General features: G+C 44.5%; 1 long non-coding RNA gene across 1 annotated transcript; it reads right to left on the bottom strand.

Annotated features, from left to right (window-relative positions):
* Positions 1–53,252: 53,252 nt before the first annotated feature.
* On the bottom strand, positions 53,253–106,091 carry LOC108639938. Its single transcript, XR_001920827.1, has 11 exons — positions 106,009–106,091; positions 102,160–102,263; positions 101,801–101,936; positions 101,264–101,369; positions 88,045–88,234; positions 87,060–87,133; positions 83,545–83,654; positions 76,550–76,618; positions 64,891–64,987; positions 64,135–64,339; positions 53,253–53,332 (listed from the first exon to the last, which is right to left on the bottom strand). It is a non-coding gene; the product is annotated as an uncharacterized LOC108639938 (long non-coding RNA).
* Positions 106,092–144,179: the final 38,088 nt, after the last annotated feature.

The raw sequence follows: 144,179 nt of genomic DNA on the forward strand, positions 1-144,179 counted from the left end.
CTCAGTCTAAAACTTTTGGGGCAAGAACAGTGTCTATTTGCTTGTCCATACAAGTGGAAGCACAGCAGGTCCCAGTCCTAGTTATAGCCTGCAAGTGCTATTACAGAATACCTGGTAGTAATGGGAAAAAAGGATGAAGTCATCCTGAGCTCTTTGTCCCATTTACTCACCACCCATGGAAGTTTCTATAGTTCCATCTCTGAGAGTACAGCAGATTTGCTGGGTCCCTCTGGACCCAAATTTGGAAAGCTCTGTTTTTTTCTCCCACTTCTACTGGTTTTGATAAAACAGGTTCCTGCCAAATCTGTCAGAAGAATGTTTCTCTTCTGTGTCCAGGAAGTGCCCAGGAAGCTGGGCATGACTTTCGAAGCCAGAAACCAGAGCAGAGTTCAGTAACCCAGGTTACTCTCAAATCTAAGACCTGCAAAAATAACTCCCAAAACACGTATATCTGGCTCACATGTGTGTCCAGAGTATCTGTGTTTAGCTTGACTAGTTAGTGGTTTTGCAGCATTCACAAATACACAGAAGTGGTTCCTGTCCTGAAACTCAGACAATGGTTTATCTCCTAAGCAGTGGTTCTAACCCTCCTGCTGCAGCAGCTGAGAGGGGACAGTGACTCTAAAGCCCAGCAAAGAGTGATCTGTGAACCAGCCCTGAAGGAAATCCCCCCAGGAACAAGAAGTGCTCCTTGGAGGCCGTTTGAGTGCAGTGTGTCCTGACAGGATTATTCAGACTGGCTGGGCCTTGGGGATGGCATTTTGGTGAAGGTGTTCATGTCAGCACACACGTTCTTTGGCCTTGCCCTGCTGCCAGGGTAGTTCCCACTGTGGGTGCTCACACTGGCACTTGTCACTGTCCACACACAGCTGTGTCTGTGTGAGCACACCAGTTCAGAGACTGCAGCATCTAAATATCCTGGAGATCCATTAACCAAAGAATTTGACTTCTTGAACCAGTTTCAAATAAACACTTGCCTATCATGCTCTATTTTTAAAATGTCTCAGTGGATCTGAACCTCATTCAAGCAGCTGAAGCAAAGATAATCTGGTAACTCATAAGTAGGGATTATTCACACAATGAGTGTGTAAAAATGGTCCTTTAAAAGTTTTGTCCTCCCACCAGAAATGTTTAGAAGGTAATAAGATGAGCCACTGCAGTAATTCATCTGCTTGAATTCCATAATGCAAAATTTAATAGACTGGATGCCAGGATTCTTTGAGGTTAAAGAGTGCAATGACATTGTGTGTGCCATATCCAGTAAGGCAACTAATTGAAAAGCACAGATTCTTACTTTAGACCCCAAAATTTGAGGAAACAAATGGTGTTATTGTTACTGTTTGTGTAACTCTAAAAGTAAATATTCAAAGCTGTAGTTTCATGCTATAGACTACACTGAGTAGTCTATCCCATGAATTACTCATCTGATTTTTACATTTTTGGTCCCTGAAAATATGTCTCTTTACATGATTACTACCACTGAAATAATTATTCTAGTGACAGTAGGAGCAATAGACACATTCAGGAAGGATCCCTCACTCTACAGAGTTTGCTTTATCCATATACACAGGAATCTCTCTGTGCATATACACACACACACACATATATATTAACATGAATCCAGCCATCAGCTCTATTTTCCAGTTACTTCCCACAAGTATTTTATTTAGGAAGCTCTGATGAAACACTTCTTTTGAAAATCCAGCTCCGTTGCTTTTAGCATTTTAGCTGCAGAGCAATTACTCAGCCTGTCAGGGTAATCATCATAAATATTGCTGTCCACGGGTTTTCTACAAGCCAACAGGAACTGGTTGGGTCAGTTCAGCTCAGTTCCATGATCTTCCAAGAAAGAGCTGCATTGGTATTCCATCCCCAAACTAGGGACCAGAGCACATGGAAAAATGGGCTGTTGTTAAGGCATTGACCTCTTTCCATGATTTCTGAGTCACAACTTGTGACACAGCAAATCTGAGCTCTGCATCCCGTATATTTGCAGGTGTATTATCTCTTTTTTCTTGCAGAAGCTTGAAGCATGTGAGATCCCTTATGATTTCAAGGATCTGCCTGGACAACAGGTCCAGAAGCATTGGTTCAGTTCCATTGCCCTGTAATGGATGGAGGGAGCTTTTAAGTTTTTGCTGATTAAGGAAGCAAATTGGATCTGGAAGCATCAGCTGAGAACAAACAGATGCCACGATGCAATCCTTGAGGGACTACCTTGAAGGTCAGTTCACTGTGATCTGGGGATGTGCTCTCACTGAGCACAAACTGCCCTGACTTCCCAGGACTGAGTGATTTACATCCAGAGGCCCAGCCAGAGAATATGAAGAAGCTTCATTTGTAGTTTCAGCACCATTTTTTGGCAGCAGTGCACTTTCAAGGAGCCTCCACCCCACAGCTATCTGGTTCCTTGACTGGTGCTGGTACAAGGCTTTGAAAGCACCACCATCCAAGAGCTGCAGCACCAGGCATGAGGAGCTCTGCCCCCTGCCCAGCCAGCACTGGGTCCTGACAGCTCTCACAGCATCTAGAATTGGAAGGGCAGCACAAATATTTCCTCCTTCCCCCCTTCTCTTTCTTTCCCTTCCTCCCAGTCTAAATATGCTCATGTTGGATGTTTCCCTCTTTTACCCTCTTCTCAACCACAGAGAGAAAGCAGGCTCAGAAAGGGTCACCAGCACCTGCCCCAATATCCAGCCCCACATTCATTCAGAATATTTTGCAGGTATGAGTTAAATATTCTGTAATCAACCTACATCCACATCACACTGATCAGTAAACTGAGGCCCAGAACAGTGATGCTGCAAGCTCAGTCAGTGAGTTAGTGGTGGAAACCAGAATGAAACCCTGGAGTTAGCTGCTAACCACATAAGCTATCCCTGCTGCTGCTCTGGAAAGTAAAAATAATGGTTTGGAGTCCTCCAGTTTTCATTATTAGCTTTTTGGATGAGTTTTGCCTAAGGGGAATGAGTTATTCTCTGCTGTTGCATCAGTGTGTTCCACTTCAGCTGAATTATGTGTCACTTTATGGTTGGGTTGTCTTCATTTTTTTCTCGGCTGTGCTTAGGAAGATCTTTGTGAACATCTTGTTTGACAAATTCTGCACCACCCACATAACCACTCTGAGGCAGACTTAGCAGAGCCAGAGACTGAGTTGGGCCCAGTTATCTTTGGTGGATCTCATCTGGTTGTGGCTGTTTGGGATCTGCCAGTCCCAGTGGCCGGAGCAGAGCGGGGGGTTTGGATCCCAGTTTTGTCCTTGTGGCTTTGGGCAAGTCACTGAACTTGACTGATAGTGTGTTCCTTTATGTGCTTGTTAGCTCCTAATGAAAATTTCAGCCAATGCAAAAACTATTTGCAGCAATATTTTTATGCCTTATTCTTGCAGGGAGGAGAGATTACATTAAAAAAAAAAAAAAGGCAAAAAAAAAAAAAAGCAAGCCTTCACCCAAACACAAACATTTCTTTTTTTCCTTTCTTCTTTTTTAGTTTCCTGAAACCTGGAAAATAAATTATCCCTAAACTCAAACTGCAGTTTCTCAAAGAAAACCCAGAAAAGAAATTTCTATTTCTGCAGCCACTTTCTTTTTTTTTCTTTTTCTTTTTTTTTTTTTTTAAAAAAAAGCAAAAAATTCCATGGAAATTTTTAAGTAATAGTGGAGGGGCGGAGAAATACCTAGTTTGTAACTGGTCCTGTCTTGATCCTGCTGCTTTAGTCCTGAATGTCAACAAATACTGGTGGCTTCCAAAGATCCGTAGGTTGTGTTTTGGAGGATATTTAGTTAAGCAATACTTCCCATGTGTAGAATAGCCTTGATTACATTATCTAACAGAATTAAACCAGATGGCAATGAAGTAACTATTTATCTTCCTGGTGAATTTTAATACACAAGGAAGTGAGGGCACAAAAAGCTTGGTTTAAAGCTGGCACAGTAGGGTGATTGGAGCTGTGAAGGCTTTCCCCACTAAGCTCTGCTCCTATGCCTAATCTTGACCTGAAGGCACTGCTACTGCTCTAACCTTCTCCTCCTTGAGCTTAATAGTCTTATTTCCACTTCCTCTTCTCGGTGTGCTCCTGATTTGTTTCCTCGGCCCCAGCACAGCACAGTCCCACACCCTCTAGTGCCAGAGTGGGGAGCACAGGGATATCCACAGGTACATCCATACAGGTACATCCATACAGGGACATCCACAGGGACATCCATACAGGGACATCCATACAGGGACATCCATACAGGGACATCCATACAGGGACATCCACAGGGACATCCACAGGTGGTGCAGCGAGACCGGACGGACAGGAATGAGCCATGGCAAAGGCACAGAATTTCAGCCCAGCTCACTGGAGTCAATAATTGAAGCACTGCCAAATTTTGAGAAGTTTACCAGTGCTCCCTGCAGTGGGGAGAACAGGGATGTGCTTCTGATGGAAACCTGCCCCATCCTCATTCGGGAAGTTCAGTGCTTTCTGTGATTATGGCATGGTTGTTCCTGAGCTGGTAACAGGCTTGTGTGACACTCTTCCACTCTGTGTTCAATGACCTAGAACTGCTGCTTGTGTTTGTACCATTTGTGGTTATACAGAGCAACAGCTGACACCCACACAGGGATTGCCAGGGCTGGCAGTCAGTGCAGCCAGTGCCAGAAGCTGCTCTTGGGGGCAAAGAGGGACAGTTTGGCAGGGCAAAACCAAGCTCTGAACCTTTCACAATTCCATATGCTGAGCAGCCTGGGTGGATGCTGAGTTTCATTATCTCTTCAAATTGCTGCAGATTTGCTCCAAGGATCCTTCTCCTGCCAGCAGGGCCACAGGACAAGCAGCAGCACGCTCCGGGCTGGCCATGCCGTTCCTGCCTCCCGAGCCGAGCAGAGCTGTGTGCCAGCCCCGAGAGGGGCCAGCCCAGAGCTCCTGCAGACACCTGCCAACCAGCAGCCAGCCCTCCTGCCTCCCCTCCAGGTGAAACTCTGATTCAGCATCTTAAACAAAACCACAAAACCTGCTTGTCAGTCTGGGAGCTCTCTGGTCTCTCCCTTCCCTCCGCCACAAGACTCTACACGCAGCCCTGCTGCTGCCCAGGGCTGGAGGCAGGAGCAGGGTACGTTCAGTAACAGCCACTGCTGCTGTTTGAGGAGCTGCTGGGCTTTGGCTTGCTCAGGGAGAGCAGTTGTTGCTCCCCAGGCTTGGCAAAGCTGCCCGGACTTGCACTCCCAGGGAGCGCTTTGCAGCACGTCCTGGGCTCTGTCACCCACCAGGACCCTGGTGGGGGAGTTTGCAGTTTTTCAGAAGCAGAACTCTGGTGGTTTGTTCCTACCCAGGCTTTTTTTTTTTTTTCTATGTAATTTAATTGTATTTTATTTTTGCTCAGTGGCTTGAAATGTCAGTGAGGTAGAAACAGAGTAAAAGGACAATTCTGAACATAGTTATTGCTCCAAGCAGAGATGCTGGAGCCTTCCCAACACCAGGTTTGCTTTGGCCCCCAGAGCAGCCTCTCTTCAGGCAGGGAGGAGGGTGAGGGACAATTTTTTAGCTGACTGGATTTGGCCAGAATTCCTCCTCAACCTGATACAGCCTTTGCTGTCATTCTTAGACTTGCCTGAGTCATCCCGGTTCTTCCTGAAACCCCCTCTTTCTCAGTCCTTATTTTTTATGTTTGATGAGGCTCATACACCACAGTCAGGTTTATTTACTCTCTGGAGCCTGTTGGATTTCTTTCTGCATTTTCACTGATTTCCTACACCCCTAGAGGGGAACTAGCATAGCCTTCATTCAGCTGGCCTCTTTATCCTCTTCTTCCCTGACAATTCTTTTTATCTCCTATTGTAACCCAATCTTTTTTGTCCTATTCTCTGTAGTTAGTCAAATAGATCCATCCAAACTATTAAAAGCAGCCTTTTCAGAGTAGAAGTATTCAACTTTTTATCTCTTCCCTTAGCAGAAGTGCAGGCATACAGACTTCTGAGTGAGAAGGGCAAATACATTAGCTTTGGATATCAAAAGAAAGGCAGAAGGAACTGTCATCCTTCCTAATAAAATGGAAAATCCTGGGAAATGTTGTACTTAATAAAGATGAAACACCTCTCTTTCCTCTCACTGTCTAAAACAGCCCCAGAATTAGCATTAACCCACAACCTGGAATTTAGGTCCCTTCCCTGTCTAGGTGGCTGCAGTGGTTGAAAACAAACATCCCAACATCCCTGAATTTGAAATTGGATCTGAATTGTGCCATTGCTGCCTCTCTCTCTCCCACCATTACATCTAAAGATAATTTGTAAAGTTTCTGGTGCTTCAGAACTCAAAACTGCACCTAGAACCCCTTGGTTTGGCCAGGGATATGTGTCCCAGTGCTGAGGCACATTCCTCTCATTCTCTTAATTTGTTCCTCTCCCCGTGTTTCTGTTCAGCAGTTGTCACCCAGTCAGTGTGACAGGGAGCAGGAGGAGGAGGGGACAGGTCGTGCCTGCCCCACTCAGAGTGTCCCTGCCCAGGTGACTGTGGCCCATCCTTGTGTCCCCCTGTGCTGGTTCCCACTCCCATCACAGTCCCTGCTCTCTCCCTGCTCGGAGGTGACTGCAGTCCTGGCCCTGCCTGCTGACAGGGACTGCAATTTGGTTCCCTTTTTGCATTGCTGGTGACTCCTGGAGCCCTTCCAGCCCTGGTAGGAGCAGTTGCCCCCAGGGAGCTGAACCTTCCCAAAGCCCTGCTGACCCTCCCCAGAGCTCCCTGCAGAGCACCCACTCAGAGTGGGTGATACACAAACACACATTCCAGTGCCTCTGCATTCACTCTGTTCTTTCTTTCATATCCTCCTGTCCTTCCCACTTCCCTTCTCTGCTCCCTGGATGTCTTGTTATGCCTTGTTTCTACATGTCTAAGTCATGCTTTAAATAACAGCTGTCTGATTCTTTGCTTCTTCTCATACCCAGCTAATTATTTTCAATTTATTGATTTTCCACATGGAGATTAATGGGTTATTCAGCTCTCAAAGCCTATATCCACACAGCTGTGAGCTGATGGGTATGGGAAGGGGTGGAGGGGGTATGTGTTTATGTGGTTGATCACCTTTCTGATGAACTTGTGTAACAAACCAAAGGGATTTTTCTCTTTCTTTTTCATTATAAAAAGTTTCAAACTTTTGCCAATGAGCAATCACATTTCACAGGGAGGAAAAAGCAATAAATAAAAACCTGATAAGTTTGCAGTGAGAAAATTGCTAACATGTGTTTCTCCTGCACCTTTAATTGCACTGGTTGGTGTATTCTGGGTGTGAAGGAGCCAGGTCAGTCACAAGGTACCACAGCACAGCTGGGGGGGCAGAACCTTCTCCAAGACCCCCCCCTCTGGTCCCACCCTTCTGCCACAGCTATTTCTGCTTCTTTGTGCTGCTGTATTGCCCTGTGGGACCCAAATAAATAATCCCTTCCTTGGTTCTTTCCAACCAAAACGATGTCATGGGTGCCATGAACAGCACAGGAGCTGCACTATCCAGCCAAGGTAGGCACCAGAAACAGTGGATTAACTGCTGAAGGAAAAGTATTGTGGAAGACTAACCTTTGTGTCTGAAACACTGACTCTGATCTTACAGGTTTATCTGACCACTCAGAACCCATGGAATTATGCTAATACAAGGCTGTGGATTTGAGCCTTATGTATATTTAATTAGTAATTTTGAGGGGCAGGAACTTTTAAAATGTTTTGCAAACTCCTCTATTAGCAGTTTTCACACCATTTTATTTTGTCAAGTCAAGTGTGAGCATGACCAGGCTTGATCTGTGAGACAGTAATTGCCAAGGGACCTGGGGAGAAGTGGGAATAAATGGCTAAGAAATGCAATCAGCAGTTAAAGTAAAAATAAACAGAAACATTGGCAAAGTGATTACTATTTAGCAAGTCTGGGCTCAATATTTCCTGCTTTCCTGGAGCCTATCAAAATGGTAGCCCAGATTCTCTGCCTCATTAGGATCCCTGGCTCGTTGGGCCCTGAGCTGCACATTTGGAGTTGGGAGCTGAATGCTGCAGATTTCACTGTTTTGGGACATGTTCAGAACTCTTCAAAAATCAATCCACTTACGTGTGGTTTGAGATGTTCAGCAGCAAAGCCCTTTTCTTAAGCCTCTGACCTTGACTTTCATTCTTATTTCTATAACATCAGGGCAAAAAATACTTCTTCTGGATTTGACCTTCCTCTTGCCTGGATGGACTCAGTTGGGTTCTGGGCAAGGAGTTCCTCCTGAATCCACTCCAGCTTTGCTTGTGACCCCTGCTCCAGGAAGCCTATGTGTGTTTAAATTAGAATGTCCCAGTTAGAACCACTGTAAAATTGGACTGTGATTTAAGTTAGAAATAGGGATAAGGATACTGGTTTAAAACCAAGATTTAGGAATGAGTGGCTTAAGCACAGGTGATTTGAGGCAGAACATGGAGTAGTTCTGACCAGAGAAATATGGCTGAGGGGCAAGGTACAACTAAACACGGCCTTTTTTTCATTAACCAGTTCAAAAAGGGGATGGTGGGACAGCTGAAATGTGTCCAAATAATATCCATTTTTTCCCCACTGTTAATTCCCAAAGCAAATTAGCCTCAGTCATTTTCCTCTTCCCTCTTAGACACACACTATTTGTCAAGCCATGTTGCCTTAACACTTCCTAACCAGCTGGGATAAATTTAGCTGCCCAAGGAGAGAGTGCACCATGGCAGCCTTGGGTGAAGGAGCAAACGTGTCTCTTGCTGACTGCAGCCCCATCACAGCACACGTGTGTCCCTCTCCTGGTAGGACTTTTGTTGCAAATGGCTCAAGGTACAAAAAGCTGCAGCTTCCTGTGGGGCTGGGAGCGGATCAGTGTGGGTAAGGTGGCGTGGGCAGGAAGGCATGCGAGCATCTGGTTTGAATAGCTCCACACAGGCAGGAGCAGCCAACTTTCTGTAGCTTTCACGGTTTTTGGTTTTTTATCCCCGAGCTCTGGGGCCGTGGTGGACCCCACCCTCCCTGTGCCTCCCAGGAGGGCTGAGGGGAGCTCATGGAAAGGGCTCAGCCCTTCGTCTGCAGGAGCCACGGAGGCTCCAAACAACCCCAAAGATCTCGGAGGTGCTCTGGAGGATCAGGTGTCTCCTGTGACACTCGGGAGGCAGGAGGACCTGGTGCCTTGGTGTGCTTCTGATGGGAAAGCAACATGTGAGAAGACAGGGGACCGAGGGCCTGCAGGATCCACATTCCTAAATGTCACTTAGCCATACAACCTGCGCGGGCGGAAGCGTGGGCAGATGGAGAAATAATATTTTCATTGAAAATTCTCTACCTCTAAAATATTTCCTGTCAGGTTCCTTCCAAGGAGGGCTGGAGCAAGGAAGGAGGGGGGCCGAGGTGGGGACGTGTGGCAGTGGATACAAGTTTGTGATTCTCAGGCCTCTCCATTTTAAGAGCATTTAACTCAATCCTCTTTTTTCTCCCCCTCCCTGAGAAAAGGATCATGCTCAGCATTGCTGGAGCCAGAGGCAGTTTGGGAAGTGAAATAAACACCTGACTGTTAAATGCTAAGTGTTTACTCAACCAAAAATAAAAATAGTTCTGGTTTCCTCCACGACGCTCTAGAGTTACGCTCATCAGGGCACATGAGCTGGAGGTTTGCACAGGGGGAGCCTTGAGGGGCTGAAACTCTTTGGAGGGCAGAAATTTGGAGGCAATAAGACAGGCCTCCCTCTGCCCTGAGAGCTCTCCTGCCACGGAGAAAATGCTGCAGCTGTTTGCCTAGGGAAACTTAAAAATAAACTCCCTCCTCCTTTCCTCGCTGCTCGTATCAGGTTCAGATGCCAAGGGCAAAGGGTCCAAGGGTGGGCACAGCCCCCTTGGTGTGACCTGAAGGGCAGAGGGGAGGTGTGCAGTCAGCAGCTCTGGGTGCTCTGGAGCTGCAGGGGCAAAGGGTACACAGCAAACCCTTGGGCTGGACCTGCCCAGCAGAGCAGGAACTGTGGGGCACCCACTGATGGCAGGAACCCTCACTGCAGGGCTCTTCCCCATCACGTTGCTGTAGATGATCTGCATCACAGAAAGCCAAACTGGAGCATCACAAAGTTGCAATATGTGCAAAATTATTCTGCTTGTGCTTCACCTCTAAAATGCAGATGGAAATGCTATGTGTTACCAAAGATGTTTGCTGGGCTTGATTATATATGACACATACACTTGCAATATGTTTCCTTCAGTCAGGTCATCCATAGATGAACTGGGAAATAGCATTTAGCTCACAAGAAATAGAGCAGATTCCTTCCCTGAATGATGACTACTTGCTAATTCCCAAAGCTTGCCAACTTGTAAAGTATCCCAGAAGGGCTATATATGAACTCAACCATACTGCAGGAGCTACTGCACTGTCCTATGCAGATATTCTCTTTCAGGTAGCAAAATAGATGAAGACCACTGAAGAAAAGGACACCCATTGTGCACATGTTTAGATGAGGGGGAGAAATAAGATGACCAATGGGAATCCAAGCTGGCATCTCTGTTCAAGCCCCCTGACACCAACTGCTGGGTGAAAACAGTCCCCACCTTCCCCTTCTCAGCAGGGATGAGACAAATACACGGGATCCAAAATGATTCAAGAGAAGCTGAACTGGAATTACAAGACTCCCAAACTTGAATTTGCTCTTGAGAACTGGGAAACCCAGAGAGAGAGAGAGAGAGAAAGAAAGAAACCCCCGAGCTGAGCTGAGGTAACAGCAAAGCTGGATTAGGACGAGGCTGCTCTCACTTGAGTGAAGTTTGCTGTAGTTAACCAGAAAGTGCTGGGATAAGAAATTATGGAATAATTTGGACACAGAAAAACTAGAGCCACCTGTTTAAAGTTAGCCTTTAACCTCTTCCCTCTGCCTTCCTTTTTGATTTCTCTCTCTTTCAAATTCTCCCAATATCTCCTCTTTCCATAGAAGCAAATCTTCCCCAGGGAAAGTCGATTCTGAAGGCAATTTTCCAAAAACCATTTGGCAGAACTGGCCGGTGCTCCAACTGCAAACATGAAAAGGCATTTATTCCACTAACTCAAACGTAGTTTGGAAGAGACATTACTGAACTTGTTTTAGGAATATACTTTGACTGCATCAGTTTTATTGCTTCTTGTATAAATGTCAAACTCAATTTGCCTTAAAGCAGGAAGAACTTAAAGTACATGGTAGTGTATATGTTACATACAAAAACTGGGGAAAAAATGTTGCCTCCATGGTAAACTCAAACCTATTCCATGTTAATTGTGCTCATCATATACACTCAGTATTTCAGCAGTGGTGAGGAGAGGGAGGGGGTGTGATCCTGTGTGTGTAGGTTTGTTGTAAGCTGGCCAGCTAATATAGAATTTTGAATTAATTGCTTAATTTTGGGACCTAAAATTTTCTCGTTCATCCCTTAAAAGGGTTGTTTTCTTGTTGTGTAAAGAACTTGTGGTAACCCCGTCCTTTGTGCACCATCAGCAGCATTTAACCTTGCACTGTTAGCACATCAGCCAACACACATCACGTCTGAGATCCAGGACACCCAGCAGCAAAGGGCTTTTTTCTTGGAAAGGGGGGGGAGAAAAGAGCAAGTCTTCCAAATTCCTACTTCAATCAGCACTCATTGCCAAATTTTCTAGCAAGAAGCGAATTGGCTATTTCAAAACACTTTATCTCAGCAAAACTATAGTTGGAATTTCTTGGGGGCTAAGGAAAAAAGCACATCTTTAATCCAAAGGTTGTCCCCCTGCTGAATTTCAAAGACTTGCTGCAGACAGTGTGGATACAGAGCTTCCAGGAGAAAAAAATAATGGACTTTCTTCTATAGTAAACAAAAAGTATTGAGCCTCCTAAATAATCTAATCTCTGCCCTTTTACTGGGCAACATAATTTGCAGTAATTTTAGGTATTAGGACAGGCAACATATTAGGTGCTGGCATTCTTAAAACATTACTGTGAACATATTAGCTTTTGCAGTGGTTTCATTTGCATTTTAAGGTCTGATCCTGCAAACCCATAACTTCCTTCATGTGAGGAGCTGCAATGGCATCAGCAGCACTTCTTATCTACATAAACTTAATGTCTTGCACAATTATTGGCGGGATCAGGACATAAGATTGAAAATGCAATTACTTTGTGAGTTACAAAAAAGAAAATGCTCTTTGCAATAGTAGGTGAGATTCTCTGCTGGAGTAAATGATAGAGGACCCATTGAATTCAATGGAGCCATCCCAGTTCACACCCGCTGATATGGCCCATTAATTTTAGTGTATGAAAATGAATCTGTGCTCTAAAAATACCAATTAGTAATAAGCTTTGAGAAAGGAGAAAAAAATCAATTTAAATTCATTTTGTGTAATGCACATTTTCTGATGCTATTTTAGTTAAATTATTATTATGCATAATAATGGCAGGGCAATAGGTGCCGTCACTTTAGGAATTTGCAGCTGTGATGGGTAGTATAAAAGTTAGTGATAGGGAAATTTCAGAAAAACCCATCAATTGAATACAATCGTCATTATTATGATTTGGATTGGGTAGTAGTGTGAGCACATAAAAAGATGTCTCACCAGCTCAAAATAATTTACAGCCTAAGTAGAAAAATCGAGCAGAGAGGAAGGAGGGAAACTGAGGAGATAGAGATTCCATGAGCTTGGAGTCCAGGTCCTGCCTCCTGCCTGTGCCCAGGTGTGCCATCAACACCCCAGGCTGAGCCTCAGGAAGGCTGCAGATTTTCTGAAGGGCATGTGCACAAGGGAATATGTCCTTTGGCTCTGAGCCACTGCCAGCATTCACCCTCCCTGGAGACAAGCATGTGAGCAAGATCCTGTGTGAACACCCAGCTCTGCAGGCATTGAAACACCAGTTGGTGCATGGGGTGATTTGCATGCTCATTTTGCTCCTATTCAGCACTCAGCCCACATGCATTTGTGCACAGATCACACTCCTGCGCTGGCAAGTTGAGTGTTGTCTCTGTGCATTGCCATTCAGCAGTGGTTTTTCAGGAACAATAAAAGCCTTTTGGGATAAGTGGCACTCAAAGAGGATTCAAAGCTGGTTTCCTCATATTCCAAGCAATCCTGCCATAGTAATGAATCCTAGTCATAGCTCGATTACTCACTGTTACTCATCACATCAGAGTTGAAATAAATGGGAAAAAACAAATTGGTTCCTGCAGTGGATAATTGAGGGTGGAACTCGAGTCCACGGGACATTGCACAGGCCAAAAGTACCAGCTGGTTCAGAGAGTGCCTTAAATCCCAGAGGCCAAAGCCAGCAGTGGCTGCTGGATATGACTGTCCCTGGCTGCAGAGGACTGAAGTGGGCAGTGGATGCTGAGGAGATGGACACTCCCAGGTTGATTTTGCTGAGGAGATGGACACTCCCAGGTTGATTTTGCTGAGGAGATGGACACTCCCAGGTTGATTTTGCTGAGGAGATGGACACTCCCAGGTTGATTTTGGTGCCAGCTCCCCCCTGCAGGGTGTGACCCACACTCCACTCCTGTGCAGCTGAATGAGGGAGCACAGCCTGAGGCTGCCCCAGTCCCTATGGCTACAAAAGCCAAACCCAGCACCCACCACAGCAGTTCAGGAAATAAGCTGTGGATGCTGTAATATTGAGGGGTATTTTTTTTTAAGTAAAAAAATAAAAGCAAGTCATGTGAGTATATCAGCTCAGCATCCTTATGGAGCTGTTTCAGGGGGCTGCTTGGGAAACCTCCTTCTCTGTGCCTGTAAGTGCATTGACTTTGAAGAGTTAAATCCATTTAGCACTTCTTGGGATGACATTAAAGTCATATTACAGCAACCAAGAGTTCAGGGTCCAAAGCACAGCAAGCTGCTTCGTGCAACTGGGGTTGCACAGACCCTCCAGACATGGAGCTGAGATGTGGCAGATTGTTATTCCATCTGACCTTCAGCAGCTGCACATCAACAGCAGCAGCTCACAGAGCAGAGTCATCCTCAGGACATGAACTCCCTTCCTCCCTGAGCCTCCTCTCCCACCAGCCCCTCTCAGTAGTTTCACCTTGTTCTGCAGTTATAAAGTTGTCTCTCAATGGCAGAGAAAGAAAAAAAAAACATCCTCTACATTTCTTTCTCTAAGAAACCTATTGACAGGCAGATCCTGTGGATTCCTCCTAGTACAGCTATCTTTGAACTGAGGACTTCTTAGTGAAGTTGGGGAGTTTCCTGGGGTTTTACTGTTTTTTTCTTAAATTGATTGTGGAATTTTTAAACAAGGTTGGTGCCTCTGATCTTTTTCTCAGCAGCTGAAAAATCTTTTTCTCCCCCTACAACTTGTTTCATAGAAACCAGGTATTGGAGAAATTAAGGGGGAAAGGACAGCAGCACCATTTGCAGAGCCAACCTCAACTAAAACAAGGATCACCCCTATTGCTTTGTGAACAATCAAATATCCAAAAGGGCTTTGATCAAGTTTTGGGCTTATAATATTTGTGAATTAAGGATAACTGCAAAAGTTTACTCTGGATTTTGATTTGAATATTGGACACTCCTAAAGATCACTAATCCCCACTGTTTGGTTCAGGTCCCTGCTGTGAAATACAGATTTCTTGTTATTTCTTGTGTGCAGACTTTATTTTTCCAAGCTTTCAACAAGAAAATATCATCTGTAGTTTTCCACTTTTTTCAGTGGATTTTCCATGTGTTTTCTCTCCCTTTGTGTTATAAGGATGCTGACCTCCCTTCCACAACCCTCCCTGCTCTCAGGGCACTCTGAGTGGACCTGGCCAGGTCCAGGTTACACACAGGGAGGTTCCATTTTGAGTATAAACTGTCCCCCAGGCTGGGATCCACAGATGAGGCTGAGAGAAACCTGTAGGGATGAAACAACTCCCAGAGGTCAAATGGGATATTTTTTGGAGTTATAATAAAGAAAGAGGGGTAAAGACATGTACATATGCACACAGTTTAATTTTGGGATGTTCTACATTGTGTTTCTTGCTGGAACAACCAACAAAAAATCCAGATGAAAAGTTTTTCTTAAGAAACCTCCATCTTTCTTAAAATCAGCGAAGTGATGAAAATCTACACCAAACTGTAGCCTATGCAGAGTTCCAAACTCAGTTTGGCTGTCTTGGGCCAGCCTGACAAAGCCAAGATCAGCATCCAAGTACTTAGGTGGCTTTTTACTCCAATCCTTTTGAGGTACTTGTACACCAACCCAATCCCATTTATTTTACACTCAACCTTTCCAAATAATGTTGGAACCAGAAAGTTATTTATGTGACCTGCTTAATTGAAAGAGCATTTGCTGTCAGTGATCAAATAAACTGTTATTGATCTTCAGCATTGGAGGCTACTCACATGGAGCATTCTGGTACATATTTTTCATTAAGACACTTTTCAGAAAAATAGATCAGAAAGCAAGTGCAGCAAAAAAATATTCCTGTAGGGTACTGAGAGAAAAAAATCAAAGAGGTTTGAGAGTGACTCCAGAGAAAAGAAACTGCAAAGCACAAAATAGCAACACCCCCAATGATTGCACAGAAACGTAAAGGCTTCAGTGCACACACCATCCTGCTCTGAACTCCAAACACTCAGTGAAAAGAACTGTTTTAAATCACAGAGGAATATCTTGGCCCTTTGTCTGAGCCAAAAAGAGACAAGTCACAGGATCCCAGAATCACAAAATGGGTCAGGTTGGAAGGGACCACAGTGGGTCACCTGGTCCCACCTCCCTGCTCCAGCAGGGCCATCCCAGCACACCCAGGATTGTGTCCAGATGGGTCTGGAATATCTCCAGGGAGGGAAACTCCACAACCTCCCTGGGCAATGTGTCCTGGGAATGGAAACAGGCCACCTGAGTTTGAAAGTAGAGACTGAAATACGAGTGGTGGTTATTTCCAAGAGCCATTCTGGTCCCAAGGGATCGTAGAGCAGAAGAAAACCCTAAATGGTTAATTAGGAGATGCTGAAAAGTTATCACTGCACACAGTGGAATGAAGTTTAAGATATGCCTCGTTTGTGACTAATTCTGTGACAGAGCTGTTGCTTACATCATGTCTGAGAGAGAGGGAAATACTTGTCCTACTTTTACAGCTGAGACCAGAGGGTTCTGTTGTGTTATGTTTTACTTCTTACAACTTCTGATTGTGCTTAGGAAAAAAATACTTAGAACTATGAAGACATCAAGGTCAGAATTATCTTTCTCTCAAACTAAGAAAGCATTTACAGTACTGGAGAGCTGCTGGGCTAATTTTTATACCCTTCTTAGTCTGAAAATTCACTAGGCTGTAAATAGGATTGAATTTTGTCATTCTTGGTGGGGTTTTTTTCTTATTTTTAAGCGGAGTTTTTTTCAAATTTCATTTTTCAGAAGGAATTTTTTCAGTCTCTTAGGCCAACATACTTTATATTCTTCTTACTTTGTCATTAAAAAAAAAGAGGAGATCAAATCATGGCTACAATCTCAGGCTACAGCCATTTTACTGATAGAATTACACAGCTCTAAAATATAAGGCTTATAATGGAAACACTAACATAGTCTTGACTCTGCTCTAATATCACTGAACTTCCTTTGGGGGTGAAGCTTTGCCTCAGGAACCTTAATTATCTGATGTGGTCAATTACTCCAAGATAATGATGATTTTATCAGGTATTACTGCTCAAATATTTTACGATAGACAGGCTATTTAATTGCATTCCTGACCTACCAAAATGCTTACAGATGACTCAATTAAACACTAAGAAGAGGCAGGGGGAAGGGAGGGAGGGACAGCACTTAAAATCCTTGCTCATGTTTCATTTGGAGAATTTTGTTCCTCTTGAAAATACTTCTTTGTATCCATCCATCCATCCACCCATCCACCCATCCATCCATCCATCCATCCATCCACCCATCCACCCATCCATCCATCCATCCACCCATCCACCCATCCACCCATCCACCCATCCATCCACCCATCCACCCATCCATCCACCCATCCACCATCCATCCGAGCAAGTTGCCCAGGCGTTGTCTGGAGAGCATGTTTGAGTAAACAAGCTCAGTACTGATGTACAAATAGCAAAGCATGTCCAGCCTGTCTCCTGCTGGGGGATTAAGGCTGGATCCTGAACAATCCCTGTGGTGGATTAGCAAAGTGCTTTAAACATCCCTCAGTGTCCCAGAACGTGGGGAAATAAATGTTCCACCCCATTCAGGTGAAGCAGAGTTTGGAAGACCATGAGGAGATGCCTTTATTGCTCCTGGGACAGTCCCAGCTCCTGCAGGCCCAGGTGCAATTCCACTGGTCCCAGTTCCTCCCGTTATCCCAGCAGTCCTGGGCTGGGCTGGCACTGCCAGGGGGGCTGAGGGCACCCCCGGGGGGCTTTAATTGGCACTGCAGTGCCCCTCAAGGGCTGGTTCCCGGGCACAGAACTCCACATCTCAGGAATGTTTGGCTGCTCAGCAAAGCTCAGCCTGGGCTCCCCCCCTGCCCTGGCTGCTCCTGCCCAGGCAGCACAGACCTGGCAGAGCAGGGAGCTCCTCCCAGTGCCCCCAGACAGGCACAGAGGGGGGATTTCCCCTGCTAAGCAATCAATTTGCTGCTGGTGAAATAGGAACTGCGAGCAAGATTTTGAGGGTAGATTATTTTCCCCTGCTGCTTACAATAATGTTACTGTAAGATTTTCAGCAGCCGTGTCAGGGACTCAGCCAAGATCCCCCAGAACAATGGCCAGGCTGCCCTTCCTTTCATGGCTGCTGGAATTCTGCTGCTTTTCTCCACAAAGGTTCATTTGTCTTTCCATTCTGGAAATAATATGTATTGTTGCACTATTGTTGCAAAAACTGGCAGCAAACCCTCCTGGGCAGGAATGTGGTTACCCACGGTGGTGTGAGGCCAACAGGAGCAGAGCTGACATTTTATGGGGTTTTACTCAGAAAACTTTTCATGGGAATATTATTACCATTTTTTATTCCCATTTTATGGGGTTTCTCAATACAGTTTTCATGGGCAGCATTTTGATCATTTTCTGTTATGTTTTCAACCTCACTAATACTCACTCACATTCCAAAGTACAGCATCCACAAATATTCCCAAATATATCCTAAATTGCCCAGGAAGGAAACAATTTTCCTATCTGAAATTAGAACAAAATATGATTTTGAAATGTCAAATTTTAGCAAACCTAAATGCTGCAGCAATTGGTTTGGATAAGTGAAAACAGTTCAGTTTGACTTTTAAAAATATTACTATCATTAGTTCTCATATCAAGATGAAAAGTCATATTGAAACTACTGTAATTCTTCCATTATGAAGAGTGGCAACAGTCAAAGAAACAGAAAAAGGCAGCAAAAAGTCTTAAGCAGCATGTAATCCACCGTGATTTTGTTCAATATTATGTAATTACAATTTTAGGGAGTGAAATAGTGAACTGAGGCCGGAAAATGTGGGCTCTGTGCAAATAGTGTCAACAAGACCCAAAGAGTTTCCTCTGGGAGCTGCCCTGCCTGTGGTGCCCCCTCTCCCTGCCCAGCAGGGTTTGGGTGGCACCAAGATGTGCCTCTGGAACACGAACTGCAGGGATGGTTCCTCAGTTTCCTTAAAGATGTGCTGCCAGTAATTTTTATTGATGACACCCAGGCCCAGCTGCACATCAGACCCTGTGCTGTTTGCAGGTGAAGTGCCAGGCTGAGCCTGCCAGGCTGGACACACAGACCCTGCTGTCCATCCCCCAGGGGTGAGGTGTGGGCTCACTGAGTCAGTGCCCATTGACATCCCCCTCCACACACCCCTCCCAAACCCAGACCCCTCTGAGCCAACTCACATTCTTGCCCCATTTCCACACAACCAACCTCCCCCTGGAACTTATTCCAAATACTGCAAATCAAATTTTTATGCCTGCAATGCTTCAGCTCCTTTTTACAGTACATACATATTTCAGATTTACCACTTAATACAATTATAGTTCATTTAGCCAGCAATTATAGTAATAGGAAGACTGGCAACCACTGTCATTCAGGCTGGAAAATCAATGTTGCACAGAGGTGCTTTTATTCATTCTCTGGAGTGCCTCCTTCGTTAGATGCACGTCCTCTGGACTCAAAGGAAAAGTTTAAGATCGCTCTCGTTTTTTATTATTTTTTTTCCTATTTATCCATGTACTATTTGGTTTCCAGACAGAAATATAGTCAATGACATCCTGAGGTCCCCTACAACCTGATTTATTCTATGATTCTGTGAAATATTGGTTCTGTTCATCCAGCAGATCCATTTTCTCTTACATTTCACCTGCCAGAGGACCTTTGACAATCCATTTCTCAGAGACAGCTCACAATATGGTTGCCCATGAGCAGTGAAATAGAATCTTTGGGGTTTTTCTTGTACTTTTAGTACAATGTTTGCTTTTAGTCCAGATTCCATAAACTTGTGTCCAGGAAGGCATTTAAATAGGTGTTTCAGTTAATCCTTAATTTAACAGAGTTCTGAAGAATCCACGTAAACATATGGCTGCAGTTAAGCAAATGTGCACTAGACAGGAATGAAGTGCTGAATTACAGATGTGGTGCTTCCAAGAGAGAGCTAAGACTAAAACCATGTCTCCTGAGTTTTAAATCCTCTCTCTCAGTCACTTAACCATGCAGCAGCAAACCTACACTGGACTGATGGTTTAAATAGCTGTTATATTTGCATTTCATTATGGAAAAATTAAGACTTGCAGAGGGCAGAAAGGATCTGTAATTGTACCTGGAATATTCAGTCCCCAAAAGGGAGTGGCCAGCAGTGGGAAGCTCCCTTTGTTGTTCAAAACAGAAAATCCTTAAATCACTGCCACTACTGCAAGGAGTTGTTTCAGCAAGGAGAATAATGATATTTTTGCAGGTTGCCAAACTTTTGCTGTAGAAGAGCCTCTTGGCAGCAGATCCACTTGACTGGATGAGCATTACTGAATTTCCTGGTTGATCTGTTTGTCTCTGCGTGGTGCCATCTTTTGATGGTGTTACATTATAGCCCCTTGTTCTTATGATAAATTATTTTAATCCATCATCAGAGCACACTCTTGCTCTAGTGATGGATTAGTGCTGTGCATCATCAGGGTGAGGAGCATTGATAATGTACCATTGGAACCCCCACTGATGCTGGAAAAATCTGCCAAAAGAATCAGTTTGCACTACACCAAAGTGGAACCAGAGATAAAGGTGCCATTACATCCCACAGAAAAAATTCCACACAGAAGAAGCAAGGCCAGCTCCTGGGGGAGGAATGAAGATGGAGCCATGGCCACCAAGCCCCAGGGCAGTGCAGGGCCTGTGCTTCCACCCCAGAGTTGTGCAACTGGGACAAACCTGCCCAAAGGTGGGGGTGTGTTGTGTGGGTTTGGGGCTGCAGCAGGGTCAGAGCAGCTCACCTTGGTGCTCAGAGTGTGAGGAGACCTGGATTCATCAGGGGTTTGTACCTGGAGCTTGCAGAGTCACAGAATCACAGACTGGTTTGGGTTGGAAGGGACCTCAAGGATCATCCAGTGCCACTCCCTGCCATGGGCAGGGACACCTTCCACCAGCCCAGGTTGCTCCAAGCCCCGTCCAGCCTGGCCTTGGACACTTCCAGGGGTCCAGGGGCAACCACAGCTTCTCTGGGCAACCTGTGCCAGGGCTTCCCCACCCTCACAGGGGAGAATTTCTTTCTAATATCTGATCTAACCCTGCCATCTCCCAGTTTAAAGCCATTCCCCTTTGTTCTGTCACTACATGCCCTTATCCAAAGTCCTTCTCTCTCTCTCGGAACCCCTTTAGGTACTGGAAGGTTCTATAAGGTCTCCCCCAGGCCATCTCTTCTTCAGGCTGAACTGCCCCAACTCTCAGCCTGTCCACATAGGAGAGGTGTTCCAGCCCTGGAATATCTTGGGACTTGCTCCAACATTCTGCTCCCATCCAGGGCTCCAGAGGGATTGGAACTCTGCTACCTGGCTCTCAGGTATCCCCCCTTGTGCTCCTTTCTTGTAAAGCCACACCTCATGTTACATCTGGGAGGATAAACATCAAGAAAACACTGAACATCAAAGCAAACACACCAGAAATCGAGCAGTCTGTCATTCACCTTCAGGAAAATCCATAATACAGAACATTAAACAATATTGGCACCATCAGAGCCTGGGCTCAACTCACCCTGTCATTTCAGCAATAAAAGTGAACAGGTCCACTGGCACTGGGTTCTCCAGGGACTGCTCTGCACATCCAAACGAGTCTGGGAGTGCCTGGAGATCACTCTCAAACAGAGAATTTTCCACACTTTGAAAGGCAAACCCCAGAACTCAAGTATGGAAGTTGAATTTGTGACCCCTGTATATGAGGCTGGTACTTTTGGACCCAGCCATCTGCCTCTCTCTGTCAAAACTGTCACACTTGCTCTTCATGCCAGTTGAGCTGTGTCAGCATTTTGCCTACCCAATTTTTCTAAGGAAGGTGGAACAAACTTTCTAAACAAGCAGTGATGGAGAAATCTGCTGTGATTTGCCAGATTTGGGGACAGGGCTAAAGTTTTAGAAGGAGTTTTGGCAAGGAAAGCCCTGTTCTGACAACAGGACTACTAAACAAGAAGTTATGCATTAAAGCTAAGGATTTGCTGTGGTTTTGGTGGAAGATAGCCTTTCTTCTCCTTAAGTGCCTTTGGCACATGGACTAGTCTGTCCATGGAGTTTACTGAAACAGGGAAGGGAGGGGTTCATGTGTGGAAAAAGCAGCTGTTTCCCCTATTGGTGTAGTCACCTGTCCCTACATTGTTTGTCCCAGGTAGATATTGAGGATTTGGGACCATTGATGACATTGAGACTTTTTCATTGCCTTTGCTGAGAATTTCACCAGCTTACTGAATCAGCACCCTGTTTATCCCATCTCACTTTTGGGTTGTGCAGAGAACGATCCCAGGCAAGTACCAGGATTGCAATTAATTATTCATGTAGTGCACTAATGGATAGTTGGTCTATGAACTAAACTTCCTGAAGAATATAATAGCAATTATTTTTTTTTTAGTGCATCCTCTGTAGAACAAGCCTGAGCACATCTCCTGTCTGGCATTTCCTCTGCAGTGAACTGCTGCCTTTGAGCTGACCCCTGGAGAGGATCCAGGACGAGGTTTGACCACCAAGGGACACATGACATGGAGCTGCAGGTTCTTCTTGACTTCTGATTGAAACCCCTCTGTCAGCCATCCCAGGAATATGCCCCAGCAGCTGTGATTTATTGCTGTGTTATCATGCCTGTCTGCCTCATTACAGACTTTGAATTTTATCAGGCAGCCTGTCCTCCAGTGTCTGCTAACCAATTACCCTGGGCTGCAAAGGAGCCTGAGGAACTTTGCCAAACACTGCTAATAAACTGGGAAAGAGCCTGAGCACAGCTTCAGGTTGCCTTAAGGAAATTCCAGGGAGCACTTTCCACTTCATTGTCTAGTTCACAGTATGAACCAGGAATTATCTCAAGGAGTCATTCTTTACACAGAACTGAAGATGGTGCCACACTGGATTACTGCTCATGGACCTGCCTCCATCCAAAGACTGCTGAACTCAGTAGGAGTCTTTCAAATGACAACAGTGAGAGCAGGACTCAGCCCACAGCCTGAAACCAGACACTTCAGAAGAAAATAGTCCTTTATTCCTTTTTCTTCTACACTAGCTGAAGCTGGAAGGAACAGCCAGAATGGCCAAGTGCCTGCACTAGCAGGGTAACGTGTACCTGTTGCTCCAAGCTTGTGAAAAAAAATTAAATCTTAATGGGTACAATAATCAATAGTGCTTTCTCCAAGTCCTCTGCAACAAAGTGAATGTCATGTGAATCTGTAGGATGTGCTTTGTTATACACATTTTAATATTTTCTTTTAGGGGTGGCTTGTCCTAATGGTCCAAGGAGGAATGAGCTGACATCTCTACTGCAGAAGTGACCACCAGCCACCCTCCCTCAGTCAGAAAAGTTCTCTTAATCCTGCTTATTTCTCTTATTTATCAACACTCCAAAGGGCTTCACCTGTGCTCTTGCTGCTTCAGATGCCTTGGTGTAAAAGGTGAGCAGAGTGGGAGCCTTTCTCTCCCACACAGCTGCTGGGAGCTCAGACTGCCTGCTCACATCCCCAGGGACACACACACTTTCTCTCTTTCTCTCTCTCTCTTTCTCTCTCTCTCTCTCTCTCTCTCTCTCTCTCTAATTTTTACTGCAGGGCAGTGCTCTAAAAAGTTTTTTTCCAGGTTGTAAAAGACCAATTCCATAAAGGAATGTCTTAGTGCTACAATGACATGATTTGTGGCTTCCAGGCTGCAAAGCTGTAATTTATTCAGACAATTAGCAGCAGCCCTGTATTCTTGACAAATTCTTCACTTGTGTGCAGCTACTACACAACAAGGTGCTTTTAAGAACTGTGCCTTATGGATTAAAAGACTTCCCCCTCCTTTTTCCTCCTTATTTGACAAGTTCTTTTCACAGTCAATGGAAATTAATACAACAGGTTAGAGAGGTGATACACAATAATCCAGCCAGCCAAGAAAGCATTGTTTGAAAAGAGCAAGTGGAGTGCCCACAGGAAGGTTCAATACACAGAAGGAAAAGCTGCAGCTTTTGCCTTTTGGTGAAGTTGTTTCACCCCTTGGCTCACACAGTCCTCCAGAGTCACTGTACCAGGTGTCTCTGTGATGCAGTTAAGAAGTGTCAGTGGTGTGTAAGTGTGGGTTAGCTGTCCACAAACACACACCTGAACTCCTGCCATGGCACTCAGGTGGCTTTGCCTGGACCAGAATCCAGCCAGAGCATCAGCTGGCTGAGCAGGGTGTGCCTGGGCAGAGCCCCCCCATGTGATGCTGAGACCCACAGGGTGCAACATCAGTCCATCCAGACCCTGCTGCACACACAAGCCTGAAGACAAACCAGAGTTATAAAATGCAGCTCCAGCTCTAAATCCTGGCCTCTTCCAGCACTGCTGAAGGCCAGTCTGGAACCATGTCAAGGTCCAAATCCTCTTCAAACTTGGACCTTGTCTTTCAAGAGCAACGAACCTGCTGGATTAGGGCTTTACTTCCTGGCACAATGGGCACTATTTTTTTTCTGGGGACCTGTTAAAGCTTCCACATAACTGGCAGGATGAGCAGCCTTTCCTCCAGCCCATTCTGACACCAGCCTCTCTCAGCAAAATGAGGACAAAAGCAATCAAACCACTGTGGACTTGGGCAGAAACCTCTCTCACTTCATTGCAGGGGAATATCCTGAGCTGGTCCTTTCACTGGGTTTTGGGGTGACATTCTCTCACTCATCTCACTCCAAAAATGTTCAGACCTGCAGCAGGACCTCTGCAGCCTTCCTTGTGTGGTGGCACAGGGGGAAAGGACATCAGTGAGCTGCACCACTGACTTCATGCTTTATAAATGACAACTTGGAACAATTGGAATTTGGCAGACTGAAATTTGTTAGCATGAAATTTTGACCAAACTGCAAGAAGATAACAGATTTTTTTTTTCACTGACTGTGAGCAGAGAAAAGGAGGTTTAACAGGCCAAGTATTCATAATACCTGGTTCATCTGGAGCTCAGATGATGGTGTGAGTGGGTTCCTTAAAATGTGAGGTGTCCATAAAACCTGCAGGACTTGGCCCACTAGTTCTCTCTGCTTTGAACTATAGAGCATTCATTTCAATAACAGCAGGGCTTCACCCTGCAGCAAAGGAAAATTCAAAGTATTTGGCCTCATGTGGCCAAACAAAGTGTTTATTCAGTGGAACTAACTTAAGCAAATTCCTCTTAATTAATAAACAGATGTATTTTCTTTCAACAAAAGCAAGATTGCTATTGAAATATAATGAAGATCTTTTTAAAGATTTTGTCTTGTTTAGGAATGGATTTTTTTTCACTACACTAAAAAGTGAAAAGAAACAATAGAACAGGGATTGAGTCAACAGATCTGTTAGTTGTAAATAATTTGTAATAGTGAATCAAAAAACATTTTGGAAAATAACATCAATAAGTTAAAAGAATGAATAAGGTAAAAGGAGAGACCTGTGGAAAGAAAAGCACCCTGGTGCAGTAGGCTCTGGTGCTTTCCCTGGCTTTAACACACCTCCAGGGATGGGGCTGTTCTTCCAGCCAGGATCCTGGGTGAGTGGATGCAGTTCCACTGGTTTCAGGGCAGTCGTGCTGACTGACACCTGCTGGGGATGTGACACCTCGGTGTGTAACCTCAGACAATAACGAGGCTCACAAAGACAAAACAAGCCATTTTCCCTGGAAAGTTAATTTGTAAAGCCAGGATACAGGATTTCCAAGTGTCTGTTATTTATTTGGGTGCTCATTTTAACAGGCTTTCTTTTTCTTTCCTTTTGGTTTTTTTTTCCTAAAGAACAAGTATCCTCTCCTCTCCTCTCACTCACTGTCTTCTTTCTCAGCTCCCACCTTGGTTTGGGTTAATTGCCCTAAACAGAGACATAAATACCAGATCAGATTTTCTCTCTCTTGGCTGCGAGTCAGCCCTGCTGTGCTGGGAGAGCTCGTGGAGCTGCAGGACCTGTCTCTGCAACAGCAGCTGCACTTTACATTTAGAAAAGGAGTCAGGAAAGACCTATCTTTTTTTTTTTTTTTTTTCTCTCCAAGCCTTCATTAATCATATAATTTAAATAAAAGAAAAATCTAAAAAAAAAAAAAAAAACAAAAGGGAAGGGAGGGATGGGATGAGCATTTCTCATTTCTTCCAGCTTGCAACATGTCTTTATTCTCTTAGGAACTTATGTAAGAGAGAAAAATCTTAAAAGATTGGTGTGAAAAAAGTCTGGAGAAGATCTCTCCATTATCAGTCCAGGTTTCTGGTGGGACTACTAAGGAGTGAGACCCTGCCAGTGCTAAGCAGGGTTTGGGTGGCCAGTCTGGGGCTTTGCTTTGCTGGCAGACACCAGTGTAACCCACGGGACCTGCTGGGCAGCACTGGTCAGGAAACAGGGAAAGGGGATCTCATTCAGGAATATTTTTGGCATGCTTTATTAAAGCAGAGAACACTTCATCCACTCAGAGCCCCCCAAAAGGCAAGAGAGCCCCTACAGTGAGGACTGTTTATTTTCTGCTCAGTTGGAAAGCAAAGGTCCTATTACTGTTAAAGGGAGTTACAAGTATTCATCAAAGAAAGAAATGACCCATAAAGGCAGTTAAGTTAGTTTTATTCCTGCTGCATAAGTCAACTTCTATTCTATATATAAAATGATGGGGTTAGAAAAGGATATTCATCAGGCAGTCCACTGATTTGATTGGCTACACTTCCCCGAGTACTTTATAATTTGCAGTTATAAATAAATATGTTTTTAATAATCAATTGGTATTTAACTAACATACAATAACTGTCTTATTAAATCCCACTTTTTAGAATGAATAAGCAGTTAGACATTAAAGACATGGGTACCAAACAGCCACAGGATTTCAGACTATTTTCTTTTTCATATACAAGCCATAAATATCACCATGGAATTATCTGGTTAGCCAAGGCCCTGGATGAAGCCAGCAGAAGACCCTGCTCTCTGATGTTGCCTTTAAGTGATCATATACTTTTCTGGTACACGACTTTTTAAACAATAACCACATGTTATTTTCTTTGGCCACCTCTTACAGTTCAAGAGGGGCGGCCTCAGACTGCAGGGTTGAAGTAAAGTAATGTGCCCTCAAACCAGAGCCCAAAAAGCAAGGACCATCTAATAGCAGGTTTGGGATGCCTGCTCTCAGTCAGCTGGGTCCACACTATTTCCAGCAGGGAAGTTCATGCATTGCCTCAGGAAGGGGGAAAAAATTCCCAAAAATTAAAAGTCTTACACACAGAAAAGTGATTGGCTTTGGCTTTCTTTGAGAGGACACATGTATGCCCAAGCACACTCTTTTCCCTTAGTGTTGCTTTTGTTTTAGATTTTAGAAGGAATAATTGTGCACTGATCAGCCTCAAGTCCTGCCCCTCTGTCAAGGACTTGTCTAAAATGGGAATGCAGAGTCAGGAGCAGGGGAAAACAAACCTGCCCTGGGTGTTTGGAGGGACAGGGGATGGTTTAGCATTGTGGCACTTGGCCCTGGCTCAGCTGCAGCCCCCCAACTGCCCCAGTGCTGGTTTGCCCTGTGATGGGGAAATCAGAGGCAAGAAGCCATCTGTGTTCCTGAGCCACCACACCTTTCCCTGGATTCCTGCTGGACACAGATGTCACCCTGCCCAGTGCTGGGCTGCAGGGGATCCCCCTTGGGCAGCAGCTGCCAGCTCAATGCTGATAAAGCAGTTCCTGTGTTTCTCAGCCCTCCCCAGCAACCAAACATCCTCCACATCCAGTCCTTCAAATTCCTTCCGGGGCCACAGGACCAGGGCAGGACCCCAGGCCTGGGCAAGGGCTCTCCAGCTGCAAAGTGGGGCAGGAATTCAGCATGTCTGAGAGGCACCAGTTTGGAGCTTGACCTGCCCTGGGTTAGAGAACAGCACAGGGTCGCTGTTGTGAATTGGACCAGTCTCCTCCGCTGGTTCCCAAACTTCACCCCCCTCCTCTGGTGTCTCAGGGCAGGCTGGTGCCAACACCTAAACCTCTCTTTCCACCTGAAGCTAGATGGGAAGAGAGGCACTTTTTGGTGGTACTTTGGAGCAGGGGTGGATGTGCTGACAGTGGGTCCACACAGGTCAGGACATTCCTTGAGTGCTGGATTTGCTCCTGTCCCTAACCCACAGCCAGCCCCCTCCTGCCTCCAGCAGCTCACCCAACCCTTGCCCTCCCCTTCTTTCTTTTTTTTTTTTTTTTAATTCTTTTTTGGTTTGGTTTGGTTTTTTTTCCTTTTAACCCCCTGGCTGAGCTGAGATTAACTCCTTGGCACAGAGCCCCTCTGGAATTTATCACCACTTCACCGTACAGTGAATCAGGGCTGCGGGGCTGTGCTGCTGCTGACCCACACCAGCCCATGCTCTGCCAGCTCCAGCCCATGCTCTGCCAGCTCCCACAGCACCTCTGGCACTGCCAGCCTGGTCACACAGCCCAGCAGACCTGCCCATCTCCCAGCCACCAGGTTCTCCCTCCAGAGGACACGACCAAATCACAGATAAAGTTTGCTGGATGCTTGCTCCCATAACTTTTCCCATCACACTTTTTTTCCCCAGTTATTATTTTTTCAGCCCCCTCCCACTGCCCCCCCCTCCTTATTTTATTTTAGGCGCCTCTGAGAGTTCAACTGTCGCCTGAGGCTTCAAACTAATTTTCTCTTCAGAAATGATTGCAGAAAGCCGCATGCATAATAAATCCCGTTATTGCTCTTGTTATTAAAATAGGTTGTTAGGGATGTGGACTTGGAGGCCTTTTTGTCTGATGACAGCAGTTCTTCTTAGCTTGGCGCTTATGGCTTATTGACTAAGGCTGCCAGGTTCAAAAAAAAAAAAAGAATAAGAAAATCAAAAAGAGAAGGAGCCGAAGCTGCTGTTTAATAGTGAGAAAGTTGGGATGATCCGAGGCGGTTCCTTTAATCATGTCCATGGGCCGTGTTGGAAAGACAGAGAATTTCCAGCAGCTCCGAGGCTGCACCGAGGGCCCACAGAGAGCATCTGTGGTGAGCTCCTTTCTGAAGCAAAGATTAATTAATATTTCTTTGACATAATTTATTTGAATGATTAATTAATAACCTGTGACAGCCAGGACTGCAAACCCTCCCCGTGCTGGGCACCCCGCGAGCCCCAGCGACAACCAGAGCTGCCATGAAGGGTCTGAAGGGATGAACAGGCTGAGGGACTGCAAGGGAAAATTAATGGGACCATTCTCCTTTTTCAGATGAGGGCTGACCTGGATGGCAGCAAAGTGACTTGCTCAAGGGCACCCAGAATCCCAGTGTCAGGATTACTAATTGAAGAAACACTTGTAAGTTCCTGCTTGGTATGTTGGCCATCAGCTTGTGTTTCCTCACCTCATTCCAACAAACCACACATTTATTCAGTAACCTGAAAGCTTTAGCAAACCAGAGCAGAGTCCCTTTAAAATGAAATGTGGTTAAAGCAACAAAACCCCCATGAAAATGTATTCTTAAACAATAAAAGGGTTTCAAGCAGGTTTGATAAAGGGAAGTACAGTGCCCAATCATTAAATGGAAACATTTTCTGGTTACCACATGAAAATATGCTTCATAAATCACCATTGCCTTGTGAAACAAAAATCTAATCATAGATGAGGCCGTGCACTTAGCAAGTTTCTTATGCATGGAAACTATGAAGAAGGGTGTGTTTCTACCCAGAGAAACCAAACATGTCAGGTCCCTACAGGAGCCTGTGCCAGAACTGGCAGAAGTCTCACAGGGAAACTTCTTGCTGGAGGCACAGGAGGCAGGGGCAGAGCACACACCACCTGCACAGGAGCACAGCATTGCCAGTGCACCTCCACTGCAGGCCTGGAAAGCACAGGGCAGTGCTCAGTGTCCTCTGCCAGAGCCCCTGGCATGGAGTGAGCTCAGGGAGATGTTCAGTGCCCTCCCTGACACTTGGCCTGGCCCTCGCTCTCAGGAGGAGGACACTGCTTCATGTCAGTCCTGACCATGACATCTCCTCTTTAATATCCACACAGATGATGTTATGCACTGGTTGGCAATTAATGATTATTTTAGCATCAAAGAAATATGGGTTGTTTAAAGAATTTCCTGTGCCCATTGTCAGGACAGCTTTCATAGAGCAGCATCCCCAGGAGGAACCTCTGGAGATTTTTCTGTCCAGACTGTAACACTGTGGTGCTCCAGGCCTTGCTGTGGGTTTGAAGTACTGGGAGGCACCCACACAATCAGTGAGCTCACCCTCTGCAGCACAGAACTGCCCAGGCAGCACAGGGAGCAGGCTCAGGCACACGGGAGCTACTGCTTCTCATGGCACATCTGTCCCTGGAACAACTGGATCAGGTCCTTTGGCTCTGAGATATGGAACCACAGCTCAAGCTCAGGGCAATGGGGATGTACCATCTCATTCCTGGTGCCAGTGGGCTGAGGTTTTGCTGGGGACTTCAGTGTTGCTGGGACTTGACCTGCTCTGTTCAAGAACCATGTCACTGTCTAGTTTAGGCTAAAAACAGGTGCTATAAACTAATAAGACAACTGAATGTAACAACACAGAAAAATAAAAAGAGCTAAATCTAGGAAACACTATTATCCAGAGGAGAAATGTGGTCACTCAGAAGCTGTCAAGACCAGCTAAATGCAAAGACTCCTGTAGAAAATATAGACTCCATTAGAGAAAATACAGATCCAGGTGCATATTTAACAGGTTGAGAGGCCCAATTTGCAATTCTAGATCAATTAATTTAAGGTATCCATTTGAGTGTGGAAGCTGGCACTAGATGAGAATAAATGAAGTTGGACATTAATATCCGAAGTGCCCAAATTGAAAACAACAGGCTTGGCTTCAGTAAGGAGAAAGAAATTCATGCAGAGCTTCCTCACCCATGTTCCATTTCTAGGTGGATTTTAAAGAATGCAATTCATGCCCCAGTAATCCAGGAGCAATTACAGAAATGGAAAAATGACCAAGTCATTCTCAGGTATTCATAGAAAATTGGCATCTCCTGAATATTGAATTGTACTGGGTCCCAGCTTTCTATAAATACAGAAGATCAATAATTATCAGGGAAATGCTTTGCTAACGTCTCAAAGTTGGCAGGACTGAAATAAGAAATGCCATTTACATGTTACTGCCTGAAAGAGAGAAATAGTCCTTCCTTCCCTTGATGAATCCCCCACTTGGCCTCGTGATGAGGAATAATTATGGGCTTCATTTGCACACTCAGGAAAGGAGTGAAGGAACAAATGTTGGCTCCAGCTGACTTGTTCTCCATGATGAACTCCACACTGTTCCCAGCCTTTGGGCCCACAGAGCTGCTCCAGCATCCCTCACACGGGGAGATGGTGTGTGAAACAACAGCTGCTCCTGAGAGCTACTTGGGGAGTCACTGAATAACCAAAATGTTTATTGCTAACCATCCAAAGGTCTTGGGGCACTTTCCAAAGGAGATAACATCAGCAACCTTATTGTACAGGCACGGGCCAGGGAAGGAAATCACTCAAGCTTTCAGGAGAAGGGTTAGGACATGATCTAGTGTTGATGCCGCTTGATTTGGAGCATCAGACTCCTGCCTGTTTGCTTTCTTTGCTTCTTTCCTGCACCTTTCCCTCCTGGCAATGCCACAGAGGCAGCTGTGCAGTCCAAGGACTGCAAGTTCTCCCTTCCCCAACTTCATCTTAGAGTTTTCTTCACTGCAGCAGACTTCAGAGTTTGAGAGAATAAAGGCAGAAGGGAATAAATAAGCTAGAAAACATATCATCATCATTACAAACATAAAAAGCTACAAATCTGTCACACTGCAGAAACTCTCACTTCATTGTTACTGTGATTTATTGGGGAGCTAATTTTAAACAAGTTTTCTTTTCCAAAACCACAACACAAAAACAAACTGAATAAGCAAGCCAGAGGACAGAAGCTAGTTGCTACCGGACAATTTAAGCAATAATCTCATTTGCTTTGTAGTATAAAAAGCAATAAAGGGCTGTTTACTGAGTGAATAAACACTGAATGAATCACAAAAAGCTCTTTATTGCGATTATACTCCAAGGCAGAGGAGATTATTGTTATTACACAAGATTGCACAATGTGAAAATTTAACTCAATGCGCCAGATTTTCAGACTGTTTCAGTGGTACAATTGTGTTCGGGGAGTACATTGTGCCTAATCTTAGCAGGCTGCTTTGACAATTCTGCATGCAAATCAGGTGGTGGGGTACAAATGCATTTAATTAACTATTTACAGCCAATTTATGCAAGCCTGGTGGCTGGACACGTGTTTTGCACAAGCAATGGCATGTTGAACCGGCTGGAAATTCAGTTGCCCCGTGTGATCCATCCAGCCCTGCAGGAGAGCCACAGACCTTGTGCACTGAGGAGCCTCCCAGCCACTTGTTGAGCCACAAGGTGCCTGATGCTCCTCCTCTGGGGCAAACCTGCACAGCTGCCATGCAGAGGGAGTTTCAGGGAGGTGGAGAAGGGCAATGTGAGCTGGAAAAACAGCCCTGAGGAGCAGAGTGTCTTTCTCTTTTCCCTTCATGTGTTTCTAACATGTTTTCTTCTTGCCAGGTAGTTTTGACTTGCAGCCCTGACAATGTGGTTGTGCTGCAAAAAGTAAAGTTAATACATGTAATATTTATTTCCCCCACTCCCCCTGTGAGGGTCTTCCTACTGCCAGGTCATTACAAATGGAGGGAGCTGTGAAGATCAGGAGCTCTGAGGTGTGGGCTTTCCCCCTGGCTGGGCAGGCAGGATGAGCTGGGCTGCAGCTCAGGTGTGGTGCTCAGGGCTGCAGGAGCCACCCCCTTTGGGCACTGGGTGAGCCAGGGCTGTGCCCAGCCTGGGGCACTGCCCCGTGCCCGGGGAGGTTGGTTTGTCTCTCGATGTGTCCCCACATCTTCCTGGGCACCACCCTCCTCTCAGCTGGCACCACGGACATCATCTCCAAATGACTGCCTGCCCCTGGGTGATGGGCTTTGCCAATTCTCCACTGGAGGCCTTTGTGTCCTCATCCCAGAGAAGCAGTTGGTGAATTGGGATCTTTCTCCACTGCCTTGTCCTCCTGTGACACCTGTGCCATGGCAAAGGCCTGGCCTCTGACTGAGCAAGGGCAGGAAAAGAGCTGCCAGGTACAGAGATGCTCTCAGTTAGAGAAGCTTTTCCTGCTCAGACTGTTCTGGATGGAAAACCTGGACAGCTCATGCACAGAGCTGGGTTATTAACACTTCATCACCGGCCAGTTGTTGAGTGAGAAGAGTGAGTTAAACCCTGAAGATATGATGGCTCAAAGCTTCATTTTCCTTTTACATCTCATTGGGAAGCTGCTGGGAACCATCTCCAGTGTGGCCTGACTGGCATCTGAACTGAGAAACAGTTAGAGAGGTATTTGAATTGGCCTTTTTTTCCTCTTGGTTTCTATTTTTAAGGTGCTCTGGTGCTTGTGACTGACTGTAAGCACTCATGGGCATGGAACAAAACCCAAGTAATGCAAGGGCCCTTCTGTTATGTATCCATTGAAGTAAAAGAGAAAAAACCTATAGCAGAAATAATACACTTTGTTAGACAGGAAATACAGTTTAAACAGCAGGCTTGAACTCCCTTTAAAAATATGCAAAAGGAGGTAATTATGGATTTCTAGTTTGTTTTTAATTGCTTTTGGTTTTCACTTTCCCCCCCACATTTGGAATGCTTCAGCCACACAAGGAGGGGATAGAAACAACATAATGTTTTATTGGCAATCAGTCTCACCAGACAATAATAATCAAATCCAACTACTTGGATGCAGCTAAAAAAGCCTCATGACATTTTTCCAGAACTGTAGGTCTGCTCCATATATTTCATTTGATTTCTGAACAATCTGGTGAGCAAGCAAGGGGCTAAACTCACAAGGGTAATTTGGAGCAAATAGTTGAAATTAGCTCTGGTGTTTGTCCAGTTTTGGGGGCAGTTAAGTAGATCCCAGGGATTTGGGGTTCATTTATTTTTAAATGAGACTTGAACAGCCTCCTGACGACATCCTTTGTGAGGCTCACGTTGATTCAGTGCTAACAGCACGGGGAACAGGCACTGCAGAAACAGCTTTACTGCTGATATTTGAAAATATGGCCTTTTGGATCTATTTTAAGCCAAACCTCCCATGTGGAAAAGAGGCACCAATTTGGATCACTCAGGTAAAGAGGAAGAGTGTAGGAGGTTTTGTCATCAGCACTTCCTCACCTTGCTTATCTTATTACCAATATAAGGAAAAAGCAAGAGCTGTAATTGCCAACAAGAGCAAATGATGGTTAAAGTAAAATAACAAAAGAGAAAAGAAAATACAGAATATTATGGAAATTGTACATGAAAAAAACCCACCACAGACCTTAAAAATATCAATTGCCTGAGCTCAAAGCAATGGATTTATTTTTTAAATTGTTAAATAAACATGAGACAGGAATGGAGGGGGCTGCCATAGATGAGAATAGAAAGTATTTTGTTGCTGATAGTTCTAAATCTCCTTTGAAGGTTTATTTTGTGAAGGCCAAAGCTTTCAAGATCCTGAATTCAATTCCTTTGGGCTCCTGGCCTCTGTAAACACTTTCATGAACTAGCAGTGGGGAGAGAGGAGCTCTGGCCCAGGAGAACAAAGCCTTCATGTTCAAGACACGATTTCTCGGAGTAAGATGTGGTTTTGGCTGTTCTGTTGAAACCACTTACACCTGGTTTACTTCAGCAGTGCTGGGCAGGATATGGTAAAAGACCTGGAGTGTTGGGACCAAACACACCAGATGTTCCTGCACTCACATTCCCTGTCACAGCAGCCCTGTCCCCTCCTCGTTCCCTCGACCACAACTCAACAATCTAAGCAAAACATTATTTTTGAAGCACACCTAGTTTTTTCTTCCAGCTCTGACTCTCATTACCTTTTTGGCCAAGTCCAAGTTAGCTTTAACTCTCCTGAGCAGCCAGGCTCCCATCAGCATTTGCTGCATTTGATAACTCCTGGTCCTAGGGGGTATTTTCACACTCAGACCAAGAGTTGTCCTCTGACAGAGGCCAGGGCTGAGCTTTGGCCTCCCCATTTTCCAGGAGTGATGTGTGGGTGTGACAACCCTCTTGAAGGGTCGTCACCAGCAGGGCCTTGCTTGTGTTCTCCCATCAGGACACGTGGTCATGGATAAAGGCAGTGATGAGCAGGGGAGGAAGGCCTTGCATGACTGAATAAAACCTCATCAGATCAAGTAGGAAGAAAAGCTGACATTCCTAGTGGATCTATCCAAGGTTGCATGCTAGTATCTCCTGAGACAGGACTGTAGGAATATAAGGCTTACAAATCCTCAAGTGGCTCAATAAATCTCTTTCAGGCAATCTCCCTTAAGTAGGTACAAACCATTCTCTTTTTGAAGACATAAGAAGAAGGAGTAAGACCTCCAAATCTGACCTGAGTTTTCTTCTAGATCAAGAAAAATGGTAAGCCAAAAAAACAGATTAAAAAAATCCTTTAAAAGATCCCACATGCCTGTCAGAGCCAGCACAGCAGCAGCACCTTCACAGGCCTCTTCCCAACTCTCCCCCAGAGCAGCAGAGAAGCTCCTTCCCCTCCCAAGGTGATGTAACCCAAAACATTACAGCTACAGAGTCAGCAACAGCTCACTGAGGAGTGAACGTGGCTGATGTGATTGAAGATGTGACCTGCAGGACAACGATGTTCCTCCTGCAAGAAGGAGCAGGATGGATGTGCAGACCTGCCCATGGAGCTCCAGTCCCCAAACAGCAGTGACAGCAGCTGACACTGAACATAGCTGGGCTTGTTCTGATGTCCACCTAGGAAGGTTTCTACCTCAGCAGGACATGAGTGGATTGTCACTGCACCTATAGACTTCAAGGTTTATTCTGGCCTCTTTAATTTTTGTTTTATCTTTTTCCCTGGCACCAACCTCTACATCATCTTAAATTCTGATCAGCGGAGGTTAACTGCAACTTGCTGAAGTTATATTTAAATGGAGAAAGAAACTGTTCCAAAATAGTGCCAATATTTCCTGCTCTTCACTTTTTCTGACTCATCTCCCTCTTCAGTGCCCACTGTGCCCCCCAGGTCAGGAGTGTGCAATGCCTGTGATTTCCCTGTGGGGCTGTAGATGCTACACTAGTACAAGAAATACCTGACAGTGTTTAAATGCTGACATCTGGAGTTCACTTGTTCAGAATTTTATAAGGGGAAAAGAAAAGCTCACTTTATATGTAATTTTACATGTCACAGCTTTGTTTTTCCCTCCCAAATATCATTCCTTTCCCTCAATTAGTCAGCCTTCTGTTGTGTGCAATGACTGTCATCTTGTGAGTGTTGTAATTGCCTTTTGCAAGATCAAAACCAGGTATAGTACTAAAAAAAAACCAAAAAACAACCACCTAATGGGACAAATGCTGCATATATAGCACACAGAGCTTTGTTTAACTTCAGAGGTGGGAGTGGACTGGCTTGAAAGGAACAGACTGTGCTCCTTAGCAAACTGTTATTGTGGAGAAATATTTAGGCCCTGCTTTGTGATTTAAATAGTAAAAACCTTACATCTATGCAGTTTTATCACAAGTGATTTCAAAGGCCTTCACAACACAAGCAGAAACTCTTCTGCTCAGTCCTGAACTGCAGCCAGCCCTGGGGTGAAGCAGCACAGCTATTTAAAAGTGATTTACAACATGAGGTTAAGAGGAGCATTCGATGCAAATGAACTCACTGGATGATTTCTGATGGCTAACATGCCATTAGCCTTCCTTATATCAAGCCAACATCTCAGGCTTTGTGAAAACCACCATGATTTTCTTAATAAAAGAAAAATATAAAAGCTCAAAGGGCTTATCCAGGTGGAGCTGGGAGGGAGGAATTGAATCCTGTTCATGAGGTGCCCTCCAGATGAAATTTCACTTACAAAAGAAAGCAGGTTTAAAAAAAACAACCTGTCTGGGTGGATCCTGGCAGAAGTGCCTAGACAGGGGACTTTCCCTGCTACCCTGCACTAACTTGTCCCATTAATCCTTCTAATTTCATGTATTCATTTTTACACAGCTTAGCTTGTTCACTGCATGCCAGTACAAATCATGTTTTGCTCCCTCTTCTCTCCTCATGCTCCTGTCTCTGACAGGACCTGGCTGCTGCTGCAGTAACTCATGTGCTCTGGCAGCTGGGCCACTGGGATGCAAATCTCTTTTTGTCCCCTTGGGGTGCCATCGATACTTTATTAAGAGTTTGCATCCCTCTTTATCCAGTGAAGTGATGGACTAACTGCATTTTCCTTCCTCTCTAGTGGTCTCAGAGGACAATAAATAAATAGATATTCTCTAAAAATGTCTAGTAAATAATGGTTGAAGGAGAATTGACTCATAATTTATCTGGGTTTTCTTAAAAATGAAATTTGTTTTAAAAAATGTGTGTTTCAAGTATCACTTCCCCCTCTCTTTTTCCTGAAGACATATCATAAAATAAGTTAGTGATACATAACTGAGATTTGTTTGCACTGAGTATCCAAAACTCTGTCTCAAAAGCCAGTCCATCCACCCATTGGATTTTGCAAATACAAGCTCTAAACCATATTTATGTCAGGACCTGGATGTGATAAATCCTCCCTTCTATGAGGGATGTTTGGCCAGTTAATTTGAGGGCCAAGTTCTAACACACAAACATCTGAAGATTCGCCAGAGCTTCAAAGGCAATTGTTTAAGTTCCCCCAAACCCGTGCTGGCTCCCTTGGGCCGCCAATGCTCAGTTTGGGCTTAATCTGAAGCAAAGGGCAGGGAAGTCCTCAGTGAAGTGCCAGGAGAAGCCCCTTCCCAGCTCCTGCAGTTTGCAGGTTTACTCACTGAGTGCTCTGCAGCCTGACCAACGCAGAGGAGCCTGGGGCCCGTGGCTGGGACCTCCAGCTGCTCCTGGCAGTGCCTTCAGCTGCAGCCACACACAGCACTGATGGGATGGGGCTTTGGTCCACTCAGAACTTCTCCACCAGCTCCCTTTATTCTCATGGATGGTCCTGTTTCCCAGACTTAGCTGTAATTGCTCTCCATCCCCCAGCTTCCCTGAACATATTTCTGGGTCCATATTCATCAAGAAGCTGCTATTTCTGCAAAAAGAGTCACTGTCTTCCCAAAAAAAGATCATCCTGTTTGTCATTCTCACCTTTCTTCACTCCCCCTCCCTCCTTCAAGACAGGAAGACTTATGAATAAGAAAGGTTTGTTTAGTAAGTTAAACTCCAAGATTACTTTAAACAGAAGGTTATGAATAAACAGAAGACAAAGCACAGGCCTTCAGCACTGCAGTTGGATCATCCTCTAATTGCCTTGTCTTTGTCTAGAATTCAGCAGGTCTTGCCTTACACTGCAGAGTGCACATGGCAACAGTGGGAGATAAATGCAAATCCTCGACCTGCACCCCATGTTTCTGATTCCCTGCTGCATGCCCAGGGGGTGAGGGCTGGCCCATTTCCTCACATCATAGTTTAAGCAAATGTTTCCTTCCCATTTCAGTCTTCCAGCTTTGTAGCGCCTGCTGTCAGCACCCAACCCCAGAGAGACCCTGAGCTCCCACACAACCTCCCAGACACCCTGAGCTCCCACACAACCTCCCAGACACCCTGAGCTCCCACGCCACATTTCACAGCCCAGTCAGACCCATTTCATGTCCTCCTGAATGTCCCAAGGGCACTGCCCACAGCCCTGAGCTCCCACTGCCCACAGCCCTGAGCTCCCACTGCCCAGGGCTCCAGTCTGGGCCCCACCAGGGACTCCTGTCCCAGCTTTCCCAGCTGCTCAGGAGCAGAGTTGCCAGTAGGTCGGAGCTCCTTCCATCCCCACAGGCCACACGTGCTGCCTCTCCAGCACCTTCCCCCTGGGCTGGTTTCTGGCACTTCCCAGTCTCAGGAACTTTGTTCCTTTTATAGTGGAGCCTGGAGCACGAATATTTGCTTTTCCACTTCCTCCAGAACCCCTTTTTGAGATTCAGCTGCACCTCCCCTATACTATCTCTTTTATTTGTACATGAGAACACATCAGACACAACACCTTAAGACTCTTGATTAGCCTCTTCCTAATTACCCTTACCACAGCACCAGTAAAGTAGGAACAACACTGCATGTAAATACGCTACAGAGGGTTCAACTTCTGCCCTTGTAATTCTTATCACTTTCTCCGGGCTGTATTTCCTTTGAAGAGTAAAATGTTCTCTTCTCAGTCTCACTTCTGATACTGAAAATAGAGGAATCTAACTTTTCTTTTAATTAACAGTAGTTTCCTCAATCACCTTCCCATCTCCATAATAAGATGCAGAGCTTCAGTTCTGGACAGGTTTAAATGCAGCCTCCCAAGGATCCCAAAAAGCCACAGTTCTTTTGAAAAAATCAGGAGAACTTGAGACATTAAAGAACATGTTTAACAACTGTTGGATGACTGAGCTAATCCTGCTTGAATCACAGAGAACTAGATAACATCTTAAGGTCTCTTCCACCTCATCCTATTATAAGTTTTATTTTATACAATTAAGGATGATCAGAGAACATATTTTCCATTGGCATTTCCCAGCTTTTGAGCATTTGCAATCTTAAGAATGTTCTTTTAAGGGAAGATTCGTGCACATATGGGCACACTTAATGCAATAAAGAGAAGATAAAGTTGTTTGAACACTGTCCTACAATCATTCCATCTGTGACAGGAGGGTTTGTCCTGGATGCTGGCAGACACTCCTTGGAACAAAAGGAGAATCCCTCAGTCTTTTGACGTTGAGTAACCCCCCGGGCCAGCACCCCCCTGTCCCACAGCCCTGCCCCTCGGCAGCGGGGCAGTTAACAGAGCACTGTTGTTCCTGTGAAAATGCAAAGCAGCTGCTTAGTTCTGCACTTGGCAGAAGACAGCAGCCCCTCTGCACTCCCTGGCTGCTGCTGCTCTGGGATGGTTGCAGAGCTCACCAGCTGCTGCCTTCCAGTGCCAGGGACCCCCGGCCCGACCAGGAGAGCAGGGGCAGCTCCGTGGCTGTAGAGAAAGGAGTGACAATAACACACTGCTAACCAGAGAGGACAATATTTATACAACACACATGTTCAGGAGCAGAATGATCCCTTTGGGTAACTGCACACACCAAAAGCCCCTGGCCCACGAGCTCGGGGGCAGTTTGGATGTTCCCAGAGGGGCTGTGCACTGCAGACCCCACCATCTGCACAGCCCTCCCTGCAGAACCCTCCCAAAACAGGGGGGCAAATGCACAAACACTTCTGAAAATACAGTTGCATGTATGAAATGCCTCAATTTTATGTCTGTGAATATGCAGCTTGGATGGCTTTGTTTCCAAGTTTAAAAATAACATGTTAAACCAAGCACTGAGGGCTTATTGCAAAAAAGCTCATGCTAAATCTCTGCATGCTAAGAGGGTGTTCACATATGAACTGCAATTTGGTCTTGAGATATGGTGGACACAACTACAAGTATCAGCTGCAGACTAAAATTCTGAGTCTGTTCCTTCAGGTGTACAGTTCAGGATAAACTCAAGTTTACTGAGTTCAGTTTCTGACTAAAATCTAGAGTAAAAATCTACATAAGTCAAAACAGGCTCGGTGCAAAAACCTTCCTAAAAGCTGCAGTGTGGGTAACTGGTGTGTGCATTGGTGTCTTTTCTTTAAAGGTCTGTCCTTTGCTTCCTAACCATTGTCAGGAAACCCACACTAGTGAACCAATGGCCTGGCAACAGATCACAAAGAGTACCTGAAAATGAGAGAGGTCATTCCTAAAAGCAAAACCATTTTTATCTGGGAAAGTTGACAAAGAGAAGCCAAAGGGTTGCAGAGTTCATACATGATTTTAGCTCAGAAGTGATTCTGCCTTTGCACAGAAATCCATGTTAAAATTTATCCTGAATAAACTGACAACTCATATTTCATTATTTTAAATAAACTGCTAATAAACAGTCTTTAGGGGGGGGCAAAAAAGCATTAAAGCAGGCACTGCTGTTTGATCTCATGCTGGGTTAGCCCATACTCATGGTCTCCTTAGAAATACAGCACCAACACAAACTGCTAGCAATAAACTCCCCTTCCTTCTTGTTTTTATTTCTCTCTGTCCTGGTACAATTATCCTTCTAATCACTGATGGCTGCCCTCTCTGTTCCAGTGTCCCTAAACCCTGATATCCATATTCCACATCCCTTGACATCAAATGTCCAGGCCCCAGCAATAGTAACTCACTGATCTCCTCATTCTTCCTATTTCTGGACTTCCAGGAGCAGTTTTCTTGTGTTTGATTTCTTGGATCTCCAGCTCCTAGCAACATTTTTCAATAGTGCAAGTCCTCAGTGGCCACCACATGGATTTCCAAGCTTTTTTTTTTTAATGCAAATTAAAAGTCTTTAAAACAGAGGAAATTCAGCCAAATGTAAAACCAACATTAAATGGCATTCAAGCAAATGGTACTTGAAAGAGAAGGGAAAAAGATTTTCTTACATTCAAGGCTTCTTGAAATTTCTGAATCACTTCTCTCAACAGATTTTTGTTTTAAAAGGAATTATCTCAAATATTTTCCTTTTGCCATAATAACTGTAAATTATACATTCCATAATGATATCAGGTTAATAGAGATATATAAAGATACAGAACATTGCTATTTCAGAATTGGACTATTTCCTATCTAAAGAAAATACTATTCCAATTCCAAATTAGAAAGTCACCTTCAAACGAGAAACACAGATTTCTTTATGAGAATGTTGAAAAGTCCTGGTTCAATAATTTCTTCCAGAATTCCTTCAAATCTGAGTAGTCATCAAAGCCAGCCTTTCCCAGAGAATTGGGTACATTTCACTGAAGCAGCAATCCTGTAATAAACCAAAGTCCTTGAGCAACAGCAAAATTCTTGATTAAAATAAAAACTAAAATCCCTTTTCTTTCCTGTGTAGCTCCAGAGCTGAGCTCAGTGAGCACAAAGTGTGTTGCACGGCTGCCTACTCAGGTTAATTTGTTATATCCTATAATGCCCAGAGCCTGGCAACCTGACTGACCTTCCAGCCAGGTTATTCCAGAGTTTGTGCCTCTTTGACACTAGAAACCTTCCCCTTTATTCCAAAAGGTTTGTTTCAAAGAATTGGCATTTTCCAACCAAAAGACTTTTAATGACAAAATTCCTGAACAGCTCTAATTATACCCTATGGCTCAGTCTGGGGGATAATATTGTTACTCTCAGTAAAATAACCACCAGCATCCCATTCTGTGTCCCTAATCCTCAGGAACTTTGAGGGGGGAGCACTGGTGAGCACAGAGATTTAGGGGGCTGCTTCTTGGACTACCCTGGGTAAATGAAACAGCTGCTGTGGGATCAAAGCTGGATGGAAAATGCTACAAAAGCAACTGGTTTCCATGTGCTACACAGTGAGAGAACAGACAAAGATGTGCCCACCCCACCTGTGCAGCCCCAGCTGAAGGGGGGAACATCTGAAGGCAGCAGCACCTGGGGCAGCCCAAGTGCCCCCCAGGGCCACGTGAGGGGCTGTGCCTGGGCTGGGCTTTCCTGGCACCTCATCCAGCCCTCCCACCAGTTCTGGAAGCAACTGGAGTTAACTTTCTAACGAGGATAATTATTATTATTATTATTATTACATGCACGGCTATACATATAAAACCCCCCGATCCCCGGGAGGTTTCCCCAGACTGTCCCCAAAAGCAAACATTGCCCTGGGTGGGCTATGATTGGGAACATGTGGACCCACAGCCCTGGGGCTCATTACCAGGGGAGCAGAGCCCAGGGCAGAGCTCCTTTAATTCCTTGGGTTTGGAGACTCAGCCATGGAATTACCTGGAGAGGCTGGAGCGTCCCTGGGGTGCAATCAGTCCCAGCGTGGGCTGGGCAGGCAGGGGAATATAATATATCCACAATATAATATATCCACAATATAATATATCCACAATATAATATATCCACAATATAATATATCCATGCTGGCAGCCTTGGGGAGCCACCCAACTGGGGAGAGAGGAATCCCTCTTAATTAATGGCATGGTGGACAACACGTTAGCAACACAAAGCCTTTAATAAACCCCGGTGCCTCCTTTTCCAGCTCGCAGCAGATGAAAGCACACCGGGATCCCTGCAGGAAAGGGGGTTCAGAACTGCTGGCAGAGCAGCTTGTGGTGAGGAGCTTTAATAGCTGCACATGGAGCTTCTGATTCCGGAGTCGATTGGAGACAAAGCTGCCTTGAAGCAAAGGAAGCAAGTTTCACTTTCAACCTTGCCCAAGGCTGCTACCCAGAGATGAAGATACCAGTGAAGACTGAAATCTTAATTTAATTAACTATAATTCCCAATGGGATGAGCTTGGGAGGTTTGGTTCAGAGCGTGTTTATCTGAATCTGAGTTAAAAGTATTGGCTTTCCAAGTCACAGTTCCAGTTTTTGTTTGGCACAGGACTGAGACATAGACTGGATGTAAAGCTCAGATTCACTCAGATTTGCCCAAAGTATAAGGGTACATAGATTTGGCTCATGTCAAAAATACATGTTTACATTTAAAGTGAATTCAGCCTTCTCCCACACTAAAAGCTATTTATTTAAACCTCTCATTTGGGTCATGTCTTTTCCATCTTATATTTCTTAGACTGCCAGGTCAAAGAGTGAGTAAATAGGTCAAATGTTTCATAAAAAATGGAATACAGAGGCAATGTGGCTAGGACTTGGACTCCAGAGCTCTAAATTAGGCATATTAGCAAAGACTGGTATGAATTACTATTTATTCTTATGCTCTTTGATGGTCTTTGCCTCCTTGAAGACCAATTTTTGGTTTAGACCAAGAAAGGACAGGAAAAGGAAATGTCCCAGCTCTTGGCAGCTGCGGAGATCCCTGAGCTGAGTTCCTGGAAGCACAAAAACCTCAGAGAGATGGGGACAATGAAAACAAAATATGAATAAAGAAATAAAATCCTCATCAGGGCCCACCAAATGCAGCAGAAAACCCAGGCATGACCCTCATGGCTTTCAGGACAATTCCTCGACTCAGAGAAGGGACACAAAGCCCAGGCTGCAGATGTGACAGCACATTTCAAAATCAAAAAATCACAAAAACAACAGAAAAACATTCAGGACTCTTCTGTAAGAAATTTAAGCATCTTGGGTCATTACACTGTCACAGGGTGACAGATGTGTCTGACCTGAGAGCAAGGCCAGGCTGTTGTGTGACACTGTGACTGTCCAACTCCACATCCTTGAGATCTGTGTAGGGCAACCTGTGAGGAAAGACTGCAGAGAGCAGCCACTGAGCACTGGCCTCACCTCTGTGTCACACACCACCACCACCCTGCCTTTCCTCCATGGCTCCCTGGAAAGCTGAGAGAGCACAAAACTCTCCAGTGAGCAAAAAAATTGCATTCCCAAAAAAGAAAGGAAAGAAGGGTCTTGTTTCAAACATGCTGCTTCATTCTTGGATAAAAGTTTTTCATTTTTCCTTTTTTTTTTTTTTTTTTTTTTGGGAAAGCAATAATTTAGTGTGGCAAATAAAAGCCCAGCTAATTTTTAAATCAGTATGTAGCCAACTCAGCCACCCAGTAGCTCTGTCCTTGGGCAATATTATTGAAGCACACACAATCTATACTAAAGTGATCAGCTTCCCTCAGGCCTGCCAAGGGGATGCGTTAGGAGAGCCCAAAATATGACAGAAGGAAATTTATGTGCAACTTTTACACATAATATCTCATTATGACTCTCCCCAATCTTTCAATTTTAAAAATAAACGGCCTTTGTAATGATTTTACCAGGAGCATGTTGGAAGGGAGATTGAAAAAGAAAAAGGAAAGTGGCTTTGGCTACAGTTAATTCTTTTGCTCTTCTCCTTCTCTCGGGTTTTTCTTTAATTTTCCTGAAGATGTTTCCACTCAATTTAGGAAGAAATGGAATTTCCCCCTCCCTGCCACCGCTCTGTCTTTGTTATGCCCATGTTTTCAAAGATGGAATGGCTGACATAATGAAGCCTATGTCAATAGCAAAGTCATTTTGACCAGTTGGTAAATAATGAAAGTTTCCACTTAATGTGCAAGCCAAGTTACCCAGGGGACCCTCCCAAGCCACCCCTCACACACTGCACAGAGCTGAGAGCTCTGCCTGGGGAAACCAGAGCTCAGCTGGGGCTGGAGGCAGAGGCTGCTCTGCCATGAAGCACTTCTGGACACTGAAGAACTGATTGCACAATCCTGTCAGCTGGTGCTTGCAGGATCAGGCCCAAAGTGGAATTAAAAAAGGGTGGAGTAAATAACTGTGCACAAACAAGACGGGGAAAGCCCCAGTGATGATTTATCTGCAGTACACAGGTGCCAGAGCTGAGCTCCAGGACTTGGGTCGATAAAGAAAGGGTAACACTGTGCCTTCCTCCTCCACTGAGATGCCAATTGTTGCACGATTTTCTACTGTTTCATTGTGGGCACCAGCAGGAATGACTCCGTGTGCTATTCCCACTGCCCAGACCACAGCCTGGGAACCCACGGGAGGTACCTGAGGTGAGAATCACTGGGAGCATTTTCGGGAACAACCTCCTCCTGTGGGGGAAGGAAAACAAACAAAGCCAAACTCCCACAGTTGTGCTGCAGCAGAGTGGGATGTTCTCAGGGTGGGAAGCAGAGTGGCTGCCAATGTACACTGAGTGTGGGGAGAGCGTTCCCAGGGCGGGCTCAGGGGCAGCCACCACTGCCAGGCAGAGAGGACTGGAGCAAATGGGAAAATATTCCAATCTGAAAAAAAAAAAAAAGAAGTTTTTTTGTTACACAGTACTACACCATGTTTCCTTTGCATCCCAAATTCCCCAATATCTTCTCAGGAGACAACAGCTCTTATGCCTGTTCCTCTCTGGTTCACCTCTTCCCCCCTCTGAAGCCCAGGACAGGGTCCTGCTGTTAACCATGGTTGCTTCATTCATCCACACATTGCTGCTTTTCCATGTGACTGCATCCTGCTTGGGTTTCATTTGTGATGTGCTTAGGAAACCAGTAGTAAAGTTATTGGTACCAAAAATCTGTAAATACCTTCCGAAGGACTCCTCGTTCTCCTCATCCAGTTGGCACTTCCCCAGTGCCTCCATCAATACCTGCCCTCCCGGAGCCAGTGGGTGATCCCAGCCCTGGGCTTTCAGCTGCAGCTTTTCTCTCAGGGATGAGCTTCGAATTATTTGAGTAATTCTGGAGAAACCGTAAAAATATTAAAGCTGGATCATGAAGTAAATAAGAAAAATGTGCATATATTTAGTAAATGGCCATGACAAAAATAAGGTCAAAACCCACAGAGAGTGGAATAAAAAAGTATACATTTTTGCAAGAAGATTGTGTATTTTCATTGTACTTCTGATGTATTAGTTCTACATTTGAAGAGCTAACTTGGTTTAGGCAGGACACATTGTTAATTTTCCTCAAGACAAAAAAAGACCGAGGTCAAAGGGCTAAACCTCAGTAGTTTATTCCAGAACAAAATAACTGGAGGTGACAACTGAACCAGGATCTCCCCAGGGTGATTTTACAGACTAATGCAGCTCTTTTACCCATCCCACCAAGGCCTGGGAACAACTGTATTTAACAGAAGGAGTCTTTCTACAGAGGGATGAAACTGAACATACTGAGCTTAGAAATGTTATATAAATATATATATATAAAGGTGAGGAACCAGTGAATGTTGGTCAACAGGGATTGTTTGTTGTAGTAGCTTCGCTGTAATATTTGTTTTGGGAGGGAATGGCTGCATCAACATTGTTACCATTAGTACTAGGGACATAAAATACCATCAGATGAACAGAATTTAGGAGAGAGTGGCAAAAAATCATCAGCCTGGGGATCACTGTGGGCATAATGCCATCAGTGAAATCTTGAGACCTCAGTTTTCTCCACTGTAAAACAGCTACAGCCCATTAGGTTAATGAGAATTCATTTTTTTTTAGAAGGTTTCAATTTGTGTGGAAATACAAAGCACTGGACACATCCCAAAGCCATTTTTCCACTTGCAGTGTGAGGAGTTTTTTGTAGTGAGTTGTTATAATTGCATCCACCACTACAGAAGTTGGGCTTATCTCTGACACATTTTCTATGTGGGATATGAGCACATATTCATTTACAAACACATTGATCTCCAAAAGAAAAGACTCACCAGAAAGAACATTAAAAAAGATTGAAGAAAGAACATTTAAGAACATTAAAAAGGGCAAGAGGCTGGGAATGAGGACAGAGGAAGACAGGAGAGCAGAGTACACTGTGGTGGGGCTATTTCAGCCTCATCTGCTCTTTTGGAGACCTCCCATCCCAGGCCAGTGTCACACCTCTGCTCCTGGCAGGCTGACCAGAGGGGACCTGGTCTGGCACTTGGTCACAGTCACCTGAGGCAGCCAAGAAGTTCAGTGACTGCTTGTGGTTTCAAATCCCAGAACCCGTGAAGCACAAATACAGGTTTCAAATGCGAGGCTGTGACCTCTCCACTCACCCATAAAACATGCCCAAAGTCATAATAAACAAAACATTACAATTCAGGGTGGCAAGGCATAAACCAGTCATATGTATTTTCTTTCTGGTCACTTAAGCAAATCTTAGCCTTTACCAAAAACTACCTCAGTGAACTAAGTTAGCAAAACAATCCTGATTACAACATAGGTTAAAAAAAAAAGTCAAATAAACTTAACCTAGAGTTTCTCATGGGATGTTTTATGTTCTCGTTGTTGCAGAGCAGAATATGGGCCAGGATAAACATGGAAGGGACACAAGTGTGATAATATAATGACACCTTTTATTAGCTGAAAGAAGGAAAAAGAATAACAGAACTTTAGATACATCAAAGGTCTTTTTTCTTCACTTTCAGGATGCAGAAAGGAAAAACCACAGCTTGTATATTCCTGACAATGCTCATCTTGTCAGGAGCATGAACTCACGTTGTTGGTTTTTCGTGTCTCTGGACAGACAGCGCGGGAGGGGCAGGGGGAGAAAAAGAGTGGTTTTGTAGGAATGCAGGGACCTGGCAGCTGGTTCTACAAGGAGACGAATTTCCAGGTCACACTTACCAGCACGAATAATAAACTGCAGAGGGTTCTGGCTCCTTCCAGTGCCACCGGGGTGACCCTGGTCAGCTGCTGTCCCGGCACAGCTCCAGCGAGCGCAGCCAGGGAAGGAGCACGGGTGGATTTTTAGGAAATACTGACTTTTGCAGGAAATTAAGATGGACACTCCTGTGTGTCTGAGGCTCATCACAGAGGGGACAAGATTCAGAGCTGCTGGATAAAACAAAAAACCCCATGCAAAACAACCAAGAGCAGATAAACCCAGGGGTGAAAGGGCTGTGCTGGCACTCTGCTGCCTGCTGCCTGTTATCAGACACAGCAGAGTTGGTGCAGTGGGTTAATGATTTCTTTTCCATCCTCTTACATCTTTTTCAGCCCCTGCCATCATTTATTATAGCATCCTTACTTTGTTACTCAGATTGACAGAAGGGGAATAAACTTTACCCTGCAGGTGTTTTCAGGAGAAAATATCTTTTCCCCAGGAACTGGATACTAGATTTGGTAATAGCTATTTTTTCCCAGCAGTTCGTGACACTGGAGTAGCAGACACTTTTTGCCTGGGTATTTCAGATATGTTCACCTATGCTAAAAACCATACTGTAAATACACATTTTTAAATGTAGGATGTATTGCAGAGCAGTAGGTTAGAAAGAGTATTAAAAGATCTGTCCCTTACATCGATTTTAAAACATTACATTTTGTCATCCTTGGTGCAGACAGACCAAGAAGCTTAATATGTATTTATCACACGAGAACCAGATTAAGTCCATTTTACCCTTTCAAAGTAGATCTCAAACTTCCTTAGCAATGATGGCATTTTTTTCAATTGACTAAAATAAAAAAGGGATTAATAGGATTTAGGGTGACTGGAAAGAAGGAGCCATCTCTAAAGGAGATTTCAGAACACAGGCAAGGGAGATGGAGAGGCCTTTCCCAACACTTTGCTTTCTTGTTAATACTCCACCTTCATTTAGTGCAAAACTGATGCCAAATCACTTCTTTCTCTCAATGTTAGTACACATATATAAAATATGTGTATAAAATGTGCATAAAATATGTATATAGGAATTATATAGATATAGATGCGAAAAGGGAAAGCATGATGAGCCTAAGGCACACAGGTATTTAGGAGGCAGCCAGTAAAGGGCTGAAGGAACAGGGGAGAAATCATCAACTAATCAGGCCTTTCAGAAGCCAAGGACAGTTCAGCAAGTGTTAGAGAGAGGGACAGGGAGGGAGAGCGACACCTCACAGTGGCTGCAGTGGCTGATGGAGGAGCTACAAGCCTTGCAGACACATGGTTGGGGCTGCAGCCCTGGTTTTTGCCCCCTGTCTCTGTTCAGCAGCACTGGATGGAACAAGGTGTTGTGTTTCTATTTTTTGTTCCAACAGCATCACTCTGAAACTCAGAGGCTCCCCAGGAAAAGGAGAACAAAGACCTGTATTTATGCCAGGAGCAGCTTCTCTGCTTTCCACTGAAGAAGGAACCCCTGGACAAAGGGCTGGGAGTGTCCCCACGTGCCATGGGAGCTGTGCAGGTTGGACCAAACTCACCCACCCCTCCGAGATCCAGCGCTCCAGGGAAAACCTGGATGAGTGTTAAAAATGGCTGGAGAGAACATGTGACATCTCCATGGATTGCCTGGAAGCCTGGACCAGAGCACAGGAGGAGTTCACCCTGTTTCCAAGGAGCACAGGGAGGATAATTGTGCTGATGCTGGGCGTGCCCAGCTGGTTCAGATCCATCAGCCACTGCCAGGCCGAGTGCCCAGGGATGGGGATGGGGATGCTGCCAGTGTGTCTCTGCCTGCAGGGGCTGGGGAGGGACAGGGAGTGTGGGGCAGCAGCTGAGTCCTCGCTTGTCTCACCAGCTCTGTAAAAACAACTAGGAGAGGCAACCAAATGGCAAAAAAACCTGCCTTATGGTCCTTAAAACTGCTTTTCTGCATTCCTTCTGGTCTCCTTCCAGCCATTGAGTAAGCTATTGTTTGCTGCAGTAGTAAGCTAAATAAAAATTAAATCTTTTTAGGGATTATACAGCTTTTATTTAACAATTACTCTGCCACTAATGCTAACATGATTTAGATGTTCTCTGTTGTGGAAGGTTCAACACTGGCACATGGACACGGCGAGAATGCCCAGCTGCAAAGTCCCTCTGATATCCAATTAACATATGGGCAGTTCCATGGAACATAGTCCATAGACTTTTTTATATTTCTTTGGAGGATGAATGTTTTTGGAGACAAGGCCTACGGAGTAGGTCAAGCAACATGATGTACAACATCAGCTTTATCTAAGTGCAGTGGACCTTTATCCAGCCCTAAGTTAAAATAGTACTTTTTGCAATAAACATAATTTAAAAAAAAGGGAAACCCATTTTGTTGCCCATTTTGGGAGGGGGTGGGGGGATGGCTTCCACCATCAGAGACCCCAAATGTGTAGCTGTAGCTCACCTGTCCACGTGGTGCTGCTTACACACCAGCTGACACTGGCCTTGCTACGAGAGTGCAAAAGCAGGTGAAACCCAGGAGTGATCTATAGCACTATTTATTGTGGCAGCTTTGGGTCATTACACAGGTCACATATCTGCTTTATTGGATTAGCAGTGAACACATGTGTGCATCACACACACAGAGCAAATTCCTGTCTCTTTTGGTCTGGATTTTTGGAAGGCAGCAAGAAAATCCCATTTCTCCTTTACCATGGCAGGACAGAAAGCTTTGCCCCAGCACCTGCCAGCCTCATCCCAAATCCCTGCCCAGCCCTCCTTCAGCCATGCACAGGTGTCCCCTCGTGTCCCACTGTTGTCCCATGAACCTGAGCCACTGCTTCAGCCTCCCCCTCAAGCCACTTGTGCCATGCAGGCTGGGCAACCAGGCACAATCCTGGTTTGATGGAAATCAAAGACAAATCTCCCATTTCTGGCAAGATTAGCTGCCCTAAATCTCCATCACCAGTGCAGCTTTTTAGGAGCACAGTAATTCTCCACCAAATTGAATCTTCCCTGACAATTGGCAGCACATCAGAGACAATTCACAGGCATATTTTTTCCCCTTTCCTAACAGGAAATAGGGTTTGTGTTACATTTACAGTGACCTGGAGCTCCGGGGGCAGACTAATATCTTACCTAAACAAACAGACAGTATTTCTTCCCTGATACAGGCAGATGGTGTGGGAAGGAAAGCCAACTTGGTTGTGGCCTTCCCAGCTCCCAGCAGCAGAGTGGGAGGTGTCAACAACACACAAACCTGCGAACACCAACTCGAGGATCCTCAACACAGCCCGGGAGGACAGTTCAGAAGGTTTGGAGCTGTGGGTCATTGTTTGCACTTGGTCCTTGTTTCTGTTTGATGAAATTACCATTGTCTCGCCTCCTGTGCACCTCAGCAGGGGCCCCTCTTGCAGTCTGAGCTGGGGGTTTCCTCACTGCTCAACCCATGGCAAGGCAGAGAGGACCCAAACGGCCCCTTCTGCCAAACCTCTTCACCTCCCTGGAGTCTGCAGCATTTTCCCAAAAGCCTCCCACTTGCCCTTGTGGGGACAGGGAGATAATGCTGGGCTTTATTTGTGGTGGATTTAAAAAAGCAAACTCCACACTGTGTGAACCGACTCTGGGGGACAGGAACTTGCACCAGATGTCACAACTGTTCAGTGTCCGACTGACGAGAGCGCCTTCAGAAATAAGAAACGCCTACATGTGCTTGCAAGAAAAATGTATTCAGATACTATTTTTCTTGGATTTCCCTCCCCTGATGCACTGCTGTCTGCTGTGCCCTGAAGTGATAGCCTGTTCATCCCTTGTAAAAATCAGAGAAACAAACCCAAACCGATGGGGAAATCTGGCGATTGCAAAACTCCACCCCACACGTGCACCACACTAACCATGCACAGGAAAAGCAGAACTGAAAAGAAGCTTCACACCCATTAATTCCAAATGCCAAAGGCACCAGAAAATGCTGTTTCAATGCTCTCCTATCCCAGTAACAGGACTGACCTCTCTGCTGCCCAAAATCCACTCAGCTCAGCAGCCACTGCTGTCCTGGTATAAACAGGCTTTGCATCACATCCTCAGCTTCCCCCACTGTGCACAGGATCAGGCCTCCTGAAGATCCCATGCCTTCAGGATACCCAAGGAGAGCACAGTTTAGAGCTGAAGGCAATGTCTCCCAGTCTCAGATATTTTTGGTTTCTAGAAACAAAACCTCTGCAGCTCCTCCCCTGCATGTCTGTGCCCTCATGGCAATGAGGGAGGCACAGAAAGGTGGAGGAACTCCCCAGTAACTCAGGGTGTGCACCAGTGCAAGGGAGTCCCTCTGTGCAACACCTTCCTGAGCCCTGACCCATCCCACAGGATTCCTGGCTGCATCCAACACAGGAAAAAATACACTTCAGGCTGCTGAGAGCCAGACAAAGTCTGCCTGCATAGAGGAAAGCAGAACAGTGGCAGGAGGAGTGAAATCCAGAGTGGGATAAATGTCTGCAGCAGCAAATATTCTCTGGGGGAGCAGCACAGACACGGTGTCAGAGAGGCAGAGCTGCTGCTGCAATGACTGGCTCTAAGCTGTTGTTTTGGCTTTCCAATGCAACCACAAGTCTGTTCATGTTAGGCACAGACCTCTCTCTCCCTGGTTATTTCCAGGAATCAGCCATCAGCAGCTGACAATTACAAGAGCAGTGTGAGAGCTGTGGCTGCCCAGTCTCCGCAGGTCTGAGTCTCTTGGGTCACTTTTTTCTGCAAGAGAAACAGCTGTTGACCTTTGGTTTTCCGTGTCACTCATTGCCATGGTGTTGGACAGAGGTATTTTAGGATGACCATATCTGTTTACACCCACAGTTACAACATATCCCCTACAAATCTCACTGTTAGGTGGACGAGCAGTGTGCCAGCCAGCCGTCACTCCCACTTGTGTGGATGCTCCCTAATCACTCCCTTCAGTAATTCTGCTAGGCCAGGGTTGAATTTGGGAAAGCAACTGAATTTTAACTCCCTGAATCTATTTTGGGGCCCCCAAAACCTCCTGCTGAAGCTCAGTGAAACCCTATGCCAGCCTCAAACGAGTGAGAATTTTCTGTGACTGCATCCTGTGGTTTCAGCTGGTTTTGCAATTAAGTTTGTGTCCTACTTTCGGTCTGAATTTCAGCTGATGCCATGCTCAGCTCAGATAAATCAGAACCCTAAAATGAAACTCAACCCTCTATAAGCCTCTTCTCTGAACTAACTGTTGCCCTACACCTTATTTTTTTGTTGTTATTCTTTTCCCCACCTCATTTCCAGTCAAGTCAAAGTCTCCTCTAGTCACTCCACTGCACAAGTGAAAAGAGCCTCCCAGTGTGTTTGGAGGTGGCTACCAGGCCTTTCCTTCCAAATGCACATTAATCAGTGGCTTTACTTCCAGCCCTCAGGCATTCCTGGAAATATAAACTCGAGAAGCTCTGTTCTCCACGGATGGGCTCTGAATCCTGGGCTCAGCATCCCCCAAAAATGCAGCTGGTGTGCACACATGGATGATTTCTGCCTGTGCATCAGGAGCTCAGCACACATGACAGTGTTGGTGCAGCCTGAGAAGCACTTTCTTACCTTATTGATAGTCCAGAGTATGAAAAAGCAGGAAAGATAAACAAGCAGGAGTGGTTTATCCAGTGAAGAGCAGTGGTCAAGTGGCTCACAGCCTTCAAGGGCTCAAGGGCTTCCCATCTTTCCAGGAGTTTGAAGTGGAGAAGCTGAAGTTGGGGGTTCAGTCCCAGGCTGAGGCTCCAGAGGGGCCGGGCAGAGCCGCCCCTGTCGCCGCAGGTCGGGACCTGCTGGGTCCTGCTTTTGGTTTTGCAGCTGAACGTGTTGCCTCCATCTGGGTAAACAAGGAGCAGAGAAATTTAACATTACAGGCAAAATACAGGAGAGGGAAGGAGGGTTGAGCAGCTTTTGGCTACACAGCAAAGAAACTTGGTGGGATTTGGGCTTCGACTCAGTCACATCCTCATTTTTCAATCCAGACGGCAAAAAAGAGCAAATGCCCAACAACAGGGGGAAAGGGGAAAGACCTTTCAAGGATTGTCTTTCAAGGATTGTACCTTCCATGCCAGCAGCATAACCTGTGAGAACTCAATTTGATTTTAATAAAGACATTTTTAAAAAAATCAGATCCTCGAATCCTGTCATATCTGGGAGTACCTGAGGATCTGCCTGGATTGCAGAGAAAGGTGCCCCACTGCAGGTCTCTCATGCTGGGCACCCCCAGTGCACATCCCTGCCACAGCAGATCCTTTCTGGTCTGTATTTCCTGCAGTGGAAATTGGGATTGAGGGAGCTCTGCTCCAGCACTGCTCCCCCCCAGGAGCTGCAGGGGCTGGGGCTTGCACATCACCCCAGGCACTGGATGTGCTGCAGGTCCTATGATGGAGTTTGGCCAACTGGAATAGAAGTAAAATATCAACTTACAATATTTTTTAAATGTATAAAGGAAATATTAATGATGGACAAATAGCAAGTATAAGTAGTGAGGAGAAAAGAATGACTGAAAAAACCCTAGAAGCCCTTACAAGCAGTTGGCATTGGTTCAGGCTGTGTATTCATCTAGATACCAGAAATCTGCCCCAAAACAAGAGAGCTGTGGAAAAGCTGGTGAAGTTTCCTTTTCTTAGCTGTGAGTGTGAGCCCGTATATGGCTCTAATTTTTTTTAAGCTATCAGATAATAACAGATGCACAAAGCTTTCTCTGAGACCCTCTCCCTCACACACACACAGACATACACCACCCAAATCAGACCCAAACAGGATGGTGTGGGCAGAACAATGGGAAGCAGCTGGTGCTGTAAAACAAAACACACAAAAGGAAAAAGAAAAAGCACAAGCAAAGTGGTCAAGTAACTGTCTCCTTGTCTCCTGCCCTCCTCCACCTTTTTTTTTTTTTTGGTAACTTGATTGCAAACCAAACCTCAAAGCAGATCTTTGGGTTGGGGAGTCAGGGCAGGAGAGGAAGGAGGAGATAACCTGCAATTTCCTCAAATCAGGTCTCCTGCATTTTCACAGAGGTAATTTGGGGAGAGGAGCTGGGCAATGGAGCTCTGTGAAAGCCCAAACTCCCTAAAATAAAGAAGAACATCTGGTGCCATCCATGGACTTTGATTGCACTTAAGCAAGGTTCTTTTCTATTCAGGATCAACTGCATTTATTATTCTTCTACTTTCAAATTGTCAAGCAGTGAGTCACAGAGTGACAAAAATGTGATGTGATTTATGGTACCCATCTTGTACAGGCAGTAATATAAAAGGTGTAAACAATATATTATTGCTGTCATTCCTGTTGGCATATTATTAAGAGTAATCAAGGATCCACTAGATTCCTCTGTCACATCCCAGTACAACATCTTTGTCTGTAGAAAATACATAAATTGGGAAAGTAACTGAAACAAAGGCAGGAAAGGCTCATGGGTTACATGCTCCTGGATCTGAAGTCAACTTCAGGTCTACTTTTTTCTCTTATCTTTTTTATCATATATCCAAAAAAAAAAAAAACAAAAACAAAAAAAAAAAAACAAACAGTTTCAGTGAAAAATCAAAGGCAGCTTTTGAAAAGTCAAAATGAGATGGAATGTTTCGCACCAGACAAATACACGAGATTTGTCCTGCCAGCATAAGTACGTGAGGAACCAGCCATGTGCTCTACCCTTTTTATTCCTCTGAGCTGTGTAAACTACTCAAAACTGGAGGGCACATGTCACTCACACTGACATGCAAATCATTACTGCTTTGTCTGCCAGCAAATCTGTGTAAACCAGTGCTGAGGCCAGGTTCATTACATTGACATTTTTACCAACAAGTAAATTGAAAGGTTACATTGTTGACATACCAGATGTTATGCAAACTGCTTTTCAAACCATGGTTTCCATACATCTCTATAAATAAATAAATTAGACACTTACAAATGGTGTGTGAATCAATATATGGCAAATCACCCGTTTATACACACATAGCAAAAACTACTGTGTGTAAACCCCATATTTCACACAATGTCAAAACCTCCTTTTCCACCCAGTACTTTTCATTTTCCCGAAAATAGCTGTCATCTATGTAAATGTTTTCCCTCAAGACCAACTGTTCTTCATGGTAAGAACAGTGCATGGAAACCTGGGTGCCTGAATTAGCACATGGTGTCAGCAATGGGAGCTCAGAATCCAAGTGAGAGTTAGGCCAAGACACAGCTTTAAGGATTTGAGTCTATGTGTCTAAAAGAGTAGATTTGCATGTGATAAGTTCAGGCACACTCAGTTGTTTAATATGGATTTTCTCCAGTTTGGATTAAGCCTCAGGGTATTTTGACCCCCTCTTTCTGCATTCCCTCCTTGACTCATCTCTACCAACAAAAATAAGCAAAATGCTATTTGTCCAATGAGATACTTATTTGAGACTGACTCTGCCTTCCTGGAGATGCCAATCAGGACTGAGCTTGCAAATACAGTCTCTGTGAAGTACCTGTGGCCCAGAAGGAAATCACAAGGGTTATTAATGCAATTTTAAAATGGTGCTGCACTCCCTCAGTCTCAGGACTAAACCCAAGAGGGTCTGCACCAAGCTTGGCTTAGAAAGGCCTTCAGGTACCTCAGGCTCCATTACTGCAGGAGAGGTGCTTGGTCCCTGTTCCTCAGTGTCTCCCACTGCAATCATCAGTTCTCCAGAAGTCCCCTGCAGTGCCCCTGATTTCTTGCCATGCCCAGTTTGCAACCTATGAATGGATTCCAGTGTAAATCAGGGCAAAACAGATTCATTTCCTAAATCTCCAGTTGCAGAGAAATGAGATTTCTTGGAATGATGGTGATGCCTTCTGCCAGTTGCCTCATCCCCTAATCAAAGAAATGTCATAACAAATCAGGACCTTGCATACATTCAACACACAGAATGGTTTCAATACACTCCAAAAGGCTCCTCCAAGCTGCAAGAAACCTTGATCAATGCAGCCCCTTCTCAACCAGCTGTGACACAGGACTGTGTCTTTCCCACTTTATAATTCTTTGCTGAGTGCTCATTCTGAAATTGTTTCATAACCACATGAATTTGGAGTTTTCATTTCACCCTTGGAAGAAATGTAGAGTCTGGCACGCTGACAAGTATAACAGTGTGTAAAAGCACAATTAACTTATGCTCCCACCCCATTTTTTTACATTTCTAAGGAAGCCCTGAGATTTCAGAGTGGTTGTTTTCACCTCAGAGCCAGCAGCACACGAGCCCTTCACTTCATCAGAGCCAGTCCCCCAGCATAGCCTGCTCTGCCCCCAGCACAGCCTGCTCCTGCCCCAGCACCAGCCTTCCTCAACCAGGGAAATGGGAATTAAAAAGGCCAAGTGGAGTCACACACAGCACTGACAGGCACTGTAATCCCCATGGGTTTTTTTTTAGTACGACCAACTTTTCATTTCAAAATGTGGATTTGTCTATACCTAAACAGGCAACACCTTAGAGACTAAAGATCATACAAAGTTTTGCAATATGTTTAAGTAGAATACGCTGTAGTTATCTGCTTGCCAAGTATTTTGTGATCTTGGATTCTTGACTCACCTTGATAAGGCAGCTGAAAAGAAAACGGTGTCAGACACTCCGTGTCAAGAACCCAACACTACAAATGTTTATGAACTTTGTGTCCACCTGTTTTCCAAAAACAGTTTGGGAGAGCAAAGGTGATTGTAAATGTTGGCAGAATGTGGTCCCTTCTCTCTGACCAGGACAGGCCATGTGACAGAGCAGTGGGGGGAAATGGAGGTTATTGAGGAAACTTTTTAATTAGTTTGAGGCTGTTGAAGGAGCAATGCTGGGTTCCCCATGTTGAACATGATGCTGTATCAAACCACTGCTTCCAGCTTGGTTCCCTGATGACTTCATTTTACTGCCACTTGCTTCCCTGAGATCTCTGAGTGACACCATTTAGAGGATCTCCCTTGCATTTCATCTTCTTCCTGGTGAGTGTAGACCCTGAAAACTCTTTGTGGATCTTCCAATATATCTCAGCAATTATCTGTTTTCCTTTCAGTCACCCTTGTATTGATCTTTCTTTGGCAGCTACATGTAGATATCTCACTAGCAAGTGGTGCTAACACAGATCAGAGGGGCTTTCAGATTTAATCACCTTAATAATCGCCTTAATAATCTTGAGTCAAGGAAAAAAAAAAATCCCTCCAGAGTTCATCTGTCTTAAATTCTCTTAGAGTTTGTTTTAGATATCCACCAGGCTTGCCACTTCTGAGGGAAAATAGTTTCAAACCACTATCAAGAGCCTGTCACTTGAGAAGCCCCATCCCTTGGATGGTGGCTGGAGGGAGGCACAGCCAGGGCTCACATTTCCAGCAGCATCCAATAGCTCTGCACATTTGCTTTGCTTTACCACCAACACCAGACAGACACTCTGCCAGACACAATCATCTGTATCTAGCCTGGCAACTCAGAAACCATCCCAAGCACATGTTGTGAAGAGCCTGGCTGGTAAAGGAGGAGCAGCAGCTGCAGCAAAGGATAAAACTGCACCTAAAAGCAGAACAAAACACCACCACGCTGAGCCTTTGCTCTGTTTTACAAGCCCATGCCCAGATCTGTGTAGGGCTTTAAAACTCTGTTTAAATACATAGATAAATAAATAAAAGTATTCAGCACTCCTAATGGTTGCAAGAATCACAAATTATAAGCAAAACACACCTAAACTCCCAGGACAAGCAAAGGAGACTGGGTATGTTTTATATTGGGAGGCTTTGCTCTGTGGATTCTGATTATTTTTTTTAATTGATTGTTCATTTTTAATGGAGTTCTAATGAAACACCCTTAAGCTCTGCAGTGGTTTGCATCTATGGCTAGCAAGCCAAATACCAGTATGTTTTATTTTGCAAGTAGCATTAGAGATAAGAGAGGGTAAGATCATGCCCTGGTTTTACAGGGCTGTAAGAGGCACTTAGGGGCCATACAGTCTCCTGCTTGGCTGCCTGAAGCCTACTCTGGTCATTAAATAATGTGAAAGGCTTATAATAACAGCTGGTGACTAATCTATTCCCTTTGTACAAATGTTTTACATTTGTCACCATAACCACTGCAGAGACACAGCTCTGCTCTCCCAAACCTTCAATCTTGCCCAGATTTTTTTTTATTTACTCGAAACTGCACCACACAAGTCACCACTTGCCAAACACTATCACAACATGATGAGAGCTTACATCCTCTGGTGGGTCTGAACAAACAGATCCCAGGAGCTTTGGGCACCAAGGTAAGAAAAAACATCTTAAGCAGGAAAAAGGAGTGGGAGAGATGTTAAAGAAGCTCTTTCTTTAAATTAGTTGGAACTGTACTTTCCAACAGACGTTTCTCTCAGTCTGGAAGTGGAAAATAACCTAAAGTTTTGTGTGAAGAGACAAAATACCAAAACAAACAAACAAAAAAGACCACTAGTTCACTGGGAGTTGAGACGCACCACAGACACAGCACAGCCGAAGCTCTCTATTGTGCAAGTCACAGCTGAGGGCTATCAGACATCAGCTTTCTGCTTTCCAGACACACAGGTCCACATTTCCCACATTTCATGGTTTCAACACATCACACATGAATTGCACATGAGAATCACACGCACCAAACATGTCTTGCTGTTGGGCCAGTGCCTTTTCCCTCTGATTAAAGAAATAATATTCCATTTTTGGACATCCCAGGACATCTGTGGGTCATCCAAGGCAAGTGGCAAATTATTCCACTGAGTCACTTCTGCAGATGAGTTTGGGACTTAGTGAAGAGGAGCCTGACAGTGAGTGTGAACCTGGACCTGACCCTGAGTTCCTGGAGAAGCATCAGCAGCCTCCTTGTTCTAAAGAAATTGTAATTGTTCACCTTCCACTCTTTGTGGTCATTTATATATTTTACAGTGGCCTACTTCCAAGTGAAGGTCCCACCATTAACCCTTCTTCCACCCCTTTAACTGCACTTCTCATCTGCAAGGAGGATCACAGAGGAATATCTGTTCTGCAAGTGACTTTCATTTATTTCTTGGGGACTGGGTGGGTAGACCCCTTTTTCCATTGTATGTAAATATGTGCAGAGAGCACCTGAGCAGTACAAACCCACAGCTCTTTGGCAATTCTGCCTGAGACAAAACAATCCTGTGCAGCAATATGAGACACTGTCCTGTCACTCAGAGCACACAGAGTCCCTTTCTCCTCAGACTGTTTGCCTTTCTGGCAGCAGTGTGGAGAGTTTTACATCATAATCCCTCAGAAAACCAAAAATCCCAAGCAACAGAGATGATGAAACCTTTCTCCTACTTGCACAGTTTAGGACCAAAGAATATTACAGTTCCTGCCTTGAGTGAAGCCCTGCACTGCCTCTGGTAGTGTCTTAATTTATTCAGGAAGGGAGAAGAGACAAGGTCAATGCCTACAGCTGGTCAAAGTGTTACAGCAAAGATTTCACCAATATCTCCTTTCTGATCAAACAAAATGTTCCTCAGCTCTGCACTACTTGCTGCAAAACCTAGTGGTTTAAAATACCCTTCTCAAACTATAAAACCAGTGCAAGAACATTTAGATGTTTAGTTTTCAAAAGGAAATATCTGCATTTTTCAAACATAATTTTAAACTTTGTGGGTTTTTTTATTTAAAGCTTAAAAGAAGTTAAATTAACAATACCAACTAAATGAACAAAAATTAAAGTAAATTTCTCATTTGGCTAAGGAAGGCAGGCTGACAGCTTTTCAGTTCACACACTTTCTAAAGACAGATTGTTTTGAATACATTCAAAGTTCTTCACAAATATTTTGCTGCATGTTTTCGGAATTGTCAGAGCACGAAAAGAGCCCATTATTCACAGAGCTGTGCCAGTAAGTTCCATGACTGTGAGGACTCATGTGGCCTCCAACAGCTGTATTCCATCTAATTCTCCTACTTCAGCTTTGGTTTCCTATTGGTTTGGCAACCCTGAAGGTCCAGAATATCCTGTGGATAACATTAGGCACGAGAACACAGGTAGAATTTAGTCTGCCTGAAAAACAGCCCTGAATTCATGGACACCTTCCATCTCCTGCTGGTCTTCCAGGAATGATGCCACTCTAACCCACCTCCCTCTCCTCTCTGCCCAGGACTGTGTTCCAGGGGCACAACTGGGCTCTGCAAATGGCACTGAAGTCCAAAAAGGTACCACAGAGGTGCCAAGGAACGAGGCAGGACTGGCACCAGGTGAAGGGAGGGAGAAGTGTGCCAAGGAAAAAGAAACCTAAAAACCAACTAAATTCTCAGAAAGCAAGTGATGGGATGGGATGGGAGATGCTCTGGTGCCAACAGGACAAATGACTCAAAGGGAGGTCACATGAAGTATAAGTGTGTTGCCCAATGTTCTCTGCCATGCCCTCACAGAGGTGTCACCAGGAGGAAACTCTGCTAGTGTGTGGTCACCTCTTCCCTGGAATTCATCACAGACTGAAAGAGGAACTAAACCCAGCTCTGCAAAATGTGTGCTTTCTTAGAAACCTTCCATAATGTTGCATTTTCAAATTCAGGCTCAGCTGTGGAGCTTTCTTTTGTGTCTTACATTCAATCCCTATTATCATCATCATTTGGTCCCAAGTCCAGAGCTCCTCTGGAATAAATCTCTGACTGTTGGAACAATGAATGCCAAATCACACTCTGTCCAAGAAGCTTAAAATCTAAATGTAGGACAAGAGAGAGACAGAGACAAACAAACAAGAAATGAAAGAGGCCTATGGGACAACTGTGATAAGCAGGAGGCCCAGAACATCGTGTTCCCTGGCACTGCCAGCTCCTTCTGCAGGCATTGTGGCAGAGGAAAACTTTATTCTCCTAGTCCAAAAATAACCTATATTTTGAATGTTTTGTTATAAATCTGGTTTGATCAGACACACAATCTCTGGAATGAGAATAAACATAGGCTATCTTAACAGACAAATGGCTCATTGGATGTTTATCTTCAAGCTGTTTTTCCCAAACAGTTCTATAATCTACACACACATGTGTTTAATTGTGTGCTTTAAATGAAACGGCATTCATGCTGTGCCTTAGCCCCACCATCAAAACACACTTTGGGGATAATTGGGGCATTTTTATAAAAAAACGATTTTACAGCTAGTAGTGGACATGATCTTGTAACTGTTTGTGGCTTACAAGGTGACAGGAATCAGGTCTGTGCTGCACCTATGGCCTGAGGAAGCAAAGATCTTTCTTTTATGAAAATAGGTTGAATTCAAGAAGATGACAAAGAACCACCAATGACACCATCCAAACTCATTTCTAAGATAACCCAGACCAAACTAAACTTGGTGGAAACACTACAACTAATATCAGTACAGGCAAGTCCTAATTATAGCAGAGACAGTTTTAGAAGGTAGATGTGCTGGCATATTTTATTTACATGGCAGAATTCTGAGATATTCCTATCAAGGTGCAGTTAAAGTGAAGGCTCTGCCTCTGTTTGAATCAGCCCCAGAACTCAGTGGGACTTGTTCTGTTCCCGTGCACAGCAAGGACAGACAGTGCAGCCCCAGAGGAAGAGGTGAGTTTAATCTATTCCCAGCCTTTCCCATCCAAGAGGGGAATTACAGGGAGGAAATGAGAGAAGCCTCAGCTCAGCCTGCTGGCAAGAGCATCTCAGGCTGTGTGGGGCAGGAGACGGGAAGGCAAAAAGGCCTCCTGAGGTTAAATGGCCACCAGCAAATTATTGACCTCCCTCCAACTGGAGGAAACAGAGAGGGGTGTGATCCCAAGGGATACGAATTCCTGCTCAGAGTAGCAAAGGCTGATGCCATGTGGATGTTCCCCACTGCCCTGGGCAGGACCTGTGGGCACAACCCACAACGCCCTCGGGCACATGGGGGGATTCTTGGGGTGTCCTGTGCAGGGCCAGGAGCTGGATTGGAAGATCCTTGTGGGTCCCTTCCAGCTCAGGGTATTTTATGATTCTGTGATACCCTAGTGCAGAGAAGTGCAAAGGCATCTGAACTTTTTAAACTGAAGTCTGCAGACAGATCTAGATCTGAAAACCTCCACCTGACACTGCAGTGAGCAGGGGGCTATTTTCAAACAGGCCAGGACAGGGGTTCCCCCCCCATAATGGAGCCTCTCTAGCACCACCTCCAGTAGGACAGATCCTTGTTTCATTCTTCACAGCCTGCAGCTCAGAACACTAAACCATTTTTTCTTTGGGTAGCTTGTTCAAATCACCTCCGAGCCATGGTGAATTAAAGCATTTACCATCAAACAAAAAGTCTGGTGGCTGAAATAAGCTGCCAGTTGCATCGAATCAGACTTCAATTAGGCAGACTTTAATAATCTGTGTGACTGCCTGTGCTGAGAGGTCCAGCAGCACAGTGACCCAAGAGCAGTGCTGTACACCAGCATTGCCCAAAGCAGGCTGGAAAAGGGACTGTCTGACCACTGCTTCCCTGGGGACCTCCAGGGAAATGAGATGTGTCTCATGAGCTTCTCGATCAGAAGAAATTGGAAGAAAAACAAATAAAACTGTTGGTGGTCTCAACTGTGTTTCTTGTGGGCAATCACCCATGTTGCAAAAGCTTTCCTTGTGATGGGCACTAATTGCTCTGCCCTGTGAGAGCTCTTGGTCAAGGAGTCAGAAGTGCAATTGCAACAAAGAGTAAAGGTCAGGATGACAAAAGCATTTAGACCTTGCCCCAAATAAGGAGACTGAACATCCACCAGAATTTAAGGGGATGTTGGTCCTTGTAGGAATCGCAACCTGGACTCCCCTGACTGACAAATTTGGGTCAAAATGTTGCTGGTTCAGGTTTTTCTACAGTGAAGTAAGAAAGGCACCTCCAAAATCAGATCAGAGCTTCTACAAGCCTCTAATTTAGGCAGGTCTTCCTCATGCTCCTGATGGGGAAGCCCTTCTTTATTGACCTAGATGGACCTTTCACTTGAATTTGAGGCTTTGAGCTTCTCTGAACTGAGCTTGCTCTTTTTCCTCCTCTGCATGGTCTGTGCAGCATGAATGAACCTCAGAGCTGTTGCCAGGCTGGGGAGGAACATCCTGAATTTTGAATTTGAGATCCTGATTTCTGAATGAGGCATTAGTGAGTTGTCACAATTATGGGAAGGTCCCAGGCTGACCGAGGTACACATCCTCTCTGCTCTGAAATTTATGGAGAAGTATCGAAAGCAAAGTGAAAAAGCAGTTCTGAAACTGCCCAATTTGAAAGAAATGAGCTGAAACAGGCAGGCAGCGATTCTCAGGCACAAATGTTAGTTCTCTAATCAGAAAGCAGGTCACTGAGTGCTTCCCACGAACAATGTATTTGTGGTTATGAAAACCTTAAGGCTCAGTTTCCAGTACAAATTGAGTATTTTCATTGCTAGTAAGTTCAGTAAAATCGTGTCTTTTTCAGTGAAAAATACATTTTTAATTGCATTTTTGATCTTATTTTCATTAATTAACATAAAGTTTTGTTTACTGAATTGAGTTTGTTTTTTTTTTAAATTTGTAGAAAATAATTTACACCCTGAGGCCCACATGTAGCTAAGAACAGATCCCAGATACTCCTCTCACTACAGAGATACTCTCAAAACCTTAATTTTAAGGACTTCCTAGTAATCAGAATCTTGATCTTGAGGGTTCATGGGGAGCTGGCAGAAGGTTCTTATGACAGACATTGTGAAATGGTGCATACCTGGTGGCAAGGCAGTGGTATTTGGTGTGAGAAGGATCAGCCTTTCCAGTCAGTCATCGCTGCAGCTTTTCCCATCACAGGCATAATCCAAAGTTTTGTTCTTCTGTGTGCTTCCTGCAGGAATCTTGTAAGGGGCAATTCGTCAGGGTTGCAAATTCCCAAGTGGTCTGTGTCACACAGAATGGCAGAGGACATACCAAAGTGGCTACAAAGAAACAGGAAACAGAATGAAAAATATGAACAGTCAGATTAGACATGACAAAACTGGTAATATGGAATTTTTACTGAAATCAATTTAATATTTCTAAGAAGGTATATAATTTTGGTGGGAATTATTTTCTTACATGATATTTCAACACTCAGAAAGGCCAAATGTTTAAAAAGTCACCATTTCAAAACAAATGGTGGTGTTACAGTGGAAAACGTTGACACTTTTTCACTTGAACATCACTGATTCTTGGGGAATATTTCATTCTACATCAGCTTTTGAAGGTGTATCCAACTCTACATGTTGCTCTCAAAAGGAGAATAGAAGGGGAAGGGGGACATTCTTAGCAAAACAAATGGGGTTTAGGGTACCAGGAGAAAATTGATGCTGAGTAGGAAGGTGAGTTTGTGCAGTAATGATCTGATCTGAAATGCAGTGTCCAACCCCATCTCCTTAACTTGAGCTTGGAGTGAGTGTCAGATCCCAATGTAAACCTTCCCAGCTGTGTTATTCTATTAACTGCAAGGAAAAGGGATTAGCATGTGTACTTGTCACATCTTTAGACCTGCTGCACACTGAAGGGAACGTTCAGGCAAACAGCATCCTCTCCCTCTGCCAGGACAAGCAGGGCATGGGGGTGGTGTCCTGTGGAAAGAAAAGAAAGCCAGAGCATGTAAAACAAAGTATGTCCCCTGTGCAAAAATAAATCTTGGAAGTCGATTTCCAAAGGGTATACCTTAAACAGGGGGAGAGAGAGGGAGAGAGAAAACATTTGAGAGGAAAGTTCCCCTCCCTGCCAAGCAGCAGATGGAGGCCCTGCCCACGGAACGAGCTGCAGAGACAGATCTGACAGGGACCTCTGCCAAGAGAAGGGGGTCCCACTCCCCGTGCTGGGAAAAGCTCAGTGGACGAGAACATAATGCCCTGAGTAAAACTCCTGCTCCAGAGGAGGGGGATGGAGTGTGGCACAACCCCCTTTGTCACAGCAGTGTGGCCCCAAACCCCAACCAGTGCTCGTTTTGGAAGGATGAGACAATTTGGGCTTCACTCCTTCCTTTCACACAGATTCTGTTTCTCCCTCACTGTAAGTTTATAGAGCACATGTGCACACACACAGACATGCCTAATGGCAACAATAATCTGGTTTGCCTCTCCCTTCCCCTGCATTTCATTTCCACAAGGTCTTTGCTGTGACTGGGACAAGATGAAGTGCTGGATGCTGACACTGATAGAGAATCCATTTGGGGATAGAGGGTTTAATGAAGCTAGGCACCAAAAATCTCTTTCTCAAATGTTTCAGTTAACTTGGCACTAAATTATTCATAGAAGAAGAAACTGAGGGCTTTCTACTCCTGTTTCCTAGATGTCTCTGATTCCTTTGTAAAAGTCCATAGGAATGTATGCACTTACTTTGGGAAAGAAAAAAATAAATTCAGCGTCTCCAGGACAAACCAGTCAGTTCAGCAATGAGAAAAGAGACAATTAACTGTATTGCTATCACAGAGAGCCAGAGGAGTGGGACAGGATGGCCTGGGCACAGTGTGTTCAGGAAATAGGCTCTTCCAAGGAGGCCCAGCAGGTACACCCTGGTGTTCCCAGCACTGGAATGACAGTCATTATATTACTGTTATGACCAAGGCTTGAGCATCTGATGTCAACAGAGTAGACAATTAATACAAAATATTAACCACAACTAAAGCCCAGTTTCACTTTTGGATTGTTTTCCCTCCTCAGAGTGTAAGAACATCAACAAATTAGATTGAATCCAGCAGTGGACTATCAAGAGAGCAAAACACATAAGAAAAGATAAGGGAGGTGAATTTGTTCAGCCTGAAGAAGAGAAAGATTAAAGAAGGGAATCTAACTGGTGCCTTCTACTCCTGATAGATGGCTACACAGAGGATCGAGTCCAACTTCTCTCAGATACACACAGTGAAAAGATGAAAGGCAACACACAATTTGCAACAAGACAAATCCTTACTTCATTAAAAAATAAATGGAAAGGAGGACAGTTAAGTTCTGGCACAGGTTGCACAAAAAGATGGTAAAACACCTAACCTTGCAGATTTTTAAAAGTTGACAGAACATGGCCCTGAGAAACCTTCTCTCCCTTTGAAGCAGCCCCTCTTTTAAGCAGGGGCCAGATGAGCTACAAATGCCAGGTTCAATCTGAACTAGTCCATGACTCAGAGAGGACCAATTATATTTTTTGCATTGATATAGACAATCACTCTCTGAAATCCCCATCTCCTCCCTCAACCCCAATGTCATCCTCTGAATGAAAACTTTTTCTTTCACTCCTACAAACCAGGAGAGGAAAAAAGTATTGTTGAAAACAGAGTTCTTTCATGGCAGGGATTTTGATTTCCTGTGAGCATCATCATCTATGACAGGCCATGGCTCTTGCATTGGAAAGAGGCAGAGATGTGCCAGGAGCTGCACAGACACGTGGCATCATCAGTGGATGATGGGCACCACTCCTGCACTGACCCACTGGCACCTCAGAAAGTGAGGAAACCTCACTCCCTTCCTTTCTGCCACAAAGCCAGGGCATGGATGTGCTCTGGGGACAAAGAGCAGCTTTGCCAGCTTAGCTCTCACATCTCCAGGAAACAGGGCAACAATATTGCCAAGGAATTCCCCTGACACACAAAGTGTCTCTTCCTGGCAGAGCCACAGTGGGGGGAGTCTGGAGAGAGCACAGCCAAGGGTGACACAACTGTCCTGCAGTGACAACCAGTGCTGTCAACAAATTCACCAGGTTGGGAAGGACCTCAAACTGCAAATCAGCCACTGGCTGCAGTGGAGCTGAGCTTTTACACTGAGTTTCTAAGAGCAATATATCCTTTGAGTAGCTAAGTGGTAGCAGTATTTATATACATCTTGTTTGCACCTGATCTTCCCTAATGTCATGCATTACCTACCAGCCTTTGGGGTACCTCTAAACTCAGTGTAGGCACTGTTCTGTCTCCATCCTCCCTGCAGTCAGTGCTGTTACACAGCTGAGATGAATGGTAAAGAAAAACAAATTGTGCCAGTATTAAATAATTTCAAATTTGTCTGGCTGGCTTATGTGGATGTTGGTGTGAATGAGCAAGTCATGAGCTGCTCCTCACCAAACAAAAATAAGGTTCATTCAGCATCAGTCTGAGCTCTGAACCATGGTACATCACCATCCAGAAGCAAGCCAATTGGTATCACTTTGCTTATTCCTCCTTCATACTAATAAAGTCCATCTACACAAACACAAAGTCCTCAGAGAAGTTTCTAAAAGGGAAAAAAAAATCAAGCTAAATCAACTCTCAAATTCCCATGTAAACTGAATTTAAGAGTGGAAAATTTTTTTACCTATTCTTTGGGTGGTACAAAAATCTAAAATTCCTATAGCCCTGCTTCCCTGGGCCAAGTCAAACAAGGATATTGTCCTTTTAATGTCTTAAAGGCTCTGTTTTCTTGTAATGCCAAATGCAATATTTTTTTGAAAACACTACACCAGAAGTTTCCCAGCTGAGAAAACAGGCTGGTGAAAAATGGCTTCAGCAAACGAAATAAACCATGCAAAAGCTGTTCAGGGTGTGTGTATGAAATGAACATCTGGATTTGGCTTGTTAAACTGCCTCGTTTTTGTACCTCTCCTCCCCACTTTTCTTTTTCTCACAGCTGTTCGAAGGAGTCCTAAGGGCAAAGAGACAGGTCAAGGGACTGGGTTACACCTTTTTTTCTTTTCCTTTTTTTTCCAAACCTCTTTGCACCTACGCAAGGAATCCAGGCCACATGTGTGTTTAATAAGTAGGCACAAACACAAGAGAGAAAAAAAAATATCTCCATTCCTGTTGGTTCTTAGGAGAGACACTGAAGGAAAAATAAACTCCGGATTTCAAATTTTCTCTCTCAAAAAAAGAAACCTTATGGTTCCAATAAAATATTTCTTTAAAAACCCAATGCATTATTATTTTTTAAAAAAATCAGGGGTTTTGCAGAGTATATCTTTTTCTCTGTTCCTTTAGAGAGGAATAACAAAGGGTTAATCCCTTACCTGCTGGAGCAAGAGGAAATTATGAAATGCCAGTGGCCTGGGTTCACTGAACTGAGTCTTCCTATAGCACAAAATAGATACACACATTTACATTGAATGGGTTCTTCATTTCAGGCTGCAACTTCCTCAGCTTGAGCAGTCCAGAAATGAAACAGAGAACAAAAGGAACTGAGAAATTATCTGGAGATGATATTTTCTGAGAAGCAGAAGATTCAGCTTTTCCTGCTGACAGGATGTCCCTGGCACAGCCACAGTGATGGCCAAGAGCATCTTCCAGCTGGGCCAGGGCTGCAGGAGCTCCCTCACCCGGCTCTCACACCAGGTCTAAGGGCTCAGTTAGGTCTGCCCCCAGTCCTGGGTCAAATGTCTGCACTCCACCTTCCAGCCATCAACCAGGGCTGCCAAGATACCTCCAGTGCACTGACAATTAACTGTTTGTAAACACACCATTCCCTCTGAAACAGCCCCAGGGCACCTCGAGGAGGCAGCCAGGGAGGGTGGGACCTGAGCAGGCACTGACAGTGACTGTGAGCAAACCCACCCTCTGGATTTAAAGCTCTATTTTCTGCCCAACTATTAACAATTTCTGTGCTCCCTGTGCACATCCACACTTGATGCATAGATTTCAGCTCAGACAGAAGTATTGCACTTGTGGGTAGAGCTACACAAATGCCCACCTGCTGCTGACCAGAGGTTTGGCACACACAGCTGGAAGAGTTTGTGACCCTTGTAGCAAACCTGAACCGTGACTATTTACTTCACTTCCCTTTACTGTTGCTCCTCTGAGTTCTCCTTGGGGTTGGTCACAATACTGCAGTCCAGTAAGTACAAAAATAAATCCCCAGATCCTTGGGTTTATTTGAGGAATCTTACTTTGGATAGAAAATTGATGTTGAAAATTAAATACCTGAGCAAAAGCCCTTTGCGAAACACAAGTGCTGGTGCCAGGAAAGAAACAGTCTTGCTTAACATCAGTGCCATAACTCGGACAAGGCAGGGATATTTTCTGCAAAAAGCCTTTGCACAGGAGCCTCCATGGAAAAGCCAGTGCTTGGCAATAGGGGCTGCATGTACAGAGCAGACTGAACACCCAGTGACAGTGCTGAGCCTTGGGAAGTCCTGCCAGAGAGGAGAAGGCAGTGCTGTTTGCTGGTGTAATGACCAATGACCCTGGATTTGAGGAACATAAATACTACAAAAGGAAAAAAAAAGTGAACAACAAACAAATGGTACATAGAAAAAATATCTCACTGCAATGCCAGCACTGTCAGTCCCAGGTCTGCATGGGATCCATGACAAGAAGACAAATCTAAATCTGAACTAGAACCCTGCCTAGAACTTCTTACAAGGGTATACAGTGACAGGACAAGGGGAATGGCTCAAACTGACAGAGGGCAAGTTTAGGTGAGATATTAGGAAGACATTCTCTGCTGTGAGGGTGGGCAGGCCCTGGCACAGGGTGCCCAGAGAAGCTGTGGCTGCCCCTGGATCCCTAGAAGTGTTCAAGGCCAGGTTGGACGGGGTTTGGAGCATCCTTGGCTAGTGGAAGGTGTCCCTGCCCATGGCAGGGGGTGGGATGAGATGGTTTCTAAGGTCTCTTCCAACCCAAACCATTCTGAGATTCCATGATGATTCCATAATTCTTGCATTAAGCTGGTCCAACGACCATTTTAAGGCACAATGTCTGGTCAGCAAGGAACTCATTTGCCCATGTTTTCCAAGCTTGTAACTGCTTCCATAGGACTCAAAGACAGAATTACCTCAAAGTCCAGCTAAAGGTAAAGCAAATTCCTCTTCTCTTCTACCTTTTTTTTTTTTTTAAATAAAAGACCACGAGAAGAGCATGGCAGTGAATATTATTTATGGAGCACCTAATAAAAATGCTATGGGGAAATAATTACTGGAAACATCTGACTGTGTGACTGTAAATGCCTGGGCCCCAGTGTCCTGATTTAATGGACCACTGCACTGGTCTGTTCTGCCTTGTGCTACTGAGTGCAACCCCCTGCCCTCCCATTAACCCCCTTGCATCGCTGCTGGATCAGGAATGGATTCTGCAAGGTCTGTGGCAACTTTCCAGAGAGGGATAATGTGGGCAGGGGTGACTCTGTGTTCTCAGGGAGCCCTGGAGCCAGCCCTGGGAGAGAAAAAGGACTTCTTAAAGGAATCAGAGTGAAAACCTGAAGTTTTTGTGGTTCTGGGACTGAATAATGGACACCAGGTTCTTCAGGTATTTCTGACAGACACTGGTTAGATGTGAACTCTTCCCTCTTTTTCTTTCTACCCATTTATCACTCATAAGCCACTAAGCTGGTTTTTTATTTTTGGCTGGTTTTTCTTTAATATCCCTTTAGGACATCCTGATCCCAGCAGTACAAACCCAGGCAGGCTCCTGCACAAAGGGCATTTCCCACTGAGCACCACTCACATCCCCTCCACCCCACCCCCTAGTCACAGATAGATGCAAAAATGTTAAAATTCACAAAACACCTTGTAAGTGATATGAAAAAGACAAGGATTTGAAGTTCCTGCTTTCATTTGCAAAAACAGTCCTGAAGAAAGACCGGAGGGCTATCATTTAGCTGGTGCTGCTGACTTGCTAAATGAAGAGGAGAAAGTAAAAGGCAGCTCACTGCCACACTGACAGCAAGAACAAAATCACATCCACTCCTTCTGAACCCAGCAGTTAGCACTTTTTTCTTTCCTTTTTTTTTTTTTTTTTTCATTGCTGGTTTTAATGTAATATTTAAGTTGGAGCTAAAACAGACCATGGAACATTAAATCACTACCAAATGCAAATTTACCTATATATCTGAACTCCATTTTCTCCTACATTTACAAAGCAAAGTTCTACCATTTGAACTGCAAGCTCCTACTGCATTTAATGGGAGGCAGCAAACTCCAGACATTACTTGGAATATACATGCACTTATCTTGTTGTTACAGGTCTCCCTCACAGAACTAAAAGGGAGCTTTAGTAGCAGACAGTATCTCTCCGGGGTCATACCCAATGAATAGTGGTTTTTGAAAGGATTATTTCAAAGGAACTCTGAAAAAGAATCTAATGACTTGCAAGCTACAGGATTGCAGCATGGGAGGAAGCAGATAATGGAATATGACAGCAATGCATTTTTCATAAACCCAGTGATTTCTATCATAACGAGAAGCCCATCTCTAATTCGGAGAACCCCCCAGAAGGAGACCTGTGCTGTTCAGAGAGTGCACTGGAGTACGAAATGAAACAATCAGGATGATGTTACTGATGAGTCCCACAGCTCTGCCTCCCCTTCTGTCTCACAGGGCAGGCACGATGAGGAGGAGCTGTTACAATCCCCCTCTGCCTCGGCATCGCTGCCCAGGGAAGCTCCTGGTGCACGTCAGAGCCCTCGGGAGGGATGCAGAGCCCTGCAGAAGGGATGCAGAGCCCTCAGGAGGGATGCAGAGCCCTCAGGAGGGATGCAGAGCCCTGCAGAAGGGATGCAGAGCCCTCAGGAGGGATGCAGAGCCCTGCAGAAGGGATGCAGAGCCCTCAGGAGGGATGCAGAGCCCTGCAGAAGGGATGCAGAGCCCTCAGGAGGGATGCAGAGCCCTGCAGGAGAGATACAGAGCCGGGCAGAAGGGATGCAGAGCCCTGCAGAAGAGCTGCTCATTATCTGCCCAAAGTTAAGGCCTGCATCTGCTCTCAATTAGCAGGCAATTAGGGGAGTTGAAAACAAACCTGTTTACATTGGCTATGAAGTCTAAAATAATTTGTGAGATGTCAGGACAGGATATTAAGATGTTAATGATCTTGTTTCTGTACTTCCCTGCACGCAGGGTAGTGTGGCATCTTCCCTTCACAGCCCCTACACGGTGACAGATTGATTGACCTCTGGGAGGGCATAAAACCCCCAGAGTCTGCTTTGGATGGGAGAAGTTGTGTCTTACAAATAGTGTTAATGGGAAACCTGAGGATGAGGGCATCTTTACAAAAAAAAAGGGTGGTTGTTCATTTTTAGTTGTGAAATAATGTCATGTCATGGATGACAGTGTTCAGGGGTTTCAACCACAATTCCCACAGTGAAGGCCCAGGTTGTAACCTCCTGTGAACGTCAGGAACAGTGACTGAACAAACCCAAAAAAGCCTGTTTGCACCCCTTCACTGAACTCACTCTGGTGGAACAGTTCTGACCCAGCTCTCCCTCCACAAAAGCCCACCCAGGCAGGTGCCTGTGGCACAGGGAGGCTGTTTGTGCCCCTGAGCATCCTGCACGAGACATGGAAGGGCAACTGTGACCCTGAACTTCAAATTAACATACGGGATAGAATCCTGCTTAGTTCTGTTGCTGCCCTACAAAGATCCATTTAAACCATCAACTCTTTGAGAAGAAAATTCTCATTCAGCAGCATCACCAGGGTAAGCTTGCTTAAGGTTCAGCTTCTTGCCTTTGCTGGGTCATTTCTGACCAGGCCCATGAAAAAGGCTTCACACAAACATACCTTCTCCTTGAACAGACAATGGAAAGCAGCATTAGGATTCTCTGTCTCTGAAATCAGAGAACTCGTCTCCATCAACACAATCCAGCAGAACAGTGGAATTGATGAGGAAACTGCAGAAACACCTGCCTGGGAAGTGTATTTTGTACCTCATTAAATATAATCAGCACATTCCCACTGGCTGCCCACATCAATTCTGTCAGAGTTGCAGTGGGGATTATTGCCATATTGACCTTCCATGACACAGTCATCACATCTTATCTTTGACCCTCAGAACTAACCAAAAAAGTAATTCTAGTAAACACTCCGAGTTGACAAAATTCCATTTTTACCATTCCAACTAATCAACCCTGTTACTGTAGTTATTTATGTCGTGCAAACAGAGGCCTGAACTCACCCTGCCCTCAACAATTCAAAAAGCCACAGAACAAAAAGTGCACCACAGGTGCCACTGTGCCCTCTTGTGTTCTCCTTTGGGCCATCTCCTCTCTTGTCCTTTTGGTTTTTCCACCACAAGCTACGGATCCAGCTCTAATAAGAGCCAGGTGCTCAAGGCCCCAGGCTACAAAACAGCTTTAATTACAATATTAATAGCATTCTCCTAAATCAGAAAAAAAAAAAAAACAACCAACAAATAGGTCAGTATTTGTGGTTATATTTTTCAGTGTCCCGGTGTTTGTTTTCTTTCCAATTTTATGTTTCTTACTGACATTTATAATGCCTAAGAGACATTCCAGAGGCTGAAATACAGGCGATCTGATCTTTGCATGATACTCCAAACTTTCCACAAAAAGAAACAGCAGGAGGAGATCAGATCTACATTTTACCAGCCCCAGAGGTACACCCTTGAGTCTTGACCTCCTTTGATGAAAAGCAGAAGAGCTCAGTATTATTAGTATTTATTGTTATTATCTTAATTGCTACTATTATTAAGCAGCCCATGAAATATATTAATATAAATAACACAAACACAGACATTTGAAACACGAATTCAAGCACAAAGGAAAGACACCTCCTATTTACCAAATATTAAACCAAATTCATTTAATACTTTCCATTAATAACTCTTGCAGATGCACACTGCATGAGTCAGTCAACAGTAAAGGTTAGGGTGAATGTGTACAGCATGGGAATGCCAGCTGGGCTCCTTGGATACTTATTATTGTAAAGATTAAAAAGGGGGGGCTGTGTTAAAAGAAAAACATGAAACTAATGGAGTTTCTGCCATTAACATTCAGATCAAGCCAATTCAGTTCAGAAGTCAAAAAAATCCAGTTTTTGCTGGTCCTTTGCTGGTGGAAGGAGCCTGGCCTGCAGTGGGGGGGGAGCCACAGGGGGACAGTTCTGTTCCACAGCACCAAGGACTGCAAACACACTGGAGTTCTCCATGTGCTGGGAACAAAACTCCTCCCTCCCTTTCACAGAAGTAGAACCATGGCCATGGGCATCACAGCTCTCCTGTGCCAGGGGGTGCCAGGCAGGGATCCCCACTCCATGGCACCTTCACCCCACAAACAAACCAGCACCTCAACACCCACTGGCCAAGTCACTTCCCTTCTGCTGCTGCCTCCCCTCCCACCAACATAAAACCTGGGCATGCCCCAAGCTCAGTCTGAGCAGCCTGGTCCAGTGAGGCAGGACTGGATGATCTTTAGGGTCCCTTCCAACCCAAACCTTCCCATTGTTCTGTGATTCAGCTGTAGACACTTGATGCAATGAGCTCAACACTTTCACTCCCAGCTCTCTGGACTCCTCACTACTGAGAGTAGTAAAACATGTTTTTGTCAGTAAAGCCCAGTGCTGTGAGTCAGAGCCTGACACACACAGGGCAGTTACCGTGTGTACAGTAACACGGGGCCATATTTAGAGTTTCTAACCATAACCACACTTGCAAAAACTGCATTAGATCAGCAGCCAGTTTCCCGGACTCCCACTCCTTGTTTCTGACTTCAGGAATTCAGATTATTTGTCTTGTACCAAATAAAGTTGCTTAGGAGATAAAACAGTAAGAAGGAAAAACAGAGGGGCCTAACAATTAGCTTTAATCTGCTCTGGCTTGAACAGATAATGCTTAGAGCGGAAAACAGCAGATAGTAAGGACAAAAAAAATAGCAGCAAATTGAAACCTAACGTGAAAATAAACCTTTTTCCTTGATTTTTATATTTAAACTTTGAATGTTATCCTTAGCAGCACATGAGTAATTTGCAGAAGTGTTGGCCAATCTTCATTAACGACATTTGTCCTCGCTAAGGCTGCCTGTAAATATCAGCATAGGCAAAACGGAAAGACTCACAGAGGAAGGTGTTTGAGTTCTGGCTACTGCTGCTTTCTGCAGTCACACATCAGGAGGGAACATTGCAGCTGGCTTAGTTCAAGGGGTTTTTTCCATGAAGAGCAGGTTTGTTGCAGTGTAAAGGCTCTCTCGCTTTGTTTCTCCTCTTTTTTTTTTTTTTTAAATAACTTCAGGTGTTGCTGGTAGGATGAAGAAAGTCAAGAGACTCACACAATCACACAGGATGTTTTGGGATTAGAGGGGATCAGGAGCTCATGCTTTCATTGCAAGAGAGAGTGTTTAACAGTGAGAGCAGAGGAGATCAAAGATACCTGTCCTGGGAAAAGAAAGGCAGATAAACATCAGGAGTTAGAGAAGGTGACAAGTGCTGGGAGAGGGATCCGGGACAGATCAGATAACTCTGACCTGGGTCCCAAAACATCTCCTGCCTGCAAGGAAAGGGAGCCTATACAGGTGTATTTATTATTTTGTCTACACTTGTTTCCTACCCGTGCCATTTCAGAGAGAATCATTTCAGTCCCATAGGCAACACCTGCACACAGCTGCTCCCAGGGGATTGCAGGGATAACACCTGCAGGGCTGGGAGTCCAAGGAAAAACATGGACTTCGAGTCCCAAAGGTCACAGCCCAGCCTGTGGGTTCAGCTGCACCACAGAGCTTTGCTGCCTTGAGGGCACACCAGGCACTGGGGACAAAGTGTCCCAGCAGATGAGGCCTGGCACAGGGGCCAGGGGAAGTCCAGTGTCTGGGAGCTGCCCTGGAGAGCGGGAACTGAAGCCTCTGCAGTGCCCACTCCCTCATCCCTGGTCGTGGACAGATGGCACAGTGCTGGCACAGCCCAGCCAGAGCAGAACTGGGGGACTGCTCACAGCAGAAACTAATTCAGTCCACTCTGAAGGCAAAATGGGGTTGGAAAATTGCTCAGCATATTCTTTGCTTTATTTTTTAGTCATTCTTTTGATGAATGTGCACAGTTCCAGTGATGATGGAGTTTTGTTTGTTTTTTCCTTTTTTTTTTCCTTCATTTTAATAGCAATAATCACAGAATGGTTTGTGTTGGAAGGGACCCTAAAGACCATCTAGTTCCAAGGCCTTGCCATGGCCAGAGATGCCATCCTGCAGATCAGGTTGCTCAGGGCTCCATCCAGCCTGGCCTTGGACACTTCCAGGTATGGGGCAGCCACAGCTTCTCTGGGCAACCTGTGCCAGGGCCTCCACAGGGAAGAATTTCCTCCCAACATCTACTCTAAATCTCTCCTTTTTAGTTTAAACCATTGAAAACAAAGAACAGCAGTAAAAAATGATCATAAAAGGGAATGGGTTTTTGCTCTGTTTGGCTCAGTTTAAGTGTGGGGCTCTGGAGAACCCTCTTCCATCCATAGCACTAATAGAGGTACTGACCTGGCTCTTCTTGCTCCAGTTTCAGGGCAGGGAAGCAGTTGTGTCCAGCTATCCAGGATCCAGCTGAGACTGAAACAAGAAACCAGAACTGTGACAATTCACACACTTAGCAATGTTGCTTTTTACAGCAGACCCCTTTAGGTTGGATCCCTCTCTTTTCTACCCTCTTCTCCTCCACAGAAAGCCCAGAGCTGCTCTGGGTTGCCCATCAGCTCTCTGGAGGCTGCAGCTCCAGGAGAGGGGGCTGGCTGGCTCTGCTCTCACTGTTTATTTTCTGGGAAGTCAGGCTTGGTCAAGTGGAATGAAACTTGTGTTCATTTTAAGAAAGTTTATATTTGACTCTGGTAGGGCTGGGGAGGAGGTAAATGATAGGAAGAGGAGGGAAGGGCCAGAGATCTTATGGGGCTGCCCCCACAACACCACAAGCAGCCCCATGACTAAGGCAGCAAGAAGATGAAGCAAAGCACCAAAATCAAACATGACTATTGTTTTTTCTTTCTTCAAAGCTGAGAGATGACTCTAAAACTAAATTCAGCTCTTACTCCACCACTGACCTTGTAGCCCATGCAAAAATGTAAACTAAATCCCCAACTTTTAAAAATCATCTTCTAAACAATGGAAAAACAGTTCCTAACTTTGCAGCACAACTCGACTCATTCTGCAGCAACAGTCTCCATTTGCTCCCCACACCTTGGGGATCTCAGAATGTCATCTGCCAATGCTGCCTGCAAGGGAAAGGAAGGGAAGGCTTTTTTTCATGCAGTTTTTGGAGCCATTTTGCTGGGACAAGGCACAGAAGTGGAAGTGGAGAGAAAAGCTGAACCACTCTGAACTTTCACACCAGCTTTGCACAGTTACTTGAATCACTTCTAAACCTCTTAGGCTGTACCTGCAAGCAGGATAACAGAAACAGCTGATGTAAATCCATGGCTTTGCATCTTTTGGGGCATCATTCCCTCCCCAGGAACTGTCAGGAGGGAGTGTAAGCAATCCTGCCTTGGCTGCTCACAGAGGAAGCAGTAAATGGAGATGCCCTGTGCAGACTCTGTGTTCCCCATGTGGTGTAACCAAAACCAGTTCCTGCAATTCTGTGCAATAATATAGAAAGTTTGCTGGTTACTGCTCCCATCCGTCTCCTGTGGGTATGGACTCCTGGCCTCTGAGGAAACCAAGAATGCCATCCTTCCAGATTTATAATCACAGGCATTTATAAAGTACAGTGTTGTTGTTAGGTGCCTTGAAGCAAAAGGGGAAAATAAATAAATAAACTATGTGGGCGTTGCCACTGGAAAAAATAAAAGAAAAATCTGATCTCAATCAACCAACCACATTTACTGCTCTGCATCCATGGCCAAGCATAAACCACCCCTGTCAGCCCTTCACTCCTTCCAATGCTTCTCAGGAACATCCATCTTCTTCCACACGACGTCCCTGATGTCAAAAGCCAGACACAAATTAATTCTGGGAATCCCACCATGGGGAGCCATTAGAGCCCATTCCAAGGCTTCTGTGGAGGCCTCTCCAGGCCCCTGTCAGGCAGCTCAGGCTGGAGCAGCTCTCTGGAGCCAGCCTGGAGCAGCAGCAGGGACATGCTGGGCTGGGCTGGGGCAGGGACATGGGGGATGTTTCTGGGGCAGGGTGGGCAGAGCTCTGCTCCAGAGAACTAAATTAAATATTTCTTTTTAACTCCTTAATTCTTAGCTAAGGCATTAAATTTCAGAGGTTTGATTTCCACACACCAGTTGCCTTCAAGATTTCTGCTGCAGTTCTCCAAGGCTTGGAAAAATAAGGCTGGAAAACAAGGAGGGGGAGCTGACCCTTATGTTCAGAAGGAACGTGTCTAACACATCTCCTGGGTCAGAAGAAAGAAGGAGGCTCCTGCAGGTTGGGGGGTTTAAATTACCCCTCAGGGTCAGGTGTTCAGTAGCATTGCTCCTTCCCACATATTACATTTACACTGTCCAGTCTCTCATGTTCTGGTTTTGAATGGCTGTGTTGAGACGTGCAGAGAGCTGGGAGGGTGGGGATGGGACAGGGACAGGGCCCTGCCTCCTGCTCACCTGGCCCAGACAGGATCCAGGGTCACACAGTTGCTCTCCAGCTGCTGGCATGGACCATCCCAGCACATTTGCTTCTCTCCAGCTCATCCAACCCATGCATTTGCTCAATAACCCCACCTACTTTTATATTAATTTTATGGGGATTTCTTTTTCCGGGTATTGTCGAGCCTTGCTTCAGACAGTCCGTGGGTAAAATAAACATTTCCTGAAGATACATTTCCTTCCTCTGTGCTGCAGGAGAGGAAGAACACCTTGTCCTAAGCGGATATGGTGAAAGGTTTGGGTTGTTTTAGGGAGCTGACCATCATTTGGAGCTAAGCTCACACCTTAATTTGTGACCTCTCTGCTATTTTTAAGAGCAGACAAGAGCACTCAGTGCCATGTTCACCCTTTTAGGACCAGAGTGGTCCATACCCAACATCTGCCCCCCAGCTCCCTCCACACACAGCCTCCTCTGCCTGGATCCACACCCTCCTCTGCAGCAGATGTTGGTGAACATCCCCCACCTGCAGCAAAGACCAACCCAAAATCTCAGCCCTGCCAAGTCCCCTGACACTGGGCTGTGTTTGATCCAGCCACTAACACTGTGGTTATATTGGTTTAGGGCCCTGCAAGAACTACAAGCTGAAGCCAATGTGGTCAACTGGCACTCAGGGAAAAGAGCTGGTGATAAGAAGAGAAGAATATGAGTTGCTGTGTTACAAGATCCTACTCACACCAATAGCCAGAACTTTGGAGGAAGGAGGGAAAACTCCCCAGATACTCAGGCATTGCAAAAAACAAAGGACCAAAGCCTGTTCCAGCCATCTGGGGGAGCCAGCCCAACCACAGAGACACAAAGGAAAAATTGGGAAAGGACCAGTTATGTTCAGGAGGGGCTTCTGTTTGTTCTTATCAGCATTTCTACACCCCATCTTTTGCATGATATTGGAGTTTATATGATATCTGTAGTGACAAGACAAGGGGGAATGGATTCAAACTGAAAGTGAGTAGCCTTAGATTAGATGTTTGGAAGAAATTTTTTAATGTGAGGGTGGTGAGGCCCTTCTTGCCCAGAGAAGCTGTGGTTGCCCCATCCCTGGAAGTGTTCAAGGCCAGGCTGGACAGGGCTTGGAGCAACCTGGGATAGTGGAAGGTGTCCCTGGCCATGGCAGGGGGTGGAACAACAGGATCTTTAAGGTCCCTTTCAACCCACCCCCTCCTGTGATCCTGTGATATTTCTCCACTGTGGGAGCTGGCAAAGTGAACTGCAAAGCCCAGGCAAAACACTGATATTTTCAGTACAGACAACAACAGAATAGCCATTTTCCATGGGTGAAGATGGATAAAAGAGTATTATTTAGGTCTCCTTTAGTACTAGGATTCAGACAGTTCATTTAGTAGTTTTTAGATCTCCACTACTGTTTTTCTTTGTGTTGGTCAAAGGACAAGACTTGTTCTTGCTTATTATACAGACCTGTATCTTGCCTTTGGCAATTCCACTTCAGCTGGTTACACCCCAGCTTCCAAACTATACCAGCAGAACAAAGAGAGCTATTTACCTTCTTATGTACCTGGGGCTAAATGCTTTTTGACCATAACAGACATGAACTACTATTAGAAATCTGCCTTACAGACCATGTCTATAAATGCTTGAGAAGACAGGCTCAAAAGCAACATTTCAGGGATCAGAAACTAAATGCAAAGGAACAGAAACTAAATTCCTTGAAAGATCTATAAGAAAAAAACACAACAGACACATTAATTATTTAGCAAAACTCAGATGTCCATTAATGGCCACTTAGAGGGCATTTTGGCAGGATATCCTATCTCTTGGATCACTGGTGTATCCCTGTTTTCCTTTGGTGGGTTTGTGAGCCATTTCTCCTGTTCCTGTCACTGGGGTGAGGCTCTACAGTTCCCTGCCTTGCTCTGAGTGGTTTCTGTTACCATCCCCACCCCTAGAGCCAGCACCCAAAAAGCCTTCCCTGGATGGCTGAACAGCAAAATGAGTCACAGCCCTGGGGACAAAGGAGCTCTAGCAGATACTAATTTTTTTCAGCTGTAAATCGGTGAAGCCTCATTTTACTAAAATGTGGGATTGAATCTTCATCTCCCTCAGCCAGCAGAGCTTCCCAAGGTGATGGAGATGTGGCCAATGAACACAGAAACTTGGAGCAGGGACATTCCATGCTCTTGAGTGCCGCCTGCAGGCTTTGGGGCTGCAGCAATAATGACTCTAAACCAACACTGAATGTAGTCACTTGGGCAATAAAAAGGGAACTTACTACACTAAAATTCTAAAGAAATAAAGGATGGAAAATATGAGTATTTTTTGAATCAGTTTTTAGTAAGAAGAAGCTGAGATGGGCATTTTTTTCTCACAATGAGTCTTCATGATGATTTAAACCCAAAAGGTAAAAATTAATAAACAAGGCAGAGGGCCATAAACTCACACATATCAACCAGGGAGGAAACAGGCACAGGAATATCCCCAGATGTTGCTCCCTCTAACACAACATTGTGCTTTGACGAGGCCTCACAGACTTTCAGCCACATAAATGCCTTTGAGGATACTCATTCCAGCCCCAAAAGCTAGACCACATATGGAGACTTACAAAGTTGCTGCTGTTTCCAAGCTCTTTTCTTCCTTTCTTTTTCCCCATTCATTGTTGTACTGCTCCACGCTTCTTGGAGTACAGAAGTCCAGAGGCTCTGGCTTCAGTGTCCACAGAGAACCCCACCAAAGGTGTGATAACAGCAGGAGCAGTGATGTGGCACCTGGACACATGGGTTGGAGCTCCCTGCCCATGGCCAGCGGCTCTCCTGGAGCTCTGACATTATTAGTGCCTTCCTGAACCTCTTTGTTCTCTGACTTTGTCATGAGACCTGCAAACAGTTCCTCTCAGATTTGTTCTGGCAGCCACCCATGTTTGCTTGCTCAGGTCCTCTGGGCCTGAGGCTGCTCCTGTCCCCATCCTGCTCTTGTCCCACCACTTCCTCCCTGTCCCTGCTCAAGGTACCACTCAGCTCATACTGACCCAGCTAAAAAAACACAGGGTGTTTGTTTATGGAGCACATGGCACACTCAGAGTCAAAAACAGCTCAGAGGGGATGGGGGCCCCCCAGGATAAGTAAAAGTCCTTTGTGATGTGCAGCTCCCTTGGGCAGCTGAGCCCTGCTGGGCACGTGGGCTCTGCCCTGTGTGTGAGGGGCTGGAGGGAATGAACCCCCTGCAACACTGCATGGGCCAGTCCCAGCTCTGAACCAGGGGAGAAGTGGAAGGTGAAACAGAATGGGAAGGAGTTAAAACAATTCCAACAGTGGAAAAATTAATTTACCTTTTCTGATGATCTCAGACCCAGTGCTGGATCGTGGCTGTACTGACCTGTGACATCAGTGGCCATTAAAACCTAGCTTTCAAAATCCTATTTTCTTTTAAGGAAAGAAGGTTGTCCTACACTCCCCTTCCCCTGGAAATGCATGTTCAGTTCTATAGAGAACAGTAGATTTTGTTTCAAAGTAGATCTAAAATCGTTTTCGTGTTTTTGCCAGCTTGATTCAAACTGCAAGCAGTGATTTGGTTTTAAAATTTATAGAATCATAATAAAGTCTGAAGGTTACTGGTTTACTGGTTGTTTTGGTTTTTTTTTAACTTTATAACTGGGAGTTATATTTCTTGTATAAATATAAAGGAAAAAGGAAAAGAACACGAGGAGGGAATAATAGATCAGATAAACCAGAAATACAGAACTGGTAAGTCTGGAAGAAGACTATATTAATTTTAAATCCTTTTTTTCCCCAGAAGAAGAGGAGCCTTTTACTACTCTGAGAATTTTTCACGGCAATTGCTGCATTGTCCACCCGACTATATTCAACTTAAAAAAATAGCACTTCAAGAATACATTTTAACCATCACTCATAAAATATAGTCTTTTCTCCTTTTCAGTGCTTTCTCTCATATGTCAAAGTCTCTGCCAGAAGTTCAAGGCCCTTCTCATTGAAAAAGGAAGAACAGAATGAGACAGAAGTGAGAGTGAGTTTAGGGGGGATGGAAAAAGGAAGAGAGAGGAACAGCCCTGACACAGCAGGGTGGGAAGGGTTCAATGTCCTGTTGGAAATCTGCCCAGGGAGCCCCAGGAATTCCTCAGTGCCCCCCAGGCCTGGCCAGAGGGGTTTGTGAAGAGCACATGGAACAGCAGCAGGGCTGGGAATGGGCTGGGAATGGGCTGGGAACGGGCTGGCAGGGCAGGGATCTCCGAAACCAGCCCCACAGAACACACAGGGCCATCCCTGGCAGGCTCTGGCTGCACACTGGGATTGACCCAGGGATGAGCAGGGAAAAAGGGGTAATGGGTGTCCAGTTGGCAATTCCCAGTTAGCTTTATAATATTAATAAGTGCCTGAGTGATATTTTGTTTCTGGCTTAGGCAGAAGCCTCTCTCTTGTTTCTTCTTCCTCTAGAAAGCAAAACAGCAGCCCAAAGTCCCTAAAACATGGCCACTCATCTTTAGCTCCTCTCCTTATTCAGAGACTTTTCTGCTGAAGAACAAAGAACTAGATCTAAAATGGACTTAAGGAAAGCATTATGATTGCTTTTCTTCTCTTACAGAAAACCAGAAACCTGAGTGTTACATCCATGTGAGAATGTGTAGGGGGAAGAACAAGGATTAAAGATCTGTCTTTATGGAGTATTTTTCATCCAGAGGATCCCAGTGGCCTCAGCATCACCAATAACACTAATTTCACTGGAGAGTTATGAGCCCACTGTGAGTAAAGGATATGCAAGGCATCAAGAAAACCTTAACAGTTTCACCAGTGAAGCTCACAAAAAAACCCAGACAAAAATCCACAAGAAATTAAGAAATAAAAACTCCTGTGAGGATGCTGCCATGAACAATGCAATGATTCCCAACAGAAAATAAGAATAAGACATTTAAAAGACATATCACTCACTTCTGAAATGCAGGGAACCGTGTGGTGCCCAGGAGGCAGTCGGGTCCCATCACTGTGTGACAGGCTCCAGGAAAGGAAGGGCCAGATCTGTGTGACACTAGAGGGGAGATCTGGAACAGGAACTTGGTTAGGAACAAGAGTAGCGGAATAAATATAATGGCAATGAGAAGGGAAACAAAACCAAAGAGTGATTTTAACTATCTAAAAAAAAAAAAATCAGCATTTAGAGCAAAACTGGGAAGTATTGGCTTCCTTTCTTATACAGCTTATTTACCATTGCTTCCACACCATAGACTTGTCAGGGGCAAATCTGCCTTTTCCCTCAGCTTGTGGGAGAGGATCAAATCTATCTCCTAGTCTCCAGCTCCTTTTAAACACCAGATTATCCCCATGCAATGCAACCTCAAGTCCTCCACTCTGACCAGCCCCATTCCTTCAGCTGCTGGGGTTTATTCTCTGAAGTTTGTATCCTGGAGTCCCAGTAGCAGCAAAACCAGCTGCCAAAATCCTGAGAATATCTGCCTTGGAATCTCAACTACTGTGTGAAGCTGCTGCTCTCCAGTTTGAGATTTGTGTTTGCAAAGGAAATCTGTCCAACAACAACATCGAGAGAGGAAAAAAGGAGGAAAAAGGGCTTTATATAACAGAATTAACAGAGTTGTTGCAATAGTAACGTGTAGTTAACAGGCAACTTTTCCTCCTCCTTCTCTGCCCCCATCCCAACCTCCTCCTCTAACAGCAATTTCATTTGTTTTTGTTTCCAAGCTTCTTTTACTGGCCACTCACACAGACCCGCTCCCTTTGTCTAATTTGGATCTCAAACTTCCATGCAACAGACTCTTGCTGTAACTGTAAATCTTTTTACAGCCCTTCTGCCTCTGAACTGTAAAAGCAATGCCACTGTAAGCTGCCTAAATGGGTCATAAATCCACTTAGTGCACTGAACGCGGGAAAAAGTTTTTAAGGGAAAGAAGGAAAAAAAAGAGGCAAACTAAGATGGCTGGAGGGACACATGGGAAAAAAACCCCAAGAATGTATTTGCTAAATGGAAACAACATCACAGGAGTCAAAGGGAAAATATGAATGCTGGGGGGGTGAAGGATGAAATAATGCATGTTGGTGGTGAAACCAACTGCTGCTGCAGGGCTGGGCAGTTCAGCAACACTCAGCATTCACAGGAGGATGGTGGGTGCCCTCTCCACTCCTGTTGGCACCAGCAGGATCTGGTAGCACCAGGAGAGGCTGTGAGCCTGCTGGCAGCCAACTGACTCTCTTTTTCCACTGGGTGGTCCAAGGACTGGTATCTGGGGCTCATTCCAGCTCTTTTGCACTGCCTGACTCCAGGTTTAGTTGTGGCTCCGTGTCTCAGTTTATTCCATTCTGTAAATGGGAGATAAAGATATTCCCCTTATTTGTAAAAGGTTTTGAGAGCTGCTGAAATGCCACCAGGGAGGGGCAGAACTGATTCCTGTGGCAGTCAATAGCAACAGTTTAATTTGTTTCTCTGGAAGCAGAGCTGGCCCAAAATGGGCCACTTTTGTCCATGTAATTTATTGCATTTGTCACCATGGTATCTGAGCTCTAAGAGTATTATCCAAATTCCACTGAATTCACTGAGTGTCTTTCCACTGCTTTCAATAAGTTTTGGATTTAACCCTAAAGTCACAAAAAAAAAACCAAAAACAAAAACAAAAACCCAAATCCAAACCTGAGGAATATGTCAAAAGAATGTAAGTGGGTGTGAGTTGAAATTGAGGAGTTTGGAGACGGGAGTATGCAGAACAGTAGCTATTTAAAGACCAAGTTTGCTACTGAGTGTTCCCTTTTAATAGGGTTATATAAATACATTCCCGTCTCGATGCATGTGGAAAAACAGGCAGTGAGGTGAGACTCTATTGCTTTATTTCTTATGGGAAACACTGTGCACAGCTAAACCACCTCTTCCCCTTTCCTATCCACCACCCACAGTCCCTGGAAGCCTCAGCAGCTGTGCAGGGTGAGGAGGCACGTCCGGGAGCACAGAGAGTTAAAAAGTTCACAGCCCTGCCCTTAAATAAAGCCCCTGTTTTCACTGTGTTCTCACTTCCTTACAGCCTGGATGGGAGATTTGGCACTCAGCATGTCAGAATGGGAGGGGAGGCTGGTTATGCCTTTTTATTATTATTATTATTATTTGACTGGTCTGCTCCCTTGCAAGGAAAAGAGAAGGGAAGAAAAACGTTCTTGCTTGGCTCTCTGCAAGGACCAAACGAGTTCCAGGGCAGCTGCCTCGGGCCAGGGGAGCCCCCCCAGAAACCACTGCCCCAGTGGGCACCAGCTGGCACCTCAATTCCCATCCTCAGGACAAAAAGCCAGTGGCCAAAGAGGACTGTGAGATGAACCCTCTTTTTCACCGGTACCACACATATGGTGCACTGACTAACAGCTCAGTTCAGGAGACTCTCACACTATAACTTAAAAGAACCCTATTAAAATGATGGAAATCTTTGACTATGAAAAGTGGGGTCTGCACCTGGATAGTAATTATGTTTCAAAGGAAATCCATCTGGTATTTTATTGCTTATTGTCTCCCTGCACTTTGTGTACGAGAACAATACCGGGGCTGGAATATTTCATATCGGGAGACTTCCAAAAAGCTGTTTGCACTCTGTCAGGCCAATAAGCCACATAGATTTTTGCAATATTATATCAATTATGGGTAATAACTGGAACACACACTTTTTTAAAAACCTTCCTGAAAACACTGGTATGGACACTTGGAGCAGGCAAACTCCATCAGACTCCGTGGAGTTCATATGCCCAAAAAACAGTTAAATCTTCGGTGTCTGGAAAGTTTTACAACTACAGTTAAAGTCAAGGGAAGCTTCTTTTTGCCCTCACCAGAGCCAGAGCAATGTGCTGCACTGAGGACTGAACCCTGTGGCATGTGCAGGCTGGGGAGCAGGGCACAGATGGCACAGGGTGCAGCACAGGACAGGTCTGGGGGAACCTCTGGCCAGGTGAGACCCAGCTCCGAGACCAAGACTCGTGTCCATGTGTTAATAACATCAGCCTGGAGCTGGGTCAGGCCTGGCCATGTGCAAACCACCATTTTATACTATAAAGAGCACACTGTAAAAAGAAAACTATAAAACTATAAAAGAATTGGGTACCACCTCTAAAGACTCTGAGAGTGCAACAAGAGCCTTAAAATAAAATCACATCCAGCCAGAGCGACCTGATGACAAGGCAACCTCTCCTTCACTGCCAACTCAAGTGATTTCGTTAATTCCAGTGAATATATCACAGGTCTCAAGATGACTGATGCTTTCATTGCTGCCTTGGCTTCAGCCATTAGGTGATTGTTATGAATCTCAACTTCCATTTTTTAAAGTTTTAGCTGTCACCATTCAAAGAAATGGTATTAAAAATAAACAATGAAAACTTAAAAGTAAGAAAGAGGGAAAACATAAGGTAATCCCTATGGAAAAGCAGAAGACAAATTAAAAAATGGTATTATAGTAATTATTTCTTACCTGTCTTGAACTTTTAGTGGTGATGTTTGATGGCCAGAGCAGAGGTTACTGGCTGGCTGACAGCAGCAACGTTACTGTAAATGAAACCCATGCAACAGAATTTGGTTATAATCTACATTTGCTTTAAATTTGTGCAACCTCTAGTACAGAACTAGGAAACAGTCACAGATTTAATTTACTTTTCACTTCTGATGCTCTCTGCATATTGTGGGGGATATGGTTTTGGCAAGGAGTTTGCATTTATTAGCACGTATAAATTTACCAGGAATGTTTGGTCTTGCTGTTAAAGCTCAGATCTAGAAGACAGGAATATGTCAGAAGCTGAGTGTCATTTTTAAAAGCAAGCTTCAAACCCATGTATTTTTGTTTAAATACTTCACAAGTAAACCAACTGCACCTAAAAGAGTTGAGAAGGCAGAAACCAGACATGACCTGAAATATTCTTTCTAAAAACTTATTTAATTATTTCTGAGACTTGGAAACCTTATTCATGATTTCTATATATTTGGAATTGGAAATACTGCTGCTAACTGCTCGTCACCGTTCCACATGCCATCACCCAGAGGCAAGGACAGATTTCTTTCTCCCAAACCAAACTGGAGGGAGCAGATTTACTGGAATAACTTGCAGAGTCACACTTCAGCAGCTCAGGGTCACCAGAGGATGTTGGCACTCGGTGCCCTCCCCACTCCTGCCATGTAACAGCACTGCAGGCACTGCAGGCAGAGCAGCCCAGGGCTCTGGGGGAAGATTCGGGGACGAGACTGTGCCACAGCCACCCTGTGTGCCCCTGGCTGGCACAGACCAGCCCAAGCTCCAAGGAGAATCACACACCAGGGACCTGGACCTTCACCTCTGCTGCCTGAACTGCCAGTGGGACATGGAGAAAGCAGCATTGCCAAGGTACAAACCACTACCCAAGGTGTAATGAAGGTAATTCAGTCAGAGCATCACAACACACACTGGGGAGCTGGAACGGGCTCACCTGAGGACAGCTGGGGTGTTTGATGAGCAACACGTTGTGCAGAGATACCAGCTCAGGAACTTGGACCAAAACAGGGTGAAGAAGCTCTTACAGTCTTACACTGGTGAGGTGGCTCCTCCTCAGACCATCTGGATAAGTCCCTGCTGTGCATCACTGCCCAGAGCGAGAACAGCACCACAGGAACATCACACTGCAGAGAAAAAAAATGCAACAGAAAATATTCTTATTTCTGAAATTTCCAAAAAGATATTGAGAAGTGTTAGAGTTCAGAAAAAGCCTTTTATTCTTTCCTTAAGCAGGTATAGGAAACAAAAGAGATTTGGATAGAAATTTGTGCCTAGCTCTGAACTGCTGCTTTATATCTGCTTGCTTTGTTTTACTCCTCTTGCCAATTAGATGAAGAGAACAATTTATTGTGGGGTCAGCCTCAGCTTTTTGTTCCTGTCAGTTTATTTTGGATCAGATTCCTAAATTCACATACACAAACTCAAGCAACTCTTTACATCCACACATAACCTGCCCACGCTGGTAAAGAGAAGAAGCCTCCTCTCAGCCTGAGGAGAACCTGCTGTCTGCCAACTCCTTCCCCTCTGAACCATAACCTTTGACTCCTCCTGGGGGGAGAAGGGAGAAATGCAATCAGGTGCAGAATTCCAATACATCCCTCTGGGGTGACAGACATCCAATTTCCAAGCAACCATTAAAAAGTCCATATGGAATTCCATCTTTAATATGAAGCAACAAGAAACAGGAAAACCCCCCAGGGAACACATGCTGTGTGTTACTCCTGCCTGGGGGGTGGGCCAGTTCTGAGCCTTTCCAGGTGCTCTCTTCTCCACAGAGCACGAGCTGTGGGAAGGTTCAGCACACTTGGGGTGCTCTTACACTTTATTATTATTATTATTATTTTAACTAAGAAACTAGCTGCTTGGTCCATTTGAGAAGGGTAAGGCTTTGAGACAGATGTGGAAATATTCTGAAAACACAACAGTCAGGCAGTGGAACACATCCAAGATTATATGAAACATTAAGTAAGTGGAAAACATTTATTTTCCCATCTCATATTCCACCACAAACTTGTATTTCACAAGCTTATCTTCATATCTGCATTATAACTGAGCACTAATTGTGTTTTCCTCCATATTTTTTTCAGTAGATCCAAAATGTTCCAGCCTGGAGTCTCCACATCCATACCACAAAAAGTTGTTTTCTGCCCCTCTGGCATCAGCTGAGCAGGCAGGAGCCAGGGGGCAGTGCCAGAGACACTGATGGACTGCAGGGCCACACTGCTGCCCACGGGCCCTGCAAATGAAGATGAAATGAGGCTCCCTTGTGTGCAGCACATTGAGAAGATTTTGGCCCCCATTTCAGCGTGACCCAATAGGTTTAAATTGCTTCATTTCTCAGCCAGCCAAGAGCAAATGGGTGGTAGATGTGATATGGCTGTTCACTGGAAATCACCCCTGATTGATTTACCTCCTCCTCCCCGGCAGTGCAGGGGCTCAGTGTGTGGCTGGGGCACATAAATTACACAGAAAAACCCTTTGCTGGTTGTGTACAGTCTATATATGTTGTCACCCCATCAGAGGAGAAGCTTTTATGAAGTATTAGCTCTAAGTGTATACAGAACAGAAATGATCATTTTTACTTGCTTGACAAAAGCTAAGTCACATTTCAAAGTAATACTTTTGAGTTAGAATCAAGTAGAACCAAGTAACTTTGATCATTTTTTTCAAGTAAAGAAACAAACAAACAGAAAATGCTGCTGCTGGTTATAAAAACAACAGGAGAATTTTTAGGAGTTATTTTGTTTGTTTTTTTAAAAACTAATAAGAGCTGTGAAATTCAAAAAGAGTTTTCAGTTTTCATTAGTAAGATTTCAACACTCTGGATTTGCTTTTGCCTTTTTGAAAGAAGATACAAAGACATTTCATTTTAACATGTTTGCAGAAAAAAAAATTAATTGCCACCAGCACTACTACATTGTTATTTCTGGGGGACGAGTAACAATAGATTGGAGAATTATTCACAAGAATCATTTGGGTGATTTATATACTTTATTGTGATTGGAACAAGGAGCTCATTTCAGGCTGTCATACTCACAGTGCTCTCCACAGATGGGTGTAGTGTTGAGAACAGTCACTTGAACCCAAATTGAAAAGAACTGAGATTAAAACCTGGGAATAAAGCTTCAAGCCAAGGGGTGGGTTTGTCTGGGGGTTGTACAGCACAGGGAGCAGGGTCCTGACTCCAGCCTGCACTTCCCAGGGGACACAGCACTGACAGTCACACACATACACAGCAAAACTGGTCCCAGAGCAGGTCTCTGCTCCAGCCTGGCTGGAATGCACAGGAGAATCTGGCTTTGGGTGGAAGAGGCTGTGAGAAGAAAAGGGAGGAAAAGATTTCGCAGGTCTATGCTTAATAGTCATTAAAATCAGGCTTTAGATCAGGTAAATTAGGACAACCATGCAAGGTGAGATTTTTCGATTATTTCTTTTAGATTATCCCAGTTTTCAGGACACCCAGAGTCCACCCCTCTCCAAGTAATAAGCCTCAAATATTTCTGTAATGTGTCTCTCATTTCCATCCTTAAGCTCAAAACTTCAAAACTACCCCAAGTGAGATGACTTGTTTTTTTTCCTTACCCAAGCCAGCTGAAGGCAACAGAGATCCTCACTCCCCACCAAGGTCAGTACAGATTTACAAGATTCAGATCTATTTTAACATTTTGATGTCCCTTCAGTTCTGAAATCAGCCATGGTTCTCTGGTTACTGCAAAGTAAACAGTGCATCACTGCTGGCTGCAGAAACCCTGGAAAGTCAGAACACGGGATAATTAACAGCTCCCAGCAAACTTCCACTCTTCAGATCAGCTGAGTGAAGAAGGGAAATGAATATATTTTAAGCATAAAATATTGCTCACCCTGTGTTGAATAAAACCAAAGACTCCAATGCAAAAAAATACCAGGAGATGTGACCAGACTCAGAACATTTCAATCAGATGTGATACCCTACAAGTCATTTCAAGACAATTTGAAAACAAAATCAATGTTGCTGATATGGATAATAAACCTCTCTTTACAAATGCATTAATAGAAGTATCAGTTTAAAAAGAAAAAATGCAGTAAGATTATAAATTTATTAAGCAAAATTCATTGACTGAACAGTGCAGACTATTGTCAGCCACTTCTAGGACTTTGTTATGCAGTTCTTCAAAGCTTAAATAGCACAATTAATCAAACTAATTGCAAGCCTGGAAATTCTTTATTCATAACAGTAAATAACTACATCTATTAAGTAACTTCTTGTAATGTAAATCTCACTATTGAGGCTGATATTATCATGTGTTTTCCTCCTAATGGATTTAAAGTACCTGCAGTAAATAAGAGCCAAAAGTCAAAGCTTTTTTAAAGCAAAATATCCCACTTTTAATATTTAAGAAATTCCTTCTAGACACTTGAAGATGCTCATGTTACAGCAGACTGTGGGAATGCCCTTCAGTTCCTTACACATTACATGTCTAATAAAGCCTCATGTCCCAGTGACAGAAGCATCTGGCTCTTCTTTCCTAATCAATAATATTCAGCAAAAGTCCCTTCTTCCAGCAGCAGCATAAATTATCAGATATATGCAAATAGACTTGCTAATGTTAATTGCCAGGGCTGATTGGTGATTAATTTTTTGATTATGATCAATCATTCCACACGAATTTTAATAAGACATTCAAGGCAATCTGCAAATTGATAATAATTAGGGCTCCCAACTGGTAATGCACCCACAGCCAACTCTGACACAGCACTGGGACAACACATTCCTGGGACAACACATTCCTGGGACAACACAGCCCTGGGACTGAGCATGGTCCTGGAACAACGTTCTCCAGACTGAAAGAGAGAAGAGAAAGATCAAAGCCTCCACATCATCTCTAACAAAAGCTCCTTTTTTGCCATTTTTAGGGTAAGATGGGCTATGGTGTCCTCCAACATAACTGGCCACCTTCTTTGTGTCCCTCGTGGTCAGAAGTTAAATGGGAGTTTCATTTACACGACAATGCTTTGGAATCATTACCCCAATTTGCAGACTGCCAGCCATGAAAACAACCACAGGATCCCAAAAAAATCAAGGGAGGAACATCTCTCAGAACAGTCCTGCCAGACCTGCGGGGAACACAGCCAGAGGCAGGATACAATTATAATTTCAGGCCCTGCAAATCAAAAAGGTTCAGGTAATGTCTTTCTTTTCCTAAAGCAGAGCAGGCAAGAACATTCAATTTCCAGCTACAAGAAGAGGAATGTTTTCCCTCTGTGACACTTGTTTGTGTACTTCAGGGGGAAAGTTCAGTAAATATAACAGCTCAAAATGCAACATGATTAATAATATTTTCTTTCCAAGGGAATTCTCTTGCAAACATAAATATTTCCACACAACACTTTAAACCCAAACACTCTCGCTGTGCACGGACCAGGACTGGAGAAGGACGGGAAGTTCTCCAGACGTGCAGACCCAGTGCTGGACTTTGCTCTCCATCCAGAAGGACAGACAGACCTCAACACCTGCGAGGAGCAGCTCAACAACCATCACCTGCTGCCAAAAACGAGGGAATGCCAGGGCAGGATCCAGAGGAGAGTCCACTGAGAGCACATTGTACCTCAGCACTGCCCTGTCATGTCCAACTAATATCCAAGCTTTTGAAATTCCTGTCCCCATGGCCCAAATTCTGATTTGCACAAAATACTCCTCTTTATGTGTCAAGAATGGTGTGAAGGAGTTGGAATATAAATGAAAATAAATCCCTGAGGTCTACAATTCTTTCAGTTCTTTCAGTGCTGCCAAATGGACCATTTTATGATGAGGTCCCAGGTATTTGCTCCTCTATTTGAAGAGCTTGCAGTTACTGCAGTGCAAGTAGCTCAGCTTTTGTTTTCATTAAAAAGACAGAGTAGGATTGGCCCCTACTTTTATGTTAAATTTTCTGAACAGAAGTTAGGTTTCAGTTGAATGTTATTTTGCACAGGAAATATCTTCTTCCTGAATATGTCATCTTTTCAACAAGAAACTGAAACGTGTTTTTTAGAAAAAGTGCAGCTTTAAGTGAAGCTTTTCAACAAATAGGAAAATATTTTCTTTTCCTCCCAACAGTTTCAATAAGAAAAAAAGCCCAAACCATAAAGAAGTGTATTCTTGCCTTCTCTCCTATATAGCAAACAAGAAATGTTTTAAAGTGACACATGTATACATGAGGTTTTTAACTACAAAATGGCTTTTATCTTGGCATTTTTAAAAGCCTGGCTCTATTCTTGGCTTAGTCTTATAATTCTCATCCAGTTTCAAGAATTTTAAACAGTTATAGAGGGAAGTTAGTGGCCACAGCAAGGACAGTGTCACAAGGAGCAAACATAAGTGTGTAACAGAGACATTTACCTTGGACAAAACCAGCCCAGTTCTTCTCTAGTTGTCCCAGTTCAAGAACTCCCCTCTAGCCAGGGAGGGATTCTGCTGTTAAACTGATATCTTTGATAAACCAATTAGGTCCTTACTTTTTAAGTTAACATTCCATTAGTTTTATTTTTTTTTAATTCTGCATATTTTCTTAAGCTAAATAATTAAAAATGCTTAGGTTCCCTTTGCAGTTGAGATCCCTCACTGTTCCCTTCATTAATCCCTTCAGGAAAACTGAAGTGCTGCCACGTTCCTTGGGTTGGGTCTGTCATCCCTCCCCAGCTCCTCACACTTGTACAATTCACAAGGTCACGAGCACAAAATGTGCTTGTTAACTGACACAAGAATAAAGCTGTCAGATGGGCTGAGGGCTCCTTGTGTACCAGTTTAGTGAAATATGATTATCCAAGCTGTAAAATGGATAAACCTATTAAATTAATAAATCTGCTGCCCTGAAGACTACGACTGATGTCGCTGCCTTACCTACAAGGCACCTCTTCTTAAATTAATACTTGATAAAGGAATAAATCTTTTAAAGACACACACTAAAGCTTTGCATTGAAGAGTTATCTTTTGTGTTACAAACTGTAAGTACTTTTTACTGCAATGGATCTAAGTGAGAGAAAATGAATTCCAGAAAAAGAAAAGGAATCTTAGAAAAATGTTATTACCCAGCTAACACCGTGGGCTGCTTCTTATCTGTACACAACTAATCACATCCCTGTTTCTTTTCTTATTCTAATGTGTGTGGATTTTGGTGCTCATGAAAGTGAAGGATAATTAGCAGGGTAGTGGATAAAGTGGAAGGGCAGTGCCTTATCAAAGGCAGAGTGGGTCAGCTGCACATGGGCAAAAGGAATCAGGATTCTCCTCATTCGGCTGCTTTGATTTCTTTCTCTGAAGGTCCAACAATGAAGTTTCACATCAGGGGAGAGAGAGGGGAAAAGACTTTCAAAGGGTTCATCCTTCTTGACTTCTCAGAAAGCCTTTAGCTTATTGTGTTTGTTAGGGTGCAATATCACTGTTCTCTATTATTAATAATAATCTATTACACAGAGATCCTCACAGAAACAAAAATGAACTCGACAGGGCACCAACCAAACACACAGCAAGATGACATCTCTGCTGCTGAGATTTTACAGTCTAAAGTATAAAAATCAAAAAGTGGAAGGGGAACAGACACACAAAAGGAGCTGCTTTAAGATCACCTGGTAACGAAGCAGCAAAAATATGGAACAGAAAACAGAGTCCCTGACCCAGCCCCAGCCCCACTGATAAACTTGTACTGCACCAACGTTAAAAAGGAGACAGAAATCAAATCTCAGCGCATCCAAAGGCATCCAAAGGCATCCAACGGGCTCAAAACTCAGAAGTGAATTTGTAAAAGGAAACAGGAAATGAAAACTAAAGAGGGTTGACATGATTACGGGGTGTTAATAAGAAAAGACATAAGCCAGGGGCCTTGATGTACAACTAGACAACAAGAGGTTACGTTTGGAGTCAGGGCTATGCTAATTTGCAAACTTGGGCCCATTTCATTAAGTGAGCTGAGAGACAGCCTGTCTCAGTCCAGCAGAGAGGGATCTCATTATCCATGTAGGGAGCAAGAGATAAGAATCTTTTAATAATTGCTGGGACTTTTTTTTTCAGATGATATGGAATGCCAATTTATGCCTCTCCACTCAGTGTGGATACAAACCAGCCTCCTTCACAGCTCAGACCAGCCCCCCTCCTGGCTGTGGCCATTAGGACAGGGAGGGAAAACAGAGACTAATATTTTTGCCCGGGAGACCAATGCTGCAAAACTCCATTAAATGCACTTCATATTGGGAACATGTTTGTTTACAGTGGATGGAATACTTTGCCAAGGCTTTTTACTTAATTATTAATAATTATTAATGGGCACGGTTGTAGGATTTAGGTCCAAATCTAAACCCCTGCCAGTGGGCAGGATTGCTATGGACAAGCACCCCTTGGATCAAACCCTTGACTCATTCCTTCTGAAGGAATGGCTCTGAATCCATACCTTTGGAAAAAAGCTAAAGAGCATATACACCTTTTGGCAGAAGCACTGGTTTTAGTGCCTTCCCCTTGTCCCTCTCCAAAACACATCCACTGCAGCCACGAGAAAGGAGCTTTCTGGAAGGCAGAGGTTTGTACAGCTCTTCCCTTCCCTGCCTCCTTCAGACTGAGCACACCATGGACTTTGTGACAGGGACAAGTTCAGTCCAAGAAGGACCAATTTGGAGAGACCTGAACTTTTCACATGACAGTACAAACACTTCTGAAAAGCACTGGCAAAGTCAGACAGACTCTCATGCTCATGTTTGACATTGCTAAAAGCTCAGATATAGATGCAATAACTTACCAAAATCACATTAATGGCACTTAACTTTTAAGGGTAAACTTTTCCCTCTGCCCAAACTTACACCACAAGAAAAGGAGGAAGCAAAACTGTTTCCACAGCCCAATCTGCTCATTTGCTTGAAGTCCTGTGTTGGATGTACCTCAGCGTTGGAAAACACTGTCCAGGGAACTCTGAAGCCATGCTTATCTCCACAGCTGGCTGCAGGGTTTGTTTCTATGCACTGGGTCAACCCAAGGACTAAGTACAACTTCTCTGTCTCCTTGACAAGAACTAAATTATCAGGTTATATTCAGCTGACCTTGCCTCTTTTCCCAGTTTCTTGCTGTTCATGGACCATTTTTAATTTTCCATGTGCCCATTTACTATTGGCAATAATTTGGCCAGTATCTTTTGTGAAAGGCATGCCCAGTCTTCACTGTGCAGGCAAGACTGGAGAAAGGAGGACTGGCACAATGAAAGCTGACTTTTCTGGATAAAAAGCTCATGTTCTGGATCCTTAATTCGATAGGAACAACTTAAAAATCAGCTATGTGGGCACAGATACTCACCCAGGTTGATAAAAGTGCCTTCTGCAAGCACTTTATGATATTTACATTTAAGGGAAAACCATTTACTTTTTTGCTTTTGAATTAAACCACTAAATTTCAGCCTGGATATTTAAAGATAAAAATTAAAATGCATAATGTGACACTCCTGAGGCATCATGTTGGTTGCTCTGCTCTCTTCTGTCTCCTGTCCACATGTTCCTGTTGTTGAGTTGGAAAATGTGTATCCAGGTTACCTTGGTTTGAATTTATTTGCAAAGTATTGAGTTAAAAGTCCAGTTGTAATATAATTAGAATTAAGTAGGTTAATAGGCTCCAGATTTTTTAAAATATATTAAAAGGAGATATCTTTCTCTCTCTCTCTCTCTGCTTATTTCTCATAATTGCAACATGAATTTAAGGTACTATAAAATTAATAGAACACTGACTCTAGAGACTGAAGTCTCCTGCCCAGGCAGACAGACAGCCTGGCCCTGCCGTGCCCCCAGCTGTGACATAACCCTGCCCACCAGAACAACTGCTTTACCTCTGGGCAATCTCATTTATTGACCCTCTAAGAGGGATGTTAAAAGACCAATTGCAGCTAATAATGTGTAATGCTTTCTGTGAGCTCAATCCTTGACCATAGAGAGAAGATTTTAAATTACCTCATTACTTGCCACAGAAAATCTGAGGGAAAACCACCCTCTCCTACTGAAAATATAGATATAGATGATATAGAGATAGATAGATAGATAGATAGATAGATAGATAGATAGATAGATAGATAGATAGATAGATAGATAGATAGACAGATAAATAGATAGATATTGATGGCAAACAGAGGGAGATTTGCAGGCTGGAAGTACAGATATGGTGAAGTCACCTTTAGCCCACAATGGGCATGGTTTGAGTTCGTGGTTTAGGAGGTTTTGGTAATTAAACTTACACAGTAAAACCAGTTTCCTTGTCCCGTCTCCTTGAGAGACCCTTTTGGCTGATGTTGGTGTCTGAGCAGCCAGGGCAGACTGGAGATGTCACAGCCACTGTCCCATGGCCCTGAGGTTCTGAAAGGCATGGATTGTGCATCCAGGTCCACTTAGGAAAAAATCTCCTGTTTTCTGTGCCCTCATTTCCCACCAGCTGTGGCTGTAGCTGGCAGGCAGAGGATCTGTGCTGTGAACACAAGAAAGAGGAGACACAAAACAAGGCTCTTGCTCACAGTTTCTGCAGCTGAGCCATTCCCCCCAGCCACATACCTGTGCATGTGCAAGTAAAACAGATCTGTGCACACCAGCACATTCACTCAAGTGTAGGATATGACATAATTATAGCCAATTAAATAATTTTCCCTAAGATGCTTTTTAGAAATCAAGTTGTTACCTATTCATCAGGCTGTCAGTAAACACATCTCTCTCACATACAACATGTTTAACTTTGGCTCATGTTACATTACTCATACACAATCCTTGTGGTAATTAATGACACCTCTATCAGTTCCCAGCTTTTCCAAACCCCTGCAAACAAACAAAATTATTAATAATTGAGGGGACTGTCCTTTATCCATTTGAGACTGGTTAGGTTTGGATTGTTTGTTTGCTTTTTCTTACTATTTCTGTATTCAACACAACTTCTAGAGGTGGGCATGGAGTCACTGATCCCAGTCCTGGGAATGCTCAGTCCTGCCAGCACCTGGAGGAAGGGGATAGGGCACATCCAAGAACTGAGGAGGCTCAAGGTTTGCTTTGCTAGGTGTGCATTCAAAACTAAGTACTGTCACTTCACAGATGCAAATACATATACATGCTCATTTTGGTTCAGAAACACAGTTGGGTTTGCCTATATATGTGTATATACATATATACTCACGTGTTCTGTAAGTTCTGCAAGCCAGCCCTGGGCCTGCAGCCCAGTTGATTACAGTTCTGTGGGTTATGTTAGTTCTGGCTCAGTTTTCTGAAGTTATGTCTACATTTTCCCCTTGCATCAGGCAGTTCTTCCAGAGGCAGTGAGTGTTGCAGTCATAGAAGAAAGATGATGTATTGCCTGGGTCCAGAAATGTCAAGTGGACTGGTGGGAAGCGCATTTTGTGATGTTCATGGCAATGGCTTCACTAAAGCCCAGCCTGCAAAGCTGAAGGGCTTTCTCAGCCCCTCTACAACCTGGGCTTTTCCTCAACATCCACCAGCTAGACCTGCTTTAATCCATCACAAACAGCTTCTGTCCTTATCCTAAATAAGCCATGGAGCTTAAACAATGTTATTTAACCTCCCGTGCCCTCTCCCCATATTTCTGCTGGTGCCAAACACCCATAAACTCATTCCAAAAAGCCACACGTTACCCAAGCAGTGCTGCCTGAGGAAAGCATTCAGGAGTGTTTATGGGGCAGCTGAAGTGTAATGATTTAGTAGATGTTTATAAATGTTTATACTGTACAGATTAACATTCCCCAGGGGGCCTGTAATGAAGAGAGTGCTCCAACTGGAATCCAACCAGCCAGCCTGGGCTGAATGAGCATGAATGAATCCTGCTGGCCTGCCCTCCCGAGCTGTTTACTCGCTCTGAGCGGATTTCCTCCATCCCTGCTCCTCTGGCATCTTCTTTTGGGAGAGGCAGTAGAGGAATCTGGTCTCAAAGGAGCACAGTCTGGAAACAAGTTAGAAAATCCAGCCCGTCACTTGGGTCGTGGCAATCATTTTCAAACTGCACCAGACAAAAGAACAAAGAGCCCAACCCTTGTGCTGGGGAAGTGGAGGCTGAAACTCCCAGTGACTTCAAAGGGAGCTGGGTCTCTCTCTCAGAGCGTGGCTTTCAAACATCACATCCAAGTGTAAACACTGCAAATCATATTGAAGCAACTGAGTCCTGCTATTGGAGCAGGAGCAGGGCCTTGGTACTTGCAGAGTTTTGTGTTAGGTCACTGTGTTTACAAACCACGACTTCAGACAATGTGCTGGAGGTTCCCAGCAATGGTTGATGAAAGAAACACTGACCTACTGTGGGGAACAGCTCCACCAAACACCCACTTGGAGGGGATGGACACAAACAGCTCCACCAAACACCCTGGAGGGGAGGGACATCTCTTATCCAGAGTAAGTGAATAAACACCTTCAATTTGTTCAGTGATGGCTCAAAGAATAAAAATATCTGCACCTGGTATTGGGATTCATGCAATGGGTTTTAAACTTCCACAGGCTTAACAACATGAACACCAAACTCAAAAATTAAGGCTGGGAACTGGTGGGTGAAGCTGGACCTGCCTTGATGCCTCAGAAGCAACGAGCAAGCAGGTTTTAAAAGAAGCTAACAGCAGTGATGACCATGAGAAGCATGAGAGAAAGATGGTTTCTTTGGGGCACGATGCCAGGTGGAAAAAATCAGCCTCTGAAATCACAAGTAGAGAAACAAACCCCTCTGGAATTCTGCTGTGGTCAGGAGAGTAAGAGTTTTTATACATGACACATGTATATATTCAGAATAGAGTGAATCATCTCAAGGGGGCCAGGGAAGGGTGGGAAGAAAAGAGAAAGGATCATGGTTTAGCCATAGTCAGCATGGGCCAAAAAATGTGGCCAAAAACACCAAAGAGAGCAAACTGTATCTTCAAGAGGGGAATACCACTGCCAGTGGATTTCTGCTGACAGTCTTCTTTAAACTGTGCTTTTTTTGCTGCTGTGATAAGATTTCCCACTTCTCCAAAAATTATTCTACCTCTGGCTCTGACAGTGACATGCCTGCACAGGACAAACAGCAGCACCACGAATTACAGGTGTTCTCAAAATAAAATACACACTATTCCTTGCAAACTCTTAAACCACAGCACTGGGGGCTGAAAATGCCTGCTGTGATTCTGCAGCCTCCCCAAGGGATCAGACACATGGGGAGGGCTCAAGACATAAAATTTCTTTCAATGGGTTTCTGAGATGTTTTTAAAGGCTGAAAATAAGTTTGCTTTACATCTTGGCTGGAGACGCTGGACAAAGGTAATTTTGTCTGCAGTGGTTTATTTGCCCATCTCACGGAGCTGTCTCAGCTCATTACAGTGTTTGGCAAACACTCCTGGTGCAAGTTCTGCTCTGTAACCCCACTTGGGTCTTTAGAGCAGTGGAAAAGACAGATACTTGAAATCTTCTGGAGCGCTGTAACCATCAGGTAATTAGCTGGAGCAGACTCACAAAGTAGGAAAGGCTCACGAGAGCTCTGAAATGAAAGCACAAAATGCCTCCTGGAACTAATTTTAGAGTGGCTTGAAGTATTTAATCCTGCAAATTATTGCCAGTGAGGAAACCTCAAGGTACTGCTGGATCTTAATAGTGGCAAAGCAGCAGGAGGGGCTCACCCTGAGCTGCCTCCTGCTGCTGGCACAGCAATCAGATGCTTTACACCCTCACAGGGGCAGGGGCATGGTTTGTTCCCAGTGACTTCCACAGTGGCCTGGAATTGTTCCTCTCTTGTGTTTGGAAAGGATCCTTTGTCAGCAAAGCCAATTCAGCCCTACCTTGCAAAGAGCAGAGCAAAGGAAGAGGAGAACAAACCCTGGGGGTACAGACACCCCTGTATCCCCCTAGACCCTCTGCCATGGGTGCTCTGCACCCTTCAGAGGGCAGGGCAGGGTTCAGAGGGGGCACAAGGAGGCAGAGTGCTTCACTCCTTCCTAAGACCTGTCTGAGTTGGAAAGATGCCTTTCTGGTTCCTTGCTCTGCTCATGAGTGCTCCTGAAGGAGGCTGAGGAGATTGGATTTATTCTTTCATCCCTCCAGGAGTCCCTGTCTCCTGTGTGAAGTGCAGAAAGGAAACGTCAACCTTGTGAGGACTGTTTTTAGGAATAAGAAATGGCAGATATGGGACTAGAAACCAACTTCTTATGTTCTTAAGACCTACTTACCCTCAAAAAGATCTTCAGATCTGCAAACTCCTTTACTTGCATCAGAAACCATGTGAGGGAATTGGGAACTCCATGTTCCTTTCCACTGAGAAGATACTCCAGAATCCTGTTGTTGTGGTGGTTAAAAAAAATTTCCTTTATTTTCCAGACAGAATTTATTCATAGCCAATTAATACCCCTTTGTTCTTGTGCCAAAATATTCTTTTATCTTTAATAAGTAGTCTGTCTAGCTCTGTGCAAGCTCTACACTTGATTGCTGCAGAACCAAGGAGTTCCCTCTTCCACAAGCCATAGGAAGAAATGTTAATAACAGAACATGCTGTAATATCCCATGCAATTTTTGCAGAAGCCCATCCAGGTGTGTGCAAGAATCCATGAACTAATTCCAAAACTATTTCTACTATCAGCTTTCCCAGCTGGAAAAATTTGCTCATCACTTAAAAACAAAGGAGAGGCAGCAACCTACATTTTAACATTTACCTGAAAATTGTTTCCCAAATAGGAGAGTTGCAGTGTCTCCTCCTTTCCAAAACTCACCAGGCACCAAGAAGCATCTCTTCAGCAGAGCCAAGATTTAAGATCCTGCACATTTCATTGAACAACATCCATTTTGGAATTCAGATTTTGTTTCTTTTTAGGTACAGGTATCCTTTTGCACGTGCATGACTTATATCTGCAAGACCAAGTGATCAAATATCAGAACTAAGGATAGACATAAACCCTTATTCATCTGCTGTATGATTCATTCTTTAAATATTGGATTATGTCTTCTTTTCCACCAGATTCTACCTCAGGATGGACAGTGTTCACTTAATAAGCAGATATTCAATATTTTGTTACAGTGTCATTTTTCAGCATGTGGCTTGAGGCCTTATTTACCACAAACTACTCCAAACCTGCTTGGGAGACACAATTGCTGATTTTCTTGTGAGCTTTTCTCGGGCTGTTATCAGGATGGCATCTGAGTGCTTTCACAAGGCTCATTGCTTCTAACAGCACCCTGGAAAACGAGAGGATATTATTATTCTTGTTTGACAGATGGGAAACTGAAACACAAAGAGATTCAGGTCAAAACATTTTGCTTTTGTTGGGCACCCAAACTGAGATGTCTGGGAATTGATTTCTCAGAGTTTTTAACTCTGTGCAGCATCCCATGGCAGGAGGAACAGCACTCTACACATGAGAACACAGAAAAAATCAAATTAATAGCCAGTTGGGAAGAATTCAAATTGACTTCTCTGAGACTTGGTGAGATCTTTGCAGGATTGAGATGCCTCAGCCATGAGATCCCCCATTTTCCTTTCAGTTCTCTCTCTTTTACTCCACTTTCCCTGTTTCCACAGCAAATACAGGCAAAGTCCACCAGAAACCAGACTCCTCCTCTACCCAGCTTTGACTCATCCCCTGAGCTGCTCCACCTTCTGAAGGGAACGAGCCCAGGGTCCTCTGCTAAATATAGCACATGGTCCTGTAATTAAAGACTAGACCAAACACAGGTACAAAAGGAAGCCAAATAAACACTTTGCAGGAAACCCTAATTTCATGAATTCCCGACACCCTTTTCTAAATAATAAGCTTTTCAAGGAGAACACTGTCTCCATTATACATATGTATATATAAAAATGTAAATTTTTATACAAATGTAATTTTTAATTAAAATAAAAATTCTTATATATATACATGATATATACAATATATAGGATAGGAATGTTACATAAGTGTAATTATATAAATTTATGTATATTTATATTCTTGTTCCTGAGTAATAATCAGCTGAAATTTTCCAAAACCTGGAAAAGGTACCTGGCATTGTATACTAAGCCCAAATGATTAAAGCTTTCAAGTTAAAATTAGAGGTGATCAAAATCTGCCCAGTAGGTTTCAGTTCAGCATTTTGACTGCATCCTTCTGTTTCACAAAATCAGGATGTACGTGCCTGGGTAAGTCAAAACCATTTGTATTTTATAATGTTCACTGCTGAAGGAATATGTAGGAGCAGGACTCCAAATTTCCAGTATTCAGGAAATTCAGTTATTTCATGATTTCATTTCATTGTGAATCGAGAGAACACCTATACCTCCCTTGCCTCAAACTTTGAAATTCCCCTTAAAATTTTATTTGTGTTGGGTTTACATTGTTCTAAATAAATCAACCAGAGCTGATACCAGCATGGGAAATTTCAGAGTGAATGTTTGGAGCTTGACAGAGTTACAAGCAAATAAAGAAGCCTGGAAAGTTTCAAGCAATCCTAGTTACAGGTACATCACCAGCTATTTTTAAAATATCACTGCACTAGCATCTAAATTTTGTTAGAAAAAACTTATTAAATGTGCTCTGTGTTATTTTCAGTGCAGTGATACTCAGGAATGTATCCTCATTTTCCAGGTGCTTTTCTGCCTCTCCCACTTAGTCATAAGAGAGTGAGGAGTGGAGCTCTGCCCTTCCTCAGCCACAGGACTGCCTCATTTCATACACCCATGAAAAAAGACCCCAATCTGAACTTTTTTAACCCAAAGGACCCCCCAGTAACCTGTGGAAGAAGGAGCAGCAGCTCTGAGCTTCCCACCTGGGGCAGAGCAGCCCCCACAGGTAACACACTTGGGAGAACACAGAGGGGACTCCTAAGAGAGGAAACCAGGGTTCAGGCTAATTCCATGCCATGGAAAAGCTGGACAACCTGGCCTTTTCACTGACTAATATTTTGTTCTGTTTTCTTATCAAGGGGACAAGAAACTTCACTCCAGTGCCTTTGAAGGACACGCTGGGGCTTGTGTGAATGTTGGGTTTCTCCTGGTTCATAAAGAATCAGTCAGGGCTTCATGAGAACTGTCCAGGCAAAAACCCCCTGTGTGAGGATGTTCTCTTTTGAAGGGAGGTGAGAAATCAGCTCCAGCCCCGAGCTGAGAGTGGCTCTTTCCCAGAGCTGAGCAGTGGGGAGGGCTCAGCCAGCACAGGAGGAATTCCCCTGGAATCAGGAGATCCTGACTCATGGGGCTGCTGTCCCTGGGATGGAGGGGCTGGACTGAGTCTGGGCTGGGTCAGAGCAGGGCCCTGGCAGAGCTCCCTGGTACACAGTCAGTGTTCCAGGGAAATAAAGGAAATACAAGGAAAAAACTGTTCCACAGGCAGTGACAGAGGCTCAATCCCCGGGGCAGGAGCTGCCCAGGTGACACGGGATAGGAGACCCTTCCCAGCTGGTATTTCCTTTCTCCCTTCATTTTCCTTAATCCTCTGCTCCTCTGCAACAATCACAGTAACTCACTCAGCTCCTGCCATGATGCTCAGGACACTGTTATAAAAGCTGTCCCCTAAGCCGGGGTTTTAGCCCAGATTTCAGCAGTGTAAGATGAGGCTGCACACAGAGCAGAGCTGACACGGGCCTGGAGTCCCTCAGCACTTTTCCTCAATAAATTAACAGCAGAGCTGCTGCCACAGCAGCCTGAGCAGTTTGCAACATTTGTATTTCTACTTTGGCTATTTATTGGTGTTTTTCACAAGCCCTTTTAATGCCTCCAGGAGTAATTTATGGGGACAGAATAGCATGAAAAGAGCAGATTCCACTCATTTAAATCTCTGGATGATGAAAATCACATGAGAAGAGCAGGTTTCTCATTGCCTCCTCTTCATAAATGGCTTTCTGAGGCAGTAAAAGCCATGTAAAAGCAAACATAAACACTGTACAAACACCAAGATATTCAGGTTTGTTTGGACTTACCCAAACACTGCCCAGAAATGTTCAGGTTTATTCAGGTTTGGGTTCTGTTTTGTTAACTCATCCCTTAAAATGTTGCAGGTTTTAGTTATTGTTAACATAACCAACCAGATATATGGACTAAAATTTCTTTAAACTGATATTACTACGCAAAAGGATTACTTTAATAGAAACAGTTCTTAGTATTATTCTTAATTCAGATTGTGATGAGTAATATGTGTGACTGTGGTGATTCTTTTTTCCTTTTTTTTTTCTTTATTTGGCAGCCCTCACTGCTCCTGCTCCAGCACATGATCTGGACACCCAGGATGGTCCAAGTTTCCAGCAACTCACATGCTGGTTATTTATTTTATAAAATAAGCAAATTAGTGAAGCATGACTTACAAACTCTTTGATCCAGTGACCACTCATCTGTGTACTCACATAAAGAACTGTAACCTTTTAGTGCTCATAGTAAGAGATATGGACAGGTCACTGAGTTTCCTTCCTAGGGCTGGGGGGCAGTTTTGGAGGTATCTGCCACACACTGAAGCTTCACATTTTTCAAGTGAAGTGAAATTTCTAAAATAAGTAGCATTTGCCTTCTAAAGGCAAATGAAAGAGGTTCCTTTGCCCTTTTTTCATTAATTAATACTCTTAACTCCCTAATTTCCAGAAAAAGTCATAGAATCACAGAAGGGGTTGGGTTGGAAGGGACCTTAAAGTTCATCTTGTTCCACCCCTTGCCACGGGCAGGGACACCTTCCACTGTCCCAGGTTCCTCCAACCTGGCCTTGGACACTCCCAGGGATGGAGCAGCCACAGCTCCTCTGGGCAACCTGTGCCAGGGCCTCCCACCCTCACAGGGAAGGATTTCTTCCCAATATCTCAATCTAAATCTATTCTCTTTCAGTTTAAAACCATTCCCTCTTGTCATAGGATACAATGTTTTCTACTTCAGCTCTCCTACATTTCATGTTTTGCCTCATGAGACCAAATTTATTACAGTAAGGGATGTAATTTAATAGTATACTTTAAACAACCATGAATGTACCTGCTTGGCTCCTCATTTTTCACCAAGTCACTCGAGGAAGTATTTAAAAGCCAGAAGACTGCCCCAGAATTTGTGTGAATAATCCAGGCTTCATGATTCTGCAAGACAGAATAGAGAGTTAACTTGAGAGGTTTCCTCTGCTGCTAGTCACATCAAAATGCCATAAAAGCAGACAGATCCTTTCACACTCTGTTTCCCTAAAGGGCCATGGAAAGAAATCTCAGTCTAGACCTTCATCCAGCCAAAAACTCTTGCACCCATGCTCAGCTTCCTTCACGGTTATCTCTGTATAATCAGAGGAAATAATCCCCAGTGTACAAAACTGCCAATATATTCAAGGCTTTGCAAAATCCCAGCCCCCCAGACCTGAGCTGTGCAAAGTCACAGGATTATTCATAATTTCACCAGCCTGATTCAGCAGAAGCAACGTGGAATCATTTCAAGTCACATATAAAGCTGTTTATGGGTGTTGGGAAAAGCTGTGTCCCCTGAACAAAATGTAGCTTTCTCTCAGCTTCATTCCTGGGTTTAAGGAGAATTAAACCATTCTGGAACTTGCTGGGAAAAGGGGAACAGGGGGATAGAGAAGGACAATTTATCTCTAAATTACATTGCTCTTCAGAGTAAACCACAGAGAGCTGTAATGGGACAAGTAATTTTTTTACCTAGTATAATTAATTAGAACCCATAAAACCCAATTAAACAGCACTTTTGAGACTATCAAGTGGTGCATGTTTGAAACTGCAAATATGGCAGTGTAAGTACGTTTTTATAGCTGGGCACACTCCTCAGGATTATTTTCAGTGCTCTACTAAAATGGGAAATGGCACCAGTTTGGCCCCTGATAATAAATCGCTTGGAAACAGGAGATATTAATAATCTTTATGGGGGTAGGATGGGAGCCAGATGGGGCAGGGAGGGGAGTGTGAAAGTGGCATAATATATTGGCCTGGAAAACAATCCAGGCCAAAGCAGAAATGGAATCTTGGTGTGTATCTGAGCAGGCTGGGAAGATAAAAGGAGAGGTGGTGGTTGAAAGGGGGCTTGCCCTGGGAGATGAGGAGGATGAGTTCCAAGGTAAGGAAGGGAACATCCTGCCAGGTAAGCACAGAATGGGAGCAGAGGAAAGAGATGCTCCAGCAGATTTCATGGCGAGGAGAGGGAAATGCAACTGGGAAAAGGTGCTGGGAGCTCCTGTCCCTGCCCCGCTGCCCTGGGAGGGGGCTGTGTGTGTGTGCCATGGGTGTGATGGGCTCAACACACGATCCAGTGTGAGGAAAAGCTCACTTGGCCCTTGTTTATTGACACGAGGCCCCGTGGATGTTGACCTTGGCAGCCGGGGCCCTTTGCCGTGTGCCAGGCGCTCGTTCCCTGCCCCTGGAGCAACACTCATTAGCACCAGGCCCGTTCCAGTCTCACGTTTCCAGCAGTGACCCGTGGCCACCAGAGCCTCCCCAGACACTTCATCATGCCCTGTCAGCAGCTCCCAGCCCGGGCACTGCCAGAGCACAGCGAGGGCTCAGGAGAAGCCTCTGCCTCGGGAGCCCCATGGAGGCCTTCCTGCTCCTGGAATTATGAGTTTGTCTGGGTTTGGAATATCTTATCCTTCAGAAAATAGCAATGCACTTTGCCAGCTGCTCCCAACAAGGGGTACCTCTATCTTATCAGTCGCTCAGAAAATTCCTTCAGAGTCACCTATCAACACATGAAGAATATTTAATCTATAATGCAGGAAAATATACTCTCAAAAGAGATTTGGGAGGAGAAATGGAGAGAACAGCTGGTCTGGACAGAAATGTTGCAGCGAAGATTCACAACATCCACAAGGAGATCCAGGGAGGACTCAAGAGCATCAAGGAGATAAGAGCTTTCTGCAGAAATGCTTTGTGCTCTATGTTATGCTCTCTGAAGGTCTGCAGAGTGCTGTCACATTCTTTATATACATGGGGAGGCTATTCATCTCTTAGTCTTTAACAATCCATTTACTAAACTAGAGAATCTTATAAATATTTGCATTTCATAAGTCTTATGCCATTTCACCTGCACTGAGCCCTTAAGTTTTCTCAACTACATAAATTATTTTAAGATCTGTCTCCTTAGTATATCTAAATACTGTCATTTTAGTTTGATAGAGACATTTCTTTCTCTTTGCTCTGTGTGTAATTTTCTCAGTTTAGGAACTAGATCTTTAAGGTTGATTCCAACAGAAGCCTTTCTATGATTCTATGAAAACGGGCAAAATTCTGAGGCCTTTGAAATCAATAACAAATCTCTCAAACTTTATTTGTGTCAAGATTTTGAGTTGAACATATTTAAGTAAATTCCTACATTTGTTTCTAAATGAGAGATCTGTAGCTCTTGAACTGTCTTCTTGGGATGTGTTAATTTTGATAGGAAAATGAAAGGTGCTAATTTGTCCCTGTCGCCATATAATATTAAACAGTTAAATATGGTCTGATTTTGGAAACAGTACATGGCAGACATCCTTAAAAAAATCATTCAAAAGGTACTGAAAGAATAATCTTTTCCAAATCTGTCAACAAGATTCTAGCCACTGTTCCTGGCACAAAATCTAGCTTAATTTGGTAAAACAATCACTTTTGCTCTTGCAAACATTGTAAAACAAATGGGCTCACGAAAAGAAAAATGGGAACATTAAAAAGACCCTTGATAAATCCTCAGGGGTGTGCTGCTGTGGTACTGTGGGGTATTTCCAAGGTTTTAGAAGTACAAGTAGATGTGGAGGCAGGAGGGAGCCCGGGCTGCAGGGCTGAGGGGCTGCAAATCCAATTCCGAGCGTGGTTCTGCTGTGAATGCTTTTCCAGGTCTCACACCATTACATAGGATGTAGCATCATAATGATGTCAACCCTTGGCCCAAAGAACAAGCTGATTTAAGTTTTATGAGGGGAAGGATGAATCCTTCCAAAGGAATGGTGAGTGGGATAACACAGAACTGTGGGATCACAGTTCAGGGAACTCACAGTTACGCTCTGAACTATTTTTAGCAAGGTACTGCAAGTTCAGGGGTGGTTAGAAAAGGCCTGCACAGCCCAAGTGAAGCACAGCCTCTCCAAGCATTGACAATTTGCTCCCAGTTTTGCAGAGAGGGAATCAGACCCTCTCTTCCCTCTTGCTGAAGGTGACTGTGCAGCAAGGCTGCTCTGGGGGTGTGAAGGAGCATCAGAGCCTGTGCAAGGAGCCTTCCCTCCCTGTCCCCACCCTGGCACAAAGGACAAACACTCACCTCACACTGGAACCAGCACATGCCCCTCTCTGCTCTCTCCAGGGTGCACCAGGGCACAGGGAAGGGAGGGGACAGCAGCAGGACCCAGGTACTCATTGACATGATTTCAGTCCCAGATTTTCCATCTCTAGGGAAACACAACCCCCCAAAGATCAGACACAAAGGACACCCAGGGGTGTGGGTTTTCCATCAAAGCTGCTGCTGTTCCTGCAGTGAGAGCACGTCAAAGACCTTCCCCCAGCTCCCTTTGGAAAGTCACTGCAGATGACTTCTGCCAGCTCCTGTTATGTTTTTCCCTTCTTCAAACACATACTTAAGAATATCCAGTTATTGTAGATCACCAGGAACACACAAGGAATGGGTTGCTTTATAAGCTTTACTACAATTATGGATAATGCTGGAAATATATACTGTATATTTCCTGTATGGTGGGACTGCTACAAGCACAGAAAATCCACATTGAGGGGGATTTCTATGCAAGCTATGCAGCAGATAAAGATTGGATTGCAAGCTTGAATTACTGATTCAAGCTGCTGCTTTGCCTCTCCCCACCCACTTCCTTAATAGCTTTTAAACTTAAATAGCCATATAAGTTAAAATGTTCTTTTATAGGGTGAAATAAACAGATTTTATGGTTCAGAAACTGCAAGTTTAGAGATCAACACTTTACCACTAATTCATGCAGGTTCAAGCTAAGGAAATGGCTCATTTTCTTCTCTACAGTTGTTGAGATTTTTTTTCCCCAAAAAAATTCAAGATGCACTTTAAATTAGATGTTATGAAAACTCTGGATGAAGACAAGACTTTCTCTCAACAAATTACATCTAACTTACTGCATTTCAGGTCCCAAATTCCATGAAATCAGAAGGAAATTACTGCTGAAAACCTCAGGTTGGCTAGAAATTGGTACAAAACATCAGAATTTATTGTTCATGTTTTGATAAGGCATTAAAAATAAACAAAGAAAGAAAGAAAGAACCAACAAAACCCAACGAACTCACAAGGAAGGTTTCATATGCCACTCTGGAAATCTAAAAAGGTCTTATGAGTGCAAATGTAATTAATATTTAAACTTCTTTTTAACCCTCAAAGCTCTGTAAAGAGCATTTAGCCCCAGCCCCAGTACAATCCTCTCCAGTGGAACAGTGGGAAATGCCAGTTCCAGCTGTCCCAGAGAACCTGAGGAGAAGCAGTTCTGACAAGCTCCACACCTTAATCAACACAGTTCCATTACAGGAATTATCCATCACATATTTTAGGGAGCCAGGGGGATAACCACAACCCAGAGGTTCTTGCAGAAATAATGGGAGGGTACAAAACCCCAGGAAGATACAGCTTGGAAAGCTTGATATGACCTGAATGCACAGAAAGATATTTTCAAGCCAAGGAAGGGCAAGAACTGATTCTACAGAGCAGTGGGAGACACTGCCCTAAGTGCTTGAAAGAAAAATTGCATTGCCCTGATTGTTTTATCAGAAAAATCCCAGTGTGTTTCATTTATCCATCTATCTGTTCATTCAACCCTCACCATTATGATTTTTGAAGATCTGATACATCCAGTAACAGCAGGGGAGTATTTTTCTTCCCATTATTATCCCAGCTACATTAACCAGCATTTAAATGGTTAAAATGGAGGTTTTGTTTCCAAGCAAAGCTAATCCTGTTCCTGAGGACACCAGTAATGGTGGTATATGACAACATAATCAGCAGCACAAGGATATAAACAACTCCCAATTATCCCAAACCAAAATTTTTGAACATCTTGTTACATTTTTTCCTTAGGCCTTAAAATTACCGAGTTGTTATGGTTGGATGCTTTGTGGTGAATAAATCTAGAATAATTCCCTGGAAAGAGTGAACTGCTCTGAAATGCTGTTAGTGCAGAAGCCCACAGTACCAAGCATTCCCTGGCCTTCCCACCCATGGGGAAAGAACCACACCATGTTCTCATTGTGTGGGGACAGGAGACCAGGGAGGAGGAGCAGGGCTGGGGTGATTTCTAGGAAGGGGGAAGCAGCTGCTCAGAAAACAGGCAAGAGGGAGAGTGCAAGGAAAACATGCAACAGTGGGGTTTCTGCACATTTGACTTGTCTAAGTGCCCAATTCTCTAGGCCTGCAGGTAACTCACAAAAAACCCCCAACTATTAAAAAACTCCATGGCCCATGAACACAACTGAATGGAATCTGAGAGGATCCCTGGGTGCCACTTCCCACCTGAGTGCACAGAGGCACCCCTGGATCCTCTCAAATTCCATTCAGGGTGTGTTCATGTGTCCATGCACAGCTCAGGGCTCTCACACAGATAGAACACGAGATCTTGTGCCTGAAACAGAGATGTCACAGGACACAGCACCCAGATCTGAAGGCAGATCAAAGTAACCACATTGAGAGCCAAATCCAAGCTCGGGCTTTGAATATACCTCCAAAACACGGCTGGTTTTGGAGCCAGACTTTGGGTTCTGTCATCCATCTAATCTTGAAATGGGTGGATCAAAGATGTTCAGTCTGAGGCTTAGCAAAGTGCTAACAGACACTGTTGAACAGAAATGGTTCAGTGAAGTGCTCCAAGCAAGAAATAAATTTGTTGGTGGGCAAGCTGGGAAGTGAAAGAGAAGTGGAAGTGGCTGAGGAAATGACTACCTATCGATTATTTTGCTGGGTTACCTCCTGACACTGGTTTTATTTACAAAAGGAGGGAAAAGGAGGTATAAGGTGGTTGAGGAATTGGACCAGAAAGCTGGCAGCAGTGCCAGAAAAGACTGGAAATTAAGAAGGATGCCCAGTGGTTTGAGTGCTGGCTTGGAAACCAGTAGCAATCATATGTTTGGTTCTCCATCCCAAATTTCCTGTATGACCTCGGCCAAGTCATCCAGTGTCTCAGCTTCCAAAAAGTGAAATGGAGCTCAGGAACCTTGTTAAAAAATAAAACAAAAACAACTTGTGGAGGTGAAGAACTATCTCCCTCTACAGCCTCAAGGCTTAGAGGGAGCCTGATGTAGTCATTGAACAAAGGAGACTGGATGGCTTCCTAAATTATTCAAAATAGAAATGTAGATTCACAATTATACAAAAGAACTGACTGCAGAACACTTAAAGCTGTAGGGACAAGCCTGGTGATAGATCTTCTGACATTTCCATGCTCCTGTTCAAGCTATAGGAAAAACACACACACAGGAATTACACAGCCCTGGCTGGCACTGGTGTTTGCTCTGTAGATGGCACAAGTGCTAACCTTATTTTCTACATTGTTTATGCCAATGTAAAGTGGAAATAGCTGTAGGAATTACCCCTGACATGTGTGAGATCTGGCCACATCAACCCTCTCATTTATTCCAGAGCATGCATTTTCCTGGCCATCATTTCTCAGCCTACCTTAGTCAACTGCAATAACATTTTTGGCCAGTACAAAGTTTTGACCTGATGTCTGTGCAGATCTGGAAGGAATTTCCCCTTCAACACGCATGATCTTCCATTAAGCAAAGCCAGTTCCATGATTCCTGGAAGAGTTAAGAGGTACAAATATCCTGTAACTCTGGATCCTTGCAATTAATTCTGCGGTCTCCTTTTTAGGGACGAGAAGATAATTCTTTCACACCCGGGGCTGATGGGTCATTTAGGGGCAGTCTTATCACTCTGTGAGCAAAGACACATTGCTAAATAATTCAAAATGGAAATCTCTGATGTTGTTCATTCTTCTGCTCTAACTGACCAAGTGTTATGCAAATTTTGGAGTGGAAAAATAGGAATTCAGTCTCACAAATGGAATGACAGCCTGGATGGGTTGCTGTGCTCTGGAGAAAACAAAGAAGAAGAGTACCAGACCTTATTTACAGACCTTTCAGTTCACTAATCATGAATAACTGCAACATTTCTCCTGCTGCTACACACAGACATGTCATCAGTGGTGACAATCAGTGTGTCATCCCAACCTGGCCCATCCCACTTGCTGATGGAGGCTCCTCCTTGAGGCATTGCTGTCTTTAACAGAACAACACTCATGGACAACTGTTCAAGCACAGAGAGGAAGCAACCTCTTAAATACCTACTGAAAGGTGAGTGAATGCATTAAAGGCCAAGCTTGAGAAAGATATTTAGGTAATAAGAACAAGAAAAATAATCAAATCAATCAGTAAAATCAGAATAATGACATTAATCAGCAAAAGAGACATAAAAAAATTAAAACTCTTACCTTACAACAAAGTCTGGCTTTGCAAAGACTTAGAAGTGGAAACTTTTCCTCCTCCTAAGTAGTCTCTCAAGTTGGGATTTTCAAACTGCTGTTTAGCTGTGACTTCATTTTTAAAGCTCTGAAAACTTGTGGTTGCTCAGTACACCCATGTTAAAGTTCTCCAGAAGTTCACATGGTCCTTCACTTGGAGTACACAACTGCTCTGCTTGGAGAGGGTAAAGCTGTGGTGTTCCTGCTGGAAATGTTAAGACAAACTGTGGAAAACAAGGGTTATGTCCTAAATCTCCCTCACTCATGGATTTACACTTCTCTCCCTTGGCAGAGCAGCTCTTCTTGGTCCCTATATTGGGCAGAAAATGCTCAGGTCTCAAAGCTGCTGTTTCCTGCCTCCTGCAGGAGGTCACTGCACAGACACATCCAACACCAGCTATCACACAGGTGGACATGGGATTTTCCTTTCCCAAGCAATGTCCAGTTGGAAACCATGGAAACCTCTTTAGCCACAGAGACATAAAGATGCATTAGGGAACATTCTCACCAATCACATGCATCTTTATGCAGAAGCAAAGCCAAAGTTGGCTCCTTCCCCCGTAGTGTAAAAATTCCTATACAGATTATACACCTTATTAATTCTAGGCCAGTGAACTTTCCTCCCAGTTTATAACAAAGTGCCACATTATTAGTCAGGCTTTCCAGCATCTTTTGATAAAAATGGTGTTTTTATTGCCGTATAAAAAATACAAGGCAAGTTAAATGTTCGGTATTTTCTTATAAAATATTTAGGTTTATAAACTGTTGCAAACAGCCTCGTGTTTATATAATATTCAGACATCTCTAATGCCTCTTATGAAAGCTAATGTATAAGCTCTTAGCTTTGCAAAAGGGTTTTAAAGATACTCTGCCCATCTTAAAGTGTAATTCTACATAGTCTGAAGAGCTAGTTTGATAACAGCTTGTGTTGAGCTTAATGTTTATTCCTCCCACTGCTGTCTAGGTTGAAATTTGCTTACTTAATGAGTGAAGGCCCCAGTGCATTTAAAATTTAAATACCTGACTAGGACACCCTTAGTCAGCAAAAAGCACACACATGCCCAATTTCAGGTACATGCTTAAATCCTTTAAGTCTCAGAGCTCCAATCATATGCCCACATTATTCAACAGACAGAAAAGCAGTTGGGAATACATTTCTGAAGCATTTCTGAGGCAGAAGAATGTAGTTCACAAGGGTAAGAAGCTTTAATCACTTCTCTTCCAGGTATTGCTCAATCTCTGCCACTACTAAGAACCAACTCCTGTTTCAGTTTCTGAGTTGCTGCAATTCTTGTTGGTTGTTCCTGTAGATATTTTACTTTTGCTCCTAAATAAAATGAATAATAAAACTACTCAAACTACAAGGCCACAATTGTTCTCACATCCAACAAAATGCCAAGCAGAGTGGGATTCTTCTCCCCCCATCAATTGACTCCAGGATGTCACATTTGCACCTTGTCATTTTGATGTCAAACAACAGAAACAGTCAAGAATATTTATAATTTTGAGCACATTGTTTAAAATAGAACAGTATCAGAAAGACTATCCTTGGATTTCTCCTGTGAAGAAGAACAGATTTTTAATTTGTTCCCCTGTGCAATTTCTAGGGCCTGTGGCCATGGAGGGGAAGTTACACAGCACTGAAAGTTCTGCAGCAACCCCAGGACAAGAGCTCTGATCCTGAGGGAAAACTTACAGAGTCCTTAGGGATTGTTTTCCATAGTTTCTTCTCCTCTGTTATGTGTAAGTAAACTATTTTTCCCCATCATTGGACAAATCTGCCACTTTTTGGGTCTAAAACCTCAAGAAAACTCATTCTTTACAATAAAGGCAGAAACAAGTCATCTGATTCCTCCCCAGACTTCTGCAGAAGGACAGACAAAGGCCATGCAGCAGGTTATCCTCCTGCTAAACTCCCAAAGCAGCATTTCCTTGCCAGCTCCAGCCCTCCTGGAGCTCCTTCCCCACCCACACCAAAGTGGCCTCTAGAGCCAGCACTGGGCAGTGCCAGGTCCTTCTGCTCTCTCTGTGTTTTGCTGTTCAGTAACTTCACCCCTGGGATCTGATCACAGTGGTCAGAAAGATGCCCCTGTTTTGGTAGTAAATGGCATCTGGCTCCCAGAGCAACACAGGGCCAAGAAATACCTGCACAGACAAACAGCTCTTCCCAAAGGTCCTCTGTAGAATGATAATGGCACTGCACATGACCTTCAAAAATTCTTTGCATAGTAAATTAACTCTCCTCAAAGCATGATTTTATAGAAGAAGGCAAAAAAAAAAATAAATAAAAACTATCAAGACTGAAGAGCCTTCATTTTCAAGACAAGGACATTGTGGTAAATTAAAATAAATTTATCCTTTGAAATAAATTTAAATAATTATAAGCAAGGAATAGCTTGAAAATATTCTCTTCCCTGCCCCTTTCAGTTTAATTTAATGAGGGACACTAGTTAACAATGCCAATAATAGACTGTTGTGGTAACTCATCATGGCCACTACAACCCAGCTGTAATCAGACAGAAAAGTATCGAGGGTTGGCCAGTGCAATCATTATCAGATTGAGATTATTCAGAGAGAGAAAAAAAGAGCAAGAAATTTTAAGAAAAGACCTTTGTTTATTTGATTAACTCCTTGCCATCTATTTTAATTCTTCCCACTTCTTCTCACAGTCATTTTCCACTCATCTCTCTCAGCTTCCCTGCTTGCTTTGCTTAGCAATGCATTTCTTGCAAGCACATGAAAGCTTTTCCAATGGTCCCAATCAGGCACATTCTCCAAAGGCAGGCTCACCCTAAACAGCACTCGGAGTCAGAACAAGATGCAAGACAAGTAGATCCAGCAAATGAATAGGAGGCATCACAGTGAGACAATTATGATGAATATAAATAAGCTGGCGAAAAGAAATATCATTTCACTGAAACATGCAATTTTACTCAACCCAAAATCATTCTTGGAGACAAATCTGTCTTCAGAGAGCTTTCAGTATGAGGGTTTTTGAGGTTGCATCAGCTGTGATCTAAGGCAGCAACATCCCAGATATTTAGACTGAGTCTGTCCCCATTTTGCAAAGGCAAATTTTGAATGTCAGAATTGCCATTATCCGACCACCTCATGGTGCAAAGTTACCATAAGCCCTTTGTGGGAAGGAGAATGTTCTTAAAGCCAGTCAGTCCATATCTTCTCTTGCTTTTATTTAGAAGCCACTGTGCAGCTACACAGAAATACCTGAGCTAATCCAGCACGAGCCAGCTGAAGCACAGAGGGAGCAGAGAACAGACACGCTCTCCCAGGTAGCTGCTCAGAACAAACCTGTGGAGAGCCACAGCACACAACTGCAGGTACTGCACCTCCCTCAGGTACCTCCACACTGGACTGCACATCCACCTCTGCACACCCACAGCCTGCCCTGCACACCCACAGCCTCCACATCCACAGCCTCCTCTGCACATCCACCTCTGAACGTCCACAGCCTCCACATCCACAGCCTGCCCTGCACACCCACATCCACCTCTGCACACCCACATCCACCTCTGCACACCCACAGCCTCCTCTGCACACCCACATCCACCTCTGCACACCCACAGCCTCCTCTGCACACCCACAGCCTGCCCTGCCCATCCTCACCTCTCTGCTTTAGCCTGAGCAACCAGAGCTCTCGCAGGCCATGCAGCACTGCACATTTCTGACATGGTGCAATAAGTCAGACAAATCTGGTCACCCAAACACTTCCAGTAACTCTGCTTAGCAATGATCTACAGGATGAGAAACATCCAGCAAACTACAGCAGTTTTAAGAGTTTTACTATGGGTTATTTCTTTTTCTTTTTTTTCTTCTTATTTTTTCCCCATTAGGGAATTACCAATTGTTCCAGACTGTTATTAATTGGCTCCCAGCTCCACACACACTGTCAAAGTGCTGCTCAGCTGGCGGGCACACCGTGCCTTCCCAGCAGATTTCTTTCACAGCTGGCTTTGCAGCCTGAAAGGTCCTTCCCATTTCCAGCTCTGCAATCCTTCCAGATAGAAAGGAGGAGAGGAACAGACAGATGCCTTTCCACAGAGATGTGACAACCTGAGCAGGTTCTCAGCATGTCAATAACAATCTAATCAGGCTGCATTTACTGAGGGGAAAATGAGGGCTCTGACTTTGCCAGAACACTTCACACATCCGCCTGCTCTTACAAACACATACAACACACTCTAGTTTCCAGATGCAGATAAGGATAACCACAGTGTGGAAAACAATCCAAGAACTAGTCTAGCCAACTCCTAGCTGGACCTCAGCCTCTTTCCACCTCCTCCCCGTGCTCTGGAATAACAATCTCTGCCTGTGCCTTTAGTGCAGTCTCACAGACACTGCTGGGTGTTGGTGTCCCAGCCCGTGCCCTGCTGCTCCTGGGATACACAGGGATGGATCCACAGGCTGGCCCACCCTGCTTCTCCCTCTGCCTTGCTGTAATGCCAGGGAAACCTAGCTATGCCCAAGGAGCAGGAATTTGTCCTGGAAGAGTCCTCATGGCACCTCTAGAGAAAGAACAGCTGCAAGGATCTCTCCTCCCCACGTGGGCAACCAACTGCACAGAAATGTCCACAGCTCACCAAAAATAATGCCAGGCTTTTCTTCTGCTCAGTCTAATTCCTGCCAGAGCTCCCTCCCTGGGCAGGGCTGATTAAAGCTGACCTAACCCTAACCCTGACTGGAAGACTGGGGGTATCATCCTCAGGTGACCATAGTTAACTTGAATTAGTCACTGGCTTGTGAATCAGAGAGCAATAACCACCCCAGACAGCAGAGCTGCACACTGGCTCCTCATCCAGCATGCTCCAAGGCAGGGACTCATGCCCAGTAGCAAGCTAATCTTGTAAAAAAAATAAAATTGTAAAATAACACAATAGGATTTTGAGTCCAGATTCACTGCCTGCAGGAAGGAGGATGATTTTTTTTTTCTTTCCTGGCTGATTACCTAAAGAAAAAAAATTACTAGCTCCAGTGAATGAAAAAGGACTTTTTAGTCCAAATGCCTCAGTCAGGTCATCCAAATTCCCGGTTGCCTTGATCTCTTTTCCAGCCAATGAGCTCCTCTTAAGCTCTGACTGATGGTGTTGTATATTTTAAAATGTGTTTATTCTGACAATTTGCTCTGCTTTTATGCAAGAGGACAGGCAAGCAACTCATCCCCAAAACCTCAAGGAAAGAGCACAAGCCTTGGCTGCTGGACTATTTGGCTCCCTGAAGACTGTTGATTCTTGGACAAACTGTTATTCCATCCCTAAAAGATGTACTTACCCTGAAAAAGAAAGTGCACACACAAACATACAACTAGGTATTAAGAGCTTTGGTAGATCTGTGACTCTGGCCTTGTGACTGAAGTGTCAGCTGCTCCTGCAGAAATGGACATGGTAGTGGAAAAAAATCCCAAACAAAAAACCAAAGGGAGAGTGAACCCTGAGCTGCCCACAGCTGGACTGGGCTGAACTTCCACTGCAAGCCACTAACGCTGGGTTCTCCTGCCAGTGAGGTCATGGAAACCAGAGGCAAACAAATGGGGACTTCTAAACAGATCCAGGGCTAAAGGAAGGGGGGAAAGGGTGTGGGGGAGAATATTCAGGGAACATCCTTTCTGTGGAGGGCTGTGTGTTTCTCAGGGTACCAGGAAGGGCAGATATGGCTGTACAAGAGAGGTCAGCGGGTATCAGACCACATCACCCCTTTCCTCCTTCCCTTGGCTGCCTCTTAACACTCCCTTTGAGTACATTTCCCTTTGGTTGTGGGAAACACATAATCCACCAGTCCTCCTACAAAGCATGTTGCAGTGGCACTGCCTGAAATAAAACCCAGATTTTTGCCTTCCAGCCCCCTGCCTTCACCTCTACTGCTCACTCCTAGCCTTAATCTGAGCAGAGAAGACAGGACTGGGAGGTGGGCACAACCCCACTGTACACCCAGAGCACAAGGATTACTCCAAATACAATGGTGGGGTTCCTTAGTCCCCCTCACTACCTTCCCCTAATGAGTTCCCCCCTGGTTTTACCAGGAGTGCCTGCACAGACATGGTGGAAATGCATCCCCAGGTCACCACAAGCTCCTGCATGCTCAGGGTCAGCAGCCCTGGAGACAATGCCCAGCCAGCACATGAGGAATAGAGACAGGGACTAGATTAAAACAGACTTTTAAATGAAGTTCAATTTAAATAAATCCCCCTATTTTTGTTGCCATCGACCAGTTTAAACTACATTTATTCTCTGTGCCATTTGTCTTCTTTTTGTACAACCTATTTGTGGTTAGCAGTGATTGCACAGGAGCTCATCATCTCCCAGGCTACACCCCCCACTGCAGGGGCTCATCCCAAGGGTGCCCCAGTGAAGGGCTCAGCTTATATCCAGCCCACGAGCTCCTGGGATGTCCCCCTTCCCTGCCCTGCACACTGGTGCCTGTCCTGCAGCCCTGCCACATCCCCCTCATCTCACACCCCGACATCCCAGACACAGCCTGCACTGGGATCCTCTTCCCACAGCTCTGTCAGCACCCAGGCCAGGCTGGCTGTGTCCTCCCCCCTCCACAGCCTGACAGAAGGTGCTGAAGGCTTCTCTAAGGGTGGCCAGGAGTGGGGACAAAACCCCCATGGAGGGAGCAGCCAGCCATGGAGAGCCATGGGCAGCACCAGCCATGGGCAGCACCAGCCAGCCCGAGGCAGCCCCTGCCCAGCCCTGGCCTCCAGCTGAGCTGCTGGAGGAGCCCTGGCCAAGCTCACCCTGAGGACACTGCCCACAGTTCACAGCACCCGCTGGCAGGACCCAGTGCCCTCCTCCTGCCCAATTCCAGGCTGCTAATGAGGGAATGGAGAAGGATACGAAGGCCATGCCTGATTATCTTCAGATGGCACCAGCTCTGGAGAGCAGCCAGACAGCCACCCTGGACCAGCAGCTTCCTCGCCCAAACCTCCCCCAAAACCTCCTACCTGAGGCAGTCCTGCATTTCCCATCCATGTGGCTTTTCCTGAACCTTCCCATCTGGGACATGTGGCACCTGTGGGCACGTGGACATGGTTCAATGGTGGAATTGGCAGTGCTGGATTAACAGTTGGACTCAATGATTCTCGAGCTCTTTTCCAACCCAGCAGCTCTGTGATTCAGCCAGGGTTAGGAGGGCTCAGCAGCCTGGCTGCTCTCAGCAGGCTGGGAATGTAACCTTGGGGGCACTGCATCAGGGCTGCACAGATCCCATTGATCTCCTCCCTTTGAACTTGGCAGAGAGCTAAAGTTTGCAAAAACGATTCTCTTTAACCTCTGTGAAGAAGCAGAGATCTCAGGGATTTGAGTGCTGATCATCCTCACGCTGCATTAGCAGGTGAAGGAGCTTCTTCGAGATTCTGCTCAGCAAAGTGAGAGGGTCAGGGAATGTCAAACAGGATCAAGGCCAGAGAAGATGGTTGTGTTTTTAACAAGCTCTGCTGCCAAACATGCAAGAGAGCAGCAGCTAGGAGGGAAGGAAAGGGTGTGTGGTGACATTGGGGAAGGGAGAGAAAGTCTTAGCCAGCAGGACAAGCATCCTGGGTCACACTGCTGGGGAGGTGAGGCTGCTCTGCCAGGGAAAGGCTGACAGACTAAGTCAGATGCTTGGAGTAATTCCACAATGTTCATAAGTAAACAAATAAAAACAATCACCTTTTATGAAATATCAAATCTTCTCTTCTCAGTCCCTTCCTGAGTTGAACTCTCACCAACACCCACATCAGACAGTGCCTGGTTGCTGCCAGCACAGTGTCCCTGTGCTGGAGCTGTAGGAGAACAAAGGAGGTGCCACCGCAGTTCACACACCTGTGACCAAGCCAGCAGCTCTGTCCTGATTCCACAAACCTCGGGGAGACAGAGGGAGGAGGAGGGTGAGGTGCCCAGCACACCCACAGCCTCAGGTGCCACAGAGCTGCCACTCTGTGAGCTCAGAGATCCGGCTGGAAATCCCTGTGGAAAACCAGGACACAGAGAGCACAGAGCTGTGACCTGAGCCAGCCTGGGGCAGGGGCTGCCATGCACACACTGCCATGGCTGAGGGAGAACAGCCTCAGTGCTGGGAACAACACCTATCAACCTTGGAAAATAAAAGCAATGACTATGAAAGAGGTGACAAGCTCTGGATACTCTAATTGAAAAGTGCTGCTGTTTTCCAGCTCCTCTGGATATGGCACTGCAGGTAACCAGAATTCAATGATGAACAGTGCTGGGAATGGGAATGGGGTGTATTTGCTCTAAGCAGAGGACAGTCAGCAAAAGCTCTGTGAGGGGCTGTGAGCAGACATCAGTCTACCCTGGCACATGGACACCTCACAGGATCTCAGCATCACCAGGAGGAGCAACCACCGTGCTCAGAGCTGCTGAAGCCGAGCTCAGCAGCCTGACAGATCTCACACACCATGAGCAGAGCTCAGCACTGGGGTTGGACTCAGATGCTTTAGCAACAAGCAGTGCAGAAAGCCCAGAGGATGACTGAATGTGAAGTCTTTCTTTGGAAGAACAATGGAAAAATCATCCAGCCAGGGTTTGAATGAGTAACTGGTCCTGACACCTGAACTACTGGCAATCCCAGGGGCTGTTTTAAAAAGAGTAACAAAATCACAAGATTTGTCAGCAGATTTTCATTATGAGGAAGCTGAGGTCAACCATATTTCTAAATTAATTTTCTAGTACATCTTGGTTAGACTTTAGGTAATAGTCCCTCCTCCAGCCCCCCCTCTTTTTTTAATAAGTACAATTTACTAGAGTTGCATAAAAATGAGTAATACCTTAGTTTCACTTAGACCCAACATGAAATGAGTCATTTCTTTCCAGCACATGACCAGGCTGTTATGTCTCTCCTAAGCACACCACAGAAAGATAGAGATGTTACTTTTTGCCCATAAACAGACACTGCAAATCATCTGATTCTTTGAAGTGACAATGAGTTCACCTCCTGAAAAGGTCCATTTGAAGTGCACCTTTCCCTGTCATACCCACATCCCCACAGCTGTGTCAGGCCCTGGGAAAGGGGCACACACTTTGTTCCCATGTCTGTCTCCTCTGGCTGACAAGGGGAAAAAAGGTCTCTTTGACAATGGAGCCCCAAAGGGAATAAACATGGTACCTTTATTTACAGATCCAAGGTTTGATAATCCCATCACTAGATGCTCCATCCCCCTCAGGCTCTGAGTAACCAGGATTTATTATTGCCCTGTCCTGGGCTTTTCTGCCCCTCTCATCTTTCCAGCATTCTGCACCTCAGAGACACTCTCTGAGGAAGGTGGTGGGTTCTGACTGGGACTGTGAAATGCAGTGTTTGCGTAGATAACATGATGACATTGAAATCACTATTCTGTCTTCCCCAAGATCAGCTTTGCCCTTCATTTTTTACCCTCTCAATCAAACTTAGTTTAAAGAAGAGTACAAAAAAAGAGAAAAAATCCAAAAACCTTATTGTCACTTTGTGTCAGAGGCAGGCACAAGATCTCTTTCCATATATTTTGATTTAGTTCACAACACAGTAAGAATTCATCAGTTTACACGAGACACCCACATTCCTCTGGATTTACACAAATGTGACCAAGAGCACAGTGCTGGTAAAAATTCCCAAAAGCTGCTCTCCTGCCTTCACATCTGCCATGAAGATCCCCATGACACTCCTGCAAATTCAGCTCCCACCCACTTCACTCAAAATGGAGCTAGAAAGAGGTGACTTGCAGCTCCTTTTCGGATCCCAAATCCAGGAACTTCTCTCATATTCCTTGAAGTTTGACCTAGAAATACTAAAATCCCTTTTTTTCAAAAATAAATATATATTTTTTTATATGAACTGTATATCACCATCTCCTCACTTCCCAATGTGGGCCAGTTTTTAATCCACTGCCTTCCACTACCTCAGTCCCGAACTCCCTCCAACTGAGGTCATGCTTCCTATATTTCCTTTGAAATCATGACACCTACAAGGAAAGGGGGGTGGCAGCAGACTATATTTTAAGACCTTCCATAATCCAAGACCTGGAGCTATAAGAAAGGACTGTGCATTGCAGCACTGATGATCAAACCATGAGTTGGCAAGACTGGGCTTTCATTCAACTGAACCACAAATGCACTTGAAACAGTGACTTGCTCTTCTGCCTTTGTTCCAGATCAGCCCAGGATCTTTGCTGACATAAACCAACCAAGGTAATTTCTGCTCTGAATCAACAGCAAAAAAAGGGAAAGGACAAGAAGTGAAGATATCACTCTCCACATCTTCATCCCACAGCATATTCCAGAGGGCACAACTTGATCATAACTTCTCTCACTCTCCCGTGACCTCTTGCAAAATAATCCCTCCTCACGTGCAAGTCATAAAGCAAAACAGTTCCTTTCTCACTGAAAATGCACACTGGCTGTGATGGCAAGATAAAAGTCATCCAACAACACACACAATTTCAGCTTATCTTGAGAAAAATGATACCTCATCCTCCAACAGGGAGGGTTGTGCAGGGAACACAGCCTGCCCAAGGTTATGGAGGGATCCACATCATGGAGAACTTGGACTCTCCACCCTGTGCTGCTTCAGCACACAAGGGAGGGAAAAGGTCTGCTGGCCTTAAATTGTGGATATAGAGGCTCCACCACAACCAAACTGCACAACAGCACTCATCCAAGGGAGTTGCCTTCCCCTTCCCAAACCTTCAGGAAGCACTTGTAGGACATGGACACACCGTGCAACTGCCCCAGCCCAGTATCCAGGTGATGCCTCACATTGTCATCAACACATGCCCTAAAACAGGGTGACTGTTTTGTTAGTTCAGGGTTGAGGCTGCTCTCACTGAAGCCCCTGCAGGAGGGAAGCCTACCTATGTGGGACCATGCTTCCTCCTGCACAGGGACACAGCACGTGGATGTGTCACCATTCCTGGAGCTCCAACATCCAGAACCACCCCAGCCCCAGGAAGTGCAGGTGCAGCATCATTTCCAGCCATGCTCCTCTTTCACCCCAGGCTCTGCTCCTGGGGAAGCAACTTCATCCCCCACCTTTCCCTCAATACAGTCCCACTGATTTCCCTGCCCAGCAGAGGCAAACACCAAGCTCAGATCCCCAGTGGCATCTCAGGTTCTTTATGTCTCAACAGCAATGCCTGAGCCACGTCTGCAGGCAGGTTTAGGCTTTCTTTGGTTGTGGTGTGTGTCCAGGGGACAAAGCACATCTTGAGCCTCTCCCAAGGACCTGTGCTCCCTGTCAGACTCACACCAGTCACAGCTGAGGAGCCAGAGAGGAGGAGTATGTTACACTCCTTTCCTTCAGACAACGCTCCAAAAATTCCTGTGTTTGACTACAGAAAACACAAATGATGTGGTTAAACTGATCACCCTGGCAGTGATTTAAAAAGAAACAAAACAGAGCCAGGGAAATCCAGATTTACAGACCTGTAGCCCATTTCCTTGTAGCACGAAGGAGAAAACCAGCTTGTAGGCACATGCTTTCCAGCCCCCAAATTTGTTATCTGTACTGGTCTTACACCCAAAGGTATTTCTCCAAGATACCTTCGGGTAAGCAGGAATAGAACCACAGCCCCTTTTCATGCAAACCAGATGTCACAAAGGCAGCCAAAGCTATGGGCCTGTCTTTTTGTCTGCTCTTAGAAATAAACATCAAGGTTACTGAGCAGGAGAAACGACTGGGGCAGTCACTGCTCAGGAACCCCAGATCCTTTTCCAAACAGCAAATTACACATGTGTAAAGACTTGGCAAATGGAACAGGCCTGCTCTGCTGCCATAGGCTCACCCTCCCCATGGCCTTCATCCCTTCATCTCCATCATTAGCCCCTTTCCTGGATAACCATGCCTATACAGAAGTGCAGTGCCTACTGATAACATCAGCTCTCCAAATGCAAGGGCTGGCATTAAATAAGTATTGTTACACTTCTTACCCCTACTTAAGCTTGATTTGGTAATAGATTAGAAGTGCAGAACAGACAACTGCTGAAAGCAGAGAAAACACGGGGGGTTCTTGTCCAAGGCAGAAGAGGGGGAGGGAAGGAGGCTGGAGGTGGTTGTTCCTCCCCAGCCTCTGCTGATCGAAGCCAGCCATCCCCATCACTACCACTTTGCTTTGGCAGCCTTTCCAGGGGAAAAAAAAAGGGAAAAAAATCCCACTCCCCTGTGCAACCTGCTTTAATTGCTCTGTGTATCACACACCAAAGGGGAAAGCCAGGGGGGTGCAGCAACATGATGAGCTGCACCACCTTTATTGCTTTCAAGAGAAAATTCTTGCAGTTGGGGAGCAGGAAGGGGGACAGAGCATCCCCCTCTGACCCACAGGGCACATTCTTTGCCAGTCCATCTGCCACCCCCAGCTGCTAAATCCTCCATCCCCAGCACAAGGTGATCCCAGAGCAAAGCACACTCCTGACACAGGAAAGGGAACAACTTGGGCTGGTTCCCCCTGACAAGCCCCGCTCTCCCCACCCCCTCCCTCCCTGCCATGTTTAAAGCAGCTGAACTCGAGGTACTGAGATATCACAGAGAGAGTTTCCCTTTCCTATCCTGCTCAGATGGCTCTTGTCAGCAGCTCCCTTCAGCCCTGTTTTCCATGAGGATTTCCTTCCCTCCTGCTCTGGAGCCACTGCTCTGGAGCTCACATTATTTGATTTCTTGGAGCCTACAGTCTGGAGCCAGCGAGGTTTGTCTGCTTCCCTGGGTTCAGCTAATAAATTGGGATCAGGGGGTCACACAGCAGGGGACTTGGAAGCCTGAGAGCCTCTGACACCATTTTTATTAGTTTTTACTATACATACCATTTCAGGAGCCGGGATGCCATCCCAGTGGGGCCCTACCCATTGCTTAGTAACTAAGATTTTGTAATCTAAGTTTTGACAAGGTCATTTTTTACCTTGGGAGAGGGTGGGGGAGGGAGAACTCCCACATACATTAATTACACAAACACTGTGGGGACAATGCAAATAGGAACCCATTTCCCTTTTGCATCAGGGCCAAAGAATGAAAAATCTATTTACTATAGGGCTATTACAAGCTAAACAGGCCTGGATATTTTAAACAACACACTGATACAGTCCCATCCTCTACTTGAAGATTGGATGAGTGCATTTCAGCCTTTCTCCTGTCTATCCTAAAAAAAAAAAACCCATGCCATAAGGAAAAGTGACCAAACTTGGAGGCAGCCACAGAGCCCTGATGCCCAGGTTGTAATAAATGCCCCCATGCCTTTACTGGGAGCATAGGAGTGACCCTGAGCACGCTAAAATTAAGCAGCAAAACTTCCACCAGCATTGGCCTGGCCATGCTGATTAACCCAGTGCTTTGTTAACCACCACTGGCACACTGGGTATAAAGGACCTTTGGGCAAGTTCCAGTCCCAGCAGACAGAGGGGCAAAGAGCCCAAACACCCACTGGTCCTTCTGGTCAACCAGAGACAGGTTTTCTCCTGATATAAAGTTCCTTAGGCTACCAAGCAGGATGTTTAGAAAGCATGGGAAACAAGGAAGCACAGCCACTGACAGCAAGTGAGACAATCCCATGGGAGCAGGGTCAGAGCCAAGGCAGCAGGAGGTCTGTGGTGACACCCCCTGGGAAATGGTACCAGCGTGGGGGAAAGGAGCTGCCAACCATCCTGACCTGGGAAACAAGGCAAAGCAGGCATTTTGGCCCACAGACACATCAGGTGGTGCAGCCAGAGAGCCAGGCTGCCTTCCTGGTGCACTTGGTGCTGCTCTCCTCCACTGCAGCTTTTGCTGTGTTCAATAACCCTGAGCAGATTTTTTCTTTTTCTGTATTTTTACATCTGCTGTGATAAATTCATTCTGGAAAGGGGAAAATGGTCCTTTAGTCACTCCCACCTTTCCCTTCCACCCTCTCCCCTGATCCAGAGCTGCATGAGGTGTGTGCCTCTGATGTGGTTAGAGAGGGACTGAGCCTGAGTAAGGCTTTGAGGTCCCTTGGTATGTGTCCTGCTGGCTGTCACCTCACTGGGCTCCAGCACATGCTTTGAGGTTAAGTGCCAGTGTTTGTGTTTTGGGCCTTTGTTGTGGTTCCTTGGTATGTTCATGATGGCCTTGGCTCTGCCACCCCACAAGCAAATGCAAAACTCACAAAGTGGTGACTCAGTCATTTTCTCCACTGGCAGCAGCAGCAGCTGGCAGGGGCTCAAAACAGATCAGAGAACAGGGCAACAAGTGTCTCCAAGATGGATTTCAGACAAACGAGGAAAAATGAAAAACCTGAAAAAGCATGGAGAGAGAAAAAGCCTGATATTAAATAAAGAGCCAGAAAACAGCTGGAATGTCAAGTACAGAGGGAAGAGATCAGAAGTAAACGAGTTCTGACAGACCAGGAGCTGTGCTGTGCTTCAGCACACTCAGAACATGGATTGTTCATGGGTTAAACCAGCCTGCACCTCAAAGGAACCTGCTTTCCTGCTGCCAGCACTGGAAGCTCAAAGCAGAGCCTACAGATCAAGCTGTTTGTTTCCTGCTTGAGGCAACAGCCCTAAAAATAAAATGACCCTGGAGGACTCAAAGCTGGCTTGCTCGTTTGGCTGGCGGTGTATGAAGTAGGAGAGTGAGGCTCGTGCTTGTTCTTCTGCAGTTATATGGGCTCTGTGGGTTTTCAGATAACTAAACACATCCCCAGACATGAAGGGGAACTTCATCCTGACCTGGTTTTGCTCATGGTAACATCTTCATCCCTGGAAGAGAAAAGAGTGATCCCTGTATTTCCTCTGCTGTCTGAACACACAGTACCACAGGCACTTGTTCAGTGGACACAGACCTGTGAGTAACATCAGTGAGCACTCACTCCACCAGCCACACGTCTGAACTGAAGCTGTGAGCTCTCCAATAAAAGCAAGACATCACGAGCTATGATGCACATAAAAAGGATGTTTCCATATTAACCATGTTGCAGGCTGAACACATGACAAAGTATCACATATGGACTCATATAAAGGCCTCTATAATAAAATACCAAGTTTGTAGAAGCAGAAAAGATGGTCTTGTGCTTAAGCACAGCACTAGAGCCACAACATCTGGCTCCTGTCCTTGGTGTGACCCATGGCCATCCTGTGAGACCTCAGGCAAGTCTTGTCTTAGCCATGTAACAGTTATGAAATGACTACAGAGTGCAGGGATTTTTTTCCTTTTTTTTTTTTTTTTTTTTTTAACAGTGCACAGCAATTACATTCAGGGAGCTTTACAACTCATTTCTCTCTGTTTGATCTCCAGCCTCAACTTTCCTGGCAAAACAGCAATTAGAGCACAAGTGCTGAGCCGGCTCTTTGTTGCTGCCCATGCCCTACCAGCCTCTGAAAATGGTTGTGACTCAGTCACCTAAGCTGCATTCTATTTATTCATGTGTAAACTGGGAATCACTATAATTGCTTTCTAAGCATTAATTGATTATTCCTCATAGCACTGCTATAGAATTCCTAGAACAGAGAGGAAGAAAACCAGCAAGAGGAGCAGACAGCAGCAGAACTGCAAACTACTAAGAGTTCTTTGTTTACTTCTTTTCTTCTGAGCGTGGTGCTGCAGGAGGATCTCTCCAGTCACATCTTGGTTTGCCATGCCATGGCTTGCTCTGTGACTTCAGTCCATACATCTCAACTTTTCTCTGTTCAAGCCCAACTCCCTCTTGAAAGTGAAAGTTTATGTTCCCAGGGGCTTCCTGACTCTTCTTTACGATGAAGTATGTCCACTTATATTATTACCTATATTTATCTTTCCCTGTCATTAGGGGCCAAGATAGTCAGCTGGATATCAGATGAATTTCTAGGTGCAGTTCCCTCCTTCTACAGCTTCTCTCTGCAGTTGTGTATCTCCAGTCACCACTCCCACAGTCCCACATTTTCTCCAGCTGGTTGGTCCTTGTATAGCTCTGCACATCTCCCCACTTGTTACAGCAACAGGCTGCAAAGAAATCGTGACCAACACACTGATGTGTAGGAAGAGAAATTAATTCCCTCCCTTCCTGGGGCCAAACTGCCTTGAGTCCAGCACGGACAGAGCAGCATCTAAATTCCCAGAGAAGGTGAGGAACTGAGCAAAAGTGGCAGTAGGTGTGTTATACAGACAGATTAACTTCACACCCTTAATCATTTCCAGCAACAAACCAACCAAAATAAAACACAAATCAGACTACAAAACTCAGGTCTGGTTCTCCCTCAGGAAAAAAACCCTAACAGTAAAAATACAAGCCTAAAACAGCCACCTTTGGAATTCACTTCCATGGAAAGAGGCAGTATATCGTATAGCTTGGTAATGCAAACAGTCTCCTTTTCCCTAATGGAGTATATACTCAGGTCATAAAAAATACTGCTTTACAGAGTCATAGCTTGAGCTTTGGTTTTCATGGTGTTAGGTTAAAATTATTTTACTATTGTAGTTATTTAGTCACAGATCATATAATCACACAACTATTGCCATCACAAGATCATCTGGGAACAAGGTCTGCACATTTTACTCCTAAAAATTAGTTTCCTTTCATCTCAGGTGACAACATGGAAATGTATTGAAAAGACAAAAGGAACATTCAAACCCACTAGTAAAGATCCAGGCAGATATTCTGAGCTGTCTGTAAGACACTCAGAGAATCGTCCCACCTGAAACCCAGAGGTTTCCCATGGCAGAGGAGAAAGTTATTTAGGAAAAATACAGCAGTGAAAAATCAGACTTTTCTGGTAGCAGGCAGCTAGCTGAACACTCATTTTTCTCCTCAGAGAATGTTTTAATGGAAAAACTGACTGATGTGGCAGAGCCTGTTCCAGGACAGTGACACTGAGTCACAAAGCCAGGCCGTCGCTCCACGCAGCCTGTTCAGTGGCCTGGAGTCAATGGAAGGCTCTGGAACAGGCCCACACACAGCAAATGAAGTTTGCACATGGCTGTTATTAGCTCAGACCCACTGGAAGGGCTGGCACTGAGAAGCTGCTGCTTTCAGAAGGACTCTTCCCTCACAATCAGCAGTGTCACTGCTGTCTGAGGATGTTCTGCAAACTGTGACAGGCACCAAACTGAGGGGTGTGCTTTGGACTTTGCTGTTCAAAGAGGAGGAAAAAGAGATTCACAGCTGTAGGTTGAGCATGAAAAATGTGGCAGGGGACAGAAAGAGGGTCACCACACTGTAGGAGTGTCTCTAACACTGTATGGGCTTGGATTTCTGTCATATTATGTGAAGTTAGTGCTGGCAAAACAGAAAAAATGCTTGTCTATTTAAATCCTGGGATGAGGAGCAGCAGCAGCCACCTCTTAATAGGAAAAAATATTCTCCTTCAGATGAAGGAGGAAAGAAGATCTATATAAAGGATGAGCAGTAACAGAAATCAGCCATGGAAGCCTAAGTTAGGATATGAAAACAAAAAGTAGCTCCAGAAGGGACTCTGAACAGGCTTAATTGATCTCCTGATACAAAGTACGTCCCTTGAACTCAGACATCTCTTTCAGCTGGGGAGAGGGACCAAAAAATGCCCAAGCACAATAAAGTGTCAGTTCAGGAGAACAGAGAAGAGTCAGAGGCAGGACTGTGTCCCAGGACAGAGGAGAAGCCACACAGGGAGCTCGTGAGCTCCAGCTCTCAGCTCCTGGTTTTGAGGCAGGACAGGAGGAGCAGGGGTGCTTTGCCTTCCCTCTGGGGGCTGGGGCTGTCCTGCAGCACACCCAGATGTTTGTCAGGTTTAATGTCTTTGCCTCAAAATGAACCTTTGGAATCCCTTCCACTGCCCTGGGATTTTGGGGGAAGATACCTGAGTATATTTTACCTTACACTGCTACCACTGAACCTCACAGAATGATTTGCATGGCAATGTTTAAATCAGTGGTTACAATCTACTGAGGCAGGGCCTAGATCTCAGAAGAAAATGAGGAGTGGAAAAGATGGCACTACCCATAACCAAGTCATGGACAATTTAAAAACAAGCTGTCCTGAATGCTTCCTACTTGATGACCCTGATAAAGCAACAAGATGGAATTACAGCTGCCATCCCCTTCCATCCTGCTGGAAACCAGGGGGAGTGACACAAAAACTGGTTGGTTGTTTGGTGTAGAATGAAAAGACAATCCAACCCCACGGGTTCCCTCATGAGAGGTCAATGCTGACCCCTCAGAACTGCTCAGTATCCCTGTTGCAATGTGTCAAGTTGGCAGAGCAGTCACCAGGCTGGGGAAAACCTCGACCAACTTACTCCTGACAACAACACAACAACCAGCAGTAACATAACAGAATTAGTTGTGAGTCAGTCGCTCTTGTTACAGGCAAAAATATCTATCTAACCATTAATGATCTATACTTGGTGCCCTGAAAAGCTTTCAGCTTTCTGAAACTGTCACGGGTAATTCAGTTGAGTGAAAGAGTCTCACTGAGCAAACAAACGTGACTGGGAATTGTTTATGAACATTGTACCAAAAGCCACAACTCAATAAAAACAGGAGAGATGGTACTGGTCAAATAACTGATACACAGTAACAAATTACAGAAACCTCATAAAAGCATGGAAAATTATACAGCCAGTAGGATCATGCGTAAAATACAGTAAATATGAAGTTTATTAGAAATCTTAAAATGGAATCTGTGCTTAGAGCTAACATTAAAATGCAAAAAGTATTACCACAGCAAGATATTTTTCAAGACAATATACCTAAGCAATGTCCATCTAAGAGATCCCAAACTGAGAAGCAAATGCCTTCACCATGTCACCACGCCTCAGAAGAAGGAACATTCTAGAAAATAACCATTATTTGCTGCCATATCTTGCTCATCTCCCAGATACCCTCTGGATAGAAGGATCTCACAAGCCAAGGGGCTGAGGGCATTGGTGTTAAAAGATCTTTCAGAAAGCCCAAAGTCCTTGTGGAAGGATACACACAGTGCTCTGCTGGAAATCATGGACAGCAAGAGCTGGCAATCATCATCCATGGCCCTCCTGCCATCCATGGCATGCCATGACCTTGACCTGATTTTTAACCTCTTCCATGCCATGCCTGGATGCCAACCCTGCAGGGTTATGCCAGTTGAAGCTTCAGTGATTATTGCAAAGTGACAGATGGAGTGTCAAAGCAAACAGCATCTGTCCAAAGGGCCCCAGTAGGTGATGCTCCACAGACTATCTCCTGAACATCTGCAGTAATTAGATGCTTAAGCTGAACAAAATTTAATTTTGCAGGCTATGTTGAATCAGATATAGATCACTGCACAGGGGCCCTTGATCTGCTCTGCACTCCCAGAAAATAATGTTGCTTCTCCCCAAGCCCTCTTCACCTTGAACTTCTGAACTATGGCAGCTTGTTTGTTCAAAAAATAGGCATTTAATGACTAAATACCCAATTTGGCATCCAACAAAATTGTTTCCCATGTCAAAAAGGAGACCACAATCAGAAAAAAACACAAATGAGAAGCAGGAGAGGCCCAAAACTTATCCAAGAGGAAGACATCTGAGTTGATATCCCAGTGCAGGGATGGAACACACTCCCTTCCCTCCCACCACAGGGAGGCAAAGCTTATCAAGTCACTGTCAAAGATACACCAGAGACCATTTAATTTGCTCTCAGTTACACATACCTGAGGTGAACCTGCTCTTCAGTCCTTCCTGCCTCTGGCATTCCCAGTCCTTGAATTGACTTGCCCTGGAGTTGGACTCTCTCCTTTTAAAGTTACAAGAAATATCTTGTTTGGGAGAACAGCGATGAAAGCATTCTTTGAAGGAGAACCTGTGACCAGCAAAAGCCAAAAAAAGCAGATGCAGAGTTAAGTCAAGCAGTCAGGAGGCAGATGGGTCTGGAGAGAGCAGACACCCCTCAGAACAGATGATGGTTGTCAGACTGATATATTAACTCTTACTGGTATATCATGGACCTTACTGTAGCCACAGTTCCCTGGCTACAGAAAAAACCACATTGATATGTCCTTTCTAAGGCAGGAAGGGGCAAGGAAACTAAATCCCTTTGTGCTGCACAGCAAGGAAACACTATTAGAGAAGGGCAATTTCCTCAGAGTCCCACATCAGGTAACCCTGATCATTCTGAGCAGGGAACAGGCCAGAAGATAAATGTTCAGCCTTCAGCACTTATTGCTCAGAGTGCAAGGTTCTCATATGGAGGTTACCATAGAACACTGGATTATGGTGATACATTACCTTGCATTGCTGATGGGTTTTTACACAGGTGTTCACATTCATTGCTCAACTCTCTGTAGTTTATATTATTTTCTTCATTATATCTAATCTACCATGTTTCTCAGGCACTTATCAATTTAGGATCCTTCTTCTGTGAGCAGTAATATATTTCTTAAACACTGGACAGATTCACCACTTACCTGCCAGCACTGGTTCATTCCCTCTCCTTCTGGAGAGCCCTAAAAAGATGGACTGTTGATTCCACCCTCTGCCAAAAGCTGAAGCTGTTGGTCTGGGAACCTTGTGTATTAAGAAACCCAGTTGTGCTCCCTCTTCTTACTCAATGGCTTTTCCTTTCCCAGCTACAGAACAAAACTCTTCAGATCATACCAGAAGAGGGCAATTCATTATTTTTTAGTTGTCAAAGTTGAGGGTGAGTAGGAAATGAACTGAAACAACAGAAATGCTGATCTCGTTCTAAATCATATATTCAATTTAATTCTCTGTTGGTGTTTGATCTTTGCTCACTAAGCCTAAACTGTTCACACATTTGGTGCAGCAACTTCAGAGCCATAAATCATAGAACCATAGAATGTTCAGGGGTTGGAATGGACCTTAAATATCATCCAGTTCCACCCCCTGCCATGGCCAGGGACACCTTCCACCAGACCAGGTTGCCCAGAGCTCCATCCAACCTGGCCTTGAACACTTACCAATGTCATGAGAGGTTGCAACTGGAGAATGGGCAGAAGATGAACTAATGGTTGGAGTCCAGGCTGGTCAATACCAACCAGTCACACTGGGTTATAGTCCAAGACCTTCAATTGTCCTTGCAAAACTGTGGTCAGACTCCAAAACATGCAGCAAAAGTGCTCTCCTGGACTGACTTACTGGGAGCCACAATGGCAGGGCTGGCTCAAGTTTCTCTGACCTCTGAAACTAAAAGTTTACAGAATTCTGGACTTCAGAAGATTATCAAGAGAGATTTCTCCATGTGACAAACTCCAGGCCACCTTTATGGAAGGCCTAAACCCTCTCATCACATCCTGCACCAAATCCCACTTTGGACAGTCAGAAAAACTCGGGAAGAAAGGAAACAAATAAAAGAAGGAAGGAAAACTCCCAATGGGCCTAATATGGGACTGGGGGTTGGGAAAAGAGAAGACAAAATAAAAGCCATGTCAAATGACTCTGCTCTCCCCTCTATTTCATTTGGAGAGAAGATTAGGTTACTACAGTTCAACAATACTCAGTTTGCTTATTGCTTTGGGCATTAGGAACTTAATGCAAAAGTAATGAAGTTAAACCTGTGGCACAGATAATGGTCATTAGCAGCCTTCTTTCCCTGTCATAAACCTGACCCTTGTTAACTCCCATTTTATCCTCTATGCAGATGACTTTGAGTGGGGCAGGAAGGATTCTCTGTTCTGCCCAATTTGGGAAAAACGGCAGCTGGAGGGTGTGCAGTGCTGTGTCCAAAACTGGAGCCCCACATCACAGCCCAGGCTGCATCACAAACTAAAGGAAAACACCAGGAAAAAGAGAATTGGAGCCCTTGACAGAAAAAAAGCATAACTTCTAGTAGAACTCAGAGCTTCCAGAACTCCTCTGGGATTGAACTCTCCTGAGAGGAGGGTGCTACAGAAGAGGCAAAGATTAAAAAATTTTAGCAAGAAACAAATCCTATTTACTGCTTAACCTCTCTGATTTCTGTCTTCCACCTCCCAGATAATGGAGTTCTTTCCCTGCTCATTAATTAAGCTCGTTCAGAGTTTATTGACTGAGGGCAAACTGCCCCTACAAACAGACCCTTGATGGTTCCTGCAGTGTTTCTGTGCCACACTCTGACAAAGGCAGTCCTGGTACCAAGTTCTGCCAGGGAACATCATCTCCCCTGTAGGAGAGAGATTTGAATAGAACTATATGACCAAATATCCTGATTCTTCAATAGTTATCTAAAACTCAAATATTCTTTTACCTCAGACCCAAAAGGAGCATAATTATATCCAAAACGAGCCCACTGTTCTTGACTGCATGGGGAAAAGTCTGTCTCATTATCACCCAGGTCTGAAAAAATGTTCTATCCATCTGCTTTTAGAAGTAAGATGATCATTACTAACTTTTTATATGTTTACCTAATAATGCTCAGGCTTTTTTTTTTCCTGGGAATTACTGAAGAAACTCAATTTAAGGTTACAAACTGAAGTGACTATGCCATTGTCTATCTACAAAAGGAGAAGGGCTATACAGGAACATTGGCTTTAAGGATGCATTAATCAATTTTGAGTTTTCATTGCCAAGTGAACCCAAACAAACCCAAGAGACAGCAACAGAGCCCTCAAGCAAATTGCAAAATGTCATTACCTTCAAAGGAGGGATCATCTGGCCCATCACATTTTTCAAAGTGAAAATGCTTCATAATAATGTCAGTCATCACAAGAGTTACACCTATATTTGAGTAACAGGGAATGGATTAGTCATCACTTGATGAGTGAACAAAAAGCTGAATTTTTGAGCTATGGTCCCAGAGAATTATCTGTTTTCCTGTAAACTCACTAGAAGAGAGGAAAACCACAGACTAAAATCTCAGCTTGGGGTAATTCTGTATTTCATGTTGAAATGGGGTCTGTACAGGACATTGCTGAATAGACAGATAAACCAGTCAAATGTTAAGGTGTAGAAGCCAATGGGACTGGTTGAATCATCTCCCAATCTCCTGTTCAGCTTCTCATCTACTTATTTACACAGACATATGCGATTTTGTTGCCAGCTGGTGATTTGGCAATAAAATGAAATCTGAGCCTAATGTGCCTAGAAGATTTGTTTGGAAAAAAATAAACCCAAGATAAAAAAACCAAACTAAGTAGTACTTGTTTATAGAAACATTACAGTACCTTTGATCCTCTCTTCTGTTCTGCTTCAATATGCTTGAGTAAAAAGAAAATACGCTGTAAATTCAGAGAGCAGCATGGGGGCTCCTGTGTTTGTGTTGCAAAGACAGACTGAAGCCTTTAATCAAGACAAACTCCTGTAGGGCAAATTTCCCAATCTTGGCATTACTGTGGTGGTGTTGCTGGGTGGATCCCCATCCAAGCACTGCACAGCTCCTGGAACTGGTCTGACCCACTTCTGTGGCAGGGCAGCCCTCCAGAATTACCTGGGCAGGAGAGAAGGTGTGGAGGCAAGAAGGTGACACACAAGGAATGAAGACATAAGGCAATAAAGGCATAAATGTGTGGAAAAATAAGGCAGGACGCTTAAAAAAGGCTGAAGACACTGAACTAGAAATACCAAAGCAGAGACACAAATATAGAAATACAGCATGCCTATAAAGATGTTTCACATACACACAACCTCGAATAAAAACATTAACAGTAAGTCCCTTGACCTTTTCTGTACATACACGTGTCAGACAAATATGTACACACTGCTCTTAAAATCTGATCTTTATTGTATCTCACATCAAAGTCTAACTGCCCATGGACAGACTCTCGTGGAATATGAGCATGCAATAAGCACGGGGGAGGAAACAGGCACTAAAGTTGCTTGTCTTATAAAATCTCAGTCAGGTTATAATACCTAAAAATACTGGATACTGTTGTATGTGAAATTGCTTTAATAATTACCCTTAAATATCATATGTGCAAAGGTACCCTCAAGGTCTGTTAGGACACCACCTTCATAATCTAGAATTTTTCACTGGTTTAGGGTCTTCAAAAGACAACCAAGGGCCTTTCAAGTGTCTGTCAGAAGTGCATCAGGTAGTGCATAATACTGTGCTGCGCTTCAGGCTGACGTACATTGAGAAATGCAATACAGTATTTAAATAAGAATACCTTTTAAAAATACAAGAGTTTTTCCTTTAAAACCCTGTTTTCAAGCAGTGTAACGTATTCCACTCTGACCAAAACCTTGTCCCTTTCCTCGGAACAGCTGTCAATATACTCAGCTGATTCTAAATTCTCTGTGATCAGATAAAGAGTTTCAGTTAGAAACTCTTAACAAAACAAATCAGAAAGGGCTCCAGGATGGCCAAGGGAAAGCATCATTTGCCTCTGCAAAGATTCTGTGCATCACTGACAGAAAGTAAATTAATTTTTAAATAGAAGTTAGAAATACTGAGCCAACCCTTGAATTGTTACACTGCACTGTAACCCAGCAGCCCCAGTTCCCAGAGCCATGGGAGGATACCTGGAGACATGTGCCCTGCTGAGGCTGTTGCAGTAGGACAGGGATTAATTCAGCTGCCTCCTCACATCAGCACCCTGGAGATGGTGTCAGGGAATCCCCCAGAGGCCACCTGATGGAGCTCTGTGGGTAATTCCAGAGGCTTCTCCATGGCTGCACCTTTCTGCAAGTCAAGCCTTTGAATGCAGATGGTGCTCCATGGAGAGGTGGACTGGTTGATGTGCAGGAGTGTTTGACTGCTGTCAGTTTGGAGGGAACAGGAGACAAGTGAAGGCCAAATGCAGTTCCCTACAGCCATGTAAAGAGAGCAGGTGCTGAAAGGTGACTTCCCCACTCATGTGGGAGTTCCAAGCCTGCTGAGAACTTCCTCAGCCAAATGTCCAGGCTCCCTGTGCTGCAGTGGGTTTTGTGCTGCAGTGTTTTTTGTGCTGCAGTGGTTTTTGCAGCCTTCTCTGTCTTTGAAACATGAACAAGTTATTGTTGGCACACAACAAAGCTGGCAAAGTGTCATCCCATGATTCAGCATATCAAGAAGATAGAATAATGAATCACTGTGCAAAAGGGTTGTGCAACAGGGACTGAAACAGTCCATATAAAAGCTCTATTGCATTGGAATGGAAATGGCTTTTTCATGGAAGACACCCATCTGCCAAAAAAAACGTCGTATAACTAATGTTTTATGAGCAGAAGAGCCAGAGGCAGATAGAGACACCAAGGCCTCCTGTGACACAGACTCATGAGGAGATACTTTGGTTTGCCAGGATGATTTGCTTACAGTTGTAACATCTGGTACAGAAAGTTTTGAAAGAGATTCATGAATTGGAAAGAGGAGAAAAGATGTCCTGCATCTGATTTAAACGGCACTGTGAATTGGAGCTAATCCCTTGGAGTCAATGGAGAGAACCTGGCACAAAACCATCCTCAGTGCAGGGAGAACAGAGCCAGGGAGTGTCACTGTGCAGAGCTGCACCATGTTCCTTCATCCAGCCCATGGAAAGCTGGCAGCACCTCAGGCTGCTTCTGCTATTTCTACACCCACTGTCTGTTCACCCCCATGGCACTGCCCAACAGCCCCCATCCCCAGTAACCCCTGCCAGAGTGCCCTGACAGGGTCAGCCACGGGCATCCTGGAGGATGCCAATGCTGCAGCCCTAAGGGACCAGTGCCTGTTGTCTGTTCCTGCCTCTCCATCTCCCCTGGCAGTGGCTCTCCAGCTTGCTAACTGCTTATGTTGAGCTGGTCTCCAGCAGAAGAGCACCCTCACAGTCTTCTTGCCAGCCTTTCCTCCTCGTTGGCAAAAATCAAGTGTCCTTCCTAGACAAAAGGTTCCAAAACACTCTTTTAAGATTTAACAAACAGCCTTAAAACCCTAACTCTGTAGGGTCTTTTTGTTGAAAGAGCTGATACCCTTAGAAAAGAAAGCTTCCTATCTCAGGATTTTCTCAGCTTGCCTTAAATGCATGGACTCCTACTAAGGAATCTGGCAACCATGGCTGAGAAAAGCAAGTTCACACATCCCACATGGTGGTTCTAAACGGGGGCAGTGCTGCCCCTGGGTTCAAAATGAGGAAAAAGTGAAAGGTGCTGGGCTGTCTTTGAACCTCTTGTTTGTGAAGCCCTGTTGCCCAGCCCAGGCAGAGGCTCTGCCCTCTCTCCAGCTGCCCAGCCCAGCAGCCAGGAACAGCACCTGGCACCAGCAGCTCCTTTGCTGAGCAGCCCCTGGGCTGTCCCCGAGGGCAGCAGGGACTGACCCTGCCCAGCACTCTTCAAATCATCCCCACATCCCTCTGCATCCCCAGCCTCCACTTCTTCCAACTTAGATAATTGGTTTCAATACCCTGTTTAACTTCTGTTTTCCCTGCCTGTGCTCCCTTTTTGCTGTTGCTTCCTTCCAGCTGCCTTGCCCAAAGATGTGTTTTGTCACCATTTCTGATCTGTTGACTGGCTCAGATGTTCTTAATTCTGTTGATGACGATGGGAGACACGGGCAGAGAGGGAGGGAGGGAGGGCACACTGTTAGAAATAATACAAATAGATCAAACTTTCACCCTACACACTTCAAATTATGGGAACCTAAAAGCAAGGCAGTAGTTAAGGGCCTCAGCCACTTGTATTGGCAAACTCGTCTTTCATAAGCATGCAATTTAGATTTAATAATATGCTTAATGAATGGTAATTAAAAACAAATTGCAATTAAAACACTATTTAATGAGGTTTAACAGTGATGTGATAGATATGTATCTATCACCAAGTTCAACTTCAATAAATATTTTCTTAATAACAAACTGGCATTTAATTAGTATGGGAAAAATGTTGCTGTTAAATCTAAATTAAATTAAAATATACTTAGGCCACTTACCCACTTAATAGTATGTGTTAATGAAAAATATTTAAAAGGCTTTTTCTTTCTTTCCTTCTTATTTTTTTTTAAGGGTAATGGTTACAAGAATTAAATAAAAGGAATTTAATTGATTGCAGTATATGAAGGCACAATCCAGCCCTGCACACAAACACTTCATTGATTTAAGAGTTTCCTAATGCACCAGAACTACTCCCTGACACATGGAAATGAACAAACAACCTGGCTACAATTTGAGTGTAAGATTAAGATTTAACAAATGCAACAGTTTACAAAGTCATACTCAAAATTCCCAGCACACTTTCCCACTCACCTTTCCATGTCATTTCATGATCCCATTATCATAAATATCTGAGCACCTGACAAAAATTTTTGCATAGAAAAAAAGTGGTTTTTTTCTTCCTGCAGATATAAGGTTTCAATATTATATAGAACTTTATTTGTTTAATGGGAGGGGGCAGGAGAAGAAGTTTAGTACTTCAAGCTTAGCATATGTCAACTATTTTGTTTGAAACTGAGGTTTGTGAAATCTTTATTTCTCATAAAAGGTATTTAAGTAGCTTAAACCTTGATCCTATCTGTCTCCTGTGCTCCCAAGACTCCTTATAGTGGCTGATACTTTAATTGCTCCAGCACTCATTATGACTTGGACTAAATTCAAACAGAACATTTTATAGGAAAATGAGCTTTTAGGAGAGCACAACATTTTTGTTCAGAAAACATGGATCTTTATAATACTTAGTACTTCTGATCAACTGGTTGGAACTGGGAAGGACTATGGAAACACAAAATAAAAACTAAACTAGTATTTTATAATTCCTTTTTTACACCATTTACTGACAGAAACTGGAGAAAATCCCAACCCAAAATGTTTTTTCCCACAGATGTGCCCAGAACTCCTTCTGTGTCTTCCCGAACCTGCCACAAGGGGTCTGGCTCACAGGGACACAACAGTGAGGCAGAGTTAAAATATAAATACAAAGGGTTCCCTAAGGCAAAAAAAGACTTTTCGATGTCTCACTCTGCAGCAATGTTGTACATAATGGCACTGCTGTACAGCAGCATCTGGTGCCTGTACAGGTGTGTTTGTCATTCCTGCTGACAGGAGGGATGGACCTGTTTGCAGACAGAAACAAGCTTGTGAGAAAACATGGCACAACAACAAATGGAATTGAAATAAAGGAGGAAAATGCATTGGGATGACGTTTGCCATCAGTTCACTATGACTTCCTTTGCTTTTTTTCAAGTGGAAAAGACTTACAGGAACTAGATATTAAAACTAGCTCTGTTCCTCTTGAAGACAACACCAAGAACAGGAGATGATGATCATAGACCTGGTCTCTCTGCACCATTTCCCACTTAATGCCACCAGCAGCTGCTTGGCTCAAACCTCTCCTTTTCCCCTACATATCACAAACAGACTAGAATGAGGAGTACTAGTTTTAAACGTCAGTTATTTTCTGCTGGACTTACAGTGTCAATCTTGGTTTCAAGATATTCATTCAGTGCTGCACAGTATTATTTTAAAAAGCAAAAGAAACAGCCATAGAAAATAGGTAACAGATAAGCACTGTGAGAAAGAGTTACCAAATATAGAATATAATATTATGCCACACATAAACAGAGGGAAATAGCACACATACCCAGCCAAGCCATGATTGATCCTGAAAGCTCAGAAATATCAGTTGCAGAATGTAAAGGATGTTTTCCTGGCATGTTCCAGCTTCAGATATGATGTAGATACCACTTAGCATTAAATAGTTCTCCTATGGTTCCAGTTTTCAAGCATGTGACAATTCACTGCTAAATGTGACATCCTGGATGAAACAAATGACTTGATTAAGGACTTATTAACATTGAAACAGAACTGACTTCATGAGTGATGACAGGTCCTACGGTCCATGTCACCCTGCATCAGAGCTGAAGGCAAAGCTCCTGTCCTTCTTTCAGAAAAATGCAACTCCTTAGTTGGGAAATACCCACTGCACAGCAGCAGGCACAGAGGGAGCCTGGCTCCAGCAGGCAGGACAGGAATTCACAGCCAGGTTTTCAGGCCAGTGTCTCCAAGTGCACAGTGGTGGCTGTTGCACATCTCACCACACTCCTACTTGGATAGAAAAAAAAAATATTTAAATGAAATATCTGGGCATCCTACGAAATAACAGTTCACAGATTCACAGAATAGCTGGGGTTGGAAGGGACCTCTGGAGATCAGCCAGGGCAGGGTCACCAGGAGCAGGAAAACCTCCAGGTGAGGTAAAATGTTGTGCTTGGAAGAAGACAATCTTCTTCCACTTTCTCCATTTCAACAACTGTCTTAGAAGGCAGAAAGACCCAACAGGGACTTTGAAAATATGATTTATTATACGAATTACTGGATAATTGTGGAAATGCCTCAGTATTACACCTGGCTTTGATGGCCAACAGTTCTGCTACAACACAGCCCACAGCTCAGTGGTACCTGTGCAGCACATCCAGCCCTCTCCTGACAGCTCCCAGGCCCAGCCACACTGAGGCACTGCCCTCTGGAAAATCCAAGGGCAATCCGTGAGGTGTTGGCTCTGTCAGTGCAAGCTGCAGTAACTAGGCTGGCTCAGATGGAACTGGAAGTCAAACAGATTTGACTTCCTAGTCACTTCAAGGCTCTCAAAAATGCTTAATACATAAGCAAAGAAAAAGGAGAGGGAAACACAGGATCAGAAGCCCCAAAGACTAATTTGTTTAGAGTTGGCAGGACTGCCCCAAGAATGCACTGCCAGCCAGGAGAGCTGGGGCTTCTCCCAAGGGGAGAGCCAACCACCAGAGATCTGAACAGTCAGGATCCTGCCTCCCTCAGGCACTGTGCACCAGAAATGGCAGCGAGGGGCTGGTACAGGCGGGGCTGTAACACCCTCAGCTCGTGGCCAACAGTCTGGCATCTCTGGTGATGCTCAGCCTGAGACAAACAGGAGGCCCATGCCAAGATGCTTTGCAGTCAGTGGCCTGTTGCCAGAGTGTCATTTTGCACAGAAGGGACACAATACCAAGCAATCTGGCTGAGAATGAATAAAAATGTCATCTGTGTTCGCTCCCCTTCAAGGGCTCGTGCAGTATTGTTCTCCTCATGTGCAATAAAATTCCAATTGATCCGAGAGACAGATCAAAAGATGCTTCTCAGGGACCTATTGGTCAGTCTTCCAACCTAGAGAAGGAACTCACATCAAAAACCATTACATTTTATAGCAGTGCTTAAAAAGGGTCATTCTTTTCATGAGCTGGGGATGGTTTATTTTCTGCCTACTGGAAATTCGTCGCTCCTTTCACCCAGCAAAAAGCACAGGACTGAGACAATGAGACGGCACAGAAAAGAAACACAGAAATAGCAAAGCATCAGATTTGCACATTGCTGGAGATACAAAAGGAGAGATGATTGAGAAAAGGCTGCAAAGCCAGAAAAGCACTGACAAGATTTCTCTGCCATCTGCGAGAAAGAAAGGAGCAAACAGGAATAAACACACGCGTGAGGAGGCAGGAGGAGGGAATGGGGACCTCACAGGGACTGAACTTGAGAGACTTGGCTGAAACAGAGGCACGTTTTTTAAAAAAGTTCCTGTCATTTCTGCCCTCAGTGGCTGTACATGCACAGCCAGAGCCTCCACGTGGGCCCTACCCCAGTGAAAGCACACGAGAGGTGCCCAAGGAGCATCAGGATTGTGGGGAGCTTTGCTGGATTTCCCCAGAGAGGGATCTCCGTGTCTGACTGGCCCTTTGCACATCTCTGCACGTGCTGGAAGGACATGAAGGTGGAACAGTCAGTTGTGCAAGGTAAAGAGGATTTTTCTTCTCCTGGTCAGACTGAATTCAAGCACTTCTTGAGAGTTGTTCAGCCTCCCCATCTCCTAGAGATGGCAATGGATGTTGGAGGTATTGAGTAACACACAGAAAATCCCTAAGAAATGGGCTGTACAGCTGGTAGAAGAGGGACCAGTGGCAGAGAGCTGGGAAAAGGGTAAAGCTCCCTTTGCCATCTCAGTGCATTCCTGACAACAGCTCCTGATATGATCTGATTCTACACACA

This window comes from Manacus vitellinus, unplaced genomic scaffold, assembly GCF_001715985.3.
Source record: "Manacus vitellinus isolate BGI_N305 unplaced genomic scaffold, ASM171598v3 scaffold_26_pilon, whole genome shotgun sequence".
Classification (NCBI taxonomy): domain Eukaryota; kingdom Metazoa; phylum Chordata; class Aves; order Passeriformes; family Pipridae; genus Manacus; species Manacus vitellinus.